At 38.6% G+C, this 117,581-nt stretch overlaps 6 protein-coding genes and 3 pseudogenes across 10 annotated transcripts; 7 read left to right on the forward strand and 2 right to left on the reverse strand.

The window, feature by feature from the left end:
* Positions 1 to 3,725: 3,725 nt before the first annotated feature.
* On the forward strand, positions 3,726 to 5,624 carry soul5 (heme-binding protein soul5). The gene is made up of 7 exons (XM_055035857.1): positions 3,726 to 3,806; positions 3,913 to 3,972; positions 4,089 to 4,170; positions 4,380 to 4,500; positions 4,922 to 5,058; positions 5,143 to 5,306; positions 5,397 to 5,624. Coding segments are annotated over exons 1-7 (657 nt in total). The 5' UTR covers positions 3,726 to 3,804; the 3' UTR covers positions 5,488 to 5,624.
* A 1,419-nt stretch (positions 5,625 to 7,043) lies between these two features.
* On the forward strand, positions 7,044 to 10,629 carry nr5a5 (nuclear receptor subfamily 5, group A, member 5). Of its 3 annotated transcripts, none has more exons than XM_055035208.1 (7): positions 7,047 to 7,292; positions 7,719 to 7,834; positions 7,950 to 8,091; positions 8,923 to 9,632; positions 9,742 to 9,861; positions 9,940 to 10,087; positions 10,205 to 10,629. In XM_055035208.1, the coding sequence occupies exons 1-7, from the start codon at positions 7,193 to 7,195 to the stop codon at positions 10,450 to 10,452; spliced, it is 1,584 nt and encodes a 527-aa protein (XP_054891183.1). In that variant the 5' UTR covers positions 7,047 to 7,192; the 3' UTR covers positions 10,453 to 10,629. The 3 variants fall into 3 exon arrangements, with proteins under 3 accessions (XP_054891185.1, XP_054891183.1, XP_054891184.1); XM_055035209.1 differs by having other exon boundaries at positions 7,206 to 7,292; positions 7,724 to 7,834; XM_055035210.1 differs by lacking the exon at positions 10,205 to 10,629 and having other exon boundaries at positions 7,044 to 7,292; positions 9,742 to 9,832; positions 9,940 to 10,043.
* Positions 10,630 to 10,803: 174 nt separating this feature from the next.
* camsap3 (calmodulin regulated spectrin-associated protein family, member 3) lies at positions 10,804 to 33,384 on the reverse strand. Of its 3 annotated transcripts, none has more exons than XM_055035204.1 (18): positions 32,883 to 33,384; positions 26,289 to 26,551; positions 20,348 to 20,488; positions 20,086 to 20,172; positions 19,518 to 19,550; positions 18,700 to 18,838; positions 17,584 to 17,723; positions 17,423 to 17,498; positions 17,274 to 17,316; positions 17,093 to 17,148; positions 16,851 to 16,887; positions 14,732 to 16,769; positions 14,513 to 14,637; positions 14,005 to 14,285; positions 13,809 to 13,902; positions 13,402 to 13,526; positions 13,192 to 13,310; positions 10,804 to 13,096 (listed from the first exon to the last, which is right to left on the reverse strand). In XM_055035204.1, the coding sequence occupies exons 1-18, from the start codon at positions 33,013 to 33,015 to the stop codon at positions 12,797 to 12,799; spliced, it is 4,230 nt and encodes a 1,409-aa protein (XP_054891179.1). In that variant the 5' UTR covers positions 33,016 to 33,384; the 3' UTR covers positions 10,804 to 12,796. The 3 variants fall into 3 exon arrangements, with proteins under 3 accessions (XP_054891179.1, XP_054891177.1, XP_054891178.1); XM_055035202.1 differs by having other exon boundaries at positions 16,851 to 16,923; XM_055035203.1 differs by lacking the exon at positions 19,518 to 19,550 and having other exon boundaries at positions 16,851 to 16,923.
* A 1,185-nt stretch (positions 33,385 to 34,569) lies between these two features.
* On the reverse strand, positions 34,570 to 42,853 carry xab2 (XPA binding protein 2). Its single transcript, XM_055035205.1, has 19 exons — positions 42,718 to 42,853; positions 42,274 to 42,422; positions 42,065 to 42,188; positions 41,741 to 41,938; positions 41,163 to 41,297; positions 40,893 to 41,057; positions 40,597 to 40,741; positions 40,364 to 40,515; positions 40,113 to 40,232; positions 39,883 to 40,014; positions 38,445 to 38,576; positions 38,227 to 38,340; positions 37,959 to 38,121; positions 37,653 to 37,843; positions 37,018 to 37,140; positions 36,759 to 36,930; positions 35,465 to 35,591; positions 35,266 to 35,372; positions 34,570 to 35,157 (listed from the first exon to the last, which is right to left on the reverse strand). Exons 1-19 carry the CDS (start codon positions 42,751 to 42,753, stop codon positions 35,096 to 35,098), a joined length of 2,547 nt encoding a protein of 848 aa, XP_054891180.1. The 5' UTR covers positions 42,754 to 42,853; the 3' UTR covers positions 34,570 to 35,095.
* A 3,084-nt stretch (positions 42,854 to 45,937) lies between these two features.
* Positions 45,938 to 56,339, forward strand: LOC129363233 (myosin heavy chain, fast skeletal muscle-like; annotated as a pseudogene).
* A 2,887-nt stretch (positions 56,340 to 59,226) lies between these two features.
* Positions 59,227 to 69,116, forward strand: LOC129363231 (myosin heavy chain, fast skeletal muscle-like). Its single transcript, XM_055035200.1, is given in 41 exon segments — positions 59,227 to 59,450; positions 59,551 to 59,694; positions 59,775 to 59,931; positions 60,040 to 60,067; positions 60,157 to 60,274; positions 60,356 to 60,448; positions 60,535 to 60,598; positions 60,698 to 60,796; positions 60,885 to 60,988; positions 61,067 to 61,205; positions 61,295 to 61,413; positions 61,489 to 61,638; positions 61,719 to 61,889; positions 61,996 to 62,302; positions 62,547 to 62,623; positions 62,701 to 62,788; positions 62,891 to 63,008; positions 63,095 to 63,218; positions 63,306 to 63,442; positions 63,538 to 63,793; positions 64,021 to 64,263; positions 64,373 to 64,418; positions 64,421 to 64,548; positions 64,647 to 64,792; positions 64,877 to 64,967; positions 65,050 to 65,439; positions 65,525 to 65,651; positions 65,728 to 65,846; positions 65,927 to 66,123; positions 66,207 to 66,390; positions 66,466 to 66,631; positions 66,810 to 66,934; positions 67,049 to 67,357; positions 67,443 to 67,646; positions 67,735 to 67,860; positions 67,949 to 68,119; positions 68,208 to 68,268; positions 68,271 to 68,311; positions 68,441 to 68,536; positions 68,653 to 68,784; positions 68,985 to 69,116. Coding segments are annotated over 41 exon segments (5,817 nt in total). The 5' UTR covers positions 59,227 to 59,246; the 3' UTR covers positions 69,003 to 69,116.
* Positions 69,117 to 75,639: 6,523 nt separating this feature from the next.
* On the forward strand, positions 75,640 to 85,909 carry LOC129363239 (myosin heavy chain, fast skeletal muscle-like; annotated as a pseudogene).
* A 4,956-nt stretch (positions 85,910 to 90,865) lies between these two features.
* On the forward strand, positions 90,866 to 101,100 carry LOC129363238 (myosin heavy chain, fast skeletal muscle-like; annotated as a pseudogene).
* Positions 101,101 to 106,525: 5,425 nt separating this feature from the next.
* Positions 106,526 to 116,873, forward strand: LOC129363232 (myosin heavy chain, fast skeletal muscle-like). The gene is made up of 41 exons (XM_055035201.1): positions 106,526 to 106,560; positions 106,781 to 106,829; positions 106,922 to 107,148; positions 107,254 to 107,397; positions 107,478 to 107,634; positions 107,723 to 107,750; positions 107,840 to 107,957; positions 108,050 to 108,142; positions 108,229 to 108,292; positions 108,399 to 108,497; positions 108,587 to 108,690; positions 108,767 to 108,905; positions 108,993 to 109,111; positions 109,185 to 109,334; positions 109,415 to 109,585; positions 109,692 to 109,998; positions 110,253 to 110,323; positions 110,401 to 110,488; positions 110,591 to 110,708; positions 110,792 to 110,915; positions 111,003 to 111,139; positions 111,241 to 111,496; positions 111,724 to 111,966; positions 112,076 to 112,252; positions 112,351 to 112,496; positions 112,580 to 112,670; positions 112,753 to 113,142; positions 113,228 to 113,354; positions 113,432 to 113,550; positions 113,636 to 113,832; positions 113,916 to 114,099; positions 114,178 to 114,343; positions 114,531 to 114,655; positions 114,770 to 115,078; positions 115,162 to 115,365; positions 115,454 to 115,579; positions 115,689 to 115,859; positions 115,948 to 116,052; positions 116,184 to 116,279; positions 116,391 to 116,522; positions 116,752 to 116,873. Exons 3-41 carry the CDS (start codon positions 106,942 to 106,944, stop codon positions 116,767 to 116,769), a joined length of 5,820 nt encoding a protein of 1,939 aa, XP_054891176.1. The 5' UTR covers positions 106,526 to 106,560; positions 106,781 to 106,829; positions 106,922 to 106,941; the 3' UTR covers positions 116,770 to 116,873.
* Positions 116,874 to 117,581: the final 708 nt, after the last annotated feature.

Below are 117,581 nucleotides of genomic sequence, written 5' to 3' on the forward strand. Positions count from 1 at the left end.
GGAGGGCAGACTCGTCATTCTAATATTCTATTCAACAATCAGCGTGAATGAAACAACCTTATCTTTTGGCTTTCAATGGTACTACTTTCTCCTAAAACACAAATAATTTATTGCATCTCGAGGTAGATTATTTTTGCAGCAGCTTAGAGCTAGAATACAAATGATTTAGAGCAAATATGTGAAATTTGGATCTGAGTTTATAACAGAAATCCAAGTTGGCATCTGAAATAGTAAAAAAAAAAAGGGAGTCCAAACGAGTGACATGCATCATATCATCGATGGCTGACTATATATCAGGAGTTTAAAAAATAATAATTTTGTAAGCCAATATCCAAAAATAATATTATTTGTAAATACTGCAATAAGTACTTAATATACACTGCATGAAATGCATTGAAACGTTTACCTGTTACTACATTTAATATCAAGACCAAATCATAATTAAATAAAGATAAAAATGCAAATCATAGCTCAGTTTGTATGATACATATTACTCTAAATAAAAAAGTTAAACCATAAGTGAAACAAATTAGACTGCACCACTGTGTCTTTTCAGTCTAATATTACATTTCAAGTTGTGCAACACCTTCTCTGCTGTAAGGATAAAAGCTTACTGTTACCCACGTGTGACATAATTTCCCTTTAGATTGTGAGCTGTTTGTCTCTGAATAACAATTCTAAAATAAAGGCTGGCTGGCAGTTCTTATCAAAATGGATTTGAATAAGGACCATGATACAAAGTTCCAAGCATGATAAACACAAGCTGTTTTGGTTGTTCTCTGCAGAGGATATTTAGCACTTTTACTTCATGCCATAGTTAGATATCTTCTCCTTCTTTTCAACAAGAATATTGTCACTCACCAGAAGATTTCCCTGAGTGCTGCTGCCTATCTCCAGAGAACGTTTCGGGCGAGAGGCGAGGTACACCCTGGACAGGTCGCCCATCTGTCGCAGGGCAACACAGAGACGGACAAACAACCATGCACACACACGCTCACACCTCGGGAGAAATTAGCGAGACTAATTAACCTGACAGTCATGTTTGTGGACTGTGGGAAGAAGCCGGAGGACCTGGAGAGAACCCACACATGCACAGGGAAAAATGATAAGTGCAAAATAACACTTACTAAGCAATATTTGATTCAAAGTGTTATTGTTTTGTTCTGGTCCTCAGGATCACCTTAAATTACTTAAATCATCAAAAACATCTTTGAGGAGTCAAAGAGCTTAATGTTTTTTTCGAGATGGGTTTGTACAGATGAATAGCAACAGCTGCAGTTCAGAGAGGTTTCTTTTGCAACAGGGTTTTTTGGTTCACCCCCACTCTGTCAATCCATGAAAATGTAAAGCTGGCTTTACTTACCACAGTACCATCAGTTTCACTTTTGTGGCGTGTCAGTCTTTTTGGTTGTTCCTAAATATTGTAACCAATTTCCTTTCATCTGAGAATAATAGCTTGAGTCATTTGTCATATCTTTGCTTAGTGATAAATTAGTATTTAGTTCTTGCATACAATTGTTTGAACTGATCTTGTTTTCCAATTTTTTGCTTAAATCTACAATTCGCAAAAATTATTCAAAGCCCAAAGAAAAATTAGTTTAGCAAATATAAAATTGCATGTTTTTTGCAGACGAAACTGAAATAAATAATTTCAGGGTCCATTCAATCACACATTCATGTTAAGGTAAAATAAAGCTCTCATCCTGAAATTCATAAAGAGGAACATGATAATAGTGAGTCATTTTCACTGCTCCCATGAGGCCAAAACAATCCAGTAACTTGCAAAACCACCAAACCTTAACAAAATATGTTACATGACATTACAGATTCCTCTTGCATAAGACGCATCTTGTTCTTTTAAGAAAAATAAAAAAAACACATCAATTTTGTTTTGCAACAGTGGGAGGGTTTCATTTTGCTTCAACTCTTTTTCTCAGTGACAAAAGAAAAATTGTTCACATCTGTTTGGCAAGTTATATAACCGTCCATGCTCACACCATTATGCAAATGAAACTCTGGCTTTTTCTATTTTTCATGATTAATGGTAGAGTGTTCTGTGAGACGAAGCAGCCTATGCTCGTCTGGATTGTCTGTTTAACAACTTTGTGTTTGTGTCAAAAGTCTTCAAATCAGTTTCTGCTACTGAAATCTTTTTGAATCCAAGAAAAAATAATTCTGTTGTTGTAACTTAAAACTTTCTCCCTAATAAAGTTAAAAGCTTGATTGCATCACCAAGCCTGGTAATCATTTAATTTAAATTGTTCGAAGCACCAGAGCAACTAATTCTGCTGACTGAGTAGATTTTTGTCAATGTTATGAAACTTGAAAAACATGTGTTAGGACAATAAAAGGACTGGAAGTTATATATAAATATAGTCATTCTGTTGAGTAATTACCTCAGAGGCAAGAGGTAACCTAGATGTAACCTACGCATGGTTACATCTAAAAGCATTTTAGAGAAGCCCAACTGACCCAACAGGTATATTTTCAGACAATGAGAGGAAGCCAGAATACCTTGAAAAAACCTAAACATCAACTTGGGAAAAATACATAAACACCTCACAGAAGAAGTTAAAGCAAGCCCTAACAACCACTGTCCTCATGAAACAACAGTGTCTTCAATCAGAGCTTTCAAATTGCTTCTGCATTTCTGACCACTACAGGAGACCCATGCTCACAGCCATCAGCATCTACAGAAACTTTGAAGAAAATTGTCTAGAGATAGAACATTTAATTTCTGTCTGGGATTGAAAGAGTATTTTTCTAAATGAATTGAGTTGAATGCAGAGGGTGTGAATGAACATTTTGTCTCCCAGCCCAGATCAGGTGTCACCTGAGGACAAAACAGGTATCGTGAGGGCTTTAAGAAAAGATTTCATCAATGCCTCTAATTCCCTTGGCGTTCTCATTATTTCTCTCCCAGGAAAGTTTTTTGTCTGCTTGCTAACCAAGGTGTTTTTTCACATTGTTCCTATACAATTTATTGATGAATAAAACTGTGTGTGAACAAGACAATCAGAAAAAACACAATGTTCTAACTCGCTCTGAAAACAGATGATAGACTATATGTCTATTTATCTTAAAATGGAAATCCAATAAGCTGCATCCACGCCTTTATGCCTCTGCTGAGGAACAAGAAACACATATCAGGTAACAATAAAAGCAAAATGAACTCACAAACAAAAAAGAAAACACAACATATAAAGATTTAATTTCTGGTTTATAAAAAAGAACATCTGCTTTTCCATCAGTGATCAACAGCTGAGGGAATTTCATTTATGTTGGATGTACAATATTTTATTCATTTATTTATTTCAGAACAAAACAAATCAGAACAGAAAAAAGCATGTTTTTGAGTTAGTCGAAAGAGAGAATTATTGTTTCTGGTTCAGTAACCCATCCATCTACATGACTGCATGTAAACGCATGATGTTACAGTCAAGGTTACAGTTCCTGACCTTTGTGGCATGTTGTCTGAAGTGACGCAAAACACTTTCTTCAACAGTATGGGAGTTATAATTAAATTATACAATATCTATCCTTTGTCATTACATCAGTTGGTGTGACATAAATGTAAGTTTTACACAAAGGCGAGGTTATGTAAGTGAGACAGCAAGTATTCCCACATTCTTTTGCTTCTGTGGAGATTTTCTCACATGTCCTGCCTCTCTGTTGTCTGGACTGAATTAGGAGTTCAGGGAGGAGCCTGTTTTTCTTTCATAACCAGAAGGGAATAAATGCTTGCTTTGGGTCAGTGTGGGGAGATTACGGTTTGAGACACTGGGAACGCGACAGTGAGCTGCAATGTAAGTAGACGTTCATTTTATTTTAACTTACATTCTTGGTGAACAGAAATGCATTGAAGTTGAATTTAATAACAATGAAACAAACGCTTTACATTTGCTGTGTCAGGATTTGTTTTTCAGGTCTTCTGGGTCTTCTGCTGGTTCTAACTGCTGAGGCCAGAGTTGGGTATGAAAAATTAACTTACTGACATTTTCACTCAGCATGTGGTATGAGTAGATGCTACTTTAACATTTCCTTGTGAATGCAGATAAGAGAATATTATGTATGTTTTGACTTTACAGAGACTCCTCCCAACTGGACTTCTGCAATGAGACAGAGCAGTGCCTGCTGTTTGACTTGATTTGCAAGAACCCCATATATGAGGTGAGTGTCTACAAGAACAAATAAAATGACAATAAAAATGGTTCATATTTGTTTGGAAGTGCCTATTTGTTGTCTATATCTGTTCATTTTTGAAGGGTTGTGCAGGGCTAGCACCTATCTCCATCAGTATTCGAGGGAGAACGTTCCTGAGAATGACATAAAATAAATGCATTTATAATAATAACAATAATAATAATAATAATTTTCAGGTGCGGCATTATGACTCTGTGAAATGGGTCACAACTAATTACACCACCTTCTCTATGGAATTTATGATGGTACCAGCGTTTTGGAAGTTGTACAAGTACATCACCGGTGAAAATGAAGCAAGTTAGTATGTGATTTGATGCTACCATTTTTTTTCACTCACTTCTTTCTTTACAGCTTTTTCTGTGAGGGAAAAGAAATACATTTAACAATTAAAATTCCACACAAGGTGACCAATAAGCACAAACACAAAGGCGATACTGTTTATTACAAACTAAAGAACAGACTTTAATAGCCTGTAGGAAAAAAATTGGCCTAAATTTCTTTACTGTCTTTCATTCAAAATTTGACTTCCAAATAAAAAAAAAGTAAATGTCTTGATTAGTAACACTGAAACATTGTGGTCCTATTTTTTATTTTTTATTTTTTGCTCTTTATTAAAATGGTCTTCATCTAAATGTGGAATTTTATTTATTCAATTGTATTGACAGTGTGTACATATTTTCTTTTTGGTACACATTGCAATATTTCTGTTCCCTTGCAGGCCAAAAGATCCCTATGACCGCTCCAGTTCTGATGGGAATGCCTGAAAAGAGCATTTTCAGGACGGATGTCTTCACAATGAGTTTCTTGCTGCCAGCAGAATATCAGATGGATCCCCCAAAACCTACAAATGATGACGTAAACTTTGTTATAAAACTTGAATCTTTTTTTCTGAGATATGCTTTTGCTTTCTGCAGATAAAACATTTTTGCTAATTTGCAGGTTTACATCCAAGAAATGCCTGCTATGAATGTCTATGTCGTCGACTATGACTCCTACTTGAGCACCTGGTCTGACAATAAGTACTCCAAGAAACTGTCTAATGCTCTTGACACTGCCAAAGCTCAGTACAGGAAAGGATTCCACTTCGCAGCTGGATATGACAGGTGATAAAATGATAAGCACAAATGCTTGGAACAACCCCAGCATGTTGAAGTCATATTCTAAAATCTCGGTGTGTTTTTATGTTCTTGTAGTCCGAAGCCCAAGAAAAAGAGACACTGTGAGGTGTGGTACGTTGTTGAGGGGGATGCAGTGTGTAACCCAGGTCTTCAACCATTTGCATAGATTTCTGAACACAATGCCTGTGCTTCAGCTGAACTTTGCTTAAAATTGAACATAAACCTGTTTGAACACACAGACAGCAAAGCCATAATCATAGGCGTTTTGTAAATTGTTTTGAGTTTGCTTTCATTTTTTTGTTGTTGAAAAATAAAGTAGTTTGTGCAGCAATAATTCTGTTTCTTTATTTATGGGTCTGTGAATGATAGATTTTTGTACATGTACGATATGTAAACTAAAGCTTTGCACGTCTGCACCAGTAGATGGCACTAATGGTAACTAAATCTTGAAAGAGCTGATGCCTCCTTGATCTCATGAAAACCTGACCAATTTTATGAAAGCTATGTTTATATTACCTCAAGCTAAATATCTAGTTTAAAATGAGCAGATAAAGAACTTATCATGCAATGCTGTATAATATTTGAACGTATCCATGGTAACCATGAACCTTAGCTGCCGTTATGGCTTGACTTTGACGTCACTGTGTGACTGGATCAGTTTGTGTTAATTGTGTTTCAGCTGTATCTTATCACCACTGTCTGGAAGGTTAAGATAATACATACAAGTTTTATTACATAATCTGTTGCACACAGCATTGTAATAATGCATGTATTATTTGCAAAGTGGAGATTTGTTCAATTTTAGCCAGCTGTAAAACGCAATGAATTAATTTTACAAACCTCAGTTTTTGAATTAACTGCAGTACTAGAGACCATAGCTTTATTTTTGCAACATTGCTACTATGCAGGACAAAATATATACCTTATATTTATTTTCTTCAACTAAATAATTATAATTATGTAATTTTCCATAAATGCTTCCAAATGCATTACAGCAGATTGAAGCAGTTGCCATTATTTTTCATTTAAGTGTTTAAAGTTCTATAGAAATAAAGAACATGCAACAGCTAAACTAACGTTGCTTATTTTGAATAACAAGAAACAGAAAGATGGAAAATTATGTATTCATCTGTAAGTGAGCTATTCTATAATGATATTGTGAACGGTAATACATAAACACATTTGTCATCAGTGTTGGTGATATTTAGAAATAAGTCCACTTTCACCCTGAAACCCAATAACAATTATAGAAAAGGAAGAAGCTGAGAATCAAGCAAGCAAGAAGAAAACTGAACCCACATATTGAGCAATCAATCTTTTTACAGTATTATGAAAATGTTCATGTTCAGCACAATTTGGAGATCTAGTAATTTAATCATTGTTTTCAAACAGGATAAATGTTAAAGGGTGTTTTGAAAAGGAAGTGTGCTTTCCACAATTTGCAAACCTTAAAATAGGAATACAAATAATCTAAGGTCATATCTGCATGTTTGTAGTTTAGCAGTGGTCCTGTTTGCTCTTTAATGGACTCTTATCTTATCTGCTGGGATTCAGATTGGTTCAGTGATCCAGAAGTGATTTCACTTCAGTAAGATTCCAGCAGGTGGCTATCTGACCCCCAGGAAGGGGCCGGCGGGCCAGCTTGCTGATATACTGACTGGTTAGGAGTGCCAGTCAGGAGAGGTTTTATGACACCCACTATGGACCAAAGTCCAAATGTGGGCCTCCAACAGTTGTCAGTCCATCAGAGCTGTTGGGCCTGACCACCGCCTGGCTTTTCTCTGGCTCTCCTGCAGCGACTGTCTTGTCTGTTGGTCTTTGCAACAATGAAGATCAAACTAAGCTGACTGTGGCGTTCATGTCCCAAGAAGATGGACATACCTGGGTATTATACACAACAGCCTCAGCCTCCTGTCCATTTCTCTGGTAGACATCCAGAGGATTTGTTAACCCAGGAGGGTTCATCAACATGTGAGTACGGCATGGATTGCAAAGTGAAACTTTTTTGTTTTAAAATTCAAACTTTTTTTTATAATACCTTTTGTAAAATGAACACGTGTTGTTGGCAAAGCAATGACTCCTTGCAGAGATGAAAAATATAACTTTAAAGGACTTTCGATTCAAAAATGTATGTGGTACAGTTTTCATTCACTAGACATGGTGTAGGTAGAAATTATATAAGGGTCATGCATGTTATCAAAGTCGAACAAATCTAGATGAGTGATAAGATACTTTCTGCAGTGGAGGGATGGTCCTGTAGTATCCCTTGCCTGCTCAATAGCTGAGCAATAAGCCCCATTTCATGTGAGCGCTATTGATCTTAATCCATTTCCTTACCTATAAGTATGTGTCAAAAATTGAATCACAAGTTTTGATGTATCTACTGTCTTTTGGTAGCTCAGGAACAAAAGACTGAGGCAGACAGTCGGTCAGAGTCAGAGGAGAGCTGTCCGGTTTGTGGTGACAAAGTGTCAGGATACCACTATGGACTGCTTACCTGTGAGAGTTGCAAGGTATGGAATAAGTTGTTCATATTTAGTCATTCTATGATGATGGAGGCCCAGATTCAATTTGGTTTTGCCCCCTCAGACAGAATCAACACACTAGCAGTATTTCTTTCTCACACAGGGCTTCTTTAAGCGCTCAGTGCAGAATAACAAGCATTACACCTGTTCAGAGCAACAACGCTGCCCAATGAACCCGTCCCAAAGAAAACGTTGCCCTTACTGCCGCTTCCAGAAGTGTCTGGCTGTAGGCATGAGAAAAGAAGGTATATAATTTCTCAACACTTTTGATGTAATTCTGCTTCTTTGTCACATGCTATGCTGTGAAAAAGCATCATTAGACATCTTCTGCAGGGATTTTATTTGTCACTTAAATGTTTCATGTCACTTACACTGAAAAACTCTACTGAAATATTTATTAGAGATAAAAGGGTTAGGGTAGGGTCTGAAAATTATGTATTCTTTATGTTATTAAAGCTAAAGTTTAATCAGTAATACTTTTATAACAAATTTTTATCAGATCAAGATTTCAGATCATTTTGAGTAATGTCAACTTTGTATTAAAAGTGTCATGATTTACCAAATTACACTTTATGACAACAGTCATCAATATTCATGACGACTTATGTCCATGACAGGTGTTATGTTTCCTGTTTCATGACAGTCTTATTCACGACCTGTCAAATAAAGTGTTACCCTGATCTGCTGTTCTATGTACCTTATTCTCTCTTAATAATTCAAATTATCATTACAAATTAGTGCTTTGTATTAACTCAATACTATGACATATCTGAAATTCTTAAGTGTGACTAAAAAACAGGAAAATTAAAAGAAAATACCTCTTGAAAGGAGGAAATACTATTTTCATGGCAGTGCAAATGTCCATCTCTTCCTTATGAAACTAAATCATCCTAGATTTGGTTTAAGTGGCAAAATTTCAATACAGGAAATTTGTAAATGTAGGTCAAATATGATATGTTATTCCACTTAGACCCCAAGTAATGTTTATTTATTCATTTTTATTTATTTATTTTTGCCAAAGATGTTACAAGTGTTGGTGTCAAACCCTTTTAATTATGGCTTCTTTTTGCCTTCAGCTGTAAGAGCAGATCGTATGAGAGGTGGCAGGAATAAGTTTGGGCCTCTGTACAGACGCGACAGGCAGATGAAACAGCAAAAGGCAAACACAGATCCCTGCAGGATTAAGATGGAAACGAGGCAAACACCTGGTCCCCAATCTCCAAATGACCATCGAATAAGTGGTCCAACAAGCAATACATCGTCTTCAGTTGCTTTTCATCTATCCCACATTATGTATCCGTCTGAGATGGAGCAAAGTTGTCAACCCATGCCTCTGGACTGTACCATGAACAATCATAGAGTGCTATCATCTCCATCCTTGCCTTTCCGTGGACTTTGTTGTGGTTTCCCTGAATACTCACAGCATAAAGGGGAAACCAGCTTCAGCTACGACCCCATTCCCACACACTTTGCAGTCCATTCATCCACACCAACATCTTCCCCCTGCTTCACACCAAGCTCAGCACCTGCCATTTCCCAGGCTGGTACTCAGACAACACCTCCACCAACCACTCCTTTTCCCAGCTTCCTCATCCAGCTCCTGGAGGGTGAACAAGATGAGGGTCAGCTACGCACCAAAGTCTTGGCGAGTCTGCAAAGAGAGCAGGCCAATCGAGGGAAGCATGACTGCCTGAATACATTCAGCATCATGTGCAAAATAGCTGACCAGACTCTGTTTGGACTTGTGGAGTGGGCCAGAAACAGCAATCTCTTTAAAGAGCTCAAGGTAAGAAAATTCTGCTACACTACCAACTGACAGCAGGATAAGAGCTATGCAGTTTCCAGAGTTCAAGTGTTTTAGTCTTTTACTTTACACACCTTGGTGCTCCTGATAGGTGGATGATCAGATGTCACTCCTGCAAAGCTGTTGGAGTGAGCTGCTGGTCCTAGACCACCTCTGCAGACAAGTCCTTCATGGAAAAGAAGGTTGTATTTATCTGGTCACAGGTCAACAGGTTAAGTATTAGACATGTTTTATTGTTTTATTTCATCACTCGCACACTTATCACTAACTGTGATTTATTGTGATGCAGATTGAAGTGTCAACCATTATGTCCCAGGCTGGAACAACATTAAGTAGTTTAGTATCAAGAACTCAAGACCTTGTTTTCAAACTTAAGGCACTCCAGTTTGACAGACACGAGTTTGTTTGTCTTAAATACCTTGTCCTGTTCAACCCAGGTTAGTGTTCTTAATTCAATAGCTGTTAAGAGACAGACCTTATTTTTGATCTTTCATTAATGCAGTCGCTATTAGTGTTCAACCCGCTTTTTGTGCTTTTTTTTTTAAACACATCAGATGTGAAGTCAGTCCAGAACCGCAGACAAGTAGAGCAAACTCAGGAGAGGGTGAACAGAGCCCTCATGGAACATACCCAGCAGAGCCACCCGGGACACTTGGACAAGTTTGGGCAGTTGCTTCTTCGGCTCCCAGAGGTGCGCAGCATTAGCTTGCAAGTTGAGGACTATTTGTACCAGCGCCACCTTCTTGGAGATTTACCCTGCAACTCTCTGCTTGCGGAGATGCTGCACGCTAAGCACAACTAGGAGGGTGTTGAAGTTTGAAAAATGATCACCTTCAAAGATGTTCTAAGATGAAGATGGGTCATGCTATGAGGTTTCCTAATCAGTGTTAAATGAGGACCCAGGTGTCATCTTATTTCATGTAAACAGGAAAAGCAAAACTGTTCAACAAAAGCAATAAAATACATCCAGTAAAGTCAAGCAATTTTGTGTCTAATAACTTTTGTAAATAGAAAATAAAAATGTTATTCACTCTCATTCTTTATATCTTTTCAAAGAAGGTCTCTAGTCCACAAGCAAATTCTAAAAATATATATATGAGCGGTGGAGGGTGATCAAATAATAAAAATTAAAAAAAAAAAAAAATCAATGTGAATGATTTAAAAAGGATTTTATTTTTCTGGTCCACTTGTCAAGGAGTCACTTAATGAAATGAACATATAAAATGTACTGGCAAATGAGAAAACGGAAGAAATCAAAACAAACTTATGACATCTTTTCTGAAATGGCAATTTGACATATAACCTTCATTTTAAAAAAACAAACAGAAAGAAATGGAGAGAAAAGGACAGAAGGACAGAGAACCTCAAACTAAAAAATAAATTTGTCAAATAATTCAAATAGGAATAAATATAGCTCTAGATGATGTGGGGAGTTTTAGGGAGAATTGCACAGAATCAAAATATAGTCTTCACTAACACATATGAAGCTTTACAAGTACATAAATAGAAACATCTATTAGTCTACACGTAATCCCCCACACACATACTTACTTAATCAACAGTTTATTTCTTATTTATGGTTTCAACATTGCATCCATAGGAGTCCCCTTCAAACAACATTACATGGAGGCATTCTGTGATTTTAAAAGAAGGTAGCTGCACTGTGGCAACTGTAATAATGCTGCAAGACTGCAAAGAAAGAGCAAACTTTCAAGATTTTCTGTATTGAATTAATCAAGAAATTCTGGAGTCATTTTTTTAAATAGCACTGAGAAAAAGAAAGAAGCTTTTGGCATTTTACATTCCCCAGTTGCACATGAAGAAGTCTCAAGAGACTGTGGGGTAGACGAGGGCTGTTACAGTCCAGAATGATCCTTCGTTAAGAAACCTACTGTTTATATGCTTGGACATATAAACAGGGAATAATGCATTAGGAAACAAGCTCAGTGACCTACACAATTTATTTATCCTAAAACAGTATCATGAACCTCAGCTGTTGAACAATTCAAATTCGTTCTCATTCACACAGTCATCTCAAACATACATCTCACTAATGCTTAAGCAGCAGGGTAGCTTATTTGTAGCTCACAAAGGTCAACTTAATTTTTACAAATCATCATCAAAAAAAGAAAGTATTTAGCATTCAGTATATATTAAATCAAGATTGATTATCATTGTCATACAGAGCTTTATCCAAGTATTGATAAACATGACAAAGCTCTTCTTCATCTTTGTCCCCCCCGGAGCTCGCAAGACAAGCTCAAACCATTATTTCCATGAAAATAACCAATAAACAGAAAAATCACAGGATATTTCATTCTTCTTTCAGCTCTCAAAGATTCAATCAGTTGCTAGCAAAACACATGTCAAAAAGTATTAAAAAAAACATCCAGATGTCTACAGCTGAAGGAGTGGAGTGCAGAAAATATGGGGCACAAGCAGTTTTGAATGTGTAAAGCAATCTGCAGTGAAAGTAGCCTCTGGTATATCGATGGTATTTTCTGGTCCTGACTAGGAGCGGCTAGCGTGTCCCCTACATTCATATGAGAGCAGCGTTAACTGCCTATACATTTCAGCCTTCATTTCCAATCAGAGAGCTGAGCCATGTGTCTCAGTATACTGGAGGGAAACGGAGCCCTGGAAGAAGAAAAGGCAGCGAAAGGAAACCAAACCAAAACTTTGAGGGGTGGGAGCTGCTTGTACCCAAAACATTGTTGTGTGGGCAAAGGCAGTGTAATTCCTCCCTCCCCTCCCTTTTCGAGTCAAAAAACAAGACTCAGACTTGGCAGGGTAAGGCAAGGCATGAGGAGGAAAAGGGAAACGTTTTTTTTTTTTATCCAAATGAAATTTGTCCCATTATATTTTACAATTTGAGTGGATCATTCAGAACCCGTCAGAAGCTCTGGAGATAAACTCTTTTAGCTTGAGTGGCTGATTTAAGGAGTGATTGACTCATTCTCTTGGCAAGTCACCAGATCGGTTCTCAGGGTCCAAGCTGATAGCGGAAAAAAATACCTGAGCAGTCGTTCCATTTTTTTCCCCAACAGAACGATCTGACACTCCACACTATCCAGGGAATCAGAAAAGAAGAATGAGTCAACTGTGTATATTTCCTGAATTACAGCTTCCCAACCATAGATGAGCCTTTAATTTGGGGTATTCAACTTTTTAGGTGTTCCTGGGCGCTTCTGCCAAAAGTGGTTAGGAATGGTGAAGGCATCAACACTCATTGACATGGTTTTGGACGGGATGACAGTGAACTGTTTACGATCAGAGCTATACTTGTAAATGGACTCCACCATCTCAGGTTTGATATTCCGTGGGCCAATGCCAGTCAGCCGGTCCATGTCCTCGGTTTCAGGGTTCATGGTGTAAACTGCTCTGAATTGGCAGCTGGCGTCTCGGAAGAGGATTAGGAAATGGTTGGCTGCGCTTTTTTCCATTTCCTGAAAAGACAAACACCAAACACACAAGCAGAGTTTGTAAGAGCCTTGTTTGTCTGGGCCTCTTAGTGAGACCGTAGCGTAGCAGCATTCTTTACCTCAACAATCTTGTTTTTTTGTGGTTCATTAACCTTGCCAGCCAGGCAGCAGCGAGTGATGGCATTATGGATGATGAACTTGTTGGACTTAAAGCTCGGTTCTTTGTATAGCTTTGGTCCTGAAAAACAGTTCTCACACATGATATGCTGCTCTCATAAAACAATGCTCACATTTTTAAAACAAACTGCAGCCATGAATTAATCACTGACCTGTATATTCTGGAATAGAAGCTGGGGAGGAAATGGTGGATCCATTTTCCCAGTCTTTTTCCCCATTCTGGGCACTCCGTCGCCCTGGTGACATTAGCCGTGACCGAGAGGGAGAGTGTGATCGGCTAAAAAAAAAAAAGACAAAGTGGGTTACAGACATTAATCGTCACCATCACCTTTGTACCTGATAGCACTGATAACAACTACCACAGCAACTGTAACTAGAGGCGGAAAAACACAAACAAATAATGAAACCACTTGATCATTGTAAAAATCCATTATCCAGGACCTCTTTCTCTGATGGTTAATGTAATGTTCTTTGACCTGTCCAGGGCAAATATGAAACGGCTCCAACATTTAAAGCCCACACATAAATAAATTTAAACCATCATCCCTGTGTATGTTACCTTGGAGATTTCCTGACAGTCAGTCCTCCAGAGTCATTAGCCATAGAGGACAGGTTCATCATTGAGTGGAAGTTCCCTTTGTTCAGCCTGTTTCCTACACAGAAAACAACAAGTGCATGTTATTAAAAAAAATAACAAAAGCAGAGATAAAGTTTCTAAAACGTAGAAATTTGGTGGTGGAGTCGGATGCCTTTACCCTTGACGGGACTATTGGACAAAACTGAGTCATCTCTGAAAACTGTCTTAGGTCTCTGTTTCTTCACATCACGGACTGTTGTAGGTTTCTTCCTCAGCACTTTGTCCAGATCTTCCATAATCTTCAGTTGCTGTCGTCTCTCATATTCCTGCCTGGTGAAGTCTCCTCTGCGCTGGGGAGTCCCTTCTGCTGGTGGGGTACATGGTGCTGTAGGGGTACCTGGGGTCTGGGGTGTTTCTTCACTCTTGCCCCAGCCTTCAATGATCATCCACTGAGGCTTGCTAAGAGCACAGGGAGACAGAGAGCACAATGTCAACATGTACAGGGAATACAGATATAACAACAACAAAAATGTGATTGAAAAACTATCATCCAAACATATGTGACTGTCCAGGAGTAATTAGGGAGTGCCTATTGTGCTAAAATAGTTTTTATTGTATGCACCATTACTGTTCATATTTAGTAATGCGACCAGCTGCGTAAGTGGAAAAAGTAAGAAAAGCCTTACTTTGATTCTTTTTCCTTCTCTTGCTCAAGTTTGCGTCTCTTCATTTCTTCGGTTCTCCTTTGCTGCTTCTCAAGAAAAGCTGCTCTTCGCTGTGCCATCTCATCCTCTGGTCGATCCCTGTCATCCTACAAACACAAAACCAAGTAGACAAATAGCCATGAACACACTGACCTAAACCATGGTTTACCAGATACCAAGATAATGAGATGTAGTCCCAACCTTGAAAAAGAAACCAACTCCTGCCTTCGATTCTGGCTCCGTTCGATCACTCATTGAATCTGATAATGTATCAGGCACTTCGTCATCCTCTTCCCTCTCTGCTCCCAAGGCAGAGAGTGAGATCTCAATTAAACTGCTACGTTTGCCATTGGACATTCCAGCTGGTGCTTCACTATCGAAAGAGCATTCTGAAGGGGCACCAGAGCTGCATCCTGCACTAGCAAGCCCTTCCTTCTTTACCAGGGGACTGTGGGAGCGCCCTGCCTCCATGTCCATGCTAAAAATACTCTGTCCATCATTGGAGCCTACTTCTGATAGGGCGTCATCTGCTGCAAGATGAGGAGGTGGAGTTGGTATAGGAGTCAACGAAGGTGTGGGGACAGGAGTCGGCCCGAATGAACGTAGCTCATCCAAGCTATCAGAGTCACCGATAGAGAAGGAGGATGAAGTCTGAACCTGGGACTGCAAATGATTTACTCGACGACGATGGGGGATACGGTCTACATTCTGAGGTGGCGTGAGAACCCTTGAATCCTTTGGGAACTTTGTGTCCATTTGGCGACTGTGTTTAGGACTTTTAGGGGGTACAGACTGAGCTCTTCGATGAACTTTGGGAGATTTAGGAGGAGCAGAAGGGTTTGCCATTTTGCGAGATGGTGAGGGAGAAGAGGAGGGTAAATTAAAACCTCGGGTGGATTCTCGTGAAATGCGTGAAGGAGGAGCTGAGTTGGAAGGTTTAGGGTCAGCTGGAATAACCCAGGATTTGTTCGTTGATGCTGCAGGTTTCTTCTTAATCAGTTGATTCTGCTGTTCACTCAGTCGCTGCATGTCAGTTTGCAGAGAGGACAATGCTGCAGTTAACTTGGACACAGCATTGTTATAATCCCCTAAAGGGGCTACTGTTTTTTCTCCAGGTGTTTGACTGGTGTCTTTGATGAGCACATGTCCTCCTCTACCACTTATATCATCCTCCACAAGGAGGCGCTGCTGATCTTGTTCCTTCCCTTCCTCCTCCATTCGAGCAAGTCGTTCCTCCAAAGTCAGACGTGAAAGATCTTCTTCTCCTTTCTCCTCAGAGTCAACATCATTCTGCTCTTTTTTCAACTGTAAAAAAGCACTCTTCCCCAGTCTCTGACGATGCTTTGCAAAAATGGCCTCAATACGTTTTTTCTGGGCTTCAATGGCTTTTCTTTTTTCTTCAAGCCGAGCTCCCAGTTCAGTCATCTCATTATTTAGTTGTGGGCTCTTGCTCGGGCTTTCTTCAGACTTTTGTGCCCAAGAGATCATCTGAGGGGAAGATGGGTCACTACCTTTAGGAGAATCCATACTCTGTTTCTTTTTGCGTTCTGCAAAGCTGGTCATCTTCACTCCACTGTCAGTCGAATCCTTAACATAACCAATGGAAGAGTTTGCATGGGCAGCTGGTGTGTTTGGAGTCGACTGGGCCTTTGGCAGGTCTTCTAAGGCATCTGAATCTAAACTGCCATCTCTCAAGACTGAGTCATCATCCCGTGAACATCCTGAGGTGTTTCTGGTGCGAGCTGGTTCCCTGGTGGACTCTTTAGGCTGGTACATCATTCCTGAGTGCGTAGGGGCAGAGGAGCTTATGGGGGTCAGGTTGCCGTCATATCTAGAACTTGCATGATCATCAGGTGAGTGGAGGTAGAAGCCATCAGGAGCACCATCAGGATGTAATCTTGGTTCCATCTTGCCTTCATTGTGAATTATTTGGAGAGCCTCTTCAATGGTGGGCAGCTCTCCAGTTTCATTCGTCTCAAGTCCATTCTCCTCAGCCAGCCTTGGAATAACGGGAGTCTGTGTGGTCCATGATGCTCTCTGAGGGCCGTTTGGTCCAGGGGCCTTACCAAACAAATGGCTAATGTCTTCAGGTGTAGTGTAGGGCTCATTAATGTTTTGGCCTGCTGGGTTGAGTTGATCTGAGCTCTTAGAGCGGGTTATTACAGGGTTGCCCATCACTATATCAACATCACTGTCAAGGCCAAAAGGGATGCTGAAGGATACTGCTGACAAGGGCCGGCTAGGAGAAAGAGGAAAGGAAGTTCAAGTAAAAACTAACAGGTGGATATAACAGTTAATGTACTCTGTATACTAGAACTACCTGAGAGGTTTCTTGCTCCATGTCTTTCCAACTCCTTCTATATGAGACATTGAGGTAGACTGAGTCAAAGGTCCTGAGTACAATGGGACACAGACAAACATGTAAAGGCATGCAAACATCACAGGGATGCACACAATAACCAAACAAAATATACATGAAATATAAAAAGAAATAAGGATACAACACCACAAAACTGAAACAAAAACACTGACTGAGGGGAATCAAACTGCCTGACTTAATACCTGATGCGGAAGAAGAAATGGGGAGAAAAGGCTTCTTGAAGATGGAAGGAGAATTACTGTAAAGTGGAAAAATATATTGTTTTGGCTCTCAATAATTGTTGGAAAAAATCTAAATACAAAATATTTATCAGATGCATTTATTTATATATATAAATATATCAAAATCAAAACATTTCTGTACCTGTTACCACTGGTGTTACTTTGTGTCACTGGGTTGGATTCATCTGAAGAAAAGGGAGAACCCAGTTGGGTCCATGTTAGATCCATGAGGATTCAATCTTCAGAGTAATGCTCAACATTTACAAAAGAACGCAAACCTGTGATACTCACCTATTGGCTGAACAAATTCTGGTCTTTGTACTTCGAACCAGTAAAGCAGTTCAGACAGGAAACTCAGAAAATTGAGCTACAGGATGAAACGCATCAAATCAGACATTAGAGAACCATCATGTAATTTTAATGTACAAGTCAAATAATGACAGAGTGGTCACCTGAAGCTCCTGTGGTGTGTATAACATATCTTCAAGTGCCAAGTGACAGCAGCCCTTCAAACAGCTGTCACAAAATTCTCGGATGAACTGCAGGTTGTACAGGCTGTCTGATACCGACATGGAGTCCTTCATACAAACATCTTACAGACAAGAGTGAAAGTGTTAAACTGACAGACATGGTCTGTTGTCATTATATTAACTCAAGTAATAAGTGACTAGAATCATTGACTCAAGTAACTCGGATCAATTTGGAATGCATGTAATTGACTTGGGATCTTACTGTTGATTGGGTTGAATTTACTTTTTTGTAAAGTGCCTTGAGACAACATTTATTGTGGCCTGGTGCTTTAGATATAAACTGAATTTCAATGAATTGTGAACTGAGATTAGCACACTACTTGTGGATTTAAAGAGCTGTTTCACTCATTTAAATTTTGAACTACAAGCAATATGGCAACTTCTGTGTTCCCATGTGAAAAGATATGTGAACAATCTTAGAGGCATTTATCAGGTAAATGGTTGGTGATTTGCGTTTTCTGTTAACAGACCAAGGAGGATCCATACCAAAAAAACATCATTAGAAATAGTTTTCAAAATGCCTCTAAATGTCTATTTATTCCAGATTTCCGTGCTAAATTTAAATTTCATGTGAACTAACCATCATTACAATTGCTAAGTATCAAGAACAAGTCTTAGTTTTGTGTTTTGCTAAACATGACACTCAAGATAACTTTGTCAGTATTGGAAGTCCAGTCTTATCGGTTCTTAGTTTTTCAAACACATTCAACAAGTTATTTTTATATATATAGGTTTTTATTTGTTATTAGGAACATGTTTTAAGTTAAAGCTATTGTTGTTTTTTTGTTGTCGTTTTTTTTTTTTTTTTACCAAATTTATATATTTAATTAAACAGTTGACAAAAAAAATACTGAATAATGCCTTTTTTTTGCAAGAGATAAGCTTCTGGTTTAACACTTCGTCAATCTAAATGGGAATTTAGTATTGTGTTGTTCTTGCTGTATGAGCTGCTACCATCATCCAATTGTTGAGCTATAATGTATATCCTGCTAACAGCCACTCTGCTAAAGCATAGAATTAAAAAAAATATGTCAGTACCTTCAAGCCTTAGTAGTCCAGGGCAATAGTAATGTATGACAGTAGCAACAGCACAACCACTGGAGAGATCTTTAACTTCATTCACCTCTGGAAAGATCGGTTTCACTTTGGACTGAATTTTATCCTTTCTGTAGCGGAGCTATAAAAACAGACAAAAAATAATCTAATTAATTCATATGACTTTACTAATATGTTAATCTGATGTGCTAGTCATTTCTTTAAGGACACATGTGTGCACTCTTGTGCCCACCTGTTGCTTGCAACAGGTTAGGAATTACTTTTGAATCAGACAAAGAGGACAAAAAAAGTAAAGCTAAGGACATGCAAAAGGTGGTGAGAATGGTTGAGTTTGTTATTGAGGCAAAGACAAAAATTATTTCAGAGATAAAAAGTGAGAAAGGGGGTCAAGAAAGCCTCAAGAAAGAGAAAGACAAGGAGAAAAACATTTCAGGTATAACTGCAGAATACAAAACAAGGCAGGAACCACCTGCCGAAACTCCTCTATGATAAAACCCGTGCAAACACACAGCACCTAAGATACCAGCATACACATGGCAAAGTCAAGCTTTTTTAAAACCATGATTCATGCACTACTCATATCTCCACAAATAATGCCTTCTGGACCTGTCCTGAAGCTGCATTGCTGTTATACTTTTAATCAAGTGCCGTTCAGTGCAAACAAAGATTTGATGCAAAAATGCAAACTCAAACCGGCTCATGGGCATTAAAAGAACAGACCTGATAAGAATTTTGAGAAATTTGAGGAGGACACTGGAAGGATGGACGGATAAGGATGCAGAAAAGAGGAGGGAACTTACAGGAACAAGTTTCCAATACCAGCGTGTAGGACACTGTCAGAGCAAAGGAGAGAGTAACAGAAAAAAAAAAAAAAAAAGAGGAGAATAGAGAACAGGAGCACAGGGACAGGTATTAAGATTATAGTGGAGGAAAAAGACAAACCGGACAGCTTCTTGAAAGTGCAAAAGAAATTTGCTTTTTCAAGCGCTCTATGTCTGCGATTGTAAAATTTGTGGAAGTCCACTTTTATCCTATTTTGTGTCTTTCTCCCTTGTTGCTTTTATTTTACAAGAGATATTACTGATTGTGAATTTTTACAAACAGTCTGTGTTAGTCTGTTTACAAAAACTAGTATTTGTAGCATTGCACTAATTATTACTAAAACTTACTTTGACTTCTTAAAATTAAGTGTACCTGAAAAAAGCAACTTAGTTTACAAAAATTACAGAAAATTAATTATATGGATCAAAAGATTCTTGCATCTTATACCAATGTCTTCTTCCTATTTTAAATATAACCCATATAAATAATCCTGAAAAGATTCAGAGGTTAATGTGCCGAGTTGTTCTGGATATCAGCAATACTCACAGAAGGCTCAACAGGTTGAGGTTCTGTTGTTGCTGGAGACGAGTCAGGCTGAGCTCCTTCAGTACGATCTCGCAGCTTCTGGTTCAACTAAGAACAGATGATCAAAACTGCTAAAATCCATACTAACCATAGATATTTGTAATAAAACATACAATAAAAATCACAAGTACATATAAATTTCATAATATGTTCCCCACAAGAGGGGGATAAAAATAAAAATAATAAAAATCTGAGTTTAAAACATGCTTTGTTTACTCCTTACCACATTAACCCAGTGAAGCAGAGCATCCTCCCAACTAGCAGCTCCATCCAGTAATTCAGCAGAGCCACACGTCTTCACTGCAGTCACAGTCTCCATGGCTCCCACCGCCATCAAGGCATCCATCACTGCAAGATGGGCACTCTGCAAAAAAAACAAAAGACAAAGAAAAGGACTTCAACTCCAGACAACCAATTCGTGAAAACAATCTTGTTGAACAGTTGTTTTTTATCAACTGATATTTCTACCTGTCCGTCACCATTAACTAGCAGTATCCTCTAGAGGTCACCATCACCCATTGGTTGACCAGGAAAAAGAAACTTTTTCAGCAGGCAAACACAAACAGTAGATGTGGGTGAACTTTGGACTTGTGTTTGTACATTCATTAAATCATTAAATAGACAGCAGACTTGTAATATGATAACACACAGGTCCTAGAGCCGACAGTCTTCATCTATTTTCCCTTTTTTTGTGTTAACTTTTACACTGTGAAATATTTCCATATGAGTCATGTAAAAATACACACATGCAGGATATGTCAGAAGAAAAAAAAGGCTATTATGCAACAAGAAAACACAAAAAGAAAAGAAAAACTCCATGAGAGAAGAGGTGCATCTTATTAGGTTTAAGTCTAAATAATGTGTTGAAAGTGAGTTCGCAATATAAATGGAAATATCCATATTTACAACTATATCTTTTGAGTATTTCCTCATGCCCAGGAGACCGTTACAGAGCTCATTAAATGTGGTACCAACCTCATCAGCTCAGTCAAAGCGAGAATGCTAATTCTTTAAACCTGTTAACTTATTAGTAGTTGTGCTCCGTTTCCGCTACAGCGTTATAATTCAAACATATCTAAACCGAGTTTCTCGAGTTTATTCAAGTTTAATAACGATTTTCTTTTGTTTACCATCAATAATTTCCCAGAGACAAGAAATGCACATTTAGACCAGATTTAATAACCAGTCCTAACAGAAGGAAAAAACACTTTAAAAAATTTCAATAATTTGTACACAAGGTTATTCTTTTACCAGCTTTCCCTTGTCTTCAAACATATGTTTTTCTGCTTTTATTAATTACTTACAAGAGAAAAGACTGATCAAAATCAACTCATCCCCATCAATAGGGGACTCAGTTGATCAACACTTTTGAGCTTAATCTGGGAAAGTCATAGCCTAGTTCCTTTAACTACTAACAAATGCAGTTGCCAGATATCCTTTCTCTTTTACTTTTGTCTAGATACAGAGTAGTAGCAGTTCAGCCTGGCATACATGTCTGCCTACTGAACCCAGCGGTAAAGTGCTGCCCTGGGTAGACCCCTGGCAGAGCAGGCTATGCTAGGAAACATTTGTCAGATAAAATTGGGATACTCTGCAGATGAGTCATTCAGAGCAGGGACTGAGGCCCTAGGTGGTTTGCCATTCAAATACTGTTGACAAACTAAGAAGCTGTTACTTTTATGGTTATGAGACACAGCTTGCCTTTTTGGTAAATACAAATAGTGACTTTACAAACAACCAGCTCTTTGCTTCCTATTAGATTTGAGGATTGTGCATTTGCTTTTAATAACTAGTAGAACACTTCTTGTGTTTTGCGAAATGATCCGTCAATAGATTCAATAGTTTCTGTTAAATGTAATCTATATTACTTACTGCACAGTGCATGAATGAAATGATAAATAAGCTGTCATAATCAGAATTATTACTGTCAGGTGTATTACTGTCCTCTTCAGAAGCTGTAGCCACAACAGCAGCAGTTGTAATTTGTTGTATAATTGTTTTCTACCATGTTTAAAGTACAGTGAAAAATATGCAAATATAAAAGATTCCTACAATGCTCATTACTAAATAGATACAAATATGCAACATGCAAGTGCAGCGTCTTGCATGTTTGAAAAATGTTCTGCCTGTGAGATTCTTCTGCTTGTTTGGGAGACGTAGCTCAAAACTGTTCTGTACTCCACTAAAAAGGGAAATATTCTAGAAAAAATATACTGTAACATATAAAAATATAATTAAAAACTATAAAACACAAAGTAATTTCTAATTGTCACACATTTCTACATTTAGCTTAGATTTCCACCACAGCTCAACACGAAAGGTAACAAAAAAAAAAGCCACAAATGTGTCCCTGAATGTGGCCAAATCTGCCTTTGTTGGGTTATGTGATTTTCTAATGGCAGTGGTAATTTAAGATATTTAAAACAGTTAAACAGAACAGGAAGAATGAGCTGCAGCCACTTGCAGATTTGCCACTGCAGGCCCAGGGGAGTTTGCTAAGCTAAATCACAAGGTTCCCTAATGAGTAGAGAGAGAAGCCACTCCAGCACACAGCTCTGAGCCTGCCAGATCACCATAACAACCAGCCAGCTGACCCATAATGCATCTGAGAACAAGCCTGACTGCAGTACTGATTTGTGCTCCTGGCTTAACCCTGGTTCTCTGAAACATCCTGCACCTCTGCAATATATTTGTAGAGAGCAAAAACAAACAAGAAATCCCTTTAACATTAAATATTTAAAACATGATCACAAAAACTACTTTTACACGGTATTTGTTAAATAAGGTAAGAAAAGGCATTATGTTGATCGTTAGACAAAGTCATGTTGAGGGGATTACGTCTGAAATATGACTTAACCCCATCCCCCCATCCCTGCCTTGTTCCTGTTTGATGGGGAGACAAACAGGGGGATCAAGCAGGCGTGGGGCCCAGCCTGGGATTTTGGAAAAGAGGTTAATACCCATATGTACATGAACCTTGCACTTAACCACAGAAAATCAGCTCAAAATAAACATACACAAAAATTAATGCAGCACATTTCAAAGATTAATAAATAAAAGCAATTATTTTCTCAACAGCAACAGACCAAAGCAGAATAAATGGTGTAAGGTGATCGTTACTGTTTCTGATGCTCTGCCACTTCAGTTTCAGCTAAGCTCTTGACTGATGTTCGCTTAACCAGAAACCTGCCAACACAGCACTATTCCCTAAGACAGAGTCTCTGATATAACAAACGCAATACAGGACAAGAATGAAGTCTAGCTACATTATGATCAACTTTGTTAAATCAATGTCAATATTGTGAAACTGCTGCAAGGTGTGACTAAATAATTTGAGTTGCATCCACCCATCCTGGCAAACCCTCACTTGAGGTGAATAAAAAAGGCAGAGCTAGTATGGCGGGAGAAGCCAGCTAGACAACAAAGCTGATGGTTTTCAAGTCACGCTGCTCATTTCACAATTTTAACAAGCAAAACACACATGGCTCAGAGTTACTGAAGTAAAGGAGTCAATGAGACCTGGTTGTGGTAAATTTTGTTCGAAAAGCACTGCAATCATCCACTTAACATGTGAAACTGGGGAGCTGGGGGTCAGTGGTCATCTCGAGGATGTCGACCAATCATGAAAGACGACATTCAGTCTATATAGTAGATTATGCCTAATCTTCAGAGATCTTTATCCTCAATCTGAGTAGTAATGGGGGCCGGGCAGAATAACCCAAATATTGATTGATCCTCATTGACTAAAATATAGAAGACTTTGATTACAACTACCGGTACATAAATATCTTTACTTGATTTAGAACATTTTACAAAATATTAAAGAAAGCAAACTCAAAACAAAACATAAAAAAGTAGGATTCATCTTACCTAAATAGCATTTTTTTTTCTTTATTAGAAACGGTGTATACTTCAACAAGGGAGCTACGCCTCTGTTTTTATTACAGTTTTACAGATTACCAAAGCCGCAGCCCGATGTCGATGCAAGAATAGACAAAATAACAAATTTATTTGATCCGCCATGTTTGGATTTAAATATAACCTAATTTTCCAAAAATCAGTAAACAACGTTAATGCAACAACCTTGACCTTTCCAAATGAAATCTGCAATGTAAAAGCAAATTGCTTGGTCGCAGCAGTAGACAAGCATAGCTGCAAATCCCATCCAGAGAAATGTGAAGCTTTAACAAAGAGCCAACCTGCAGCAGACTGCCACTGCTGCAAAAGCTGTTTTACTGGCAAGGAACCACACTGATGCTTCATCCTTGTAATACTGCAGCATGACCCACTTTCTCTGCTTGCCATAAAAGCTGCACTGCCAGTCACTGGCAGAGAAACTCCAAAAGCGGTCCATAACTCGGGATAATATACTACAGTACCACATAGCGAGTGCAGCAGTGGCAGAGACAGTTGGAGAAGAGCTTTATGCCTAAGTGATAAAGCGGAAAACAGCTATTGTCTAAAGTGGAAAAATCGGAGGTGCACAAAATGCATAAAATTACAACCATGAACGACAGATACCTGCGTATTTACATTTAGAAATATTTTAGCTTTCCTTTAGTGTCAGCTATTTCAGGTTTTTTAGTGTCATCCGTGACATTAGAAGAAAATGGCAAAGCTATGTAGAGGTTTAAGAAAACTCTTGATGCTCCAATGTGCAAGTATAATGATGAAAATATACTGGGTGTAAATAATCAGAAAAAACACGTGAAAGGGTAAATAATGAAAACACAGTGAAAATTTTATAAGATGTTTTTTGGTTGATGGGAAAAAGCTATATACAGCTGTAAAAAAGTTTACCACTCATCTCTACTAGAATGAGAATCCAGATTTAGAGAGCTAATAAATCAAAAATAATAATAATACTAAAAAAGAGTAAAGAAAAAAGTTAAGTACTAACCAGTTTTCTGCAAGAACTGCTTCAACTGATAATAGGGCATATTGTGCCAAGCTTGAAATTTGGCTCATCATCAGAAAACTAGCCCATTTCAAACACCAACTCGTATGCCGAAGAAACATTCTTTGCACAGTAGAACAAAATCCAAAGTGCTGCCTATGGAAGCTAGCGGGACAGCACTGCAGTAATTACACTGTGCATTCCTGTCTTTTGTTTTGTGTAAGCTCTTACTGACACGGTATTAACCCATCTCTACTGGATTGAGAGTACAATAAGATTTCATTTTATGTCACTGAAATGCAACCAATGACTGAAAAGGAGAGTGAAAAAGACTGCTGTCATCAGGTGTACAGTACAAGCTATGGTACCAAGCAATCAATGCAGTAGAGCAAACATGAGTCCCTGTACAACAATGTTCTCTACAATTCCCTGAGGAGGGCCTCGTTTTCAAAAACAGCGTGTGAGTGCACACATTTTGTGGGCTTTTTATCAGTGTAAATTTAATCAGTGTAAAATGTATAAACCTTTTTAAACGTCATCTCGCTAATATATAATTATATTTTCTATATAGAATAAATTCATTTTCAGGCTAAAGAGTTGTTAGCCGTGTAATGTCACAAGAAGAATGAAAGACATACAGAGAGGCTTTGTCAGCAGCTAAGAGGACAAACCTGTTTCTCTTGATTTAAACTCAGTGAGCCAGCTTGATGTATTCTCTCAACACAGCAGCTAAAGTTTCACTAGAACTCTCTAGCTATTGTTCTGATCTGCACCTTCTATTGTACATGGACTCCATCTCCCTCTCACACCCTGAAAGTAAAGTAGTCCTTGCAGCTGAAACCACTCATCTTTTGAGATCAGTTGGGGATGTACATGGCACAGGGGGAAGGGCTCAGTGAGTAAGGGTGTTTTTGATGTCCTTTTATCCAGAGAATCAAAGCATAAACATGGCCCAATAACAGCAGTGATCCTTTTTCTGAATAACTGGCTTCAGTAGAGAAGCATAACACACACAAAAATAAGCAAATCATGCACACAACGTACCGCTATTCATTACGTTACTGTTCTCAATTAGAGCAAAAACTGCTCTTGTTACATTTTTGCCTAGCGCTGGATTCTGGAGGCAGTTAAGTGGTGCAGATGTCTGTGCAATTACCTGTTTCTTACATTTTAAAAATAATTCAAAATCAGGTGAGTTTAAAGTCTTAATTTAATCCTATTCTGCAAAAAAGTAAAAGTGTTTCACAAAAAGATTGGCAGATATTACCATTTTGATGGGTTTATGTCGCAGGTCTGCCTCAGTCACTGTGGATCCTTGATCTTTGGCAACTACGCCTCTCAGGGTGAGGATCTGCAGCAGGGCGACGTTGTCTTTGGGCTGTGCCTCCGATCCAGTGCTCCCCATTACGATGCTGTAGGTCCGACAGTACAACTCTGAGGACTGCAGCAGGCGTGTGACTGGAGGTTTAAGATGCTCCTGTTCATACTGGTCACAGTAGAAGGGGTCACGCAGCTCTGCAGGGACATTTTCTATTCATGGACAAAAACAAATTATGATTAGATCAATTAGCATTTTTAAACCATGGTTTGGCAACAATCATTTGTAGGGCAAGCAAAGGTCATATGACAGACAAATTACTCAAGAGTAACTATATATATAACCCAAATTAAATGAGTGTTATTAAGATATTAAAGTCACACGGATATGTGCAGGTAAAGTTGTGGAGGAACTACTTAAAATGTATTATTAAAAAGAGCTAAGCTAGAATCCTGTTTAACCAGGAAACACCTTCAGGAAGATTAAACAGATGTCTAAGAGGTGATGCACTGTTCATCCACACCTGTAAACAAAGCAAGCACAGCCCTCGGCACAAAAATAACAAACCTGAGGAGTTTGGAAACGAGCCGCTCCACTTACTGAGCAAAACTAAAACTTAACAAGTGGCAGAGGGAACACAGCCAGACGTGTGCCAACCACATTTTGAAATAAGGCTCTGGAAGCAAATATAAAATAATAAAAATATATTTGTATGACAGTGGGATCTTACATACAATCCCATGACCGACACGCTTCTGAAGTAAACAGAGAAAATTTGTCGACAACCAAACAGCTTCACATATCAGACGGCTCAGATCACAATGGCAAAACACTTTTTGTAGAAATAGACAGCAAAATGACTACCAGGAGACAAAACACCTCCTGGAGGTCAAGTGATACAGAAAGTAGAATGGGTTTAAACATTTGTAGAAAAAAAGTGTGTGCCTTACATTAACAAGTTATTCTTGGTCCTTGGTATTGAATTGTAATTTGCTACTCAAGTAGAACTGCAAATTATTGTCATACTCACATTAACTGAAAAGAAAAGAAAAAGAATTTGCTTGAGATATTTTTAAGCCCAAAAAATGTGTTAAAAAATGAGACCAAAATAAAACAGTTAAATTGGTTTCAAAAGTTGCCTTCAGGCACATGGAGGCTCAGATTAAGCCAGCTGTTTATACCACCCAGTTATAATGACAGAAGTAAGTAAAAAACAAACAGCACAATATATTCAAGAAGATGGGACTCCCAACTGCCCTGCAACTTTTTTTTTCTTTGCCATTTTTATTGAGCACATGTGCTTTTCTGAAACCAGCTGACAATTTTCAGAGATTAATTGAAGGTGCACGACTTGTACCTTCAATTTACTAAGAGGCAGAAAATCAAATTGTTTTCAGAGAAACCTGATTTTTCATGACCTTTTCAGGATCTGTTGCAACTTTAAGAATCTACCCTCAGGATATAATACCATAAAGTGTTCAATGTATCTGAAAATGAAGAAATCAAAAATTTTGTCAGTTAAAAAAAGTACGAACAGATAACCTGAGAGTCATAGGCAGCAGGTTTAGTTGTGTAGTTTTTAGGACGCTAATAAAAAGCCATCTTTCAGTCACAGCGTTGTTGGAATGCATGTATTTGCAACAATACAGATTCAAAAAACCAAGGAAAGCAACATTCAACAGGAAAAAGTCTGAACAAATTACTTTTTCTGTGGTTGTAGATTAATTTATAACTGGATTTTAAATGTATGGTTCAAAATGAAACAGGTTTAAGTGACTTTACCAGTTTTAAGTGAATAGATCTATTGGAAAAAAACCCCGACAAAAACCAACAAAAAAAAAAGTTACAAGTAATTTGCCTTAAAAAGAATTTTCTGTCTAAGCATACTCAACAAACTAATGGTTATAACTTCTCAGTTCCAACCTTCACCTAATGCACCAAGAGTTATGACACACCCTTCTGCTGCAAATCTGATTAAGAAAAAAAAAAACTAAGCACATCTTTAGGCTGGCCATTGAGTATTTAAGACCTGGATTACCAACATTACACTAGAAATAATATGTTAAAACTGTACTTGACACACCCACAAATAAAGCAGTTTTCAAATGAAAACATTAACAACGGTGTCTGTAAATAAGTGTCTCACAGTTCAAAGGTCCTTTATAAATGAAAACATCAGCAATGAAAACACGAACAAAAAGATTTGGACATTTGAGTCTAAAACTGATTGTCACTTGTTATATTTGTTTCAGTATTAAAGTCTCAAAAGCTAAAACTCCAACAGTGCTCACATTAAAGTTATAAATACCTGTCAGCAGTTAAAGTAGTTAATGTATACGTACATAAAAATGTGGTAAAATCTCCCCTGGAAGGCAAAGCGGATGCAAATACCACAACTCAGCGAGATGAGAAAGACTGATCTGAGAATAATTTCCTTATGTGACTTACCATGAACAATGACTTGGTCCATCACATATCAAATTTAAAGTCAGAGGCACATTTCAAGTAGCAGATGCCTACAGAACTTCCTATAAAGTCAAATTTTTGCCATTTAAATCCTAATGACAGTGAAAGAAATGGGAGGTTGTGATATGGATGCCACTTATCATAAAATAGCAAAACATAATTGACATTTTTATTTTAAAAAAAACTATATTTGTTTGCCAAGGCTGGTGCAAGAACCTCTCGTTTTTACAGGTCATGAGTCAGTGCTTATCTATTAGCTTGAGTGAAAAGGCAAAAGTCAAAAGTTTGCTAAGTTTATTGACACAGTCAGTACCACTTACAGATTACTCCAGGTAAAAATAGGAAGCAACTGTCCATCTGTGGATCAAATACAGTAAATCCTGACAATAGAGGTTATACTTTGACCTTTTCCTATTCATGCCAGCAGAAAAGGAAACTGAGCAGATATGCAAAACAGCTATTTTTGTAAAACAGTAAAAAGTTTTGAAAAGTCTGGAGGAACCAAATTTACCAGCAAAGCTACGGGGTTTCATGTCTGCTGTGCAAGCTGGTGTCTAAACTGATGTGAACAGTTGGATAACAGGAAACGTGTCCCTTTTCATTGACTGATTGAGCTAGTATACTGGCAGGGTCATAGAACATTAACACAGCTCTCAAAGTGGTCATAACACACAGCAGAACAGGCTTCTGTGCAAAACATTGGCACTCAAATGTTCAAAGTAACAATGATTCCTCAGAATGAAAGAGCCTTTGCTGGTGTTCAGAACGAACCACCAGCATCCTTACAATTTAAGAATGACACATTTAAAGAAGGTCTGATGGGCAAATGCCTGAAAACTTTTAAATTATTATTATTCAAATAATTCACTGACATTCAGTGCATTACTGCTTGTTGTTTCAGATGTCCTCATCATGTGGCTGAAAGGATCAAACACATATGATTACCGGTTTTATTTTTAGAACAAAGCAGGTACTGTTCTGTTGCCCCAAAACTTAGCTCTAGTCAGAAGAGCAATGCTAGCAGCTCACACTCCATGTAACCACTCAAACTCAGAATAGCAAACCACCATACCTAATTTGTATCAACTATATTTGGGAACATTTAAATTCAAACCACACATTGATCATCATCATTACCAATGTGCAGCGGCAAGGTTTGCAAGTAAAAACTCTTCAGTTTGATTTACATCACGATGACTAAAATAAAACAATATATTTTCTTTGTGTGGCTAAAATAGTGTTGAAAGCAAGCAAATATTGATCTTTGAACCACAATCCGATTGAGCGATAAACAACATATGAAGCGTCTCGTTTTCACATGCCCTCAAACATCCACTTACTATAAGCATGCTTGCCCTGAAAGCCCTTTGTATCCTGTAACATTAAGACAGGCACTGCTCCACTGCAGCACACAAAGCTTGATTGCATTAAAGGGCCAGTGTTCACTGACGTACATCCTAAAGGGTGAAAGTGATTACGTTATGAGTGCTTCAGAAGTAAACAGGACAACACTAGAGGAGAGGGCAAGTACGCAATATGAAGAGATGACAGAAACAAACTCTAAATTAGATCTTAATGCACTTAATTGAAGAGTCCTTAGCCCTATAAGACAGAGTGGGAACTGACCGTTTTTACACTGGTTAATACAATAAGGGGTACATTTTCAGGCATTAACTTATCTTTGAATAATATTTTCCATAAAATTTGAGAATTTGTACAAACGTGTTTTTGCTGCAAATCATGAAAGTACGTGAATAAAATACGCATTACAGTAAAACGAAATGGTTTGTTTATAGATTTGAAATGGAGATCACAAAGGCACAAAATGCCTGTTTGAAGTGGCAAATGGGAAAATTGACCTGAAGTCCCTGAAATTTAAAGTAAAATTCAGCAACAGTGTGAAAGGATTGGTCTTAAAGAAAATCAACATGTATACAATTAAAACTTTCTGACTGAACACTAACAACATGCAAACATTCTAGACCAGGTGTATTCAACTCTAGCCCTCGAGGGCTGGTGTCCTGCAACTTTTAGATGCGCTTCTGCTTCTTCAAACCTGAGTCAAATAATCAGGATGATAGCAGAATAATGTAGAACTTGACTGCATACTGTCTGTATAATTGAGCCAATTTATTCCCGCTTAAAAGTTACAGGACATCGGCCCTTGAGCACTGGAGTTGAATACTCCCATCCTAGACCATAATGCCAACACTGTCTGGTAAAATCTTTTTGAATACACCCCGTTTTATTATAGAACAGCATTAAAATACACATAACATAGACACGTGGCTTAAACAAACTGAAGGCATGCAAGTGTTGCTTACTGAAAAACAGACTTCCTCCTAGCCTAAACAGGTAAATCTTGAGTTTCATTCCAGCTTAATGGAGCACTAGCTTGAGTCACCCTCAGATGATTTGTTAATTATTTTCCCATTGTGACATTCCAGGTGGAACATGTTTTGTTACCTATTTAAATATCTAAGTTCATTTTTGAAACAATGTCACAATCCTCAAAAAAAAAAAAAAATACATGCAACAGATCTAGATGACATTGCCAAAAGGTAAATCGAAACTCTAGTTCAGCATTTTTTGCCTTTCAATTATTTCATTGAATGCTCCTTTGCTTATATTTAACCTACTTGCTGTCCTCGTCCCTAAGCCTTAATACCTTTTTTTTTTCATGCCAATATAAATATTTTAATTCAACCTCTTAAGCAGATTATTATGACTAAATAGAGATTTATCTTTGAGGAGCTTATACATCCGATGACAAAGCTTTTCATACAATTCTGTCACATATCTTAGAAAGTTCTTTGAAGACTTTCTAAGATATGTGACATGGAAATGTCACATACCTTAGACATGAAAATGTGTTAAAATGCTGTCAATTTACATTAACTGCCCTTGAAAAGCTAAAACGACCTATTCTGGCTCCTCCTGGGCTATCTATCCTAACTAGCCGAATTTCTGGGAAAGGACTTGATGATCTTATTCTGAATTTGCATGACTATCACCAAGGCCATTGAGTTGATTAAGACAGAAACTAAACATGTTCAGTGTTTTGTTGTTATATCCCAGTGGCTTGGCATGACTTTGACCATAGGGTGTGGCTAAGGTGCTGAACTGAGTACACAAAGGTGGCAACAGCTTGGAGTCTTAAACACAGTATCAGTGTAGCATTATGTAACAAAATAGCTCACACAAGCAAAACAACTGTATTGGCAAAATGAGTAAGATTTGCAATCTTCGCTAAACCTTTCTGTACATATGATTAAATGACGTTAAAGTCGTTTGCATATCATTTCACTGATGACAGAGTCATTTTGTAAAATTTAAAGTCAACCAGAATGAAAAGGCACACATGACTACTTGGGTGTCTCCTTTCCTCTGTGGGAGTTTTAATGTTTTCCTCGCTGGTGTTCTTAAACAAAGCCACACGTCAACATTTCAGGGTCAAAGCTGACAAGAGTTTAAGCCACCCAAACACATATCTAAGCTGTATGGAAAATACCACTTATTTTAAGTTACAAGTTCCCTGCATCACGGTGGCTGGGTGGTTTATCAATCAGGAGTTTTGCTGACTGGAAAATGTCTAATAAATTAAAAGCTGCCATAGAGGAATGCAGAATATTACTTAACATGGGAATTCATTTATCCCTAGTGGTCCCACAGTTCAGTCTTCCACGGTAAGCTGCTGATGAAAGAACATGTTTGAGAACACAAATGCCTTGTGTACCACTCTGTGTAGCCTGTCATTTCAGACCTCAAGGCTGGTATTAGGACAGAGTGGTTAGCTTGATAAGGGAGGCCTACAAGAGGAGGCCCGTTTCTCTGACATACATACCCAGAGACAATACATGACATGTGTCACAGTCCCAAAAAAATGCATACAGTGCCCTTGTCCTCTTTTCACATGCGGCTCTTTGTGCTAAAATCGCTGAACAATACCAGCACTGCAGTTGCTTTCGGTGCATGTGCGTTTCACTAATACAAGGTAAACACATTACCAGACAACAAAAGGATGGGGGTCCCGAGTAAAAGAGGGTTTTAAGCCAGCAAGCTCGAACAAAAACCTACCTGAACTCCCGTAGGACTTCGCCAACAGCCATCCTACACTTGCGCATATTTTTGATTTACTGCAGTCATACAAATCCAATGGTTTTATGTCTGGGACCACAAAAGTCTTCCTCTTAGTGGGGGAGTCCACCATAGCGGCACTGTCAAAAAAAAAATAATTCCCAAGCGATGCTGGCAAAAAAATATATATATGCAAGAGTGTATAAAAATACTCAGGCAACCATTCTTTTAGTTGAGTATTCCACACGACCGCAGGGCTGGGAATACGGATGTGGTTTCAGGTTTTCCTCGGGAAATATCCGCCCCGGTTCGGCTTTCCAGACAGCTAATGTCCTCTTCTACGTCCTCCTGAAGACGAAATATCCGCTTAGCTATACTTCACAATCAGACGAAGCTCAGAAACACTAAGATGTTACAGAAAGCCGGACTATTCCCAATCGTTTCTGCCTCTCTTCGTCCGCATTGCTGTGTTGTCAGTTCACTGTACACAGCTCCACTTTAGTCCAGGCGATGAGTGACTACCAGGTGCTCCACACTGGCATCGCTCGCTCACCCAACTGGCCAATAGAAATTAAGAACGCGCAACGAGGGCGGGCCCTCCTTGTGAAAGGAAACAGCAGGTAGAGGTGTGGTGGTAGTTTTGCTACAGGTGCATCTGGTATGTAGATGAACCCCTGAGGGGACAGCATTTTATTGCCTTAAAGCTGTTGGAAGTTAACTTAAAGTGCAGATCATTCGAAATCTGCTCTACTGTTATTACATTTCAAAGATTTATAAACTCCAAAATAAAAACAAAAAAGCCTAAGTGTGGAAATCACAAGTATATAGGAAGTCGAACTGAAAGTAGTCAAATGCACTTCTACGCAAAACTGAAAAGCAAACTTATTTGTAAGTCCACAAATTAAATGGCTTATAATAACATCTCACAACTGGAGATTTTTTTTTTTTAATAATTTGTAATCCTAAAACATTTTGCATGGTAAAGTATTTTTCCCTATTACCTAAATTTTTCAAATTATATTTGAAAACTCTTATATTTCCTTAAGAAATATAGTCTTGAGGAATTTAATTTCAAAAACTATATCTTAAAATATGCAATGAAACAATCAAAATTAATTAGCATTTTCTTTTAAATGTAAAGTTAAACAGCTCCAAATTTGTGTACAATAACACAATATAGTAATCCGAAATTTATACTACAACATTGCTATTGAAAAAATAAATTAAAATTTTATGCATTTTGTGAGGTAATGAAATCAAAAAGCTTGAGTGCTTCAGTTTACTTTATCTTAGGCCTGGATGTTTTACAGACTGTGTTCCTGTAACACCTACAACCTCGGTAAACAGCACACCCAAGAGCATGTCATCACATGATGCTCAAAAATGGTCTACAAGCACTGCTGTGGTAACTTTGTAAGAGGATTACTTCTCAGCTATTTTAATCTGTTGAAACAATTAGTTCAAGTCAGTACTTTGTAATATGCCAGTTTGTGTCTGACGATGGGGTGTCTAAAACTGAGATACTGAGCAAGTTTGATTTATTTCAGATTTAAGCACTTACCTCTTCATCCAGTTTTGTAACATCACTGTCTACAGTCTACATGAACAATAAGAAAATGAATTATTGTTCCAACATAGAAATTATTATTTCTATGTTGGAACAACAAAGAAATCAAACTCCATTACATAACATTTACAAAATTGTATGTAATTCCACCATACAACAACAAACAATTTAATGTACAAAAGCAACCACAGCTTTAACTGAATTACTACAAAGGTAGAATTAATCTACAAGTTTTCAACATTTGAAATTTTATTTCATCAGTTGTAACATTCAAAACTGCTGAGACTTTCAATTAAAACATATTCAAATGTTGTCCTGGTAGAAAACATGTACTAAATTGATTTATTTTGGAAAAAATAAACATGAACAAGTATCCAACTCCAACAAAACATATCATTTAAAAAATACCCGATAAGATAAACATGCTGGGCGTTAAGAGTTACTGACATCATGTGGTCAAAATAGGTACAGCTCTTCACCTAAAAAGCAAAACTTTAAAGGGAAAGTTCCCCTGCTAATTCTCAAGGATGTCTGTATCATTCTATCAAACTAATGACACATCTAAACATTCACTGCTATCTAAAATATGTAGCCACTGAAATATTACATGAGCTTGGATTTTTGCAAAACTTAATGAGTCATTTTTTCAGTCCTCTTTAAGACCTCCGAAGACTGCTGTTGGAACACTCTTCTGCTCAAGCTGCACCTCTGTAAAAGCAAAAAACACAGAAAACCACATTTTTAATTACTCACAGAAATGCTTAAACAAGCAATTCACCCTCCTCTCACTACGGTTTTTATTTGTTTTACACTGACCATCGGGTTCTTGGCCATCATCTTCATCCTCGTCGTCGTCAATATTTATCTCATCAGGATTGGCTTGTTTGGAAAGCTCAGCCAACTCACTGCGAGAAGTATCACTCCTGTATAGAGATAAGGATGATGCATTGAAAGTGATGGTTTTCATAAAGCCTGTGAATTAATATTTTAGTCAATCAGAGTTTAAACCACAAACCTGACAAACAGAATTTTCTCCTTGGGTTTGGGTTTGTCCTGCTCAGCTTCTGCAGCAAGTTGCTGAGCTTTCTGCTCCAACATTTTCATATCATCAATTCCCATCTGGCCAGGAGCAAGATCTGAAACTGACACCAAATAGAAAATATTGAGAAAAACATATCGATTATTAATGTTTCTCCTAAAGTCTTTAACATTCTGTAAAGTTAAAATGTCCATAACTGATTTCTCTGAACATCCCATAGAGTAACAAAGATCATCAATAGTAGATTAAGTGACAAAACACTCCAGTGGACAGAAAATGTGTGGATTTTCCTCTGACTCAATGTGCTTTATTTTTGTTATTGTGATCATAAAAATCTGTCCAAGTAAAAAATTAAAAAAAGAAAGAAAAAACTTATTTGGACCAGCAATATTAACAATATTGGACAGTATTTCCCTACTTCAATTTGATGGAGAATTAAGGACTGCGCCAAAGATCAGGGTGATTCCAACCTCAAATACTTGGAACTCATCACCAAAAGTAAATATAAGTATAAACACACAAAATGTTTTCAGGAACCATACAAAATAAAATAAAATGGGTTTGATTGCAGTTTTGCCTAAAAGAAGAAAGGTTTACTTCATTTCTGGAAACTATTTTTGTAAAATGAAATGGATCTATCAAGATTGTCTAAATTTCTGCCAGAAAAAACTTTTAGGCCAAAATAAAATCAGGTGTTTGAATAATTTGGAGTGCAACCTTAGATTTATTGGAATGTAAATTATCCCGCGGGGGACTACGGAAGTGCTGGTTTTATTTTAGTGGGAAAACATAATCTGCCTCACGTTCCTTGAGAAGTACTTGCATTTTTCAGCTTTATTTAAACTATTTACTTTTGTTAATGTTAAATATCTGAAGACTCAAACTTGATTTTCCCAGCTGAACAGCTTAAAAAAATAATTGAACATAAAAATACCATAGCGTATATTTTTCCAACTTTGAAAGAGGAAGTCAAGATATGAATCAAATGCTTCTGTTATATAACTTATATTTCTAACAATTCTGAAAGCAACTATTGTCTTTAGCCTATCTGTGCATGGCTTTCCCTGTTTGATTGATAAAATATTACAATTTTAAGGCTGTTTTTATAGCTGCAACTAATAATCTTACAATAGGACAAAACAAAAAAGAAAGACAAATGTTTTGACTGCAGTAACAGCATAACAGACCTTCATGAATAAGAAATTAATCAGATACTAAAACCCAGGAAAATCCACAACCAAGGGCCCAACTTTCAAATAAGGCGTCTTACCAGTGCCTGTAGAGCTTGTAGAAGCCTTAAGCATTTGCGAGGACATGAAGTTGACCTGGGTGTTGTATGTAGCTTGGACACTGCGCTTGATTCTCAACATCTCCCTAATTGTATCTTCATTTCCATGGCGAATCTCAAATTCCTTCCAGGTCTGCCAGAAATTTGCTGTCACCTAAAAGACAATAAATATATTTAAATGACTTGTCATATTTGTGAACAATTTACTAAGAGAACATTAAGATGAGGTGGTTTCTTTTACCCTTGGGTCACAGATCTGAGAGCAGTAGGAGTAGATTGCTCTGGCACGGTCAATTTCCCCAAGTTTACACTCCATGTCAGCAAATCGCATACACATATCCCTCGCATGCTCATCAGGAAGAACCTGGCAGAGTATAAAAGGTAATTCTCAGATGTCAGCCAATTCAGCATTTATAAAACAACACTTTTAAAAGACAAAAAAATGCTCTGTAAATTAAAAAAATGTTGCAATCTTAGACTTCTTTTATCCTTCTCAGCACAGTAGTTTGTCAACTATAAATACACAAGTTCATTGTGTGATTTGTGGATAGGAAGCATGATAAGTGATATGTAATCATTTAAATAACTACTATTCATACAATAAACATTTCAATTAGAATTGCAAGTCTTGAATGTTTAACTCTTGATGTGCAACTATTGTGATGTTTTTTACTTCAAATAATTCTAAACTAGTTTGCATCATTGCTGGTTGAGCTGAGGAATGTTTTTTAGGTACTAAGGAAATCAGAAATTCAGCTAGCTTTATTTGACTGATTTTGTGAAAAAACAACTTTCTTTAGAACCCTTTGAGGCATAACCTGCAGAAGAATGAAAAGAAACACTTCCAAGTATTGTTTTATGAAACTAAAACTTCACCTCAATAGCCTTCTGGTAAATAGCTCTGGTGTACGTAACACCATAAATTTCAGCTGCTCTCTTGATGTAGATGTTAAACATATGGTGTCTCTCTTCAGTTTCCACTGCTTGTGTTGCTCTTTCATAGACAGCCATGGCATGCCGGGCCAATCCATATTCCTCTTCCAGTTTGGCATACAACAGATAAATGGCTAAAACAAATAAGATGAAAACAACAACAATGTTTTAGAGCAATTTGCAAGACAGAATAAGAACATAAAATGCAATACTGAAAAATGTTTGTGCTGTGCTACAAAGGTTTTTTACTCTTGGCAAACTTGGCAGGGCAGCCATCCAGCGCTTGTTCAAATAAATCTCTGGCTCGCTCCAATTTTTTGCCGCCATAACGGTCAATGAACTTGGTAAGGTAAGTGTTCCAGATGTCATAAACGTTTGGCCACTTGAAGAGAGCAATCCCTCGTTCATATGCCTTTTGAAAGGAAGGAAACAATGAAAATATTTTTAAATTGATCAAATAAAAATTCAACTATGAGTAACAAAATGTATGTTCCTGAATTGGTTCAAATGTTCTTACTTTGAAGCTTTCCTCAAAGTAGTTGTGTTCTTCAAGGAACATGGCATAGTTGATGACAATTTGAGGAGTGGCAATGCGTAGATCAATAATGCGGTCATACACTGCTTTTGTAGACTGATGATCAAAACCAGAGTAAAATGTATGGGATTAATAACTAAAATATAAAACTATAGAGCTGATTACGTGCTTTGTCATCATCTACAAATTTATATACGTACCTGAAAAGTCCCGAGACTCTCCTCAAGATCTGCCAGCATAGACCAGACCTTCAGAGACTTGTAGACTCTGTTTTGAACAGGCTCAGATGAATCAAAGTACTCTGCTTTCTTAGATGGGATTGCTGTAGCTTTCTGATATAAAAAGCATAAAAATATAAACTTAGTGTTGTAGCTACACTAGTAATAAATCACATGTCACATTAGCTGAAAAATACGGTAGTTTCATTTGTTTTACAGTGATGCATTTTAAGTATTTGCCTTAAATGTTCATCTTTCACAAATTTGTGCTCAATAAATTTATTTTTAATGACTTCTAAAAAATCTGTTTTCATGTGTATGTTGTGTCACCAGTAAGTCCTTGAACACAATGAAGACAACCAAACACACTGAAATATCATTACAATCTTAATGCTTTCAGAACAACTAAAAATATTACATTTGTCATTTTTGAGACTTTTCTTTCACTTGTTACAGAGCACAAACATATGCTTCATTTGCAATATATCTGTATTGTTGCAGTTCCTGAATTTGCCAATAGATGTCCCTATACATTTAGTTTATAGAAAAGCAATGGGCTTGGTACTTGTACTGCATCATGCTGCATTGGTTAGTCCTTTGTTTTGAGACCTAATATATTTTCATAGGATATTAGTAGACGTCAGGGGGGCAGGATAAGGAAGCTTGTCAAATAACCTGTTTGTAAGTGTGAACCGTTATCATTTGAACAGACTCTCTGTAGCTTTTGATAGAGGATAGTATTTTATGACAGACTTTGAATAGAAAATGACACATTAAGATAAATGTATCATTTGAAAAAACAAACAAATTCAACATGTCAGTTACTCTGCACTCCAACTTCTTTGCTGTTCCTCTTGTTTGGTGCTTTTGTTCATCTCCCTTTCATCTAATCAATCCACAGTGGGTCAAGGCAGATTTCCTAAGTCCGGCTTGGTTGGAAGTGTTTTCTATTCCAAGGCAGCCTTAGCTCTTCACTACTACCTATTATCCAATTAATACATATGAAGTGGAAATGATTCAAAGCTCTGACTGAGCAGAAATTGTTAGTCTGAGCTTTAAAAAACAACTGTCACACATTAAGATTGAATATATAACAGTAAATTTGGATATTCTTATAAACTTATAACTGGAGTGTTATGAATTGAAACAATACATTAGACTTATGGGATGATGTTCTAGTAATATGCTGAATTGATAAAAATCAGACCTATCTTCCAAAGAATAGTTTATGTTGGTATGACTATCGTTTTTTTTTTTTTTTTTTGAAAAGAGCTTTTCAAATGCTTTGCAGTTTGTTGTGGTACGTGTCTCATCCAAAAAAACATAAAAATAGCAATCAACAATAAAGAAACAAAAAATGAACAAATCATGTTGATACAGCATCTGTAATCAACAAAAATATCTACTAGAAGAATTTTACCCTCAGTATGCGTAGTGCCTGATCATAATTCTCATGGCGAAGTTCCATCTCTCCATATTCACACCAAACTGCAGCAAGGTCATCCACTTGTTTGTAGTTTACTTTAGTAGCCTTCTCAAAGATTGTCCTGGCCTGAGTCAGAAAATGAGGCATATAAAAAGGAAAAACTATCATCCATCCTAAATTCAAAGAAACCATGCAGCTCCAAAGGAAAGACTTTGGTAACTTACGTCATCTAGCTGTTCATTTTCCTCATAGAATTTAGCAAAAGAAACCCAGAGAGAATGAGGTTTTCCAGTGGCCTTCATTGGATCCACTGTCTGTACTGCCTCAGTGTATGTATTGATGATCTGGAGTGGACACATTATATTTGATCCATTTATCAGTACTGCGTGATAGATACTTTGAGATATAGATAAAATAGATATAGATAAAATAGATATAGATAAAAAATAAAATGTATACAGGCCCTTAAACTTACCTGTCGTGGATTTCCTTCATAAAGTTTTACTCGCTTGTGCCACTCATGCACATTATGGGGATTCTGCCTCAGCAGTACACTGTTCAGCAGAAGCGGCCGCCGGGCAATTAGCTGCTCAAAGCGGGCCAGACGAAGCTCCAGGTCTATGTCGTCTGGTTGGAGAGAGGAAAAAAATCTGCCATGTATAAATGGTACTGTGGAAGAAAGGTGCGTTCATGCTAACTCATACAAACCTTCCTCCTCTTTTCCCATCTCAGCAGTGGTCTCCATCTTTGCAGCAATCATGCTCTCCTCAAACTGAGCATAGCTATCAAACACTTGAGTGAAATCCCTTACAGTTACTACTGTAAGAATGGCTTCCTCATAAACATCCCGTGCCTGAAGAAACAAAGAGACCATCATAATGACACATCATGCATCCCCTTTCAACAACCCAAAAAAATTATTCATAAATACAAAGCAAAAATTTTAAATAATAAATTAAAAACTTATCTATACATAAAAATATAAGCAATTAAGTGAAACGTACTTTCTCAAAGTGACCACTCCTGATGTAATAATCAGCCAAAGAGCACCAAAGTTTTCCAAGTTGGTCTGTAAAGCGTGTGAGGCCACCTCGTATGATGGCTCCAACATTTAAAGAGGTCACTTTATCAGGATTCTGAGAGATCAGGTCGCACAGCTCGTGCCACAACTAAACAAAAAAGTAAAAATACACGCAAAATAAGGATTCATATGTTTCTATGATCAGAATAATACGGACATACTTGAAGGTACTAGACCTAAATTGACGTTTTACCTGATAGTTGGACTTTCCATCTTTGGACACAAAGCTTTCATCGTTTACAATTGCTGCTAATCGCACAGCTGCTTCATCCAAGCGACCAACAGACCGCAAGTACTCTATGTACTCTTCTGCATTCTCTGGAGATAGCTACAAAGTATGAGGAGAAGACAGAATACTTTGGGAAATGTGGAGAAATACTGGACTTAAATTTCTAGAGCAGAATATTTGTTAACTTTACAACAACATTGTTGCGATATACAAATACAAGAAGAATGTTAGAATATGTGCTGTTAAACTTCTCTTTATCAGAATCAAAACTATGTATTTTGTTGACTAAAACACATAAAGGTTCAGATATTCTCGAAACAAAAAATCAAGAGATCGGAGATCGGAAAGAGCTTTCAGGAATTCACATTTCCTGTGAAATGTGAATTAATTTCACAGGAAATGCCTTTAAATGACCACACAATTTTTGCTGTGTGGTCGGCAAAAACACCAACCACACAGTGAAATTTCAGGAAAATTTTCCTACAGGAGATAACAACATGAATTCTTACATGACAGAAATGGTTTGTGCACCATGATCTCACCTTGAGGTACCTTCGATATACCCGCAGGGCTGTTTCAGGCAGGGGCAGGCTGTGAACGAAGCGCAGATACAAAGGCCAGATTCGTGGATGCTGGGTTACAGGTAGTGCTCTTAGAGCTCGGTCAAATGTTCTCCGACTTCTCGTGATCTTACACTGTGACACGACGAACTGACAGTAATCAATCCATATCCTGGGCATCTACATTTATGGAGAAAAAAATTATTGGTTAGCTTAAAAATAAAAAACACCTAACACCACTCATTTTTTTCAATGCATGCATTATTTTATTCACTGTTATATTGCTGAATTTTGAGTCAATACTACCTTGTGCATAAACACAAGTGCTCTTTCGTGGCAGTTATTGACCTCTTCATATGTTGGATCTGTGATGCATTTTCCTTTGACTTGTTTCCTCCTTTCTCTCAGATAATTGTACCACAATTTATAGCTGTAAAAATGAAAGGGAATTTTGATGTAAAAAAAAAAAGTCATCTTTACCAAAATGTGAAATTTGATCTTTCAGTAAAAGATACCTTCCAGGCAATTCCTTCAGAGCTCGTTCATATATCATGTTCAGGGTGGATTTGGCACCATTCTGTTTGAATTCAATGTAGCGCATCCAACACTTGACTGAGTATGGATTTCTGATAATCTCCTCTTCATAAGGAAGATCGTCATCCTCCTGTAAAAGTAATACAAACAGTAAACACGAAAGACGATGTAAGCTAAAATCTACGAAAGAGTAACGTTTGAATTTATTTCATTACAGCAAAAATAAAGTATTACGGTTAATATTGCTACAATGTCTTGAAAGCAATATAAAGTTATCATGAAGTATAACTTCATGAAAATACACAAAACACCACTGTCTCTTTCAATTTTATGTACCCAGCCAGGCTAGGTTTACGCTAGCTCCTTACAACTAATGTTAGATATGGCGATATATATCATATCATATTTTCATTTGTATTACTTACAAATATAACGTCAGCTCTTCCATTTAGAGACGGCATTTCTTTCAAGACAGTATCGACTCTGGAGTTAAAACTCAGTGCTAACTTTTGAAAAGCTAAACTGGCTTGCAAACTCAAAGCGTGTTGCCTTCTACGTAACTTCCGGTGGTGCCGCGACAAAACACGCATGCGCATTCAAAAAGAACTACAAACTGGGGGAAGTTTGTAGTTTTTCTCCGGTTTGTTGTCAACGAACAACAGGGCTCATTACTGCCACCAGCTGGTGTTCAAATAAAAAAGGCCAACACTAGCAAGATAATAGCACTGAAATCTTAAAATGTATATCTTTGTGCCTGTTCTGTTCCAGTTAACGGTAAACCTATGTTATTTCTGTTTCTTTCGTTTGACAAAATTGTTCATGCTTTTCTTAACTTGTAAGATTAAGACAGACAACCTCTTTTCATGTAGCCATTTTTCTTCATTTTCTGAATTGCTTAAAATTGTATTACAATTTCTCAGCTGCTGTTAAGCAATTATTGAACATGGTATTTTTTCTTTTTATTTACAGTGGTTCTGGAAACTCTACACATCCTTGCAAAAATCCCCAAATCTTGTAACTTAAAAAATTGAAATATGATCAATTATATTTAACATATTAAATGTTAAATATTTTATTTTTTTACAGATATAATGATGTCTTCCTATCCTATACAACTGAACTGAAAAAAAAATATGATATGCACCTTTTAAGCTTTGACTCTTCTTTTATAGCAGCCTAACTCGTCACTAGTTTTAGGGGCAATCACTTTTTTCACATAGGTAGGATTGAATTTTTGTTCTTCATTAATAATAAACACCTTAATCAATAAGCTGCATTTGGAGTTTCCTTGTATTTGACTAATATTTAAGTTGGTTTGATGAACTTGAACAGTGTAATAAAATGCAAAAAATAGGAAAACTTTTCCACACACATGTGTAAAAGGTTTGGAATTGATTTCACAAAATATTTTTTTTAAATAGCAGTTTAAAATGGGTGTATGAATGACTGAAAGTTGCTCTTTTCACTTGCAATATATAAGTATAAAATAGTTATTGATTTTAACACACTTTCCTCCTAACAAAGGCAACATCTATTAACTGTCATGAGGACCCTGTTGTCCTCATGGACCCAATAGATAACATGTTTCGAGAATGACAGTTAAGGGGTTAAGACTCAAACTATATACCCACTTTATTCTTGCAGAGTTGCAGGACAGACAATATGAGTCTTGCACAGTTCTTTGTAGATGTTGAAAAGCAAATAAATACTTAAATTTATATAAAGACTTTTGTGGGGCCTTCATGTGATTGAATGGTGGAGCAGAAGCAGCACATACTGAGGCTGTGATCCTTGTTGCAGCTGTCCCTGCAACAAGGTTTTAATCATAGCCATGGGGCTGTTTACTGCAAGTCTTTACTTTTTTTTTTCTCAGCTTTACTTCCTGTCCAGAATAAAGAGAACTTGTGCCAAACAACCTCTTAAGAAAAGGGAGTTACATAAAAATTAACAGGAATAGTACTCCTGTTGATTCTGATTCTAATAAAACCTGAAAAACCTGATGTAAGCTTTGTGCCATTTGGAGTCTACTCTTCTTAACCATCAAATATAAGCTTAACCTTATAAAAAAAATCTAACAAAGAAAACTCATTTGTTCTTCTCTGGGAAACAAAGAAATATTGTACAAAACAAGATAAAATTAAAAAATCTATGACAAGTGTAATAAACTATTATCAAATAAATAAAACAGATTATTTTCATTCTGCCTAAAATATAAACTGCTGTAAAGACTAATAAATATCAGAGATGTATTATGCCAGGTAATCCCTTTTAAAAAGTATTAGCCAGTTGCTAGTGAAATGAATATTTCTCAAGCATTAGCTAGTGCAGGATCAGAATCAAAGTTGAATAGTTTTGCAAGGACACCAACTGTCGACAACAGCAACAACATCCTTTGAATCAAATGAAGCATGAGGATAAAGATCTTGGATATTAAAGTGATACTTATTATAGATCTTCTCTCACCCTGGTTGGCAAATGTTCTTCCCTTCCTTTTAAGGCAAGGTGTAACACCGTTTGAACTTTATGGAAAGGGCCTTACATTCAGTTTTATTAGAGGAAGATGATCTGTGCCAGTGTCCTGCAACCGTATACCAGCACCACTTGGGAGCTTCCCCAAATGAATTTCTGTTCTTGGCGACGGGCTTGTTTATTTGCAGGGCTAAGGCACAACCTCTCACTACAAAGTTTTCAGTTCTTTAAACTTACTCATACTTTCAAGAGTAACAATTAAAATTTATCTGTATAAATTATTTATAAGAGCACATGTATGTCATGGCATCTATTTTGGGACATACTTTGAAGATTACTGTATGTTTAATGAGCAAAAGACATGCTTATATGAGAAATACGTGATTGAAAATGACTCATACTAGATAACATACTCTTAAAATTAATTGATGCATTTCTGTACCGCAAGTGTAAGAAAAAAATATATAATTTTTTATTGCAAATATTTGAAATGTGGATACGCTTTCAGACTTGATACTTGTGACATTTACTGAGATTTTACTAAAGGTCAAGTGATGGGTTTCTTAATTTAGCAAATGAGAATTTTAATTATTCCTGACTTTAGTTATTGATGCATATAACAGAATTAAAACATTGTTTCAAATGCAGTGTTAATTGTTTTGTTGTTGCATTTTCTTTTTATTCAGTCTTGTATGCTTTTTAACATATGGTTTTGAATTATTTTAAATTAGTAATAAAGTAATCTTTTTTTGTTGTTTGAAAAAGTTCTTGGTTTAATAGCGAGTAAATGTTACATCAAAAAATAGCAGACTGACCCTGAAATGTCACACGATGGGTCTTAAGATGACAAGGATGCTTGACCAAATGGAGAAGCAGACTGCTGCTGACAGAGGCATTTTCAGCCTGTATAAAAGCAGCAGCCCCAGACTCCGCTGAGAACTGATAGGCATCCCTTACAGGTCAGTCCTTTGTTGTTTACAAAAAACTTATATTTGCTTGTGTTTAAGTGATCAATTTCATGTGTCTCTTTCTGTTACTACTGTGATATCAAGTGATTTGTTTGTATTGCTGATTTCAGTAATTTGAAATTAAACAATTCCTTAATTAATCTAAGAGACTTTAAAATTGAAATGTTTCAGAAAATTATTTTGAGATTAATTGTGTAAATCTTTCTTTTAATAGCATCTTTATACATCATTAAATATCAACTCAGCTGGGAGGAAGGTAGGATTTATATGTACAATAATAAAAGTAAAATAGATAAATAGATTTTGATTTTCTAGAAATGTGTACCAGATTACCATACAAATTGAAATTTAGAACAAATAAGATTAAACCAATTCAAAAGTTATTATTCTTACAGGACTGAGAAGCTGCCAAAATGAGCACGGATGCAGAAATGGAGGCCTATGGCCCTGCGGCCATATATCTCCGCAAGCCAGAAAAGGAGAGGATTGAGGCTCAGACCGCTCCATTTGATGCTAAAACAGCTTACTTTGTGGTGGATGCTGATGACATGTACGTCAAGGGTAAACTTGTGAAGAAAGAAGGTGGCAAAGCCACTGTTGAGACAGAAGGAGGGAAGGTGAGTAAAGCTTTATTAAATTTTTTTATTTTGTCCTTTTCTAATTCCTCCTGAATGTTATATTTTAAACACATTTGTGACAGTTCATGTTTCGTTTTAGACTGTAACAGTCAAAGAGGATGATATTCATCCCAGGAATCCTCCAAAGTTTGACAAAATTGAGGACATGGCCATGATGACCCACCTCAATGAGCCTTGTGTGTTGTATAACCTCAAAGATCGGTTTGCGTCTTGGATGATCTATGTGAGAATTTAGGAAAAATCTAAACAAATACCAACTCAAAAGCAGGCTAGGATACTAAATAAGAATATATCTGTCTTTTCAGACTTACTCTGGCTTATTTTGCGTCGTTGTGAACCCTTACAAGTGGCTCCCAGTGTACGATGCTGTTGTTGTTGGGGCATACAGAGGCAAGAAGAGGATTGAGGCACCCCCTCACATCTTCTCTGTCTCTGACAATGCCTATCAGTTCATGCTCACAGGTAAGATATTGAACAGTTAGAGATGGTTATGCATATTTACTGCAAACCATATATATTTACAAATGTTTCTTTCAGATCGTGAGAATCAGTCCATCCTCATCACGTAAGTAACAAAAAAAAATGTTTATACATATTTACAGAAGTTTAACAATGAGGCTGAATGATCAATTATTCCTCTCCTCTAGTGGAGAATCCGGTGCTGGAAAGACTGTAAACACCAAGCGTGTCATCCAGTACTTTGCAACAATTGCAGTGACTGGATCTAAGAAGGCAGAACAAGCGACAGGAAAAATGCAGGTATACAATTCTTTTTGTGTACAAAGGTCAGAGCATTACCTCTTAAATAGTTAACATATTTAAGAGGCATATATTTCACATATAAAAGGTATATGTGAAATGTAATATCAAATGTTAATAATATATATTTGTGCAGGGTTCACTGGAGGATCAAATCATTGCAGCAAACCCTCTGCTGGAGGCCTATGGTAATGCCAAAACTGTGAGGAATGACAACTCCTCTCGTTTTGTGAGTATTAGGGGAGGGGAAGAAAGAATATCATAATTTTGGTGTTGCATTTGAAGAATCCTAATAGCCAGATTATTACATGTTTAGGGTAAATTCATCAGAATCCATTTTGGAACCAGTGGCAAGCTGGCCTCAGCAGATATTGAAACATGTAAGTTATTTTTGCAAATTATTATTTGACTTGAAAATGGATTTGGATTTATATGTTGAACAGAGAACATTTAAAGTCATGCACTCTTCTTCATGGTGAAACATATTTGCAGTATATTATTTTCCCACACGAATCTTTCAAATTTAGATCTGCTGGAGAAGTCCCGTGTCACCTTCCAGCTGTCTGCGGAGAGGAGTTACCACATCTTCTATCAGCTGATGACAGGCCACAAACCTGAGCTGCTAGGTATAATATTAGATCACTTGCCCACAACATTTCAATGAAAAAACACACCATGCATGTTGTAGCTTTTTCTTCCAATTCTTTGCAGAGGCGCTATTGATCACTACCAATCCCTATGACTATCCCATGATCAGTCAGGGTGAGGTGACTGTCAAGAGTATAAATGATGTGGAGGAGTTCATTGCAACAGATGTAAGCTCACATGTATAGGTAACACAAATCTTACTATTTGTGGGATGTTTGAAAGTTTAACTACAAACTTGGTATTTATTGTAGACTGCAATTGATATCTTGGGATTCACTGCTGATGAGAAGTTTAACATCTACAAGCTCACTGGTGCTGTGATGCATCATGGCACCATGAAGTTCAAGCAGAAGCAGCGTGAGGAGCAGGCTGAACCAGATGGCACTGAGGGTAAAAATTGTAACGTTTTTAGAAATGTTTCATTGTGCTTTCAAGCTGGCTACATTTAAATAACTGCCTTTTTTCTAAAAGTGGCTGATAAAATCGCCTACCTCATGGGTCTGAACTCAGCTGATATGCTGAAGGCTCTGTGTTACCCAAGAGTCAAAGTCGGAAACGAGATGGTCACCAAAGGTCAGACCGTCCCACAGGTAAATTCTGAAATAGTTGTCTTTGGTCAACCAAAACAAATTTCTTAACTGTTGGGAATATGCAGGGCAGTTTATTACATAAACTTAATTTCTTCTTCTAGGTGAACAACGCTGTCAGCGCTCTGTGTAAGTCTGTCTATGAGAAAATGTTCTTGTGGATGGTCATCCGTATCAATGAGATGCTGGACACAAAGCAGGCGAGAGCCTTCTTCATTGGAGTCTTGGACATTGCAGGCTTTGAAATCTTTGATGTGAGTGAAGAAAATCTCAAAAATGTCTTATGAAACAGTCTTGATTTCCAATTAATTAAAAAGAAACTTTCAATAATTACAGTACAACAGCTTGGAGCAGCTCTGCATCAACTTCACCAATGAGAAACTGCAACAGTTTTTCAACCACCACATGTTTGTCCTGGAGCAAGAGGAGTACAAGAAGGAAGGCATTGATTGGGAGTTCATTGACTTCGGTATGGACTTGGCTGCTTGCATTGAGCTTATTGAAAAGGTGAGTAGCTGTTTTAAAAATATTCTTGTTTGAATACTTACTTGATTTTTGTTTAACTTTCATAAAAGAAAAGATTGAGATTTGATCATATTCTGTCGATTAGCTGTGATAAAACGTTTGTTGAATTTATTCTGCAAATTCATCTGTAAATATTTACATAAGTTTGAACTAAATTTCAACTAAAGTTAAATTTCTCATTTAAAATGGTAATTGTTCACAGCCAATGGGCATCTTCTCCATCCTTGAAGAGGAGTGCATGTTCCCAAAAGCCTCTGATACAACTTTCAAGAACAAGCTGAATGATCAGCATCTTGGCAAGAGTAAAGCCTATGAGAAACCCAAACCTGGAAAGGGCAAAGCTGAGGCTCACTTCGCCCTGGTTCACTACGCTGGTACAGTGGACTACAACATCACTGGCTGGCTGGACAAGAACAAGGACCCACTGAACGATTCAGTGGTTCAGCTCTACCAGAAGTCTGCAAACAAACTGCTTTGTCTTCTTTATGCAGCTCATGCTGCAGCTGACGGTATGATTTTCATTAACTAATCAGACAAAACGTCTTCATACATACATCGTACATACATTTATAATTTTATTGATCAAATCAAATATGAGCTGTACCGCTCTTCTTCTTTTTTTCAAACAGAGGCTGGTGGTGGTGGTGGCAAGAAGGGTGGCAAGAAGAAGGGTGGTTCCTTCCAAACTGTGTCTGCTCTTTTCAGGGTATGGAAACTATTTTGAAAGTCAAAAGGACCTAATGTATTGAGATTAATTTTATTATGCTGATCCACAGGAGAACTTGGGCAAACTGATGACCAACTTGAGGAGCACTCATCCTCACTTTGTGCGTTGCCTGATTCCCAATGAGTCAAAGACTCCTGGTAAGAAGCTCAGTCTTAGATATTTCACATGATATCACTGGTGGACACTATTGAATTATTTTTCACTAAATATATTTCCAACCCTCAGGTCTTATGGAGAACTTCTTGGTCATCCACCAGCTGAGGTGTAACGGTGTGCTGGAGGGCATCAGAATCTGCAGAAAGGGCTTCCCCAGCAGAATCCTCTACGGTGACTTCAAGCAGAGGTGGCTGCTGCTGTCTTTCTGAATGTAAACACATGTTTTCAGATGTGAAGATGGAAAAAGGCAATATCCCAATTTTTCTTCCTTAGATACAAAGTATTGAATGCAAGTGTTATCCCTGAGGGACAGTTTATTGACAACAAGAAGGCTTCAGAGAAGCTGCTGGGCTCCATTGATGTGGACCACACTCAGTACAAGTTTGGACACACAAAGGTATTTGTCAGAATCTTCAGTTGTTTTGGGGTTTTGATTTTTGATCCAAGTTTCATAGTTATTCTGTACTCATTAGTTTCTAATTGTAAATAGCCTTGTTTCTCTTTTGCTTTAGTTAATTCCTTTCTTAATTATTCTAGTTTGTGTTTATTCCTTATGTCTAGGTCAGTTTGACATAACTGACTCGGCCACGTGTCATGTTCTCTCACTCTTCTCAGTCTGCTTTCTCTGCCCTCACACCTGCAGTCAGTTAATAATCCGCCATCAATTCTCTATCTCTATCTGTATATTCGTTCATCTTTTTCATTCACTCACTGCTGAATTCTTATCTTCCTTGGACTTCACTGTGTTATTGGACATCTAATAAACCCAGAATAAGAGTTCAATACGCCTCTCATCTTGAAAAAAAGATATGAACGTCTTTGTATCCATGTGTTCTGACTTGCAATACTTATGCTGTCGTAGGTGTTCTTCAAAGCTGGTCTTCTGGGGACTCTTGAGGAGATGAGAGATGAGAAACTGGCTGAGCTGGTTACCATGACTCAGGCTCTCTGCAGAGGATATGTCATGAGGAAGGAGTTTGTGAAAATGATGGAGAGAAGGTGGGAGCATCATGTTGACTGCTAAATAGTTGCCCTTCCCTTTTAAAACAAGATCCTTCTTTAGTAAAACTGATATGTTGTCTTAATTAACTGATGTTTCAACCAGAGAGGCTATCTATTCCATCCAATACAACATCCGTTCATTCATGAATGTCAAGAACTGGCCATGGATGAACCTGTACTTCAAGATCAAGCCTCTGCTGAAGAGTGCTGAGACTGAGAAAGAGTTGCAGAATATGAAGGAGAACTATGAAAAGATGAAGACAGACCTGGCTGCTGCTTTGGCCAAAAAGAAGGAGCTGGAGGAAAAAATGGTCTCAATGCTCCAGGAGAAGAATGACTTGCAGCTCCAAGTGGCTGCTGTGAGTAGGAAGATTTTTTTTAAATGTGATTCATTTGTATTCAAACTAGAGTAATTAACCATGAAGTTCCTATATTTATAAAATAAAATAACAGTGGTGTTATGTATTTGGTGAACACCTGGTCTGTGTAAACAATACGTTATTGAATCATCCTTATTGATATGAATATGAACGTAAAAAAACATTAATAGATGTTTCTTCCCCCTCAATTACAGGAAGTTGAAAACCTTTCAGATGCTGAGGAAAGGTGTGAAGGGCTGATTAAGAGCAAGATCCAGCTTGAGGCCAAACTCAAGGAGACAAGTGAGAGACTGGAGGATGAAGAGGAAATCAATGCTGAGCTGACCGCCAAGAAGAGGAAGCTGGAGGATGAATGCTCCGAGCTGAAGAAGGACATCGATGACTTAGAGCTCACCTTGGCTAAAGTGGAGAAGGAGAAACATGCCACTGAAAACAAGGTTCACATCACTGAGACACCATTATCAGAATTTAATACATCAATCCACAGAATTTATGACATCTACATGCTTATACTTCAGTTAAAATTGGGTATTTCAACACCGACAGGTGAAAAACCTGACAGAGGAAATGGCAACTCAGGATGAGGCCATTGCCAAGCTGACCAAGGAGAAGAAAGCCCTCCAAGAGGCCCATCAGCAAACACTGGATGATCTCCAGGCAGAGGAAACAAAGTCAACACTCTGACCAAGGCCAAGACAAAGCTGGAACAGCAAGTGGACGATGTAAGAAAACGGTTTATTCGGCTTCCTAATTAGGCATAAACCTAACAATGCAATCTTTACACTAATTACTGTGATTGAATGTACCTACTATGCAACAGCTTGAGGGCTCATTGGAGCAAGAGAAGAAGCTCCGTATGGACCTTGAGAGAGCCAAGAGAAAGCTTGAAGGAGATCTGAAACTGGCCCAGGAATCCATCATGGATCTGGAGAATGACAAGCAGCAATCTGATGAGAAAATCAAGAAGTAAAGGATCTTTTCTCTCCTTTATTGAATATTTAAAAAGGTCGTGAAGTTTAACTTAAAATAATGACTCATTATTACTTGACATCAAGGAAGGACTTTGAAATCAGCCAGCTTCTCAGCAAGATTGAGGATGAACAGTCCCTTGGAGCTCAGCTTCAGAAGAAGATCAAGGAACTTCAGGTACAAAAGCTAAACTGTAATTGAAACTTTCCTAAATGATTGCACAAGAGTGATCTTAATTTTACTTCTATGCATTTGTGTTGTAGGCTCGCATTGAGGAGCTGGAAGAGGAGATTGAGGCTGAGAGGGCTGCTAGGGCTAAGGTAGAGAAGCAGAGAGCTGACCTCTCCAGGGAGCTGGAGGAGATCAGTGAGAGGCTTGAGGAGGCTGGTGGAGCCACAGCTGCTCAGATTGAGATGAACAAGAAGCGTGAGGCTGAGTTCCAGAAGCTGCGTCGTGACCTTGAAGAGTCCACGCTGCAGCATGAAGCTACCGCAGCAGCTCTCCGCAAGAAGCAGGCCGACAGCGTTGCTGAGCTGGGAGAGCAGATCGACAACCTGCAGCGCGTCAAGCAGAAGCTGGAGAAGGAGAAGAGTGAGTACAAGATGGAGATTGATGACCTGTCCAGCAACATGGAGGCTGTTGCCAAAGCCAAGGTGAGTGGATAGTACATGTTTTACAACAATCAAATACAAATTGTGGTTCATAACTATGTTTTACATATATTACTTATGGTTTCAGGGCAACTTGGAGAAAATGTGCAGAACTCTTGAGGACCAACTTAGTGAAATCAAATCTAAAAATGATGAGAATGTTCGCCAGCTGAATGACATTAATGCACAGAAAGCAAGACTCCAGACAGAGAATGGTAATTTACCTGAACTTAAACCAGTGTTCTACATTGATTCAAAATTTTCAACAATAATGTATTTATGACTTTTACAGGTGAATTTTCTCGCCAACTTGAGGAGAAAGAAGCTCTTGTTTCTCAGCTGACAAGAGGCAAGCAGGCTTTCACTCAGCAGATTGAGGAGCTCAAGAGACACATTGAGGAGGAAGTGAAGGTATGACTGTCTATATTTTCTTTTGCCATGAATGATGAGGTCAGTACTAGACAAATCATTCTACTAACAACTTTGTGCTTTCCAGGCCAAGAATGCCCTGGCCCATGCAGTTCAGTCAGCCCGCCATGACTGTGATCTGCTCAGAGAGCAGTTTGAGGAGGAGCAGGAGGCCAAGGCTGAGCTGCAGAGAGGCATGTCTAAGGCCAACAGTGAGGTGGCTCAGTGGAGGTCCAAATATGAGACTGATGCCATCCAACGTACTGAGGAGCTGGAGGAGGCCAAGTGAGTCATAATGAATATCTCAATTTAATTATGTGAAATTTCTATTATGCATTTCTACCAATCAAAACATCTATGCACTTCAGGAAAAAGCTTGCCCAGCGCTTGCAGGATGCTGAGGAATCCATTGAGGCTGTGAACTCCAAGTGTGCCTCTTTGGAGAAGACCAAGCAGAGGCTCCAAGGTGAGGTGGAAGACCTCATGACAGATGTGGAGAGAGCTAATTCTCTGGCTGCCAACCTTGACAAGAAGCAGAGGAACTTTGACAAGGTACAGACATTTTTCAACAACCAAAAAGCTGATTAATACAGATAAAGACACATTTTAATTAATTCTCACATTTCCAGGTTCTGGCAGAATGGAAGCAGAAGTATGAGGAGAGCCAGGCTGAGCTGGAAGGAGCCCAAAAGGAGGCCCGCTCCCTGAGCACTGAGCTGTTCAAGATGAAGAACTCCTATGAAGAGGCTCTGGACCAATTGGAGACCATGAAGAGAGAGAACAAGAACCTGCAGCGTAGGACATTATTTAAAAAATTATTATAAAGAAAGAAACAACACAGAATCTATACAAGTCATGTAGTTTTACGACTGTTACTTTCCTTATCAAACTGAAAGAGAAGAACAATTATTTCTTTTTCAGTACCTTTTTGCTTGAACAGTATTTTATTTATTCTTTCATTGCAGAGGAGATCTCAGATCTGACTGAACAGATTGGTGAGACTGGTAAGACCATCCACGAGTTGGAAAAAACTAAAAAGACTCTGGATTCTGAGAAGTCTGAAATTCAAGCTGCATTGGAAGAAGCTGAGGTAAAATCATTCTTACTAGTTGATCATTTAAACCAGATTATACATACAAAATGCATATTCAAGACACTTTATCTTGGTTCCTTGCTATTTTGGTATATACTTAAATCTCTCAAGGGCACCCTGGAACATGAAGAATCTAAGATTCTCCGCGTCCAGCTGGAGCTCAACCAGGTCAAGAGCGAGATTGACCGGAAGCTGGCAGAGAAGGATGAAGAAATGGAGCAGATAAAGAGAAACAGCCAGAGGGTGATTGACTCCATGCAGAGCACTCTGGATGCTGAGATCAGGAGCAGGAATGATGCCCTGAGAGTCAAGAAGAAGATGGAGGGAGACCTGAACGAGATGGAGATCCAGCTGAGCCACGCCAACAGGCAGGCTGCCGAGGCCCAGAAACAACTGAGGAATGTCCAGGGACAACTCAAGGTGAGTTTGGTGGTAAAACACAATTTACACTGAAGAGTGTAAGTCAGATAAAATATTTGACTCCGACATTTGCTTTTGTTGTTAGGATGCCCAACTGCACCTTGATGATGCTGTCAGAGGACAGGAGGACATGAAGGAGCAGGTGGCCATGGTGGAGCGCAGGAACGGTCTGATGGTAGCTGAGATTGAGGAGCTGAGAGCTGCTCTGGAACAGACAGAAAGATCACGTAAAGTGGCTGAGCAGGAGTTGGTTGATGCCAGTGAGCGTGTTGGACTGCTGCACTCTCAGGTTGGATTTTAGTTATTCACAAGAAACCAGGGCTTTCCATGTCATGAGATCCCCACATCTACAACGTATCAATCTGATTCACTTTCAGAACACTAGCCTTCTGAACACCAAGAAGAAGCTGGAATCTGATCTGGTCCAGGTTCAGGGTGAGGTGGAGGATGCAGTTCAGGAGGCCAGAAATGCTGAGGACAAGGCCAAAAAGGCTATCACTGATGTCAGTATATTATCAAAAATAATCTAATTGCAAGCCCCTTTTATCAACTGGTTTTAACCCGAAACCGGTGACAAACTATTTCTTCAGGCTGCCATGATGGCGGAAGAGCTGAAGAAGGAGCAGGACACCAGTGCTCACCTGGAGAGGATGAAGAAGAACCTTGAGGTCACAGTCAAGGACCTGCAGCACCGCCTGGATGAGGCTGAGAACCTCGCCATGAAGGGTGGCAAGAAGCAGCTCCAGAAACTGGAGCAGAGGGTATGAATTCCAATGTTCTTCAAATGATTTAATTGAAAAATTAATAAAAATACATTTCTCATAAAACTTTTACAAATCCCATTCTGAAGGTACATACGTTTAGAAAGATAATGCTTTATCATCACATAAAAGGTTCGTGAACTCGAGTCTGAGGTTGAAGGGGAGCAGAGACGTGGAGCTGAAGCTGTTAAAGGAGTCCGCAAATATGAAAGGAGAGTTAAGGAGCTGACCTACCAGGTAATTTTTAGGTTTTAGTAAAACTACAGTAACTTTCTGTCTTGTAGTTAGTACTTAACATGTATTTCTGTAATATTTCTAGACTGAGGAGGACAAGAAGAATTTGGTCAGACTTCAGGACCTGGTTGATAAGCTCCAGCTCAAGGTCAAGTCTTACAAGAGACAGGCTGAGGAAGCTGTAAGTTAGATATTCAATCTAAATATCTTGTATTTTAGCCAAAAAGTAACTAAATAAATTAAAATGTTTTTAAACAATAAGTAAATACTTTAATAAAACAATTTAAACAATTTTCCTCCCAGGAGGAGCAGGCCAACACCCACATGTCCAGGCTCAGGAAGGTCCAGCATGAGATGGAGGAAGCTCAGGAGCGTGCTGACATCGCTGAGTCTCAGGTCAACAAGCTCAGAGCCAAGAGCCGTGATGCTGGAAAGGTAGTTATTTTTAAGAATGGTTTCCTTGATGATATTATTCAAAATTAAATCTTAATTTTGAACTTTGATAATAACAAATTGTCTTCTGTGCTCTCCTTTGTCAGTCGGATTCTGCAGAGTAAGAGTCATCATTTACTCAAGACCTTTCAACGGAGTTCATAAAATATGAACCGAGTGTTTGGGTATCTTTCTTATAACAATAAAGATGAGAATTATCATTGGCTGTCATAATCTTGTCACTTTATTTTTGAATGTTTTGTTCAAGTCAAAGTGTGGCCCTTAGCAATTTAGGCTTTTGTAGATTAAGCAGCAGCAGTGTTGCACACAGTGCCATATAAATCATTTTCTTTATTTGTGCTTTAGATTTTCAATGTAGATTCCAAAAATAATAACATCGATCCTACCATACAGTATTATCTGACATAGAAGTGCCTGTTGCATGCTGCACATCTATAACATTTAACAGCTGTTTTTTGATTATCAGTTTGTGAGCTACATTATATTTCAATGCTCCAGCAGATGACTAAAATAGACTACACAAAACAATTATGGAGGATTTCAAAAGGCATTCACTTAAAATAAAGAACAGGAAAACAAAACATGTATATATAATGGTGTTTATCTTCCTTCCCAGGAATACATAAGGCGAATCAAATTCTGCTTAGTGCACACAAACTGCTCAGTCCTTCCCTGCATCCAAGCAATGTCCTATTTGAGATGTCACAAGAAACAAACATGGTGGTGCCAAGCCCAAGACTATGCCCCATGGAAAAAACCCAAGGCTTGACCTGGAATCTTGGAACAGAATAAAATCTCCATGCATGCTTTCAATGAACTTTCACCTTCTCGCCTTGGTGGGCTTTTATGAAGGGGGAAAACGTGATGCCACACGGCTTTTGTATGCCTCTGAAGGGAGTCTGTGGTGACAGAAAGACATGTCCATGTAATGCAAGCAGAAAAAGTAATCCAATTCAAATCTACGTAAGTGTATTGCTTTTTTTTTACCCAAACAAAATCTAAAATGTCCTAATGGGGGCAGAGGAGCTGACTTCTTGAGGCAAAACAATAATCAACAATAATAAACAGTCTGATTAGTTTTAGATACTATCACACAAAGATTTGGAGGAGTGGAGAAGCATAGAGGAATACTGTTTAGCTCTGCCCTTGGTTATAGTCTTGGCCAGAGCTTTTCTGCCAACAGTTTGTATTTGCCCCACCATCTATTTGCTTTATTATAAGTTCTCAGATCACCACTGACTGTTTCAAAACTGACTTTATGGGAGGGATTGTATTAACAAAACTAATTCATCAAACTTCATTATCGCAATTACTACTAGTTTTACACAAGACTCTAGCCAAAAAACCCACATGGAGTCATGAATAGTATAATTTAGTTTCAATCGTGGGTCATTCACATGATATGAAAACACGATCACCAGTTGGATTTTTCATTCATCTAAAAAATAATACAATATTATATTTGTTTTATCAATTACTTGTAGAGGAAGTATTTCCATTTTTTCCATTAATATGTGAATTGTTTTTGGGGTTGGACAGGGAAGCTCAAAAATAGTTTTTAGATGAGGACTGAAGTTTTACTATAATCCTTTAACGATGCTTCTTCAGCAGGTGCCAGTCTTGATTAAATAAGGCAGCTGGAGAACATTCATTTTCCCTAGGGTAGAACTTATTTTGAGCAAGATGTTGGGCAAAAGGCCATCTGTTTTCATCTCCTTGTAGGGCAATAATTGGCAACAGCTAAACTTTTACTGAGAAGACCTCATATATAGATTTATTACAGGAATTTAAGATGCCCCAGCAACCGGTAACTTGAGACTAGAAGTCTTTTGGCGACATTTCCAAGCTTAAGCGTCATGTACATGTCTGAAATGAGCCATAAAAAACATTGATGTGAAGTCATGCCTATTAATAAAGTGATTTTATTTCAATTTGATATTTCAACTTGTTTGTATCTCTAAGGTAGAATATATTTTTTAAAAATTTCTCAAGGTGATTTACCTTACACATGCACACATCATATTCATCTTTGAAATATTTTGGTGACAGCTTGTACTTAAAATGGCACTAGCATTGACGTCACAGCTTTAATCAATATTTAATCCAGTAAGAGATAATGTTGCTCTGCTCTTAGTTCAAAGCTTGCTCATACAATTGCAGCTATAAAACATGTTTAAATATAATAATTTATGGATGTATTTTTAAAAAACATTACTTTTTCTTAAATTAAAAACACAGTTTTGCAGCAAGCCAAAGATTAATGTGAAACCAAATACCAGCCAAACTTGGATATCTTTCCAAAATCAAATCAAAAGGCGTTCACAATTGTGCAAAAATATATTTAAATGATCATATACATTTTCTGCAAAATAATTATGTAATAAACTTTCTTCTGGACTATTCAGAGAATTATTTTATTTCGTCAGGACTTCTGTTTCCTCATGTGGAGGCAGTAGTGGACAATATGCATGAAAACATTTGTGGCATATGTGGCTCTTAATTTTAGTCACTGATGCATGAGCATTGGCATGATTTTCTCACAATATTTACACAACATGCTGCAAGAAATCTTTCAAGCCTTTGGTATACTAAAATCCATTTATTGTATAATGTATTTTTAATTCTGTTTTAGCTCCTCTTTTTGTTTTTTTCCCTCCCATTAATTTTTGTCATCCCATAAAAATTTAAGTATATGACAAGACAGAGAACTAGTTTTAAAGCTGAAGTTAAGAGGAAGCTACGTATAATTTCTGGAACCATATCCACCTCAAAATAAGCCACAGGATGATTAGAGATCATGACCAAACTCGGCGAGTGGCAACTGCTGACTAGACACTCCCACCCACTATAAATGAGGGAGCTCCAGACTTCAGCTGGAACTGATAGGCAGCTGTCACAGGTAAGTGCATTCATAATTACATTATTTTCTGTTATAAGAGATTGTCATGTTGAATTTTCCCATGATTTAACAGTCAAGTAATGTTTAAATATGCATCAGCCCAATGACATTTCCTCAGAATTCTATTCTCCTCTAGTGTAGCCCACAAAAATACTATGTGGCTGCATTAAAAAGCTTCATATGTTTAGGCTCCACAAATACTGTAACCATGAGCACCGATGCGGAGATGGAGGCCTATGGCCCGGCGGCCATTTACCTCCGGAAGTCAGAAAAGGAGAGGATTGAGGCTCAGACCGCTCCATTTGATGCTAAAACAGCTTTCTTCGTGGCGGATGCTGATGAGATGTATCTCAAGGGAAAACTTGTGAAAAGGGAGGGTGGCAAAGCCACTGTTGAGACAGACTCAGGGAAGGTGAGTAAAGTTTTGTTCCATTTTTTAATTTTGTCATTTTCTAATTCTTTCTAAAAATTATTTTTCAAACACATTTGTGACAGTACATATTTTGTTTCAGACTCTAACAGTCAAAGAGGATGATATCCACCCCAGAAATCCTCCAAAGTTCGACAAAATTGAGGACATGGCCATGATGACCCACCTCAACGAGCCTTGTGTGTTGTATAACCTCAAAGAGCGTTATGCATCCTGGATGATCTACGTAAGTTCTCAGCTGCATTTCAAAGAACTTAATAGGAGAAATCATATCTGTGTATTTATTGAAATGTTCTTCTGTAACAGACCTACTCCGGGTTGTTCTGTGTGGTCGTGAATCCCTACAAGTGGCTTCCTGTGTATGATGCCATTGTTGTAGCAGGATACAGAGGCAAGAAGAGGATTGAGGCTCCACCTCACATCTTCTCCATCTCTGACAATGCCTATCAGTTCATGCTCACAGGTAAATGAAAGACACAAGTGTTTTCCAAAAAAGAAATGGAAAGAAAGAACATATTCACATTGACATGAACTTTGTGCAGCAACTAAAGTATTATGGTATACATTCCAGATCGTGAGAACCAGTCTATCCTGATTACGTGAGTACTGAACAAACTCAATTGGTCATTCTTTTACAAAATGTACAAAAATAAATTTGATAAGTCAAAATGTGTCTCTTGTACCTCAGCGGAGAATCCGGTGCTGGCAAGACTGTCAACACCAAACGTGTCATCCAGTACTTTGCAACAATTGCAGCTCTTGGTGGCAAAAAGGACCAAGCGCAGCAGGCTGCTGGAAAAATCCAGGTGACTATGCGTTTTTTTTTTTTGTTTTTTTTTTAAACAGCTTATAATTAGTTACATAGTGCAACAACGGTCAATGTGCAGGGATCTCTTGAAGACCAAATTGTTGCTGCTAACCCTCTGCTAGAGGCTTATGGTAATGCCAAGACTGTGAGGAATGACAACTCTTCCCGTTTTGTAAGTTAAGACAACGTTTAAATGTCCATTAATAGTTAATGCTTGATTCACTATAGAGTGTAACACATAATATTAATTTTGCTTAGGGTAAATTCATCAGGATCCACTTTGGTACAAGTGGAAAGCTGGCTTCAGCTGACATTGAGACATGTAAGGAAAACATAAACATGATGTAATCAATATTATCTATTATTAATTTGTTATCTGTACCATGATTTCCTTATCAAAGTGCTTACGTCTGATTCTTAGATCTGCTGGAGAAGTCCCGTGTCACCTTCCAGCTGTCTGCTGAGAGGAGCTACCATATCTTCTATCAGCTCATGACAGGCCACAAGCCTGAGCTCATTGGTAAATGATCAAATACTTGAAAATTAAATGTAGAAAAGAGCAACTTTTAAGACAAAGAAGCTACAATGATTTGTTTAAATTGTTTCAGATGCTCTGCTGATCACCACCAACCCCTATGATTTCCCAATGGTCAGCCAAGGTGAAATCACAGTCAAGAGTATCAATGATGTGGAGGAGTTCATTGCCACAGATGTAAAAGAATATTTGAGTTTAAAAAAAAAAATTCTTAAAACGTGTGTTGTGCACTTAAACCTTTTTTTCTCTACATAGACTGCTATTGACATCTTGGGCTTCAATGCTGATGAGAAGTTTAACATCTACAAGCTCACTGGTGCTGTGATGCATCATGGCAACATGAAGTTCAAGCAGAAGCAGCGTGAGGAGCAGGCTGAACCAGATGGCACTGAGGGTAATTTGGAAAATGTCACCAATCTCATTCTGTAGAGACACAAAAATTATATAGAGTAGGTTGAAATGTCTTTTGTTTCTTTCCAAAAGTGGCTGATAAAATCGCCTACCTCCTGGGTCTGAACTCAGCTGATATGCTGAAGGCTCTGTGCTACCCAAGAGTCAAAGTCGGAAATGAGATGGTCACCAAAGGTCAGACCGTCCCACAGGTAATGTATAACGGTTGTTATGTTAAACAGATGTTAGCTTGTTTATTACATAAAAGTGACAAATTATTCTTATAGGTGAACAATGCTGTCAGCGCTCTGTGCAAGTCTATCTATGAGAAAATGTTCCTGTGGATGGTCATCCGTATCAATGAGATGTTGGACACAAAGCAGGCGAGAGCCTTCTTCATTGGAGTCTTGGACATTGCTGGCTTTGAAATCTTTGATGTGAGTAAAGAAAAACACAGAAAGGTCATGTGAACCATTTTTTATTCCAAAGGAAGATAAACAACTATCAATAATTACAGTTCAACAGCTTGGAGCAGCTCTGCATCAACTTCACCAATGAGAAACTGCAACAGTTTTTCAACCACCACATGTTTGTCCTGGAGCAAGAGGAGTACAAGAAGGAAGGCATTGAGTGGGAGTTCATTGACTTTGGTATGGACTTGGCTGCCTGCATTGAGCTTATTGAAAAGGTAAGTCGCTGTATTACTCAGCTTAAACTGATAACATCCATGATTTTAAGTACATGATACCTCATTTCAAATATGAGTTGTAATTTAAATCGGTAATTATTCACAGCCATTGGGCATCTTCTCCATCCTTGAAGAGGAGTGCATGTTCCCAAAAGCCTCTGATACAACTTTCAAGAACAAGCTGATTGATCAGCATCTTGGCAAGAACAGGGCCTTTGAGAAACCCAAACCTGGAAAGGGCAAAGCTGAGGCTCACTTCGCCCTGGTTCACTACGCTGGTACAGTGGACTACAACATCACTGGCTGGCTGGACAAGAACAAGGACCCACTGAACGATTCAGTGGTTCAGCTCTACCAGAAGTCTGCAAACAAGTTGCTGTGCTTCCTGTATGCAGCTCATGCTGGAGCTGAGGGTATGTGCCAGTAAAACAGATAAACCTAATTTAAGTAGAGTAATGTGCCACCTGAGAATGACCCTGAATATACAAAGAATGATCTGAAAAAATTATAGCACACATTTTTATAAAGCTTGTTGTTCAGTGAAGCTGCAGTTGTGCAAATACAATGACTTTTAAAAATATCAAGAATGAATGAGATGAAATCATGAGCTTAGAAAAACTTGTTTTAATATCACTGTTTTCACTGTCATAACTTCAGCTGAGGCTGGTGGTGGTGGCAAGAAGGGTGGCAAGAAGAAGGGTGGTTCCTTCCAGACTGTATCTGCTCTTTTCAGGGTATGGGCATTTTTTTGAGAACTATCTCAAATGATTTAAACCCAATTAGGGAATAATTTTATGATGCTGACCTACAGGAGAACTTGGGCAAACTGATGACCAACTTGAGGAGCACTCATCCTCACTTTGTGCGTTGCCTGATTCCCAATGAGTCAAAGACTCCTGGTAAGTAGCTTAGTCTTAGAAATTTACATTAAGAAATTTTACATGATATTGTTAGGAGACACTGTTGACTTATTTTTCACTAAATATATTTTCAACCCTAAGGTCTTATGGAGAACTTCTTGGTCATCCACCAGCTGAGGTGTAACGGTGTGCTGGAGGGCATCAGAATCTGCAGAAAGGGCTTCCCCAGCAGAATCCTCTACGGTGACTTCAAGCAGAGGTGGATGCTGCTGTCTTTCTGAATGTAAACACATGTTTTCAGATGTGAAGATGGAAAAAGGCAAAATCCAAATTTTTCTTCCTTAGATACAAAGTCCTGAATGCAAGTGTTATCCCTGAGGGACAGTTTATTGACAACAAGAAGGCTTCAGAGAAGCTGCTGGGCTCCATTGATGTGGACCACACTCAGTACAAGTTTGGACACACAAAGGTATTTTGGAAAAAGACATTAATGATATTGCTGGGAACAATTCTTTGCATCCATGTGTTTTATCTTGCAAACGTTTTGCTATTATAGGTGTTCTTCAAAGCTGGTCTTCTGGGGACTCTTGAGGAGATGAGAGATGAGAAACTGGCTGAGCTGGTTACCATGACTCAGGCTCTCTGCAGAGGATATGTCATGAGGAAGGAGTTTGTGAAAATGATGGAGAGGAGGTGGGATTACCTCTATTATGCCAGAGATTACTTGACATACTTATGTCTCAAGGTGGAGAAAACATTTATCTTTGATTGTTGGGCTTTTCTCTTAGAGAGTCTATCTACACCATCCAATACAACATCCGTTCTTTCATGAATGTGAAGAACTGGCCATGGATGAACCTGTATTTTAAGATCAAGCCTCTTCTGAAGAGTGCTGAGACTGAGAAAGAGTTGCAGAATATGAAGGAGAATTATGATAAGATGAAGACAGACCTGGCTGCTGCTTTGGCCAAAAAGAAGGAGCTGGAGGAAAAAATGGTCTCAATGCTCCAGGAGAAGAATGACTTGCAGCTTCAAGTGGCTGCTGTAAGTAGGAAGATTTGTTTTATTCAATTGTGATTATTAAACCATAAAGTTCTCTTGTTACTCTATGTACTTAAAACAAGAGTGGGGTTATGTTTTGAGACTGAGGCTATGAACATTAGATTTGTGACAATAATGACCAGATATTGTTTTATCATGGATTCTATTATTAAAGACCTGTTCATGTGAAAGGAGAACATTCACATTTGTTGACTTATTCTCAATCATAGGAAGTTGAGAATCTCTCAGATGCTGAGGAAAGATGCGAAGGCTTGATTAAGAGCAAGATCCAGCTTGAGGCCAAACTCAAGGAGACAAGTGAGAGACTGGAGGATGAAGAGGAAATCAATGCTGAGCTGACCGCCAAGAAGAGGAAGCTGGAGGATGAATGCTCCGAGCTGAAGAAGGACATCGATGACTTAGAGCTCACCTTGGCTAAAGTGGAGAAGGAGAAACATGCCACTGAAAACAAGGTTCACATCACTGAAACACCATTATCAGAATTTAATACATCAATCCACAGAATTTATGACATCTACATGCTTATACTTCAGTTAAAATTGGGTATTTCAACACCGACAGGTGAAAAACCTGACAGAGGAAATGGCAACTCAGGATGAGGCCATTGCCAACTGACCAAGGAGAAGAAAGCCCTCCAAGAGGCCCATCAGCAAACACTGGATGATCTCCAGGCAGAGGAAGACAAAGTCAACACTCTGACCAAGGCCAAGACAAAGCTGGAACAGCAAGTGGACGATGTAAGAAAACGGTTTATTTGTCTTCCTAATTAGGCATAAAGCCAACAATGCAATCTTTACATTAATTACTGTGATTGAATGTACCTACTATGCAACAGCTTGAGGGCTCATTGGAGCAAGAGAAGAAGCTCCGTATGGACCTTGAGAGAGCCAAGAGAAAGCTTGAAGGAGATCTGAAACTGGCCCAGGAGTCCATCATGGATCTGGAGAATGACAAGCAGCAATCTGAGGAGAAAATCAAGAAGTGAGTGCAGACTATCTTTTGTTTTCCAACATGTGTTTGTGTCAAGTCAGATAATTGAGCTCAACACTGCATTTTGAAATCCAGGAAGGACTTTGAAATCAGCCAGCTTCTCAGCAAGATTGAGGATGAACAGTCCCTTGGAGCTCAGCTTCAGAAGAAGATCAAGGAACTTCAGGTAATAATGCCCTTGGCAGAATTTTTTTATACTGTTTTGCAGAGTGATCTTGAGTGACAACTTCAATGCATTTGATTTCTAGGCTCGCATTGAGGAGCTGGAAGAGGAGATTGAGGCTGAGAGGGCTGCTAGGGCTAAGGTAGAGAAGCAGAGAGCTGACCTCTCCAGGGAGCTGGAGGAGATCAGTGAGAGGCTTGAGGAGGCTGGTGGAGCCACAGCTGCTCAGATTGAGATGAACAAGAAGCGTGAGGCTGAGTTCCAGAAGCTGCGTCGTGACCTTGAAGAGTCCACGCTGCAGCATGAATCCACCGCAGCAGCTCTCCGCAAGAAGCAGGCCGACAGCGTTGCTGAGCTGGGAGAGCAGATCGACAACCTGCAGCGCGTCAAGCAGAAGCTGGAGAAGGAGAAGAGTGAGTACAAGATGGAGATTGATGACCTGTCCAGCAACATGGAGGCTGTTGCCAAAGCCAAGGTGAGTGGATAGTACATGTTTTACAACAATCAAATACAAATTGTGGTTCATAACTATGTTTTACATATATTACTTATGGTTTCAGGGCAACTTGGAGAAAATGTGCAGAACTCTTGAGGACCAACTTAGTGAAATCAAATCTAAAAATGATGAGAATGTTCGCCAGCTGAATGACATTAATGCACAGAAAGCAAGACTCCAGACAGAAAATGGTAATTTACTGAACTTAAACCAGTGTTCTACATTGATTCACAATTTTCAACAATAATGTATTTATGACTTTTACAGGTGAATTTTCTCGCCAACTTGAGGAGAAAGAAGCTCTTGTTTCTCAGCTGACAAGAGGCAAGCAGGCTTTCACTCAGCAGATTGAGGAGCTCAAGAGACACATTGAGGAGGAAGTGAAGGTGACTGTCTATATTTTCTTTTGCTATGAATGATGAGGTCAGTAGACAAATCATTCTACTAACAACTTTGTGATTTCCAGGCCAAGAATGCCCTGGCCCATGCAGTTCAGTCAGCCCGCCATGACTGTGATCTGCTCAGAGAGCAGTTTGAGGAGGAGCAGGAGGCCAAGGCTGAGCTGCAGAGAGGCATGTCTAAGGCCAACAGTGAGGTGGCTCAGTGGAGGTCCAAATATGAGACTGATGCCATCCAACGTACTGAGGAGCTGGAGGAGGCCAAGTGAGTCATAATGAATATCTCAATTTAATTATGTGAAATTTCTATTATGCATTTCTACCAATCGAAACAACTATGCACTCCAGGAAAAAGCTTGCCCAGCGCTTGCAGGAGGCTGAGGAATCCATTGAGGCTGTGAACTCCAAGTGTGCCTCTTTGGAGAAGACCAAGCAGAGGCTCCAAGGTGAGGTGGAAGACCTCATGACAGATGTGGAGAGAGCTAATTCTCTGGCTGCCAACCTTGACAAGAAGCAGAGGAACTTTGACAAGGTACAGACATTTTTCAAAAACCAAAAGCTGATTAATACAGATAAAAAACATTTTTAATGATTCTCACATTTCCAGGTTCTGGCAGAATGGAAGCAGAAGTATGAGGAGAGCCAGGCTGAGCTGGAAGGAGCCCAAAAGGAGGCCCGCTCCCTGAGCACTGAGCTGTTCAAGATGAAGAACTCCTATGAAGAGGCTCTGGACCAATTGGAGACCATGAAGAGAGAGAACAAGAACCTGCAGCGTATGTATTCCCTAATTATTCAAAGAGTTGAGCAACTCCAAAATTACTGAGAGACAGATCCTTTTTTTGCTTCAGCTTCAATAAAAGGCGAAAGAATTTGTAATTCTGAAATTTCTTCAGGTTTATATTTGGCAGATTTCTATTATAGCTTCATTCATTTATTAACTTTTCATTGCAGAGGAGATCTCAGATCTGACTGAACAGATCGGTGAGACTGGTAAGAGCATCCATGAGCTGGAGAAGGCTAAAAAGACTGTGGAGACTGAGAAGTCTGAAATTCAGGCTGCACTGGAAGAAGCCGAGGTAAAATATTTCTCCACAAGTGAACAGCAATTTATATCATACATGAGCCCTAAGCATACTCTCCTGTCTTTTTTTTTTCACCATCTAACCTTATTATATGCTTGATCTTTCAAGGGCACTCTGGAACATGAAGAGTCTAAGATTCTCCGCGTCCAGCTGGAGCTCAACCAGGTCAAGAGCGAGATTGACCGGAAACTGGCAGAGAAGGATGAAGAAATGGAGCAGATCAAGAGAAACAGCCAGAGGGTGATTGACTCCATGCAGAGCACTCTGGATTCTGAGGTCAGGAGCAGGAATGATGCCCTGAGAGTCAAGAAGAAGATGGAGGGAGACCTGAACGAGATGGAGATCCAGCTGAGCCACGCCAACAGGCAGGCTGCCGAGGCCCAGAAACAACTGAGGAATGTCCAGGGACAACTCAAGGTGAGTTTGGTGATAAAACACAATTTACACTGAAGAGTGTAAATCAGGTAAAATTTTTGACTCCGACATTTGCTTTTGTTGTTAGGATGCCCAACTGCACCTTGATGATGCTGTCAGAGGACAGGAGGACATGAAGGAGCAGGTGGCCATGGTGGAGCGCAGGAACGGTCTGATGGTAGCTGAGATTGAGGAGCTGAGAGCTGCTCTGGAACAGACAGAAAGATCACGTAAAGTGGCTGAGCAGGAGTTGGTTGATGCCAGTGAGCGTGTTGGACTGCTGCACTCTCAGGTTGGATTTTAGTTATTCACAAGAAACCAGCGCTTTCCATGTCCTGAGATCCCCACATCTACAACGTATCAATCTGATTCACTTTCAGAACACTAGCCTTCTGAACACCAAGAAGAAGCTGGAATCTGATCTGGTCCAGGTTCAGGGTGAGGTGGACGATGCTGTTCAGGAAGCCAGAAATGCTGAGGACAAGGCCAAAAAGGCTATCACGGATGTCAGTATATATATCAAAAATAATCTAATTTCAAGCCCTTTTTATCAACTGGTTTTAACCCGAAACCGGTGACAAACTATTTCTTCAGGCTGCCATGATGGCTGAAGAGCTGAAGAAGGAGCAGGACACCAGTGCTCACCTGGAGAGGATGAAGAAGAACCTTGAGGTCACAGTCAAGGACCTGCAGCACCGCCTGGATGAGGCTGAGAACCTCGCCATGAAGGGTGGCAAGAAGCAGCTCCAGAAACTGGAGCAGAGGGTATGAAAACGTTTTTGTTGTAAATTCACGTGGTGTCAATAACGCCTAGTAATATTAAATTGTTTCCTTATTCAACATCTTTAAACAGGTTCGTGAACTGGAATCTGAAGTTGAAGGTGAGCAGAGACGTGGAGCCGATGCTGTTAAAGGAGTCGCAAATATGAGAGGAGAGTTAAGGAGCTGACTTACCAGGTGAATATTCTATTCTGTTTTCTAAACACTTACTAAGTACCTTTAATACCAAATAACTTTACTATTGTCCTGTATATTATTTGTCTTGTTTACAATAAGTCTTTGCAAACATTTGGTTCATCCCTACAGACTGAGGAGGACAAAAAGAATCTGACTCGACTTCAGGACCTGGTGGACAAGCTGCAGCTCAAAGTGAAGGCTTACAAGAGACAGGCTGAGGAGGCGGTAAGAGAAATGACTGATTGTCTGCCACCAAACAATCCCCCCTTTAAGTTAGCACATTACCAAGCCATTATTTGGCTTGGTATTAACTAAGCCAATTGGTATCTCAAAACCTTCAGGAGGAGCAGGCCAACACCCACATGTCCAGGCTCAGGAAGGTCCAGCATGAGATGGAGGAAGCTCAGGAGCGTGCTGACATCGCTGAGTCTCAGGTCAACAAGCTCAGAGCCAAGAGCCGTGATGCTGGAAAGGTGAGATCACATGTCAAACAAAAGATTCCATGAGCACAAGCTCTTTGACTATGTCCTTTTGTAATACACTTTGTTATTGAATGAATATTTGCAGAACTATTTTTATTTGATAAACATTTTATTTTGCTTTCTCAGAGAAACCTGACTTCCTTAATGTTTGCATCTTATACTGATTCATTTTCTTTCTCCTTTTTTTCTAGTCTGACAGCGCTGAATAGAGACGCCCTCTATTTTGGAACATTATAATGCGGTTCATATAATATGAACTAGCTGTAAAATGTCATCATATAATGTACTATTTCAATAAATAATATCTTTAAAATGTCATACCATTCAGTGGTTTTGTTTCTTTTCTTGAAATATAACTTTAGAACTAGTTAGTAACTTCTCCACAAAGAAGGACATATTTTTCCTCATTATGTTTACTCAACAGAGAAGAGTTCTTTTAAAACCAGCATTCTTTTTTTCTGAAGTAAATATACTGTATTTTGATCGAACACTAATTTCAAAAAATGTTGGAGTGGTCTCAGTTTACCCATCAACTGTAAACACAATGTCCACTGAGGGTTATTTTCAAAAGATATTTTTGGTTAAATACCTTTTGAAAACAATTTCAAACACTACTTTTCTGTAAACCCCAGTGCAAAACCAGAGGCTAAAAGACTTGATTGAAGTCAATTAGAAAATTCTTGAAGAAATTTATCCGGGGCCAAAGTGTGCCCGTCGGTTTGGACCCAGCGTTCTGATGCTAAACATTAGCATCCATGCTAAAGAAAGCTGCAATATCATCAATGGCACATGGATAGTGTTAAGAATTAAAAAGAGGAATAACTTGATTTAGGTCGTTAATTAATTCTTCTTTGTCCCGAATTCTTGTGTCTGTATACGTGTGCAGAGAGAAAGAGCAATCATACGACATCAGACTTCAGATATCCAGTGTTTTATCCAGAGAAAATCAATGCAAGAAGAATGTTACAATAAGCATCTCACCTAGATTATCAAAAGTCCAAGACATGACAAAACAGAAACAATTAACTGAGTAAAAAGGGAAATAACAACAGACAAAAGATGCATCTTCTGGGAAACTCTCACTCAGCACAAAGAGATTCGGACTTCTGCTGTAAAACAAACCATTTTATACGAATGTGTATTCTCCTCATTTAAATATATGCATTAGGAGGTGTGTTTTTTTCCTTTGTGTGGGCTGTCTTAAATGTTAATTTTATTACCTCTGAGACCCACTGAAACACCCAGCTCTTCTCGTACCAGTCTGTCTAGACTATGATATATGACGTGCAGCTTGAACGTTATCTCTGCCTCAAAATGCTTCAACAAGAAACCAGTTGATGTTTTTTAACCAAGCTTGCACAAAATGTAATGCTAAATAATGACCTTAAGTTTGGATCTAAGAAGTAACTAGTTGAAAACATGCTTAAAGAAATATATTTAATTCTAATATAGATAAAATTATTTATAAAAAGTTTTAAGATCCTAGTGAACTTTTGAACCATGCTAAGGAATTTGTTAATTGCCTGGCAGACAGACTTCCTGTCTAAAGAGATTCTAGGCCTGTCTTTTCTGTAGAATCCTCCCTAAGAATTTATATAAGTTCAGAGAGTCAGCAGTTGTTTTAGTTTGGATCTTTATCTAAATTTATGTGAACGTAGAGTGTACTTTAACTTTCTATGGTATATTTCATATGTATCAAAACTATCCTGTGCAGTATTGTGCTAATTTAAAATATTATTTCAACACCACAGACGAATCTTAAGACTTTTATTTTGAAATTTTCATTGAGCTTCAATTTAAATGGCCAATCTAATCCCATGTGTAACAGTGATTGGGTGAAATCAGACATATGATGGTCAAAAGAGCACTTCATTGATGGAAAAATTGTCAAGGCTTTTATTTTGAAAATGTTTCAAAGCTTAATTTAAAATTGCCACACTAATTCCATGTGTAACAATGGTTGGTTAAAATCAGTTATAAAATCCCCAAAACACAAGTAGTTGTAAAGGCCAGCTCCTTCCTCAGAGTTCTGCCATAGTTAGAACTACAGTGATGCGTTTTTGTAGTTCTAATCAGCTGGACCTGCTGTGTTCCGTTTTCTATGGTTATGGATCCTCTGCCAGCTGTGGGTCAGACAGGGGGAGACATAATTCTATCAGTTTGAGGCAGCCATTTTCACTAAAATAGGCATGAGCCAGAAAGGAGTCTTAAGGCTTTGCATGGCAGGCCCCAAATATTATAAAATAATACAAGCAAAGCAACATCTGTGTTTTAAATAAAAGGACAAGAAAAGTGTTTTCTTACAGTTTTTTAATACATTGATAAACCAAGTTTCATTACAATACGAAAGGAATTTCTTAAGTCATGCATTTTGGCAACCTTGATTTTCTGGCAAGCTGTAAACTTAGTAATTTAAAGAGAAACATAAACCTGATACTCTGCAACTGCCATGCACAAGATAAAACTGGAGCTAGAATATCTAAAGTAGTTCTGTGTTTTGCAGTCAGTGAATTTAGGCAACTGCACAGACTCTAACAAGTAATATATAAACTTTTTAAAGGAACATTTTTCTTTAATGTGAATGGGATCATCCTCATTTTGTTTTTTTTTTATTAAGAACATTTTGTTCTCTTTGTAGCAGAATGTATTTTCTGTTACATCTTAGCAGAAAATACATTCAAAACAGTTTCATTAAGTTTTGGATGAAAACTTAATGAAAAAACTGCAATAACTGTAAAACTGCAATAATTGCAGTTCTACAGATATTGTGAAGCAGGCCTCTTCCAAAAAGAATTTACATCGAAACAAGAGCAAATCCAATTTTCAAATATGTAAAGGTTTCTTCAAAGACTTACTGTATCTGGAAGATATTTACTATTCACTTGCTGCCCTGTATCCCTTCATCTACCAAATAGTAAAACTGAATATGTAGCTGTACAGACACTCAAAATGAGTGAGTAAATCAGTCATCGTTCACAAGGTCCGCCTTATAAGTACTCAAAATGCGTCTGTCATCTGTTTTGCACCTTGACACAAGGCAAATGTCGCAGATGCCGTCCTATTTCGAATTGTGCTGCTCTTGCGTCTCCCCCTCTGAAAATGTGAGCAGTCATCAAATAAATTATAAAGCTGGCCAATAAAATATGATATCTCCCCCACAGCTCCCCACTTTCCCATGCTAGGCAGAGATTTAGTGATGGATGCGTTTCCATTTTTGTGAACAGCTGACCATAAACTGATTTGAAGAAAGTAATTAAGATACACATTTCTGTATGTACTACTTAGCTTACAAAGGCATAAGATCTGTAACTTGCATTCTTCTCCAAAATTTGTGATAATTCCCTAAATAACAAAAATTTTAGAATGTCCTAAACTTTACTTATTGGTAGTAGTTTGTGTTTTATGTTTTTTTATTTTGGTTGTGATATACATCTAACTTCTGAAAATGTATATCACAACCACAAAGTAAAAAAAAAAATTGTACGCATTAAAATAAATCTCATAAAGGGAAAGAATGTTTGATGAATCAATCACATGTGGTTTTGACATTCTAACCTTAATTGACTTTTAAATATAAATGATCATTGGAAAACACTACCTCTGTTCTAAACTTGCATAATACATTTAAATGTTTGAAATTGCGAGGCCGGGTGAAACATACATAGAACAATATGAAATCAGTTATTTTAAAAAAAATATTTTTTAGAGATGGTATCTGTTTGGGAGCTGGTTACAGAGACTAAATGCTGTACTTACAGTAACAGGAGATAGAGAAGATAATTCAGGGTTCCCCCCAGTGTATCATAAGCCTAGTGGCCTGCCTCCAATGTGACTATGAAGATGTTCTTCGCATTTTTACAAAGTAAACCTACTAGCTCCTTAAAATCTTAAGTTTAAATGTTAAAAATTTTTAAATCTTTTTAAATGATCCATCTTGAAACCATTAAATTAAAACTAATGTCACTGTCACTCTCAGTAAACAAAAAAGTGTTAAAATTCTGGCTCTATGGTTTATGTTAAAATGTAAGGTTTATGGGGGGCCCCTGAATGTCTGGGGGGTTCAAGTGGCTCCTGAGTTGCCCCTAAATGTAATCAGTATTATACAGCGTTTTTAGATATCCTAGTTAAGACTTAACAGAAGTAAAAAATATATATATATTTTATTTTAATTATATTTTTTTGGTTTGTTGTTTTCAGCAGTATAGTTGCCTAGTTAAGCATTGTTGACAACATCTTCCAATAACATATAAATAACCAGTAATATTCCTACATTTCCTGTCACCATTTTAAACACAAAAACACGGCGGGCACAGGCGACCTGTCCAGGGTATACTCTGCCTGGAGATAGGCACCAGCAACCTCCTGAACCCACCTGGGACAAGGATGCATGATAATGGATGGATGGATGCAAACACGGCGTGCTGCTGGTGGACGCCTTGGCACCCCAACAATTACAGGATTTCTCTGGGAAATCATGTAATTATTTTATGCAACGCAAAAGTAATCAACTTTAATTTGAGGATTTGTTTTGTATGCTTATTGTTTGGTGCATTCAACAAGCTTGTCTGTTTCCTACATTTTGCTTGGATTAAATTACATAATTACTTAATTTGAGAGAACATATTTCTTACAGCTTTTGAACTTAGAAGAATAATTAGTCTGTACCTCCCCCAAAAATTTGAACAAAGATAGGTGATTTTAAACAGAGCTTCAATTAAAGTTTATTTAAAGGCCTGTCATTGTCAAAATCGACATGAATACTGATCTAGTGAAACTTATTCAAGCAAGCCATGGAAAATTTTGCTGGTGGAAAACACAACTGTGTCTAAGTTTTAACAATATAACCAAACTCCAACAACCATCCAGAATTTCACTAAGTTTTTAATGAAGCCCACCACAACCAAGTGTCCAAACACACAACCCACACCAAGCAAGAGACCCAAAGGAGCCAGGTGAAGGACGAGCAAGTCATTGATTGATGCTCCGAGGAGGACGGGACATCATTCGCAGTTGAGCAGCTGCTCAACTGCGAATTACAAAATTCACAAAGACTCCTGAAAGGGTCGAAAGGGAATAAGTCATTAGTTGGAATAAGTTTCAAAACAGGGTTGCAGATGCTTGAATGCTGAAAACTCCAACTCTTTCTTTCAGTGTTGTTTTTGCCTTTTGACAAAGATGGCTTCCTTCATCTCTCTTTTCAACCATCTCTGTCCAGACAGATGGACATCATTGTCAACAAAGGTGTGATTTCTTCTTGAGGTGCAAATGTACAGCTGAATCTTGCCCAGGCTACTGATTCTTCTATGCTGTACCATGTGTTAGTGAAGTTATTTGGTTTCACCTATGTAGAAGACAGTGAAAATTTTGTGGCACTGGACAGCATACACAACCTCACTGCTGACTCCACTGTTGACTCTATGATGCTTTTGAATATTTAAACAATGTAAAATACTTTGAACTGCCATGTTGAAAGTACTTGAACATGGCAGTTTTGTACAGCTGAAATGTGTTATGCAAAAAAAACGATTGATTGACTATAAGTGTTGAAACAGCTTCAAGAAAACGTTATCAAATTCCTGGATGTCCTTGATTAAAGCCTGTTGTAGAAGACATGACTCACATGACTAGGAATATACACAGGCACATGCGACAAACTGTCCCTGTGGATGAAAGTCAATTGGTTGTTCACGAACATCCCAGAAACAAGCAAAGCTGAAGTTGTAAACAGTGCCCCTGCCCACAGAGAAGCAAAATTTACATGAAAGGTGACTAAGCGGATGCCAGACAAAAGAAGAAGCTACTGCTCTAAAAGAATGTGAGGTTATTTTCAAAATATTATCTGAAAATGATCTAAAATTATATTTACATTTTAGATTTGAAATCTCTCTAAACCAAGAATATGGTGCTAACTACATATCTAAATGTGCACTATAAATATATCTTCTTTCCTATGCCAAACATGAATCATTGCTCCCTGCCAAAGCTGAATTTAGTTTTGACCATGGTAATATTATCATATATTGCAGGAGAGCAAATTATTAGCCAGGTCCTGCAGAATTTCAAACATGAACCTCATTTTGGCTACAATCCAAAATTATTTTTAGCATCAAGAAAATTTACAATATTTTACTTGCTATATATGTAGATATTTGTATCACCCTTAAACCAAGGTCATTAACATTTATGAGAACCATTTTTTTCTGGTGTTAAATGACTTTAGCTGGCTTTATTTCTATTCCAATTCCATTCCAAGAAGATTTACAACACATATCCAGTTCAAACGGAAAGTCCATTAACTAACATTCTATTTTGGATGCCTGAGGTATTTCAGTCCTTTAGTGAATTCAAAGTTCATTAATTGATTTGATATAGAAATTTAAAAGGTTTGCATATATGTCCCATAAAACTAGTCTTAACACATCATATTTCAATAATTAAGTACATTCTTGCAATTTACCAGAAGGTAAACTGTAGACATTACCAATACTTTTTTATAACACAGTCAAAATTAAAATTTTGTTAAGGGGCTAAGCAGTTTATTAACTATCTCATAAATCAATTACAGAAGAAGATTCACAATTTTCTTTGAAATTAAGTTTAAAAAAATTGCTAGTGTATAAAAAGTCAAATATTATAGAATCCACATGTAATACTGATGTTGTTACAATTAATTATTTATTTAATAAAAACTAATTTAGACAATCCATTTGCAGTGTGATCTTGAAATATGAAACAATGGTTTATTTCGGACAGCATCAACATCAAGCAATGAGGTGTCAAACATTCCTGACCATATTGAGGAGGGAACATTTGCTGAGGAGGCTGGGCTGTTGTATATAAAGGCAGCAGCCCAAGACATTTGCTCTAACTGGAAGGCATCTAAGACAGGTGAGACTAGAACGATTTTCCCATATCTTTTTTATGATACGATTTAACAACATACCACTTAATTTATGTAAAACATTCTATACTGATTACTTTTGAGTTAAAATCTATGAACACATATAGTTTCTGTATTGAACAACTATACACCCAAAACACTAAAATATCTTACATAGTTATAAAATCTTTACAAAATCTTTCCAAACCCTATTTTTTCTTTGTAGCACCTTAGCACCTCAGGACACTGAAGTATTTCTGTTGGCATCAGCTGAGGTAAATGTTCAGGAGGCAGTTATGAATTTATATTTATGTAATTTTGTTTTATGTTTACTGTGTGGCTGTATTAAAAAGTTTCATATGTTTAGGCTCCACTAACAGTGCCACCATGAGCACAGACGCGGAGATGGAGGCCTATGGCCCGGCAGCCATTTACCTCCGGAAGCCAGAAAAGGAGAGGATTGAGGCTCAGACTGCTCCATTTGATGCTAAAACAGCTTACTTTGTGGTGGATGCTGATGAGATGTATCTCAAGTGCAAAGTGGTGAAGAGGGAGGGTGGCAAAGCCACTGTTGAAACACTGGAAGGAAATAAGGTAAATCTATTTATTAATAAATTACAAACTCCACTTAAAATAAAAACACTGCATTACTTGAATAATATCATTTGGAAAAAAAAAATCATTTGTGTTTTTTTGATAGACTGTCACAGTCAAGGAGGATGATATCCACCCCAGAAATCCTCCAAAGTTCGACAAAATTGAGGACATGGTCATGATGACCCACCTCAACGAGCCTTGTGTGTTGTATAACCTCAAAGAGCGTTATGCATCCTGGATGATCTACGTAAGTTCTCAGCTGCATTTCAAAGAACTTAACAGGAGAAATCATATCTGTGTATTTATTGAAATGTTCTTCTGTAACAGACCTACTCCGGGTTGTTCTGTGTGGTCGTAAATCCCTACAAGTGGCTTCCTGTGTATGATGCTATTGTTGTAGCAGGATACAGAGGCAAGAAGAGGATTGAGGCTCCACCTCACATCTTCTCCATCTCTGACAATGCCTATCAGTTCATGCTCACAGGTAAATGAAAGACAAGTGTTTTCATAAGAAAATGATAACATATGCACATTGACATGACATTAATGTATTATGGTGTGCATTGCAGATCGTGAGAACCAGTCTATCCTGATTACGTGAGTGTTGCACAAATTAAACTGGTACATGTTTTACAAAATGTATAAAAATGGAGTTTATAAGTCAAAATGTGTCTCTTGTACCTCAGCGGAGAATCCGGTGCTGGCAAGACTGTCAACACCAAGCGTGTCATCCAGTATTTTGCAACAATTGCAGCTCTTGGTGGCAAAAAGGACGCAGCACCACAAGCTGCTGGAAAAATCCAGGTGATCATGCCTTGATTTTTAAGAAAAAACAGATTTCCACAGTGTATACTTAGGTGCATAGTGCAAAAATATTCACAACTGTCATTGTGCAGGGATCTCTTGAAGACCAAATTGTTGCTGCTAACCCTCTGCTAGAGGCTTATGGTAATGCCAAGACTGTGAGGAATGACAACTCTTCCCGTTTTGTAAGTTAAGACAATGTTTAAATGTCCATTAATAGTTAATGCTTGATTTCCTATAGAGTGTAACACATAATATTAATTTTGCTCAGGGTAAATTCATCAGGATCCACTTTGGTACAAGTGGAAAGCTGGCCTCAGCTGACATTGAGACATGTAAGGAAAACATAAACATGATGTAATCAATATTATCTATTATTAATTTATAATCTGTACCATAATTTACTTATCGAAGTGCTTACTTATATACGTGTGATTCTTAGATCTGCTGGAGAAGTCCCGTGTCACCTTCCAGCTGTCTGCTGAGAGGAGCTACCATATCTTCTATCAGCTCATGACAGGCCACAAGCCTGAGCTCATTGGTAAATGATCAAATACTTGAAAATTAAATGTAGAAAAGAGCAACTTTTAAGACAAAGAAGCTACAATGATTTTTCAATTGTTTCAGATGCTCTGCTGATCACCACCAACCCCTATGACTTCCCAATGGTCAGCCAAGGTGAAATCACAGTCAAGAGTATCAATGATGTGGAGGAGTTCATTGCCACAGATGTAAAAGAATATTTTGTATTTTAAATCATTTTCTTAAAACGTGTGTAGTTTACTTAAACCTTTTTTGTCTACATAGACTGCTATTGACATCTTGGGCTTCAATGCTGATGAGAAGTTTAACATCTACAAGCTCACTGGTGCTGTGATGCATCATGGCAACATGAAGTTCAAGCAGAAGCAGCGTGAGGAGCAGGCTGAACCAGATGGCACTGAGGGTAATTTGGAAAATGTCACCAATCTCATTCTGTAGAGACACAAAAATTATATAGAGTAGGTTGAATGTCTTTTGTTTCTTTCCAAAAGTGGCTGATAAAATCGCCTACCTCCTGGGTCTGAACTCAGCTGATATGCTTAAGGCTCTGTGCTACCCAAGAGTCAAAGTCGGAAACGAGATGGTCACCAAAGGTCAGACCGTCCCACAGGTAATGTATAACGGTTGTTATGTTAAACAGATGTTAGCTTGTTTATTACATTAAAGTGACAAATTATTCTTTTAGGTGAACAACGCTGTCAGCGCTCTGTGCAAGTCTGTCTATGAGAAAATGTTCTTGTGGATGGTCATCCGTATCAATGAGATGCTGGACACAAAGCAAGCGAGAGCCTTCTTTATTGGAGTCTTGGACATTGCTGGCTTTGAGATCTTTGATGTGAGTAAAGAAAAACACAGAAAGGTCATGTGAACCATTTTTTATTCCAAAGGAAGATAAACAACTATCAATAATTACAGTACAACAGCTTGGAGCAGCTCTGCATCAACTTCACCAATGAGAAACTGCAACAGTTTTTCAACCACCACATGTTTGTCCTGGAGCAAGAGGAGTACAAGAAGGAAGGCATTGATTGGGAGTTCATTGACTTTGGTATGGACTTGGCTGCCTGCATTGAGCTTATTGAAAAGGTAAGTCACTGTATTACTCAGCTTAAACTGATAACATCCATGATTGTAAGTACATGATTTTTCATTTCAAATATGAGTTGTAATTTAAATCGGTAATTATTCACAGCCATTGGGCATCTTCTCCATCCTTGAAGAGGAGTGCATGTTCCCAAAAGCCTCTGATACAACTTTCAAGAACAAGCTGATTGATCAGCATCTTGGCAAGAACAGGGCCTTTGAGAAACCCAAACCTGGAAAGGGCAAAGCTGAGGCTCACTTCTCCCTGGTTCACTACGCTGGTACAGTGGACTACAACATCACTGGCTGGCTGGACAAGAACAAGGACCCACTGAACGATTCAGTGGTTCAGCTCTACCAGAAGTCTGCAAACAAGTTGCTGTGCTTACTGTATGCAGCTCATGCTGGAGCTGAGGGTATGTGCCAGTAAAACAGATAAACCTAATTTAAGTAGAAAAATCTGCTACATGAGAATAACCCTGAATATACAAAGAGTGGTCTGGAAAAATTTTAACACTCATTTTAATAAAGCTTGTTGTTCAGTGAAGCTGCAGTTGTGCAAATAGAATAATTTTTAAAAATATCAAGAATGAATGTGATGTAATCATGTTGTAAAGAGAGCTTAGAAAAATTTGTTTTAATATCACTGTTTTCACTGTCATAACTTCAGCTGAGGCTGGTGGTGGTGGCAAGAAGGGTGGCAAGAAGAAGGGTGGTTTTCCAGACTGTGTCTGCTCTCAGGGTATGGGCATTTTTTTGAGAACTATCTCAAATGATTTAAACCCAATTAGGGAATAATTTTATGATGCTGACCTACAGGAGAACTTGGGCAAACTGATGACCAACTTGAGGAGCACTCATCCTCACTTTGTGCGTTGCCTGATTCCCAATGAGTCAAAGACTCCTGGTAAGTAGCTCAGTCTTACAAATTTACATGAAGAAATTTTACATGATATTGTTAGGAGACACAGTTGACTTATTTTTCACAAATTTATTTCCAACCCTCAGGTCTTATGGAGAACTTCTTGGTCATCCACCAGCTGAGGTGTAACGGTGTGCTGGAGGGCATCAGAATCTGCAGAAAGGGCTTCCCCAGCAATCCTCTACGGTGACTTCAAGCAGAGGTGGCTGCTGCTGTCTTTCTGAATGTAAACACATGTTTTCAGATGTGAAGATGGAAAAAGGCAATATCCAATTTTTCTTCCTTAGATACAAAGTATTGAATGCAAGTGTTATCCCTGAGGGACAGTTTATTGACAACAAGAAGGCTTCAGAGAAGCTGCTGGGCTCCATTGATGTGGACCACACTGAGTATAAGTTTGGACACACAAAAGTATGTTGGAAAAAGACATTAATGACATTGCTGGGAACAATTCTTTGCATCCATGTGTTTTAACTTGCAAACGTTTTACTATGATAGGTGTTCTTCAAAGCTGGTCTTCTGGGCGCTCTTGAGGAGATGAGAGATGAGAAACTGGCTTCACTTGTTACCATGACTCAGGCTCTCTGCAGAGGATATGTCATGAGGAAGGAGTTTGTGAAAATGATGGAGAGGAGGTGGGATTACCTCTTATTATGCCAGAGATTAGCTTGACATACTTATGTCTCTAAGGTGGAGAAAACATTTATCTTTGATTGTTGGGCTTTTCTCTTAGAGAGTCTATCTACACCATCCAATACAACATCCGTTCCTTCATGAATGTGAAGAACTGGCCATGGATGAACTTGTATTTCAAGATCAAGCCTCTTCTGAAGAGTGCTGAGACTGAGAAAGAGTTGCAGAATATGAAGGAGAATTATGATAAGATGAAGACAGACCTGGCTGCTGCTTTGGCCAAAAAGAAGGAGCTGGAGGAAAAAATGGTCTCAATTCTCCAGGAGAAGAATGACTTGCAGCTTCAAGTGGCTGCTGTAAGTAGGCAGATTTGTTTTATTCAAGTGTAATTATTAAACCATATAGTTCTCTTGTTACTCTATGTACTTAAATCAAGAGTGGGGTTATGTTTTGAGACTGAGGCTACGAACACTAGATTTGAGAGAATAATGACCAGATATTGTTTTATCATGGATTCTATTATTAAAGACCTGTTCATGTGAAAGGAGAACATTCACATTTGTTGACTTATTCTCAATCATAGGAGGTTGAGAATCTCTCAGATGCTGAGGAAAGATGCGAAGGCTTGATTAAGAGCAAGATCCAGCTTGAGGCCAAACTCAAGGAGACAACCGAGAGACTGGAGGATGAAGAGGAAATCAATGCTGAGCTGACCGCCAAGAAGAGGAAGCTGGAGGATGAATGCTCCGAGCTGAAGAAGGACATCGATGACTTAGAGCTCACCTTGGCTAAAGTGGAGAAGGAGAAACATGCCACTGAAAACAAGGTTCACATCACTGAGACAACATTATCAGAATTTAATACACCAATCCACAGAATTTATGACATCTACATGCTTATACTTCAGTTAAAATTGGGTATTTCAACACCGACAGGTGAAAAACCTGACAGAGGAAATGGCAACTCAGGATGAGGCCATTGCCAAGCTGACCAAGGAGAAGAAAGCCCTCCAAGAGGCCCATCAGCAACACTGGATGATCTCCAGGCAGAGGAAGACAAAGTCAACACTCTGACCAAGGCCAAGACAAAGCTGGAACAGCAAGTGGACGATGTAAGAAAACGGTTTATTAGGCTTCCTCGTGAGGCATAAATCTCATGATACAGTCCTTCCATTGATTACTGTGATTGAATGTACCTACTATGCAACAGCTTGAGGGCTCATTGGAGCAAGAGAAGAAGCTTCGTATGGACCTTGAGAGAGCCAAGAGAAAGCTTGAAGGAGATCTGAAACTGGCCCAGGAGTCCATCATGGATCTGGAGAATGACAAGCAGCAATCTGAGGAGAAAATCAAGAAGTGAGTGCAGACTATCTTTTGTTTTCCAACATGTGTTTGTGTCAAGTCAGATAATTGAGCTCAACACTGCATTTTGAAATCCAGGAAGGACTTGAAATCAGCCAGCTTCTCAGCAAGATTGAGGATGAACAGTCCCTTGGAGCTCAGCTTCAGAAGAAGATCAAGGAACTTCAGGTAATAATGCCCTTGGCAGAATTTTTTTATACTGATTTGCAGAGTGATCTTGAGTGACAACTTCAATGCATTTGATTTCTAGGCTCGCATTGAGGAGCTGGAAGAGGAGATTGAGGCTGAGAGGGCTGCTAGGGCTAAGGTAGAGAAGCAGAGAGCTGACCTCTCCAGGGAGCTGGAGGAGATCAGTGAGAGGCTTGAGGAGGCTGGTGGAGCCACAGCTGCTCAGATTGAGATGAACAAGAAGCGTGAGGCTGAGTTCCAGAAGCTGCGTCGTGACCTTGAAGAGTCCACGCTGCAGCATGAAGCTACCGCAGCAGCTCTCCGCAAGAAGCAGGCCGACAGCGTTGCTGAGCTGGGAGAGCAGATCGACAACCTGCAGCGCGTCAAGCAGAAGCTGGAGAAGGAGAAGAGTGAGTACAAGATGGAGATTGATGACCTGTCCAGCAACATGGAGGCTGTTGCCAAAGCCAAGGTGAGTGGATAGTACATGTTTTACAACAATCAAATACAAATTGTGGTTCATAACTGTGTTTTACATATATTACTTATGGTTTCAGGGCAACTTGGAGAAAATGTGCAGAACTCTTGAGGACCAACTTAGTGAAATCAAATCTAAAAATGATGAGAATGTTCGCCAGCTGAATGACATTAATGCACAGAAAGCAAGACTCCAGACAGAGAATGGTAATTTACCTGAACTTAAACCAGTGTTCTACATTGATTCACAATTTCAACAATAATGTATTTATGATTTTTACAGGTGAATTTTCTCGCCAACTTGAGGAGAAAGAAGCTCTTGTTTCTCAGCTGACAAGAGGCAAGCAGGCTTTCACTCAGCAGATTGAGGAGCTCAAGAGACACATTGAGGAGGAAGTGAAGGTACGACTGTCTATATTTTCTTTTGCTATGAATGATGAGGTCAGTAGACAAATCATTCTACTAACAACTTTGTGCTTTCCAGGCCAAGAATGCCCTGGCCCATGCAGTTCAGTCAGCCCGTCATGACTGTGATCTGCTCAGAGAGCAGTTTGAGGAGGAGCAGGAGGCCAAGGCTGAGCTGCAGAGAGGCATGTCTAAGGCCAACAGTGAGGTGGCTCAGTGGAGGTCCAAATATGAGACTGATGCCATCCAACGTACTGAGGAGCTGGAGGAGGCCAAGTGAGTCATAATGAATATCTCAATTTAATTATGTGTATTTTGATTATGCATTTCTACCAATCGAAACAACTCTGCACTCCAGAAAAAGCTTGCCCAGCGCTTGCAGGAGGCTGAGGAATCCATTGAGGCTGTGAACTCCAAGTGTGCCTCTTTGGAGAAGACCAAGCAGAGGCTCCAAGGTGAGGTGGAAGACCTCATGACAGATGTGGAGAGAGCTAATTCTCTGGCTGCCAACCTTGACAAGAAGCAGAGGAACTTTGACAAGGTACAGAAATATTTCAAAAACCAAAAGGCTGATTAATACAGATAAAAACACATTTTTAATTAATTCTCACATTTCCAGGTGCTGGCAGAATGGAAGCAGAAGTATGAGGAGAGTCAGGCTGAGCTGGAAGGAGCCCAAAAGGAGGCCCGCTCCCTGAGCACTGAGCTGTTCAAGATGAAGAACTCCTATGAAGAGGCTCTGGACCAATTGGAGACCATGAAGAGAGAGAACAAGAACCTGCAGCGTATGTATTCCCTAATTATTCAAAGAGTTGAGCAACTCCAAAATTACTGAGAGACAGATCCTTTTATTGCTTCAGCTTCAATAAAAGGCGAAAGAATTTGTAATTCTGAAATTTCTTCAGGTTTATATTTGGCAGATTTCTATTATAGCTTCATTCATTTATTAACTTTTCATTGCAGAGGAGATCTCAGATCTGACTGAACAGATCGGCGACACTGGTAAGAGCATCCATGAGCTGGAGAAGGCTAAAAAGACTGTGGAGACCGAGAAGTCTGAAATTCAGGCTGCACTGGAAGAAGCCGAGGTAAAATATTTCTCCACAAGTGAACAGCAATTTATATCATACATGAGCCCTAAGCATACTCTCCTGTCTTTATTTTTTCACCATCTAACCTTATTATATGCTTGACCTTTCAAGGGCACTCTGGAACATGAAGAGTCTAAGATTCTCCGCGTCCAGCTGGAGCTCAACCAGGTCAAGAGCGAGATTGACCGGAAGCTGGCAGAGAAGGATGAAGAAATGGAGCAGATCAAGAGAAACAGCCAGAGGGTGATTGACTCCATGCAGAGCACTCTGGATGCTGAGGTCAGGAGCAGGAATGATGCCCTGAGAGTCAAGAAGAAGATGGAGGGAGACCTGAACGAGATGGAGATCCAGCTGAGCCACGCCAACAGGCAGGCTGCCGAGGCCCAGAAAAACTGAGGAATGTCCAGGGACAACTCAAGGTGAGTTTGGTGTAAAACACAATTTACACTGAAGAGTGTAAATCAGTAAAATTTTTGACTCCGACATTTGCTTTTGTTGTTAGGATGCCCAACTGCACCTTGATGATGCTGTCAGAGGACAGGAGGACATGAAGGAGCAGGTGGCCATGGTGGAGCGCAGGAACGGTCTGATGGTAGCTGAGATTGAGGAGCTGAGAGCTGCTCTGGAACAGACAGAAAGATCACGTAAAGTGGCTGAGCAGGAGTTGGTTGATGCCAGTGAGCGTGTTGGACTGCTGCACTCTCAGGTTGGATTTTAGTTATTCACAAGAAACCAGGTCTTTCCATGTCCTGAGATCCCCACATCTACAATGTATCATTCTGATTCACTTTCAGAACACTAGCCTTCTGAACACCAAGAAGAAGCTGGAATCTGATCTGGTCCAGGTTCAGGGTGAGGTGGACGATGCAGTTCAGGAAGCCAGAAATGCTGAGGACAAGGCCAAAAAGGCTATCACTGATGTCAGTATAATATCAAAAATAATCTAATTTCAAGCCCTTTTTATCAACTGGTTTTAACCGAAACCGGTGACAAACTATTTCTTCAGGCTGCCATGATGGCGGAAGAGCTGAAGAAGGAGCAGGACACCAGTGCTCACCTGGAGAGGATGAAGAAGAACCTTGAGGTCACAGTCAAGGACCTGCAGCACCGCCTGGATGAGGCTGAGAACCTCGCCATGAAGGGTGGCAAGAAGCAGCTCCAGAAACTGGAGCAGAGGGTATGAAAATGTTTTTGCTGTAAATTCACATGGTGTCAATAATGCCTAGTAATATTAAATTGTTTCCTTATTCAACATCTTTAAACAGGTTCGTGAACTGGAATCTGAAGTTGAAGGTGAGCAGAGACGTGGAGCCGATGCTGTTAAAGGAGTCCGCAAATATGAGAGGAGAGTTAAGGAGCTGACTTACCAGGTGAATATTCTATTCTGTTTTCTAAACACTTACTAAGTACCTTTAATACCAAATAACTTTACTATTGTCCTGTATATTATTTGTCTTGTTTACAATAAGTCTTTGCAAACATTTGGTTCATCCCTACAGACTGAGGAGGACAAAAAGAATCTGACTCGACTTCAGGACCTGGTGGACAAGCTGCAGCTCAAAGTGAAGGCTTACAAGAGACAGGCTGAGGAGGCGGTAAGAGAAATGACTGATTGTCTGCCACCAAACAATCCCCCCTTTAAGTTAGCACATTACCAAGCCATTATTTGGCATTTCGTATTTACTAAAATAATTGGTATCTCAAAACTTTCAGGAGGAGCAGGCCAACACCCACATGTCCAGGCTCAGGAAGGTCCAGCATGAGATGGAGGAAGCTCAGGAGCGTGCTGACATCGCTGAGTCTCAGGTCAACAAGCTCAGAGCCAAGAGCCGTGATGCTGGAAAGGTGAGATCACATGTCAAACAAAAGATTCCATGAGCACAAGCTCTTTGACTATGTCCTTTTGTAATACACTTTGTTATTGAATGAATATTTGCAGAACTATTTTTATTTGATAAACATTTTATCTTGCTTTCTCAGAGAAACCTGACTTCCTTAATGTTTGCATCTTTTTTTCTAGTCTGACAGCGCTGAATAGAGACGCCCTCTATTTTGGAACATTATAATGCGGTTCATATAATATGAACTAGCTGTAAAATGTCATCATATAATGTACTATTTCAATAAATAATATCTTTAAAATGTCATACCATTCAGTGGTTTTGTTTCTCTTTCTTGAAATATAACTTTAGAACTAGTTAGTAACTTATCCACAAAGAAGGACATATTTTTCCTCATTATGTTTACTCAACAGAGAAGAGTTCTTTTAAAACCAGCATTCTTTTTTTCTGAAGTAAATATTACTGTATTTTGATCGAACACTAATTTCAAAAAATGTTGGAGTGGTCTCAGTTTACCCATCAACTGTAAACACAATGTCCACTGAGGGTTATTTTCAAAAGATATTTTTGGTTAAATACCTTTTGAAAACAATTTCAAACACTACTTTTCTGTAAACCCCAGTGCAAAACCAGAGGCTAAAAGACTTGATTGAAAATGTATTATACACCACCCTACAAAGTAGAAAGCACAAAACCAGCTTTATAGGTCACATATTATAAAATAATACAAGCAAAGCAACATCTGTGTTTTAAATAAAAGGACAAGAAAAGTGTTTTCTTACAGTTCTTTAATACATTGATAAACCAAGTTTCATTACAATACGAAAGGAATTTCTTAAGTCATGCCTTTTGGCAACCTTGATTTTCTGGCAAGCTGTAAACTTAATAATTTAAAGAGAAACATAAACCTGATACTCTGAAACTGCCATGCACAAGATAAAACTGGAGCTAGAATATCTAAAGTACTGTGTTTTGCAGTCAGTGACTCTAACAAGACTCTAACAAGAAATATATAAACTTTTTAAAGGAACATTTTTCTTTAATGTGAATGGGATCATCCTCATTTTGTTGTTTTTTTTATTAAGAAAATTTTGTTCTCTTTGTAGCAGAATGTATTTTCTGCTACATCTTAGCAGAAAATACATTCAAAACAGTTTCATTAAGTTTTGGATGAAAACTTAATGAAAAAACTGCAATAACTGTAAAACTGCAATAATTGCAGTTTTACAGATATTGTGAAGCAGGCCTCTTCCAAAAAGAATTTACATCGAAACAAGAGCAAATCCAATTTTCAAATATGTAAAGGTTTCTTCAAAGACTTACTGTATCTGGAAGATATTTACTATTCACTTGCTGCCCTGTATCCCTTCATCTACCAAATAGTAAAACTGAATATGTAGCTGTACAGACACCTCAAATGAGTGAGTAAATCAGTCATCGTTCACAAGGTCCGCCTTATAAGTACTCAAAATGCATCTGTCATCTGTTTTGCACCTTGACACACGAGGCAACAGTCGCAGATGCCGTCCTATTTCGAATTGTGCTGCTCTTGCGTCTCCCCCCCTCTGAAAATGTGAGCAGTCATCAAAAAAATTAAAAAGCCGGCCAATGAAATATGATATCCCCCCACAGCTCCCCTCTTTCCCATGCTAGGCAGAGATTTAGTGATGGATGCGTTTCCATTTTTGTGAACAGCTGACCATGTATGTACTACTTAGCTTACAAAGGCATAAGATCTGCAACTTGCATTCTTCTCTAAAATTTGTGATACTTTTAGAATGTCCTAAACTTTACTTATTGGTAGTAGTTTGTGTTTTATGTTTTTTTATTTTGGTTGTGATATACATCTAACTTGTGAAAATGTATATCACAACCACAAAGTAAAAAAAAAAATTGTACGCATTAAAATAAATCTCATAAAGGGAAAGAATGTTTGATGAATCAATCACATGTGGTTTTGACATTCTAACCTTAATTGACTTTTAAATATAAATGATCATTGGAAAACACTACCTCTGTTCTAAACTTGCATAATACATTTAAATGTTTGAAATTGCGAGGCCGGGTGAAACATACATAGAACAATATGAAATCAGTTATTTTAAAAAAAATATTTTTTAGAGATGGTATCTGTTTGGGAGCTGGTTACAGAGACTAAATGCTGTACTTACAGTAACAGGAGATAGAGAAGATAATTCAGGGTTCCCCCCAGTGTATCATAAGCCTAGTGGCCTGCCTCCAATGTGACTATGAAGATGTTCTTCGCATTTTTACAAAGTAAACCTACTAGCTCCTTAAAATCTTAAGTTTAAATGTTAAAATTTTTAAATCTTTTTAAATGATCCATCTTGAAACCATTAAATTAAAACTAATGTCACTGTCACTCTCAGTAAACAAAAAAGTGTTAAAATTCTGGCTCTATGGTTTATGTTAAAATGTAAGGTTTATGGGGGGCCCCTGAATGTCTGGGGGGTTCAAGTGGCTCCTGAGTTGCCTCTAAATGTAATCAGTATTAAACAGTGTTTTTAGATATCCTAGTTAAGACTTAACAGAAGTAAAAAAAATATATATATTTTATTTTAATTATGTTTTTTTGGTTTGTTGTTTTCAGCAGTATAGTTGCCTAGTTAAGCATTGTTGACAACATCTTCCAATAACATATAAATAACCAGTAATATTCCTACATTTCCTGTCACCATTTTAAACACAAAAACACGGCGGGCACAGGCGACCTGTCCAGGGTATACTCTGCCTGGAGATAGGCACCAGCAACCCTCCTGAACCCACCTGGGACAAGGATGCATGATAATGGATGGATGGATGCAAACACGGCGTGCTGCTGGTGGAACGCCTTGGCACCCCAACAATTACAGGATTTCTCTGGGAAATCCTGTAATTATTTTATGCAACGCAAAAGTAATCAACTTTAATTTGAGGATTTGTTTTGTATGCTTATTGTTTGGTGCATTCAACAAGCTTGTCTGTTTCCTACATTTTGTCTTGGATTAAATTACATAATTACTTAATTTGAGAGAACATATTTCTTACAGCTTTTGAACTTAGAAGAATAATTAGTCTGTACCTCCCCCAAAAATTTGAACAGAGATAGGTGATTTTAAACAGAGCTTCAATTAAAGTTTATTTAAAGGCCTGTCATTGTCAAAATCGACATGAATACTGATCTCTAGTGAAAACTTATTCAAGCAAGCCATGGAATAATTTTGCTGGTGGAAAACACAACTGTGTCTAAGTTTTAACAATATAACCAAACTCCAACAACCATCCAGAATTTCACTAAGTTTTTAATGAAGCCCACCACAACCAAGTGTCCAAACACACAACCCACACCAAGCAAGAGACCCAAAGGAGCCAGGTGAAGGACGAGCAAGTCATTGATTGATGCTCCGAGGAGGACGGGACATCATGCGCAGTTGAGCAAGCTGCTCAACTGCGAATCTCCAAAATTCACAAAGACTCCTGAATAGGTGTCGAAAGGGAATAAGTCATTTAGTTGGAATAAGTTTCAAAACAGGGTTGCAGATGCTTGAATGCTGAAACTCCAACTCTTTCTTTCAGTGTTGTTTTTTGCCTTTTGACAAAGATGGCTTCCTTCATCTCTCTTTTCAACCATCTCTGTCCAGAAGATGGACATCATTGTCAACAAAGGTGTGATTTCTTCTTGAGGTGCAAATGTACAGCTGAATCTTGCCCCAGGCTACTGATTCTTCTATGCTGTACCATGTGTTAGTGAAGTTATTTGGTTTCACCTATGTAGAAGACAGTGAAAATTTTGTGGCACTGGACAGCATACACAACCTCACTGCTGACTCCACTGTTGACTCTATGATGCTTTTGAATATTTAAACAATGTAAAATACTTTGAACTGCCATGTTGAAAGTACTTGAACATGGCAGTTTTGTACAGCTGAAATGTGTTATGCAAAAAAAACGATTGATTGACTATAAGTGTTTGAAACAGCTTCAAGAAAACGTTATCAATTTCTGGATGTCCTTGATTAAAGCCTGTTGTAGAAGACATGACTCACATGACTAGGAATATACACAGGCACATGCGACAAACTGTCCCTGTGGATGAAAGTCAATTGGTTGTTCACGAACATCCCAGAAACAAGCAAAGCTGAAGTCTGACATAAACAGTGCCCCTGCCCACAGAGAAGCAAAATTTACATGAAAGGTGACTAAGCGGATGCCAGACAAAAGAAGAAGCTACTGCTCTAAAAGAATGTGAGGTTATTTTCAAAATATTATCTGAAAATGATCTAAAACAATATTTACATTTTTGATTTGAAATATCTCTAAATCAAAACTATGGTGCTAACGACATATCTCAACGTGCACTATAAATACATCTTCATTCCTATGCCAAACATGAATCATTGCTCCCTGCCAAAGCTGAATTTAGTTTTGACCACGGTGATATTATCATATACTGCAGGAGAGCAAATTATTAGCCAGGTCCTGCAGAATTTCAAACATGAACCTCATTGTGGCTACAATCCAAAATTATTTTTAGCATCAAGAAAATTTACAACATTTTACTTGCTATATATGTAGATATTTGTATCACCCTTAAACCAAGGTCATTAATAACATTTATGAGAACCATTTTTTTCTGGTGTTAAATGACTTAAGCTGGCTTTATTTCTATTACAATTCCATTCCAAGAAGATTTACTATCGAGGTCAAACGGAAAGTCCATTATCTAACATTCTATTTTGGATGCCTGAGGTATTTCAGTCCTTTAGTGAATTCAAAGCTCATTAATTGATTTGATATAGAAATTTACAAGGTTTGCATATATGTCCTATAAAACTAGTCTTAACACATCATATTTCAACAATTAAGTACATTCTTGCAATTTACCAGAAGGTAAACTGTAGACATTACCAATACTTTTTTATAACACAATCAAAATTAAAATTTTGTTAAGGGGGCTAAGCAGTTTATTAACTATCTCATAAATCAATTACAGAAGAAGATTCACAATTTTCTTTGAAATTAAGTTAAAAAAAATTGCTAGTGTATAAAAAGTCAAATATAGAATCCACATGTAATACTGATGTTGTTACAATTAATTATTTATTTAATAAAAACTAATTTAGACAATCCATTTGCAGTGTGATCTTGAAATATGAAACAATTGTTTATTTTGGACAGCATCAACATCAAGCAATGAGGTGTCAAATGTCCCTGACCAAATTGACGAGAGAATATATGCTGAGGAGGCTGGGCTGTTGTATATAAAGGCAGCAGCCCAAGACATTTGCTCTAACTGGAAGGCATCTAAGACAGGTGAGACTAGTACAATTTTCCCATATCTTTTTTATGATACGATTTAACAACATACCACTTAATTTATGTAAAACATTCTATACTGATTACTTTTGAGTTAAAATCTATGAACACATATAGTTTCTGTATTGAACAACTATACACCCAAAACACTAAAATATCTTACATAGTTATAAAATCTTTACAAAATCTTTTCCAAACCCTATTTTTTCTTTGTAGCACCTTAGCACCTCAGGACACTGAAGTATTTCTGTTGGCATCAGCTGAGGTAAATGTTCAGGAGGCAGTTATGAATTTATATTTATGTAATTTTGTTTTATGTTTACTGTGTGGCTGTATTAAAAAGTTTCATATGTTTAGGCTCCACTAACAGTGCCACCATGAGCACAGACGCGGAGATGGAGCAGTATGGCCCGGCGGCCATTTACCTCCGGAAGCCAGAAAGGGAGAGGATTGAGGCTCAGGCTGCTCCATTTGATGCTAAAACAGCTTACTTTGTGGCGGATGCTGATGAGATGTATCTCAAGTGCAAAGTGGTGAAGAGGGAGGGTGGCAAAGCCATGTTGAAACACTGGAAGGAAATAAGGTAAATCTATTTATTAATAAATTACAAACTCCACTTAAAATAAAACACTGCATTACTTGAATAATATCATTTGGAAAAAAAAATCATTTGTGTTTTTTTGATAGACTCTCACAGTCAAGGAGGATGATATCCACCCAGAAATCCTCCAAAGTTCGACAAAATTGAGGACATGGTCATGATGACCCACCTCAACGAGCCTTGTGTGTTGTATAACCTCAAAGAGCGTTATGCATCCTGGATGATCTACGTAAGTTCTCAGCAGCATTTCAAAGAATTTAACAGGAGAAATCATATCTGTGTATTTATTAAAATGTTCTTCTGTAACAGACCTACTCCGGGTTGTTCTGTGTGGTCGTGAATCCCTACAAGTGGCTTCCTGTGTATGATGCTGTGGTTGTAGCAGGATACAGAGGCAAGAAGAGGATTGAGGCTCCACCTCACATCTTCTCCATCTCTGACAATGCCTATCAGTTCATGCTCACAGGTAAGATCAATGACTCGAGTGTTTTCATAAGAAAATGATAACATATGCACATTGACATGACATTAATGTATTATGGTGTACATTGCAGATCGTGAGAACCAGTCTATCCTGATTACGTGAGTGTTGCACAAATTAAACTGGTACATGTTTTACAAAATGTATAAAAATGGAGTTGATAAGTCAAAATGTGTCTCTTGTACCTCAGCGGAGAATCCGGTGCTGGCAAGACTGTCAACACCAAGCGTGTCATCCAGTATTTTGCAACAATTGCAGCTCTTGGTGGCAAAAAGGACGGAGGACCACAAGCTGCTGGAAAAATCCAGGTGATCATGCCTGGATGTTTAAGAAAAAACAGATTTCCACAGTGTATACTTAGGTGCACAGTGCAAAAATATTCACAACTGTCATTGTGCAGGGATCTCTTGAAGACCAAATTGTTGCTGCTAACCCTCTGCTAGAGGCTTATGGTAATGCCAAGACTGTGAGGAATGACAACTCTTCCCGTTTTGTAAGTTAAGACAATGTTTTAAATGTCCATTAATAGTTAATGCTTGATTCACTATAGAGTGTAACACATAATATTAATTTTGCTTAGGGTAAATTCATCAGGATCCACTTTGGTACAAGTGGAAAGCTGGCTTCCGCTGACATTGAGACATGTAAGGAAAACGTAAACATGATGTAATCAATATTATCGAATATTAATTTATAATCTGTACCATGATTTTCTTATCAAAGTGCTTACTTATATACGTGTGATTCTTAGATCTGCTGGAGAAGTCCCGTGTCACCTTCCAGCTGTCTGCTGAGAGGAGCTACCATATCTTCTATCAGCTCATGACAGGCCACAAGCCTGAGCTCATTGGTAAATGATCAAATACTTGAAAATTAAATGTAGAAAAGAGCAACTTTTAAGACAAAAAGCTACAATGATTTTATTTCAATTGTTTCAGATGCTCTGCTGATCACCACCAACCCCTATGACTTCCCAATGATCAGCCAAGGTGAAATCACAGTCAAGAGTATCGATGATGTGGAGGAGTTCATTGCCACAGATGTAAAAGAATATTTTGTATTTTAAATCATTTTCTTAAAACGTGTGTAGTTTGCTTAAACCTTTTTTCTCTACATAGACTGCTATTGACATCTTGGGCTTCAATGCTGATGAGAAGTTTAACATCTACAAGCTCACTGGTGCTGTGATGCATCATGGCACCATGAAGTTCAAGCAGAAGCAGCGTGAGGAGCAGGCTGAACCAGATGGCACTGAGGGTAATTTGGAAAATGTCACCAATCTCATTCTGTAGAGACACAAAAATTATATAGAGTAGGTTGAAATGTCTTGTTTCTTTCCAAAAGTGGCTGATAAAATCTCCTACCTCCTGGGTCTGAACTCAGCTGATATGCTGAAGGCTCTGTGCTACCCAAGAGTCAAAGTCGGAAACGAGATGGTCACCAAAGGTCAGACCGTCCACAGGTAATGTATAACGGTTGTTATTTAAACAGATGTTAGCTTGTTTATTACATTAAAGTGACAAATTATTCTTTAGGTGAACAACGCTGTCAGCGCTCTGTGCAAGTCTATCTATGAGAAAATGTTCTTGTGGATGGTCATCCGTATCAATGAGATGCTGGACACAAAGCAAGCGAGAGCCTTCTTCATTGGAGTCTTGGACATTGCTGGCTTTGAGATCTTTGATGTGAGTAAAGAAAAACACAGAAAGGTCATGTGAACCATTTTTTATTCCAAAGGAAGATAAACAACTATCAATAATTACAGTTCAACAGCTTGGAGCAGCTCTGCATCAACTTCACCAATGAGAAACTGCAACAGTTTTTCAACCACACTATGTTTGTCCTGGAGCAAGACGAATACAAGAAGGAAGGCATTGATGGGAGTTCATTGACTTCGGTATGGACTTGGCTGCTTGCATTGAGCTTATTGAAAAGGTAAGTCGCTGTATTACTCAGCTTAAATTGATAACATTCATGATTTTAAGTACATGATACTTCATTTCAAATATGAGTTGTAATTTAAATCGGTAAATATTCACAGCCATTGGGCATCTTCTCCATCCTTGAAGAGGAGTGCATGTTCCCAAAAGCCTCTGATACAACTTTCAAGAACAAGCTGATTGATCAGCATCTTGGCAAGAACAAGGCCTTTGAGAAACCCAAACCTGGAAAGGGAAAAGCTGAGGCTCACTTCGCCCTGGTTCACTACGCTGGTACAGTGGACTACAACATCACTGGCTGGCTGGACAAGAACAAGGACCCACTGAACGAGTCAGTGGTTCAGCTCTACCAGAAGTCTGGAAACAAGTTGCTGTGCTTCCTGTATGCAGCTCATGCTGGAGCTGAGGGTATGTGCCAGTAAAACAAATAAACCTAATTTAAGTAGAGTAATGTGCAACCTGAGAATAACCCTGAATATACAAAGAATGATCTGAAAAAATTATAACACTCATTTTAATAAAGCTTGTTGTTCAGTGAAGCTGCAGTTGTGCAAATAGAATGAGTTCTAAAAATATCAAGAATGAATTTGATGAAATCATGTTGTAAAGAGAGCTTAGAAAAATTTGTTTTAATATCACTGTTTTCACTGTCATAACTTCAGCTGAGGCTGGTGGTGGTGGCAAGAAGGGTGGCAAGAAGAAGGGTGGTTCCTTCCAGACTGTGTCTGCTGTTTTCAGGGTATGGGCATTTTTTCAAGAACTATCTCAAATGATTTAAACTCATCTATGGAATAATTTTATTATGCTGACCTACAGGAGAACTTGGGCAAACTGATGACCAACTTGAGGAGCACTCATCCTCACTTTGTGCGTTGCCTGATTCCCAATGAGTCAAAGACTCCTGGTAAGTAGCTCAGTCTTACAAATTTACATGAAGAAATTTTGCATGATAATGTCAGGAGACACTGTAGACTTATTTTTCACTAAATATATTTCCAACCCTCAGGTCTTATGGAGAACTTCTTGGTCATCCACCAGCTGAGGTGTAACGGTGTGCTGGAGGGCATCAGAATCTGCAGAAAGGGCTTCCCCAGCAGAATCCTCTACGGTGACTTCAAGCAGAGGTGGCTGCTGCTGTCTTTCTGAATGTAAACACATTTTCAGATGTGAATATGGAAAAAGGCAAAATCCAAAATTTTCTTCCTTAGATACAAAGTCCTGAATGCAAGTGTTATCCCTGAGGGACAGTTTATTGACAACAAGAAGGCTTCAGAGAAGCTGCTGGGCTCCATTGATGTGGACCACACTCAGTACAAGTTTGGACACACAAAGGTATTTGGAAAAAGACATTAATAATATTGCTGGGAACAATTCTTTGCATCCATGTGTTTTAACTTGCAAACGTTTTACTATGATAGGTGTTCTTCAAAGCTGGTCTTCTGGGCGCTCTTGAGGAGATGAGAGATGAGAAACTGGCTTCACTTGTTACCATGACTCAGGCTCTCTGCAGAGGATATGTCATGAGGAAGGAGTTTGTGAAGATGATGGAGAGGAGGTGGGATTACTTCTTATTATGCAAGAGATTAGCTTGACATACTTATGTCTCTAAGGTGGAGAAAACATTTATCTTTGATTGTTGGGCTTTTCTCTTAGAGAGTCTATCTACACCATCCAATACAACATCCGTTCTTTCATGAATGTGAAGAACTGGCCATGGATGAACCTGTATTTTAAGATCAAGCCTCTTCTGAAGAGTGCTGAGACTGAGAAAGAGTTGCAGAATATGAAGGAAACTATGAAAAGATGAAGACAGACCTGGCTGCTGCTTTGGCCAAAAAGAAGGAGCTGGAGGAGAAAATGGTCTCAATTCTCCAGGAGAAGAATGACTTGCAGCTTCAAGTAGCTTCTGTGAGTAGGCAGATTTATTTTATTCAATTGTGATTATTAAACCATATAGTTCTCTTGTTACTCTATGTACTTAAAACAACAGTGGGGTTATGTTTTGAGACTGAGGCTATGAACACTATATTTGTGAGAATAATGACCAGATATTGTTTTATCATGGATTCCATTATTAAAGACCTGTTCATGTGAAAGGAGAACATTAACATTTGCTGACTTTTACTCAATCATAGGAAGTTGAGAATCTCTCAGATGCAGAGGAAAGGTGTGAAGGCTTGATTAAGAGCAAGATCCAGCTTGAGGCCAAACTCAAGGAGACAACCGAGAGACTGGAGGATGAAGAGGAAATCAATGCTGAGCTGACCGCCAAGAAGAGGAAGCTGGAGGATGAATGCTCCGAGCTGAAGAAGGACATCGATGACTTAGAGCTCACCTTGGCTAAAGTGGAGAAGGAGAAACATGCCACTGAAAACAAGGTTCACATCACGAAACACCATTATCAGAATTTAATACATCAATCCACAGAATTTATGACATCTACATGCTTATACTTCAGTTAAAATTGGGTATTTCAACACCGACAGGTGAAAAACCTGACAGAGGAAATGGCAACTCAGGATGAGGCCATTGCCAAACTGACCAAGGAGAAGAAAGCCCTCCAAGAGGCCCATCAGCAAACACTGGATGATCTCCAGGCAGAGGAAGACAAAGTCAACACTCTGACCAAGGCCAAGACAAAGCTGGAACAGCAAGTGGACGATGTAAGAAAACGGTTTATTCGGCTTCCTAATTAGGCATAAACCTAACAATGCAATCTTCACTAATTACTGTGATTGAATGTACCTACTATGCAACAGCTTGAGGGCTCATTGGAGCAAGAGAAGAAGCTCCGAATGGACCTTGAGAGAGCCAAGAGAAAGCTTGAAGGAGATCTGAAACTGGCCCAGGAGTCCATCATGGATCTGGAGAATGAAAAGCAGCAATCTGATGAGAAAATCAAGAAGTAAAGGATCTTTTCTCTCCTTTATTGAATATTTAAAAAGGTCGTGAGTTTAACTTAAAATAATGACTCATTATTAACATCAGGAAGGACTTTGAAATCAGCCAGCTTCTCAGCAAGATTGAGGATGAACAGTCCCTTGGAGCTCAGCTTCAGAAGAAGATCAAGGAACTTCAGGTAATAATGCCCTTGGCAGAATTTTTTTATACTGATTTGCAGAGTGATCTTGAGTGACAACTTCAATGCATTTGATTTCTAGGCTCGCATTGAGGAGCTGGAAGAGGAGATTGAGGCTGAGAGGGCTGCTAGGGCTAAGGTAGAGAAGCAGAGAGCTGACCTCTCCAGGAGCTGGAGGAGATCAGTGAGAGGCTTGAGGAGGCTGGTGGAGCCACAGCTGCTCAGATTGAGATGAACAAGAAGCGTGAGGCTGAGTTCCAGAAGCTGCGTCGTGACCTTGAAGAGTCCACGCTGCAGCATGAAGCTACCGCAGCAGCTCTCCGCAAGAAGCAGGCCGACAGCGTTGCTGAGCTGGGAGAGCAGATCGACAACCTGCAGCGCGTCAAGCAGAAGCTGGAGAAGGAGAAGAGTGAGTACAAGATGGAGATTGATGACCTGTCCAGCAACATGGAGGCTGTTGCCAAAGCCAAGGTGAGTGGATAGTACATGTTTTACAACAATCAAATACAAATTGTGGTTCATAACTATGTTTTACATATATTACTTATGGTTTCAGGGCAACTTGGAGAAAATGTGCAGAACTCTTGAGGACCAACTTAGTGAAATCAAATCTAAAAATGATGAGAATGTTCGCCAGCTGAATGACATTAATGCACAGAAAGCAAGACTCCAGACAGAAAATGGTAAATTAACTGAACTTAAACCAGTGTTCTACATTGATTCACAATTTTCAACAATAATGTATTTATGATTTTTACAGGTGAATTTTCTCGCCAACTTGAGGAGAAAGAAGCTCTTGTTTCTCAGCTGACAAGAGGCAAGCAGGCTTTCACTCAGCAGATTGAGGAGCTCAAGAGACACATTGAGGAGGAAGTGAAGGTACGACTGTCTATATTTTCTTTTGCTATGAATGATGAGGTCAGTAGACAATCATTCTACTAACAACTTGTGATTTCCAGGCCAAGAATGCCCTGGCCCATGCAGTTCAGTCAGCCCGCCATGACTGTGATCTGCTCAGAGAGCAGTTTGAGGAGGAGCAGGAGGCCAAGGCTGAGCTGCAGAGAGGCATGTCTAAGGCCAACAGTGAGGTGGCTCAGTGGAGGTCCAAATATGAGACTGATGCCATCCAACGTACTGAGGAGCTGGAGGAGGCCAAGTGAGTCATAATGAATATCTCAATTTAATAATGTGTACTTTTGATTATGCATTTCTACCAATCGAAACATCTATGCACTCCAGGAAAAAGCTTGCCCAGCGTTTGCAGGAGGCTGAGGAATCCATTGAGGCTGTGAACTCCAAGTGTGCCTCTTTGGAGAAGACCAAGCAGAGGCTCCAAGGTGAGGTGGAAGACCTCATGACAGATGTGGAGAGAGCTAATTCTCTGGCTGCCAACCTTGACAAGAAGCAGAGGAACTTTGACAAGGTACAGACATTTTTCAACAACCAAAAAGCTGATTAATACAGATAAAAACACATATTTAATGATTCCTCACATTTCCAGGTCCTGGCAGAATGGAAGCAGAAGTATGAGGAGAGCCAGGCTGAGCTGGAAGGAGCCCAAAAGAGGCCCGCTCCCTGAGCACTGAGCTGTTCAAGATGAAGAACTCCTATGAAGAGGCTCTGGACCAATTGGAGACCATGAAGAGAGAGAACAAGAACCTGCAGCGTATGTATTCCCTAATTATTCAGAGTTAAGCAACTCCAAAATTACTGAGACAGATCGTTTTATTTCTTCAGCCTCAATAAAAGGCGAAAGAATTTGGAATTCTGAAATTTCTATTATAGCTTCATTAACTTTTCATTGCAGAGGAGATCTCAGATCTGACTGAACAGATCGGCGACACTGGTAAGAGCATCCATGAGCTGGAGAAGGCAAAAAAGTCTGTGGAGACCGAGAAGTCTGAAATTCAGGCTGCACTGGAAGAAGCCGAGGTAAAATATTTCTCCATAAGTTAACAGCAATTTATATCATACATGAGCCCTAAGCATACTCTCCTGTCTTTACTTTTCCACCATCTAACCTTGTTATATGCTTGACCTTTCAAGGGCACCCTGGAACATGAAGAGTCTAAGATTCTCCGCGTCCAGCTGGAGCTCAACCAGGTCAAGAGCGAGATTGACCGGAAGCTGGCAGAGAAGGATGAAGAATGGAGCAGATCAAGAGAAACAGCCAGAGGTGATTGACTCCATGCAGAGCACTCTGGATGCTGAGGTCAGGAGCAGGAATGATGCCCTGAGAGTCAAGAAGAAGATGGAGGAGACCTGAACGAGATGGAGATCCAGCTGAGCCACGCCAACAGGCAGGCTGCCGAGGCCCAGAAACAACTGAGGAATGTCCAGGGACAACTCAAGGTGAGTTTGGTGGTAAAACACAATTTACACTGAAGTGTAAGTCAGTTAAATTTTTAACTCCGACTTTTGCTTTTGTTGTTAGGATGCCCAACTGCACCTTGATGATGCTGTCAGAGGACAGGAGGACATGAAGGAGCAGGTGGCCATGGTGGAGCGCAGGAACGGTCTGATGGTAGCTGAGATTGAGGAGCTGAGAGCTGCTCTGGAACAGACAGAAAGATCACGTAAAGTGGCTGAGCAGGAGTTGGTTGATGCCAGTGAGCGTGTTGGACTGCTGCACTCTCAGGTTGGATTTTAGTTATTCACAGGAAAGCAGCGCTTTCCATGTCCTGAGATCCCCACATCTACAATGTATCATTCTGATTCACTTTCAGAACACTAGCCTTCTGAACACCAAGAAGAAGCTGGAATCTGATCTGGTCCAGGTTCAGGGTGAGGTGGACGATGCAGTTCAGGAAGCCAGAAATGCTGAGGACAAGGCCAAAAAGGCTATCACTGATGTCAGTATATAAATATCAAAAATAATCTAATTTCAAGCCCTTTTTATCAACTGGTTTTAACCCGAAACCGGTGACAAACTATTTCTTCAGGCTGCCATGATGGCGGAAGAGCTGAAGAAGGAGCAGGACACCAGTGCTCACCTGGAGAGGATGAAGAAGAACCTTGAGGTCACAGTCAAGGACCTGCAGCACCGCCTGGATGAGGCTGAGAACCTCGCCATGAAGGGTGGCAAGAAGCAGCTCCAGAAACTGGAGCAGAGGGTATGAAAATGTTTTTGCTGTAAATTCACATGGTGTCAATAATGCCTAGTAATATTAAATTGTTTCCTTATTCAACATCTTTAAACAGGTTCGTGAACTGGAATCTGAAGTTGAAGGTGAGCAGAGACGTGGAGCCGATGCTGTTAAAGGAGTCCGCAAATATGAGAGGAGAGTTAAGGAGCTGACTTACCAGGTGAATATTCTATTCTGTTTTCTAAACACTTACTAAGTACCTTTAATACCAAATAACTTTACTATTGTCCTGTATATTATTTGTCTTGTTTACAATAAGTCTTTGCAAACATTTGGTTCATCCCTACAGACTGAGGAGGACAAAAAGAATCTGACTCGACTTCAGGACCTGGTGGACAAGCTGCAGCTCAAAGTGAAGGCTTACAAGAGACAGGCTGAGGAGGCGGTAAGAGAAATGACTGATTGTCTGCCACCAAACAATCCCCCCTTTAAGTTAGCACATTACCAAGCCATTATTTGACATTTTGTATTAACTAAAATAGCTGGTATCTCAAAACTTTCAGGAGGAGCAGGCCAACACCCACATGTCCAGGCTCAGGAAGGTCCAGCATGAGATGGAGGAAGCTCAGGAGCGTGCTGACATCGCTGAGTCTCAGGTCAACAAGCTCAGAGCCAAGAGCCGTGATGCTGGAAAGGTGAGATCACATGTCAAACAAAAGATTCCATGAGCACAAGCTCTTTGACTATGTCTTTTGTAATACACTTTGTTATTGAATGAATATTTGCAGAACTATTTTTATTTGATAAACATTTTATCTTGCTTTCTCAGAGACCTGACTTCCTTAATGTTTGCATCTTTTTTTCTAGTCTGACAGCGCTGAATAGAGACGCCCTCTATTTTGGAACATTATAATGCGGTTCATATAATATGAACTAGCTGTAAAATGTCATCATATAATGTACTATTTCAATAAATAATATCTTTAAAATGTCATACCATTCAGTGGTTTTGTTTCTCTTTCTTGAAATATAACTTTAGAACTAGTTAGTAACTTATCCACAAAGAAGGACATATTTTTTCCTCATTATGTTTACTCAACAGAGAAGAGTTCTTTTAAAACCAGCATTCTTTTTTTCTGAAGTAAATATGACTGTATTTTGATCGAACACTAATTTCAAAAATGTTGGAGTGGTCTCAGTTTACCCATCAACTGTAAACACAATGTCCACTGAGGGTTATTTTCAAAAGATATTTTTGGTTAAATACCTTTTGAAAACAATTTCAAACACTACTTTTCTGTAAACCCCAGTGCAAAACCAGAGGCTAAAAGACTTGATTGAGAAATGTATTATACACCACCCTACAAAGTAGAAAGCACAAAACCAGCTTTATAGGTCACATATTATAAAATAATACAAGCAAAGCAACATCTGTGTTTTAAATAAAAGGACAAGAAAAGTGTTTTCTTACAGTTCTTTAATACATTGATAAACCAAGTTTCATCACAATACGAAAGGAATTTCTTAAGTCATGCCTTTTGGCAACCTTGATTTTCTGGCAAGCTGTAACTTAATAATTTAAAGAGAAACATAAACCTGATACTCTGCAACTGCCATGCACAAGATAAAACTGGAGCTAGAATATCTAAAGTACTGTGTTTTTGCAGTCAGTGACTCTAACAAGACTCTAACAAGAAATATATAAACTTTTTAAAGGAACATTTTTCTTTAATGTGAATGGGATCATCCTCATTTTGTTGTTTTTTTCATTAAGAAAATTTTGTTCTCTTTGTAGCAGAATGTATTTTCTGCTACATCTTAGCAGAAAATACATTCAAAACAGTTTTATTAAGTTTTGGATGAAAACTTAATGAAAAAACTGCAATAACTGTAAAACTGCAATAATTGCAGTTCTACAGATATTGTGAAGCCGGCCTCTTCCAAAAAGAATTTACATCGAAACAAGAGCAAATCCAATTTTCAAATATGTAAAGGTTTCTTCAAACACTTACTGTATCTGGAAGATATTTACTATTCACTTGCTCCCCTGTATCCCTTCATCTACCAAATAGTAAAACTGAATATGTAGCTGTACAGACACCTCAAATAAGCGAGCAAATCAGTCATCGTTCACAAGGTCCACCTTATAAGTACTCAAAATGCGTCTGTCATCTGTTTTGCCCCCTGACACACGAGGCAACAGTCGCAGATGCCGTCCTATTTCGGATTGTGCTGCTCTTGCGTCTCCCCCCCTCTGAAAATGTGAGCAGTCATCAAATAAATTATAAAGCTGGCCAATAAAATATGATATCCCCCCACAGCTCCCCACTTTCCCATGCTAGGCAGAGATTTAGTGATGGATGCGTTTCCATTTTTGTGAACAGCTGACCATAAACTGATTTGAACAAAGTAATTAAGATACACATTTCTGTATGTACTACTTAGCTTACAAAGGCATAAGATCTGTAACTTTGCATTGCTAATGTTAATAATAGTAAGACAACCTTAAATGTTACAAATATGTGCAATGTTGACTTGCATTCTTCTCTAAAATTTGTGATAATTCCCTAAATAACTAAAATTTTAGATTGTCCTAAACTTTACTTATAGGTAGTAGTTTGTTTGTGTTTTTTTTTTTTTTTTTTTTTTTTTTGGTTGTGATATACATCTAACTTGTGAAAATGTATATCACAACCACAAAGTAAAAAAAAAAAAATTGTACGCATTAAAATAAATCTCATAAAGGGAAAGAATGTTTGATGAATCAATCACATGTGGTTTTGACATTCTAACCTTAATTGACTTTTAAATATAAATGATCATTGGAAAACACTACCTCTGTTCTAAACTTGCATAATACATTTAAATGTTTGAAATTGCGAGGCCGTGTGAAACATACATAGAACAATATGAAATCAGTTATTTAAAAAAATTTATTTTTTAGAGATGGTATCTGTTTGGGAGCTGGTTAATTACCAGTCAATATATTGGCATATCAACATATCTATTTAAAAGACTTTACATTCCTAATTACGTAATCTACCAAATCCTTTCCCTACTTCATCATACATCAATCCACACATGCATAGATAGGTTCCTACAAAAAAAGCCTTTAAAAATGCATCTGAAGCTATATGAGTGGAAACTGATGTACAGGATACTAATGTATGTCATATTTAATGTTATTAAATAGTCTGTGATCCCTGCTATGTCTGCTCATCTCAAAAAGATTAATACAATAAACATCACAGCACTTATCCATGTGAACAATTTAGAACGTTCTTGAGTGTAATTGGAAAACCCTAAACATACTTGCAATCTGCTTTTGGGCAAGATTGCACATTTCAATATGGGATTCAAGAATTGGAGAATATTATTTTGTCCTATTTTTTATTATTTAAATTTTACTGTACTTGTCCACATGTATTCTTCAAGAGAGGTCTAAATTTTAAACACAGGAATTCATATAATTTTTTTATTGACTTTGTAGAGCTTGATGGTGCCATTATAATGTGGACTCAACCAGTGGGCTTAGTGTGCTCATCAGCAAAAAAGTGAAAGCAAATGGAGCCATTAACCCTTGACCAGGCAGTCACTGCATAGGAATCAGCTGTAATCGGTCATTAAAACAGAACCCACTGCTATTTTTAGAAACCTCCTGAGAAGGGCACATTCAGGACCACCTGCACTTCTGTGACTGAAAAGGATTTAACAATGTGTGTCATTTCATTTGCATCACATTACAGAGAGGACCTTCAAGCTCATTTTCACACCAAACTTTTTAAACATAGCATCAATAAGAAAATTAGGGTTTGGCTATTTATGTCTTTGATGTAACAATGGTTCCTGTTACATCAAGAGCCAAAGAAGTAAAATGTCTCTTAAAAAATAATAACTCCTTTATCATTCAAGAGTCTGTCAGGATTCCATTCAATTGTGACATATCTGTAAGTAATTTGATTTTTAGTTCAGCTGCATAATTGAGTAAGTAGGTAACACCCACAAGAAACTAAATTCTCAATCCCAAAGTCACCTGCTACTGTCCTTGTATCAAAGAGAAAATTCTAAGTCAATGTCTTATGATGACATGCGCTGGGACAAACACCAGTGTTTCCCCTCCCATTATTCAAGGAGGGTGCCTAATCTTCCCAATGAAACAGCTGGACTCTTCAAGAAGATCAAGGCATTTAGTTATTGTACATTTTCCGTGTTTCCATAATTCATTTTAGTAGCCTATTATAATAATGTCAGATTATTTCATAAGCTATTTCTTTCCTTATGTGCTCACTCCTCTACTTTCAACTTTCTCTCATGCTAGGTTGAGCATTAAGCTGGGCATTTTGGTGCGTGTGGCAACCGGGCCACTGGCTTTTTTATATGGTTCTCTACAGGGGCTCCTTTTGGGAGAAAACCAGATCAAGATACAAGTTGAGTATAAAAGCTGAACTGCTTGCTTTCTCATTGCAAACTTAAAAGCGTGAAAAGACTTAGCATTTACTCTCTTGCGAGTAGCAGCAGAAGTAACTCTCCTAACTCCTGGTACATATGGTTGAGGAACAATTAAACAAAATAGCCTAAGTGCTTCAAGTCCTGCCCCTGACACACAGACAAAAGTCCACTCATCACAAAATAAAAGAATTTGCCTTGGCTTGGCTATCGAAAGGGAAATACTCTCCCTGGCTGTGTAGCAAGTTGACTTTTTTCCTATTTTCTGTTACTAAATCAAAGGTTTCATGACACTACTTGTAACACAGGGGCACACTGCTTCTCAATTTGCCAAGCTGTCTTGCTCTCCCTCACTGCTTGTGTTGGTAGTTTTCCATGTCAGTGGAGCCGTATCTCTCCACTGACATTTTTTTCATATATTTTTTACAACAGTGTCCTGGCCAAGACAGCGGTGCAAAGTGTTATGTTTTACAAAATATCAACACATACATTTAAACTGAGAGACAAATGACGACTATCAAATCGAACTAATAATTAATTTGGATGAACTAAAACACAGACTAAAGTGAGCTGAAAATGTTGAAAGTACTTGAACACGGCAGTTTTGTACAGCTGAAATGTGTTATACAAAAAAAAAAACTTGATTTATCGAATGTAAGTGTTGAAACAGCTTCAAGAAAACGTTATCAATTTCCTGGATGTCCTTGATTAAAGCCTGTTGTAGAAGACATGACTCACATGACTAGGAATATACACAGGCACATGCGACAAACTGTCCCTGTGGATGAAAGTCAATTGGTTGTTCACGAACATCCCAGAAAAAAGCAAAGCTGAAGTCTGACATAAACAGTGCCCCTGCCCACAGAGAAGCAAAATTTGCATGAAAAGTGACTAAGCGGTTGCCAGACAAAAGAAGAAGCTACTGCTCTAAAATAACGTGAGGTTATTTTCAAAATGTTATCTGAAAAAATCTAAAACAATATTTACATTTTCAATTTGAAATCTCTCTAAACCAAAAATATGGTGCTAACTACATATCTAAATGTGCACTATAAATACATCTTCATTCCTATGCCAAACATGAATCATTGCTCCCTGCCAAAGCTGAATTTATTTTTGACCATGGTAATATTATCATATCCTGCTGGAGAGCAAATTATTAGCCAGGTCCTGCAGAATTTCAAACATGAACCTCATTTTGGCTACAATCCAAAATTATTTTTAGCATCAAGAAAATTTACAATATTTTACTTGCTATATATATAGATATTTGTATCACCCTTAAACCAAGGTCATTAATAACATTTATGAGAACCATTTTTTTCTGGTGTTAAATGACTTTAGCTGGCTTTATTTCTATTCCAATTCCATTCCAAGAAGATTTACAACACATATCCAGTTCAAACGGAAAGTCCATTAACTAACATTCTATTTTGGATGCCTGAGGTATTTCAGTCCTTTAGTGAATTCAAAGCTCATTAATTGATTTGATATAGAAATTTACAAGGTTTGCATATATGTCCCATAAAACTAGTCTTAACACATCATATTTCAATAATTAAGTACATTCTTGCAATTTACCAGAAGGTAAACTGTAGACATTACCAATACTTTTTTATAACACAATCAAAATTAAAATTTTGTTAAGGGGGCTAAGCAGTTTATTAACTATCTCATAAATCAATTACAGAAGAAGATTCACAATTTTCTTTGAAATTAAGTTAAAAAAAATTGCTAGTGTATAAAAAGTCAAATATTATAGAATCCACATGTAATACTGATGTTGTTACAATTAATTATTTATTTAATAAAAACTAATCTAGACAATCCATTTGCAGTGTGATCTTGAAATATGAAACAATTGTTTATTTCGGACAGCATCAACATCAAGCAATGAGGTGTCAAACATTCCTGACCAAATTGAGGAGAGAACATATGCTGAGGAGGCTGGGCTGTTGTATATAAAGGCAGCAGCCCAAGACATTTGCTCTAACTGGAAGGCATCTAAGACAGGTGAGACTAGTACAATTTTCCCATATCTTTTTTATGATACAATTTAACTGCATACCACATAATTTATGTAAAACATTCTATACTGATTACTTTTGAGTTAAAATCTATGAACACATATTGTTTCTGTATTGAACAACTATACACCCAAAACACTAAAATATCTTACATAGTTATAAAATATTTACGAAATCTTTTCCAAACCCTATTTTTTACTTTGTAGCACCTTTGCACCTCAGGACACTGAAGTATTTCTGTTGGCATCAGCTGAGGTAAATGTTCAGGAGGCAGTTATGAATTTATATTTATGTAATTTTGTTTTATGTTTACTGTGTGGCTGTATTAAAAAGTTTCATATGTTTAGGCTCCACTAACAGTGCCACCATGAGCACAGACGCGGAGATGGAGCAGTATGGCCCGGCGGCCATTTACCTCCGGAAGCCAGAAAGGGAGAGGATTGAGGCTCAGGCTGCTCCATTTGATGCTAAAACAGCTTACTTTGTGGCGGATGCTGATGAGATGTATCTCAAGTGCAAAGTGGTGAAGAGGGAGGGTGGCAAAGCCACTGTCGAAACACTGGAAGGAAATAAGGTAAATCTATTTATTAATAAATTACAAACTCCACTTAAAATAAAAACACTGCATTACTTGAATAATATCATTTGGAAAAAAAAATCATTTGTGTTTTTTTGATAGACTCTCACAGTCAAGGAGGATGATATCCACCCCAGAAATCCTCCAAAGTTCGACAAAATTGAGGACATGGTCATGATGACCCACCTCAACGAGCCTTGTGTGTTGTATAACCTCAAAGAGCGTTATGCATCCTGGATGATCTACGTAAGTTCTCAGCTGCATTTCAAAGAACTTAACAGGAGAAATCATATCTGTGTATTTATTGAAATGTTCTTCTGTAACAGACCTACTCCGGGTTGTTCTGTGTGGTCGTGAATCCCTACAAGTGGCTTCCTGTGTATGATGCTGTGGTTGTAGCAGGATACAGAGGCAAGAAGAGGATTGAGGCTCCACCTCACATCTTCTCCATCTCTGACAATGCCTATCAGTTCATGCTCACAGGTCAGACCAAAGACTCAAGTGTTTTCATAAGAAAATGATAACATATGCACATTGACATGACATTAATGTATTATGGTGTACATTGCAGATCGTGAGAACCAGTCTATCCTGATTACGTGAGTGTTGCACAAATTAAACTGGTACATGTTTTACAAAATGTACAAAAATGGAGTTGATAAGTCAAAATGTGTCTCTTGTACCTCAGCGGAGAATCCGGTGCTGGCAAGACTGTCAACACCAAGCGTGTCATCCAGTATTTTGCAACAATTGCAGCTCTTGGTGGCAAAAAGGACGGAGGACCACAAGCTGCTGGAAAAATCCAGGTGATCATGCCTGGATGTTTAAGAAAAAACAGATTTCCACAGTGTATACTTAGGTGCATAGTGCAAAAATATTCACAACTGTCATTGTGCAGGGATCTCTTGAAGACCAAATTGTTGCTGCTAACCCTCTGCTAGAGGCTTATGGTAATGCCAAGACTGTGAGGAATGACAACTCTTCCCGTTTTGTAAGTTAAGACAATGTTTAAATGTCCATTAATAGTTAATGCTTGATTTACTATAGAGTGTAACACATAATATTAATTTTGCTTAGGGTAAATTCATCAGGATCCACTTTGGTACAAGTGGAAAGCTGGCTTCAGCTGACATTGAGACATGTAAGGAAAACATAAACATGATGTAATCAATATTATCGAATATTAATTTATAATCTGTACCATGATTTACTATCGAAGTGCTTACTTATATACGTGTGATTCTTAGATCTGCTGGAGAAGTCCCGTGTCACCTTCCAGCTGTCTGCTGAGAGGAGCTACCATATCTTCTATCAGCTCATGACAGGCCACAAGCCTGAGCTCATTGGTAAATGATCAAATACTTGAAAATTAAATGTAGAAAAGAGCAACTTTTAAGACAAAGAAGCTACAATGATTTTATTTCAATTGTTTCAGATGCTCTGCTGATCACCACCAACCCCTATGACTTCCCAATGATCAGCCAAGGTGAAATCACAGTCAAGAGTATCGATGATGTGGAGGAGTTCATTGCCACAGATGTAAAAGAATATTTCGTATTTTAAATAATTTTCTTAAAACGTGTGTAGTTTGCTTAAACCTTTTTTCTCTACATAGACTGCTATTGACATCTTGGGCTTCAATGCTGATGAGAAGTTTAACATCTACAAGCTCACTGGTGCTGTGATGCATCATGGCAACATGAAGTTCAAGCAGAAGCAGCGTGAGGAGCAGGCTGAACCAGATGGCACTGAGGGTAATTTGGAAAATATCACCAATCTCATTCTGTAGAGACACAAAAATTATATAGAGTAGGTTGAAATGTCTTGTTTCTTTCCAAAAGTGGCTGATAAAATCTCCTACCTCCTGGGTCTGAACTCAGCTGATATGCTGAAGGCTCTGTGCTACCCAAGAGTCAAAGTCGGAAATGAGATGGTCACCAAAGGTCAGACCGTCCCACAGGTAATGTATAACGGTTGTTATGTTAAACAGATGTTAGCTTGTTTATTACATTAAAGTGACAAATTTCTTTTAGGTGAACAACGCTGTCAGCGCTCTGTGCAAGTCTGTCTATGAGAAAATGTTCTTGTGGATGGTCATCCGTATCAATGAGATGCTGGACACAAAGCAAGCGAGAGCCTTCTTCATTGGAGTCTTGGACATTGCTGGCTTTGAAATCTTTGATGTGAGTAAAGAAAAACACAGAAAGGTCATGTGAACCATTTTTTATTCCAAAGGAAGATAAACAACTATCAATAATTACAGTTCAACAGCTTGGAGCAGCTCTGCATCAACTTCACCAATGAGAAACTGCAACAGTTTTTCAACCACACTATGTTTGTCCTGGAGCAAGACGAATACAAGAAGGAAGGCATTGATTGGGAGTTCATTGACTTCGGTATGGACTTGGCTGCTTGCATTGAGCTTATTGAAAAGGTAAGTCGCTGTATTACTCAGCTTAAACTGATAACATCCATGATTGTAAGTACATGATACTTCATTTCAAATATGAGTTGTAATTTAAATCGGTAATTATTCACAGCCATTGGGCATCTTCTCCATCCTTGAAGAGGAGTGCATGTTCCCAAAAGCCTCTGATACAACTTTCAAGAACAAGCTGATTGATCAGCATCTTGGCAAGAACAAGGCCTTTGAGAAACCCAAACCTGGAAAGGGCAAAGCTGAGGCTCACTTCTCCCTGGTTCACTACGCTGGTACAGTGGACTACAACATCACTGGCTGGCTGGACAAGAACAAGGACCCACTGAACGAGTCAGTGGTTCAGCTCTACCAGAAGTCTGGAAACAAGTTGCTGTGCTTCCTGTATGCAGCTCATGCTTCAGCTGAGGGTATGTGCCAGTAAAACAGATAAACCTAATTTAAGTAGAGTAATGTGCCACCTGAGAATAACCCTGAATATACAAAGAATGATCTGAAAAAATTATAACACTCATTTTAATAAAGCTTGTTGTTCAGTGAAGCTGCAGTTGTGCAAATAGAATGAGTTCTAAAAATATCAAGAATGAATTTGATGAAATCATGTTGTAAAGAGAGCTTAGAAAAACTAGTTTTAATATAATTGGTTTCACTGTCATGATTTCAGCTGATGCTGGTAGCAAGAAGGGTGGCAAGAAGAAGGGTGGTTCCTTCCAGACTGTGTCTGCTGTTTTCAGGGTATGGGCATTTTTTCAAGAACTATCTCAAATGATTTAAACTCATCTATGGAATAATTTTATGATGCTGACCTACAGGAGAACTTGGGCAAACTGATGACCAACTTGAGGAGCACTCATCCTCACTTCGTGCGTTGCCTGATTCCCAATGAGTCAAAGACTCCTGGTAAGTAGCTCAGTCTTAGAAATTTACATTAAGAAATTTTGCATGATAATGTCAGGAGACACTGTTGATTTATTTTTCACTAAATATATTTCCAACCTTCAGGTCTTATGGAGAACTTCTTGGTCATCCACCAGCTGAGGTGTAACGGTGTGCTGGAGGGCATCAGAATCTGCAGAAAGGGCTTCCCCAGCAGAATCCTCTACGGTGACTTCAAGCAGAGGTGGCTGCTGCTGTCTGTCTGAATGTAAACACATTTTCAGATGTGAAGATGGAAAAAGGCAAAATCCAATTTTTCTTCCTTAGATACAAAGTCCTGAATGCCAGTGTTATCCCTGAGGGACAGTTTATTGACAACAAGAAGGCTTCAGAGAAGCTGCTGGGCTCCATTGATGTGGACCACACTCAGTACAAGTTTGGACACACAAAGGTATGTTGGAAAAAGACATTAATAATATTGCTGGGAACAATTCTTTGCATCCATGTGTTTTAACTTGCAAACGTTTTACTATGATAGGTGTTCTTCAAAGCTGGTCTTCTGGGTGCTCTTGAGGAGATGAGAGATGAGAAACTGGCTTCACTTGTTACCATGACTCAGGCTCTCTGCAGAGGATATGTCATGAGGAAGGAGTTTGTGAAGATGATGGAGAGGAGGTTGGATTACTTCTTATTATGCAAGAGAGTAGCTTGACATACTTATTATGTCTCTAAGGTGGAGAAAACATGTATCTTTGATTGTTGGGCTTTTCTCTTAGAGAGTCTATCTACACCATCCAATACAACATCCGTTCTTTCATGAATGTGAAGAACTGGCCATGGATGAACCTGTATTTTAAGATCAAGCCTCTTCTGAAGAGTGCTGAGACTGAGAAAGAGTTGCAGAATATGAAGGAGAACTATGAAAAGATGAAGACAGACCTGGCTGCTGCTTTGGCCAAAAAGAAGGAGCTGGAGGAAAAAATGGTCTCAATTCTCCAGGAGAAGAATGACTTGCAGCTTCAAGTGGCTGCTGTAAGTAGGCAGATTTGTTTTATTCAATTGTGATTATTAAACCGTATAGTTCTCTTGTTACTCTATGTACTTAAAACAAGAGTGGGGTTATGTTTTGAGACTGAGGCTATGAACACTAGATTTGAGAGAATAATGACCAGATATTGTTTTATCATGGATTCTATTATTAAAGACCTGTTCATGTGAAAGGAGAACATTAACATTTGGTGACTTTTACTCAATCATAGGAAGTTGAGAATCTCTCAGATGCAGAGGAAAGGTGTGAAGGCTTGATTAAGAGCAAGATCCAGCTTGAGGCCAAACTCAAGGAGACAACCGAGAGACTGGAGGATGAAGAGGAAATCAATGCTGAGCTGACCGCCAAGAAGAGGAAGCTGGAGGATGAATGCTCCGAGCTGAAGAAGGACATCGATGACTTAGAGCTCACCTTGGCTAAAGTGGAGAAGGAGAAACATGCCACTGAAAACAAGGTTCACATCACTGAAACGCCATTATAAGAATTTAATACACCAATCCACAGAATTTATGACATCTACATGCTTATACTTCAGTTAAAATTGGGTATTTCAACACCGACAGGTGAAAAACCTGACAGAGGAAATGGCAACTCAGGATGAGGCCATTGCCAAGCTGACCAAGGAGAAGAAAGCCCTCCAAGAGGCCCATCAGCAAACACTGGATGATCTCCAGGCAGAGGAAGACAAAGTCAACACTCTGACCAAGGCCAAGACAAAGTTGGAACAACAAGTGGATGATGTAAGAAAACGGTTTATTAGGCTTCCTCGTGAGGCATAAATCTCATGATACAGTCCTTCCATTGATTACTGTGATTGAATGTACCTACTATGCAACAGCTTGAGGGCTCATTGGAGCAAGAGAAGAAGCTCCGAATGGACCTTGAGAGAGCCAAGAGAAAGCTTGAAGGAGATCTGAAACTGGCCCAGGAGTCCATCATGGATCTGGAGAATGACAAGCAGCAATCTGAGGAGAAAATCAAGAAGTGAGTGCAGACTATGTTTGTTTTCCAACATGTGTTTGTGTCAAGTCAGATAATTGAGCTCAACACTGCACTTTGAAATCCAGGAAGGACTTTGAAATCAGCCAGCTTCTCAGCAAGATTGAGGATGAACAGTCCCTTGGAGCTCAGCTTCAGAAGAAGATCAAGGAACTTCAGGTAATAATGCCCTTGGCAGAATTTTTTTATACTGATTTGCAGAGTGATCTTGAGTGACAACTTCAATGCATTTGATTTCTAGGCTCGCATTGAGGAGCTGGAAGAGGAGATTGAGGCTGAGAGGGCTGCTAGGGCTAAGGTAGAGAAGCAGAGAGCTGACCTCTCCAGGGAGCTGGAGGAGATCAGTGAGAGGCTTGAGGAGGCTGGTGGAGCCACAGCTGCTCAGATTGAGATGAACAAGAAGCGTGAGGCTGAGTTCCAGAAGCTGCGTCGTGACCTTGAAGAGTCCACGCTGCAGCATGAAGCTACCGCAGCAGCTCTCCGCAAGAAGCAGGCCGACAGCGTTGCTGAGCTGGGAGAGCAGATCGACAACCTGCAGCGCGTCAAGCAGAAGCTGGAGAAGGAGAAGAGTGAGTACAAGATGGAGATTGATGACCTGTCCAGCAACATGGAGGCTGTTGCCAAAGCCAAGGTGAGTGGATAGTACATGTTTTACAACAATCAAATACAAATTGTGGTTCATAACTGTGTTTTACATATATTACTTATGGTTTCAGGGCAACTTGGAGAAAATGTGCAGAACTCTTGAGGACCAACTTAGTGAAATCAAATCTAAAAATGATGAGAATGTTCGCCAGCTGAATGACATTAATGCACAGAAAGCAAGACTCCAGACAGAGAATGGTAATTTACCTGAACTTAAACCAGTGTTCTACATTGATTCACAATTTTCAACAATAATGTATTTATGATTTTTACAGGTGAATTTTCTCGCCAACTTGAGGAGAAAGAAGCTCTTGTTTCTCAGCTGACAAGAGGCAAGCAGGCTTTCACTCAGCAGATTGAGGAGCTCAAGAGACACATTGAGGAGGAAGTGAAGGTACGACTGTCTATATTTTCTTTTGGTATGAATGATGAGGTCAGTACTAGACAAATCATTCTACTATCAACTTTGTGATTTCCAGGCCAAGAATGCCCTGGCCCATGCAGTTCAGTCAGCCCGTCATGACTGTGATCTGCTCAGAGAGCAGTTTGAGGAGGAGCAGGAGGCCAAGGCTGAGCTGCAGAGAGGCATGTCTAAGGCCAACAGTGAGGTGGCTCAGTGGAGGTCCAAATATGAGACTGATGCCATCCAACGTACTGAGGAGCTGGAGGAGGCCAAGTGAGTCATAATGAATATCTCAATTTAATTATGTGTACTTTTGATTATGCATTTCTACCAATCGAAACAACTCTGCACTCCAGGAAAAAGCTTGCCCAGCGCTTGCAGGAGGCTGAGGAATCCATTGAGGCTGTGAACTCCAAGTGTGCCTCTTTGGAGAAGACCAAGCAGAGGCTCCAAGGTGAGGTGGAAGACCTCATGACAGATGTGGAGAGAGCTAATTCTCTGGCTGCCAACCTTGACAAGAAGCAGAGGAACTTTGACAAGGTACAGACATTTTTCAACAACCAAAAAGCTGATTAATACAGATAAAAACACATATTTAATGATTCCTCACATTTCCAGGTCCTGGCAGAATGGAAGCAGAAGTATGAGGAGAGCCAGGCTGAGCTGGAAGGAGCCCAAAAGGAGGCCCGCTCCCTGAGCACTGAGCTGTTCAAGATGAAGAACTCCTATGAAGAGGCTCTGGACCAATTGGAGACCATGAAGAGAGAGAACAAGAACCTGCAGCGTATGTAATCCCTGATTATTCAAAGAGTTGAGCAACTCCAAAATTACTGAGAGACAGATCATTTCATTGCTTCAGACTCCATTAGCTTAAACAATTCTCTACTGATTAAACTAATTGAGAAAAATAAATTCTTACATTTGGCAGATTTCTTTTACAGCTTCATTTATTTATTAACTTTTCACTGCAGAGGAGATCTCAGATCTGACTGAACAGATCGGTGAGACTGGTAAGAGCATCCATGAGCTAGAGAAGGCTAAAAAGACTGTGGAGACTGAGAAGTCTGAAATTCAGGCTGCACTGGAAGAAGCCGAGGTAAAATATTTCTCCATAAGTTAACAGCAATTTATATCATACATGAGCCCTAAGCATACTCTCCTGTCTTTACTTTTCCACCATCTAACCTTATTATATGCTTGACCTTTCAAGGGCACTCTGGAACATGAAGAGTCTAAGATTCTCCGCGTCCAGCTGGAGCTCAACCAGGTCAAGAGCGAGATTGACCGGAAGCTGGCAGAGAAGGATGAAGAAATGGAGCAGATCAAGAGAAACAGCCAGAGGGTGATTGACTCCATGCAGAGCACTCTGGATGCTGAGGTCAGGAGCAGGAATGATGCCCTGAGAGTCAAGAAGAAGATGGAGGGAGACCTGAACGAGATGGAGATCCAGCTGAGCCACGCCAACAGGCAGGCTGCCGAGGCCCAGAAACAACTGAGGAATGTCCAGGGACAACTCAAGGTGAGTTTGGTGGTAAAACACAATTTACACTCAGGAGTGTAAGTCAGGTCAAATTTTTACTCCGACTTTGCTTTTGTTGTTAGGATGCCCAACTGCACCTTGATGATGCTGTCAGAGGACAGGAGGACATGAAGGAGCAGGTGGCCATGGTGGAGCGCAGGAACGGTCTGATGGTAGCTGAGATTGAGGAGCTGAGAGCTGCTCTGGAACAGACAGAAAGATCACGTAAAGTTGCTGAGCAGGAGTTGGTTGATGCCAGTGAGCGTGTTGGACTGCTGCACTCTCAGGTTGGATTTTAGTTATTCACAGGAAACCAGGTCTTTCCATGTCCTGAGATCCCCACATCTACAATGTATCATTCTGATTCACTTTCAGAACACTAGCCTTCTGAACACCAAGAAGAAGCTGGAATCTGATCTGGTCCAGGTTCAGGGTGAGGTGGACGATGCAGTTCAGGAAGCCAGAAATGCTGAGGACAAGGCCAAAAAGGCTATCACTGATGTCAGTTCACTGTCTATATAAATCGCTATCTCAACAAACACAAGTTTAATTTTTCCAGTGTTAACTCCATTTCTTTACATTGCTGTTTCTTTACCACCCACTTTTTCAGGCTGCCATGATGGCTGAAGAGCTGAAGAAGGAGCAGGACACCAGTGCTCACCTGGAGAGGATGAAGAAGAACCTTGAGGTCACAGTCAAGGACCTGCAGCACCGCCTGGATGAGGCTGAGAACCTCGCCATGAAGGGTGGCAAGAAGCAGCTCCAGAAACTGGAGCAGAGGGTATGAAAATTTTTTTGCTGTAAGTTCACATGGTGTCAATAATGCCTAGTAATATTAAATTGTTTCCTTATTCAACATCTTTAAACAGGTTCGTGAACTGGAGTCTGAAGTTGAAGGTGAGCAGAGACGTGGAGCCGATGCTGTTAAAGGAGTCCGCAAATATGAGAGGAGAGTTAAGGAGCTGACTTACCAGGTGAATATTCTATTCTGTGTTTTCTAAACACTTACTAAGTACCTTTAATACCAAATAACATTACTATTGTCCTGTATATTATTTGTCTTGTTTACAATAAGTCTTTGCAATCATTTGGTTCATCCCTACAGACTGAGGAGGACAAAAAGAATCTGACTCGACTTCAGGACCTGGTGGACAAGCTGCAGCTCAAAGTGAAGGCTTACAAGAGACAGGCTGAGGAGGCGGTAAGTGGTCATCTGTCATCCAACAAATAATGTCTCCTTTAAGGTAGAACATTGCAAAGCATTCATTTTACATTTATGTGAACTAAATGACTGTCATCTCAAAACTCTCAGGAGGAGCAGGCCAACACCCACATGTCCAGGCTCAGGAAGGTCCAGCATGAGATGGAGGAAGCTCAGGAGCGTGCTGACATCGCTGAGTCTCAGGTCAACAAGCTCAGAGCCAAGAGCCGTGATGCTGGAAAGGTAGCATATTCCTTCCCATTTCCCTTCTTAATATACTACAAAACCTAATGCAATGTAGAATTAAAAAAAAATCTTCTACATAAAATCAAATCTGTATGTGTTAAACTTTGCATGACAATCAATATGTGTCAGGATGTAAGTGAAACTTCATGCGTTTTCTTTATGACATGCTCCATCAGCTCTTCAGCCATTTAATGTCCATTTTTCCTTTTCCTTCCTTGTTTTTCAGAGCGATTCTGCTGAATGAGAGACCAGACCTTCATGAAGTTTTTCAACAGAGTTCATAAAATATGAACCAACTGTTGAATTCTTTTTCCATTGTAATACTTAAATAAAAACTAAGCACTATCATGTTATGTATTGGAGTGTATTTCTTGACATAAAAAACAACAGCAAATGAAAACTAAAAAGGTTTTTTTCTCAGGAGTAACATGTTCAAAAAATATTTTTGGTCACTCGGGAGTCAATATAACAGGACTGTAATTAAGCAAAACTATACAGCCATGGTTGGAGATAACACATTTGCTTTTTGCAAGACTTCTATGAAATTCTTATTTTTATGTAACAAAACAATTACTTCAAACTATCACCGCTTGTCAGGTTGTGTCTGTTTAAGTTTTAGAAGAAATCAAATTTACATAATTGCAGCATAAGGTTGAGGAATGATGATACTAAATGGAAGATGAGTACAACTCAGTTTACTTGTACTTTGTGGAACAACATGATTTTGTGGTAAACCAAATTTGGTAATTCAAATTTAGTGCCAAATATTAATGTATCTGTTAAAAATAATGAATGAAAAAAAAATAGGCAAAAGAATTGGCTCAAGGAATTGCTGTAAATGTGTCCTCAACAATGCTGTTGTGTGTGCGTGGGTCTGTGTGTATTTATGATATACAGCACTTTTAAACGTTCTGTTGCTAACAGGTCAAATAGAAGTCAATTTTGATTTGATTTATTTTGATTTGCTGTCTGAAGTGCAATTGTCAACCTTGAGACCCTTGTTGCACATCTTGCAGTTACCAATCCAAATTTATAGATGCAAGGGTTTTAATGCTT

Source organism: Poeciliopsis prolifica, unplaced genomic scaffold (genome assembly GCF_027474105.1).
Source record: "Poeciliopsis prolifica strain line A6 unplaced genomic scaffold, Auburn_PproV2 SCAFFOLD010, whole genome shotgun sequence".
NCBI classification, from domain to species: Eukaryota; Metazoa; Chordata; class Actinopteri; order Cyprinodontiformes; family Poeciliidae; genus Poeciliopsis; species Poeciliopsis prolifica.

Coding starts and splice junctions, on each gene's coding strand:
- soul5 (XM_055035857.1), top strand. Junction 3,973..4,088: donor ACTGCTGAGGCCAGAGTTGG/GTATGAAAAATT, acceptor TTGACTTTACAG/AGACTCCTCCCAACTGGACT. Junction 5,307..5,396: donor TTCGCAGCTGGATATGACAG/GTGATAAAATGA, acceptor ATGTTCTTGTAG/TCCGAAGCCCAAGAAAAAGA.
- nr5a5 (XM_055035208.1), top strand. CDS start 7,193: ATGGACATACCTGGGTATTATACACAACAGCCTCAGCCTCCTGTCCAT. Junction 9,633..9,741: donor ATCTCTTTAAAGAGCTCAAG/GTAAGAAAATTC, acceptor TGCTCCTGATAG/GTGGATGATCAGATGTCACT. Junction 9,862..9,939: donor ATCTGGTCACAGGTCAACAG/GTTAAGTATTAG, acceptor ATTGTGATGCAG/ATTGAAGTGTCAACCATTAT.
- camsap3 (XM_055035202.1), bottom strand. CDS start 33,015: ATGGTGGACTCCCCCACTAAGAGGAAGACTTTTGTGGTCCCAGACATA. Junction 20,489..26,288: donor GACATAAACCCATCAAAATG/GTAATATCTGCC, acceptor TTTTTTTTGCAG/AGTGCCCATCTTGCAGTGAT. Junction 17,317..17,422: donor AGAATTTGTTCAGCCAATAG/GTGAGTATCACA, acceptor CCTTTTCTTCAG/ATGAATCCAACCCAGTGACA.
- xab2 (XM_055035205.1), bottom strand. CDS start 42,753: ATGCCGTCTCTAAATGGAAGAGCTGACGTTATATTT. Junction 42,189..42,273: donor CTGAAGGAATTGCCTGGAAG/GTATCTTTTACT, acceptor TCATTTTTACAG/CTATAAATTGTGGTACAATT. Junction 37,844..37,958: donor CCCTGCCAAGTTTGCCAAGA/GTAAAAAACCTT, acceptor TATTTGTTTTAG/CCATTTATCTGTTGTATGCC.
- LOC129363232 (XM_055035201.1), top strand. CDS start 106,942: ATGAGCACAGACGCGGAGATGGAGCAGTATGGCCCGGCGGCCATTTAC. Junction 109,999..110,252: donor AGCTCATGCTTCAGCTGAGG/GTATGTGCCAGT, acceptor TCATGATTTCAG/CTGATGCTGGTAGCAAGAAG. Junction 112,253..112,350: donor TGGAACAACAAGTGGATGAT/GTAAGAAAACGG, acceptor ACTATGCAACAG/CTTGAGGGCTCATTGGAGCA.